The following is a 136,769-nucleotide window of genomic DNA, read 5'->3' on the forward strand; positions in this document are numbered from 1 at the left end:
CTGGAAATGGACTAGCCCACCCCCCAGTCCCATCTACGATCCATTCGGACTGCAGACGAGGAGGCTCTGGACTTTTCTGTTCAGCCTCTGGCTGGGAGTTTCCTTGGGGCTGTCCCAGAGCCTGGGGTGGGACTGACCTTTCGTAGTTGATGGAGAAGAGCAGGTAGGAACGCACGAGTGTGAACCTGGCTTTAGCCACGGCGCTGGACAGGGGCAGCCAGGGCTCCGCACCACTGGTCAGCAAGGCCACAAAGTCTGGGGGAGGAAAGTGGAAGGAGATCTTAGTTATTCCTTCAGCTCAGGGCCCTGGGATGCTGGGTTCTGCATGCAGGGGGGAGAATGCAAACTGCCCCCCAAGAGTCCCTTTCTCCACTGACAACGGGGTGGGGAGGGGACTGTGGCTCGCAGTCTCTGGGGTTTACTCTTCTAAACTTAGCAAATACTGAATCAAGCCTGCAATACATCCCCAGCCCTCCTGCCCCATCCCAGGCCCATCGCCCCCCAGCCACCGAGGTCAGGCAGAAAACTACCTGTGCGGCTGTCGTCCCGGGTGAGGTCCTCCGAGCTCAGGTAGGAGCGGTCATTGTAGCTCTTATGCAAGTCGTCCTCCTTATCCTGGAAATACTCGAAGCTGTCGAAGATGGGCTCAGGCCTCTTCTCCGGGACGCTGGGAGAGGCTGAAAGGAGAAGCATTACGACCATTCTTTGCATCTTCAGTGCAAGCGGGGCATGTGGCATAATCCCCATCTCTCCGAGGGGGAAACCGAGGTGCAGAAAAAGAAGGGACTTTGTCCAAAGTGACTCAGCGAGCCTATAGCAGAACCAGGAATGGCGCTCTGCTCCCCTGACCGCCTGTCCCTTCTGCTCAAAGCACTAGCTCACGTGGAACATGGCTTTATACGGGTACCCAGGATCCTGCCCTGGTGAGTGCTTTATGGCAGTTGCGGTGCAGGGGTTTCATAAGGGCTGAAATAAAACCTCAGCACAACACAGTAAATCCCCTCCATGGACAGAGCAGCCTGGGCCCCACAGGAAGCACCAGGGATGCACCTTAATGGCCACCGTGAGGCTTTAGGGTCACCTGCCTCTCCCACCGGCGCGACAGAGGAGGACTCCTCCCCAGACAGTGGTGTTCCCGCTTACAGCTCCCGCGGAGGCCCCCGAGGGGCACTGATGTCTCAGGGGCCAGCTGGGATTCCATTCGGCACACGGCACGCCCACAGCCAGAACACCAGGAGTGGGGGAGAGAGCACGGTCCCAGAGCCGGGGTCTGTGCCTGCCACCCGGTCCGCAAGAGTGCCTGGTGCCTCTGAGAAAGGGGCCGCAAGCCCCCTAGTGGACAATTATGCAATAACCTTCCCACGGGGGAATTGTCCTCCTAACCCTGCTAACTAGTGGAAGTCTCTTGCCTGGAGGCAGGAGAGTCTGTGTGTCTCTTGTACAGGGTGTAGTTCCAGCCAGGTTTCAGCCCTAGACCCCTCCCCGCAAAGATCAGACCCTCAGATACTACCGTGATGGGCAGTCATATAAAACGCTAGGGTGGAAAAGCGAACAGAAGAGAGGGCAACAGAATCATAGCAGTAAATAATAACAAAAGGTGCTAACACGAGCACCCCCCCCCCGCCTCCCCTTCTTAGTCTGGGCATTGTCTGTTTTGATTGTAAGCGCCTTGGAGCAGGGACATTGCCTTTGATTGGACTCTAAAGCCCCTTATGACGACCCATTCATGAATGGGTGGAACATCGCCAACTTCACATGCCATCGGTTTCAAAGAGGCGTCAAAGTTTCGAGCACTGTCCTTCCCCGAGCCGTTCCCGTCCCCCCAGCCTTTACCACCACTTGTTTCTCTCTTCCCCACTGCTGCCAAACAAACAGGACACTGCCCGCACGAGGGGCCGAGGGGCACCCACTCCACACAACGTCTGTCAGACACACAACGCAAACGCTCTGAGCAAACCCCGCTTTCCTCCCATCGCTTTCGGGCCCAGCCACGCGCAGCGAGCGAGACCCGTCACACGGGAGCCACGCAATGTGCTGTGACGTGCAGACAGTCCCAGGAGAAAGGCAGGGCCTCTTACCCTTTGGGCAGGTCTTGCAGCAGTGTCCCGGCAGCAGGACAGACTCACTGCAGGGCAGGGCAGGACAGTCGTGTTTAATATTCTTACAGCTGACTTTGCCTGTTGGTTTCCCTCGGCGATTCCTCTGCTGGGATGGAAGAGAGAAATATTCTTCACCATGCCCTCGTGTGGCCTGCTTGGTGAGAGACCCAGCTCCCAGCCCCACAGGGGTGACCCCGTTCCCCCCAAGCCCCAGCTTAGCACACCTGCCTGCAAAACTCCTCAGCTCAGCCCCCCCACAAACAGGCCAGTGCCCCCTTCACAGGCACCCCTCTTTTCGCACAGGCCTCCTGCTGACCCCCTCCAGGCTCGCCCTGCGTGCAGTCCCCCCGCACTTCGCCTCTTGGCTGCCTTAGAGCCATTAGCGGTGCTGCTGAGCAGCAGACCCCGTGTACGCCAGCCTCGGGTTCCCCCTCCACGGCTGTGCACGGCTGCTTCCCGGCCACAAGTGCCCCCCACTTCCTGGCTGTGTGTCCGGGCCGGGGGGGCCGGGCTCTGGGACCGAGGGCCAAGGCCCCCTTTGCAGCCCCCTCTCCCCACTGCAGCCAGAGGAGCAGGGACCAGCCAGGTGTGCGTGCAGGACGCTGCCATGCTGGCGGTTTGCTCTGTGCCTCCTGTTACACGGGGGTAGGGATTCCCAGGAGGGGAGGGGCAGGGGGGTTGGCAGGGAAAGGCCGGTTCCACGCACAGCCCCCTCCCCTCCCAAATGCCCAGTTCCAGGAGAAACGGGGGGGCTGCTGAAGGGCTGCAGCAGATGTGTCCTGCTCCTCAGAAAGTGATGGAGGGGGTAGGAGAAAGGAGGGAAAGGGCCACGGCCCCCCTCTAAACAATTTCCTTTCCTACAGCTCTGTACTGCCCCCCGCCCCCAGGGCTCTGTACTGCCTGTCCCCGCCCACCCCCCGCAGAGCTCTGAACTGCCCCCCACCCCCAGGGCTCTGTACTCCCTCTCCCCGCCCACCCCCCGCAGAGCTCTGTACTGCCCCCCACCCCCAGGGCTCTGTACTCCCTCTCCCCGCCCACCCCCCGCAGAGCTCTGTACTCCCCCCTGCCCCCAGGGCTCTGTACTCCCTGTCCCCACCCACCCCCAGCAGAGCTCTGTACTGCCCCCCACCTCCAGGGCTCTGTACTGTCCCCGCCCACCCCCCGCAGAGCTCTGTACTGCCCCCCACCCCCAGGGCTCTGTACTGTCCCCATCCACCACCACCAGAGCTCTGTACTTCCCCTTGCCCCCAGGGCTCTGTACTCCCTGTCCCCGCCTACCCCCCACAGAGCTCTGTACTCCCCCCTGCCCCCAGGGCTCTCTACTGCCCCCCGCCCGCAGGGCTCTCTACTGCCCCCCGTACTGCACTCCCCTAGGCTGGGAGGGGAGGGGAGGGGAGGTAGGTGCCCGCTGCCTGGGGCTGTGGGGCGCAGCAGCCAAGTGGGTGGAGGCTGGGCTCAGAGGGGAGTGCGGGGCCCAGGGTTCTGGGGGGGCCCCCCTGGGTGCTCTGGGAACAGGGGCTCCCCGCTTACCGGCTCGCAGTAGCAGACCACACAGTGCATCACCCCAAAGGGCTCGCCCAGGTCTGGGTGCCAAGTGTCCTCCAGGGCATAGAACCTTCCTCCGAACGAGCAGCCTGCGGACGGGGGCAACATCCTGAGAGCGGAGCCGGCAACCCAGGGCCCAGCCCTGCCACTCTGCCATCCTGCTGCACCCGGCCTGGGCCACCCCTGCCACCCCCCTGCAGCCAGCCCTGCCAGCCGTGCCCCCCATGCCATCCCCCTATGGCCAGGGCCCCTCCACCCAGCCTGTGCCAACCCTGCTCCCAGGGCACATCCTCTACACCCTGCCATGCCACTCTACCATCTTACTACACCCAGCCTGTGCCACCCCTGCCATCCCCCTACCACCAGGGCCCCCCCACCCAGCCTGTGCCAACCCTGCAGCCAGGGCACACCCCAAACACCTAGCCCATGCCACCCCTGCCATCCTGCTGCTCCAAGGGCACATCCCCTACACCCAGCCATGCCACTCTACCATCTTACTACACCCAGCCTGTGCCACCCCTGCCATCCCCCTACCACCAGGGCCCCCCCACCCAGCCTGTGCCAACCCTGCGGCCAGGGCACACCCCAAACATCCAGCCCGTGCCACTCCTGCCATCTGGCTTTTCCCAAGGCACCTCATACACCCCCTGCCCATCCCATGCTTGTCTGCCTGCTGCAGCTGGCCCAGGGCAGGTCTCCATCCCCCCCTTCACCCAACCCCTGGTGCCCTCGCCCTGCTGCGGCTGGCACGGGGCAGGGCTGGCTGGGCCAGGGGGCAGGGCTGAGAGGCGATGAGATCCTGCGCTGGTGAGACGTTGCCCGGCCCGGCCCGGCCCCTCCCCGCCGCTGTCTCCCGTCCAAGCCGAGCGCACGGGGGGGTGTAAATCCATCAATGCGAACCAGATGGAGGCTGGAGGGGTAGCTGTGCCAGGGAGGGCAGGAGTCGCTCCGCAGGCCCCGCTCACCCCAGCCTGGCCCCCCCAGCCCGGGGCTGGGGAACGTCCCAGCGCAGAGCCCCCGGCGGCCCCTAGCAGCGAAACCGCTGCGCCCCCAAGCCCCCCCGTGCCACCCTGGCAGCCGGGCTCCCCCACCCCGCGCGGGGCTCTCCTGCGCCGCCCGGGGGGCTCCCACCTGCCGCCCCTCAACCCGAGGCTCCCCACCCCGGGCGGGGTCCCGCCTGCGGGCCCCCCCTCCCCCACACCCCGGGCTCCTACCTGCCGCCCCCTTGGAGGGGAGCGGGTCCTTCTCCGGCTGGATGGGCAGAAGGGGCTTGGGACGGGAGGCTTCGCCCGGCGCGGGGCAGAGGGCGAGGGGCAGCAGCCCGGCCAGCAGCAGCGGCAGGGCGGCCATGGCCAGAGGGGCGCGCAAGGCTGGGGGACCCCGGCGTCCGGCTGCGCAGCGCGGGGCGAGTCAGGGCTCCCAGTGCCCAGGCACCGGCCCCCGGCAGGTTTTATAGGCTCCGGCACGGGCCGCGCGGAGCGGAGGCATCCTGAGCAAACAAAGGCTCCGCTAATGAGGCGCCGGCAGCGGCCGGCCCGGGGGATTAGAGCCCCCAGCGGGGGTCCGGTTCGCGGCGAGCGCCCGGGGGCCGGAGCGGAATGGGAAGCAGACGCGGGGCCGCGGGGGGCTTGTGGATTGGGCCCGCGGTGCGCGCAGCCCGCCCGGCCGAGCCGCCCAATGGCAGCCGGCCCCCGACGGGGGGGGAGCGGGACGGGGGCAGCCCGGCCCCGCACAGGGCCCCCGCCCCGCGGACCCGTCTCTGCCCCAAAGTAACCCACTGGAGAAGGGATGTGGGGGCGCCCCCCGTCCCACGCCACCTCAAAGCCCGTCTCCAGTCCGGACCCCCACCGCCCCCCCCCTCCTAGCCCGGACCCCCTGAACCGCTACCCCGCCCGGACCCCACCCCCCGTCCCACCTCCTAGCCCGTATCCCCCTGCACCCCCCGCCCCACCTCATAGTCCGGATCCCCTGTACCCCTTGCACAGCCCCCAACCCAACCACACCGCCTGGACCCCCTGCGCCCCCACTGCCCCACTTCCTAGCCCTGACCCCCTTCACCCCCCCCATCCCATAGCCTGGACCCCCTGCACCCCTCCTGTACCCACTGCACAGCCTCCAACCCCATCACACTGCCCGGACCCCCTGCATCTCCTGCACCCTGCCCGGACCCCAAGCCCCCCAGACTGCCTGCACCCCCTCACCCCACCTCATAGCCCGTGCCCCCTGCCCGGACCCCCTGCATCCCCCGCCCTGCCCAGACCCCCACGGCCCCACCTCATAGCCTGGATCCCAATACACCCTGCCTGTATCCCTCTGCACCCCCCCATCCCACCCCACCTCATAGCCCGTACCCCCTGCACCTCCCCACCCCCCATACCCGCTACACCCTCCGCCCCGCCCAGACCCCCACCACCCCACCTCATAGCCCATATCTCCTTGCCTGCACCCCCCCACCCCACCGCACTGCCCCTAACCTCCACACCCCTCCCACTGCACAGCCTGGACACCCTACATCTCCCCACCTCACTGCACAGTCCATTCCCCCCACAGCCCCCACCCACTGCGCAGCCTTCACCCCCACCCCACCTGTACCCCCTGTACCCCCACTCCATGGCACAGCCCATACGCCCTGCACCCCCACACCACTGTACCCCCTGAATCCCCGTACCCTACTACCCGTACCCCCTACCCCACCCATACCCCATGCACTGCCCCAGCCCACTTCATAGCCCATATCCCCCTACACCCTGCCTGTATCCCTCTGTACCCCCCACCTCACCTCATAGCCCATGCCCTCTCCACCCTGTCATATCCCCCTGCACCCCGAGTCCTGCCTGGATCCCCACCACCCCACCTAATAGCCTGTAACCCTCCACCACCCCATCTCATAGCCAATATCCCCCCACCTGCACCCCTTCCCCCCACCCGGACCCCCTGCATCCCCACACCCCACCACACTGCCCCTAACCTCCACACCCCTCCCACTGCACAGCCTGGATACCTTCTATCCCCCCACCTCGCTGCACAGTCCATTCCCCCCACAACCCCCACCCACTGCGCAGCCTTCACCCCCCACCCCACCTGTACCCCCTGTACCCCCACTCCATGGCACAGCCCATACGCCCTGCACCCCCACACCACTGTACCCCCTGAATCCCCGTACCCTACTACCCATACCCCCTACCCCACCCATACCCCATGCACTGCCCCAGCCCACTTCATAGCCCATATCCCCCTACACCCTGCCTGTATCCCTCTGTACCCCCCACCTCACCTCATAGCCCATGCCCTCTCCACCCTGTCATATCCCCCTGCACCCCGAGTCCTGCCTGGATCCCCACCACCCCACCTAATAGCCTGTAACCCTCCACCACCCCATCTCATAGCCCATATCCCCCCACCTGCACCCCTTCCCCCCACCCGGACCCCCTGCATCCCCACACCCCACCACACTGCCCCTAACCTCCACACCCCTCCCACTGCACAGCCTGGATACCTTCTATCCCCCCACCTCGCTGCACAGTCCCTTTCCCCCCACAGGCCCCACCCCACTGCACAGCCTGCACCCCCCACCCCACCTGTACCCCCTGCACCCCCATACCCTACTGCCCATATCCCCTGCACCCCCTACCCCACCCGCACCCCGCACCACTCATACCCCGCGCACTGCCCATAACCCCTGCACCTCCCACCCCACCACCTGCACCCCCCTAACCGATTCCCTCTGCCCCTCGCACTCCCTAACCTACTGCCTGTACTCCCTGCATCCCCCCACCTCACTGCACTGTCCATTTCCCCCTGCAGCCCCCACCCCACCTGTACCCCTATCACACCTGTACCCCCTGCACCCCAACCCCACCTGTAACCCCTGCACCCCTATTCCCTACTGCCTGTACTCCCTGCATCCCTACCCACGTGTACCCCCTGTATCCCCATACCCTACTGCCTGTACCCTTTACACCCCTACCCACCTGTACCCCCTGCACCCCTACCCCACCTGTGCCCCCACCCATACCCTCTGCACCCCCTACCCCACACACCACTGCCCCAGCCACTGCACAGCCTGTCACCCCTGCACCTCCTGTGCACCCCCCTAACCCACTCCCTCTGCCCCTCGCACTCCCTAACCTACTGCCTGTACTCCCTGCATCCCCCTTCCCACTGCACCACCTGTACCCCCTGCACGGCCCCCAACCCCAGCACACCGCCTGGACCCCCTGCCCACACCCCAGCTCCCTGCACCCTTTTCCCTATAACCCTCCACCTTCAGCGCCCATAACCCTGCACCCCTGTAGCCTTGAACCTGCCCCCACTGTGCCCCCCAACCCTGCACCTTCCCCCTCCCGTATCCGCCACCTGGAACGCCTTCCTCCCTCCTCCATAGCCCTTCCCCTCCCTGCCATCTCCCTGCCTGCTGTTCCCCCCCGCCCCCAGCTCACTCCAAGCTCCCCTGGGGTTTGCCCTGAGCCATGGGGAAGGTTTAAGGCCCGCGGGGAGTGCGCCGCAGTCCCTGGGCAGCCCTAGGGCCTGGGGCCCTGGTGTGAGACCCCCTGGCCCAGAGACAGGTGCTGCTACTCATCCCTTGGCTTGGCAGCAGGGTCAGCTGCCACTGGGAGCCTCCCTGAGCCAGGGGCAGGCGGCTGGGTTGGGAGCCTGGGGGCTGGTGGGACCCCTGCACTGCCCGACAGGGCTGGTGGCAGAAGCAAGGGTAGCAAAGAGCCCAGCAAGGAGAGCTCCAGGGGTGGGGGTGCGCTTGGGCAGAGGCCCAGGTCCTCAAGGGTATTTAGGTGCCTAACTGGCATGGAAATCCATGGGCGTTAGGTGCCTAAATCCCTCAGAGGATTGGGGCCAGAGAAGTAGGGCGAGGAGGGCAGATCCATGGGGTGGGAGAGACGGTCTTTGCTCTGCAGCATCCTTCACCCTGGCCTGGGTTCTTCTCGGCTGCAAAACTGGCCAGGGGGCAGGAGCCCTGGGTTCTAGGCCCGGCTCTGCCTCCGACTCTGGGTGACCTTGCTAACCAGGCAAGCCACAGGAGGGGCAAGGGCTGCACAGGGGACAAGGAACTATCCCGGCTGGAATTAACCCCGCCCCTTTCCACCGATGAGGAGGGCTCAGATCCTAACCCCAAGCAGTAGCCCCTCCCAAGAGGGCTCCTTCCTCAGATAGGATGGGGCCCTGTCTGCAATTAGGGAAATTTGCACCCACGTAGCTGCCTTGCTGTTGAAACACTGGTGCACACCCCTCAGGCAGACCCAGGGGTCCATAAAACCAGGCTGGTATACTGCAGTGCAGCCCGGTGGGCAGCCCAGACCTGCAGCAAGGCACAAGCGGTGGGGCGGTACAAGGCTCCCCAGCTGTGGAACGCAAAGGTGCTGGGACTAGGGGTGCTGCTGCACCCCCTGGCTTGAAGGGGCTTCCATCGCATACAGGGTTTACAGTTTGGTTCAATGGCTCTCGGCACCCCCACTGTACACATTGTTCCAGCCCCCCTGGGGGACGCATCACGGGCCGACCAGCTGCGTCCCGGGGCTGGGAATTACGCTGAGCAGGGGCTCTATGCGGGCACCTGAGGCTAACACCTGTCCCTGCTGGCTCTCTTGCTGCGGGGGTAGGGATGAATTTCGTTTCATAGCCATGGTTTAATAAATGCCGAGTTAAAGTGAGGAAGTTTCTGGGGACGAACAGAAAGGGCTGATGCAGTGTTAAATGTTATATATACTAATACCTAGCTCCTTTCTAGCACAGTTCATCAGTCAATCTCAAAGTGCTCTACAGAGGAGGTCAGTACCATTATCTCTGTTTTATAGATGGGGAAACTGAGGCACAAGGAAGGGCTGTTACTTGCTCAAAGTCACCTAGCAGAGCAGGGAATAGAAACCAGCCCAGTGCTCTATCCACTAGGAAACACTGCCCCTCCGAGCAGCCGTTGCTCCTAAATACCAGTGCTGTCTCTGTTGGCAGTGGCTTTATCCTTAGGTAGCAGGCGTACCCAGCTTCTCATCAAGACGTCAGCCAGAGTTAAGGTGAGGGGCTTTTGGAGGGGTGATTTATTGCTGGTAGAATACAGTACGCTTTACACAGCAATAACGTGCCAAAAGAAATGCTCAGACACACAAACATGCCGGCCAGCTGCACCGAGTAGCTAGGGAAACGGACCGCAGCTGAAGGAAAATGGGCTCTCGATAGCACAGGGCTATGAAATGCATGTCCTGTGGATGCCAGATTTCTCTCCCCAGGCCCACCGAGCGGTGGAATGCAGTGGGAATGCACGGGAGGTTGGTGGAGTGCACGGAGCAGTCTCGGAGCAGCGCCGGCCCCGTGCCATGGTGTTACTGGAGAGCACGGAGCAGTCCCAGAGCAGTGCCGGCCCCGTGCCATGGTGTTACTGGAGAGCAGGGAGCAGTCCCAGAGCCGTGCAAGCCCCGTGCCATGGTGTTACTGGAGTGCACGGAGCAGTCCCGGAGCAGCGCCGGCCCTGTGCCATGGTGTTACTGGAGAGCACGGAGCAGTCCCAGAGCAGTGCCGGCCCCATGCCATGGTGTTACTGGAGAGCACGGAGCAGTCCCGGAGCCGTGCAAGCCCCGTGCCATGGTGTTACTGGAGTGCACGGAGCAGTCCCGGAGCAGCGCCGGCCCCGTGCCATGGTGTTACTGGAGTGCACGGAGCAGTCCCGGAGCAGCGCCGGCCCCGTGCCATGGTGTTACTGGAGAGCACGGAGCAGTCCCGGAGCAGCGCCGGCCCCGTGCCATGGTGTTACTGGAGTGCACGGAGCAGTCCCGGAGCAGCGCCGGCCCCGTGCCATGGTATTACTGGAGAGCACGGAGCAGTCCCGGAGCAGCGCCGGCCCCGTGCCATGGTGTTACTGGAGAGCACGGAGCATGCTCCCTGTAGTGCTGGTCAATGGAGGACTACAAGCCATGCTGCAGGCTCCCTGCTCCCCTGGCCAGCCTGGGCCAGCTGCAAATGCCAGTGTTGTCTCGGGAGCCATGGTAAGGGCATGGAGCAGCCCTCGCCTCACCAAGAGCCTGATCCAAAGGCCATGGAAGTAAGGTGGAGTCTTTCCACTGCCTTGGCTGGGCTTTGGACCCGGCCACCCCAGAATTAGGCTACAGGGGTGGCGGGGAGGCAGGTGGGGATTGCTGCTATTATTAGATTGATACAAACAACGAAAAGGGCCTGAGTCCAGGCCCCAGAGGCCCTGCTGAAAATGATGGAAACAAAATGAGGTCGGCGACAGAATGCCCCTCCCTCGCCCCACACTGTTCGTCTAGCCCAGGCTACTTCGGCGGGTTGCCTGCTTTCATCCCCGTAGCATCCGAGCGCCTTCCAGGCCTACGTGAAGCAACCTGGCTCACGCCTGTCACATGTTGTCCTCTCCCCGGGGGGGAGAATTGTGTGTGCAGTGGAGTGTCAGGGCTGGGATTTGGTTTTTAATAGCCACACCTAGGCACGTTGCTCTGGGTGTATGTTAGAGGAGGCAGGTCACAGAAATGCACCTTGCTTTTGGAGGTGCGGGATGGTCCTTAGCTCTGGGGGTGTTCATAGCGCCGTGTCAGCAGCCCCGAGAAGGCTCTGGCTCCTGCACAGATGAGCTTCACCCCATGGCCGAGAGTTGCACTGGGCCAGAGCAGGGGAGCGGTCGGCCTCGGTCTTCATCCGGAGCTTTCGGCTCTTGTCGGTATCCCATGGAGCGCCCTGAAGATAAGGACCACAGCCTTGAAATTGACTCTGTTCTGCGGGAAGCTGGCGCAGAGGACAGGTGGGATGGACTCGCGGTGGCCTGTGGCTGGGGTGGTGCGCTGCAGGGTTCTGGATAACTGGTGTTTCCTGCATGCAGACAGTTTCCTGCTCGGGTATACAACAGTGCTGGGAGCTAGCCAAGAAGTGACGACGGTGTGGACAACTGAGGTCAGGTCATCAGCTGGCAGGATGGGACGGAGTCTCCTCGCCAGCTGGAACGCAGAAAGCGTTACGTATGGAGCCATCTGTCTCTCACACCCAGCGACACCTGTAAGTCGATGTGTCTTGCAGCATGCTCTGAAGGTCAATAGACCGGGGTTATTTACACCTCACCCAGAACGCTCTACTGGTACCCCCTCTTTTTCGGGTGACGGGGACGCCAGCTCACGTGCCCCCAAAGATCATAACTGCAGAAGTGCGGCGGGGGGGAAAGCGACGGGCTCTCAAGCAGCAAGAACCCGACTCACAGAGCACTTCAGAGCTCAAACCAACACCTCCCATTCAAGCTGGGAACAGCCAGGCAGCCGGCGCAGGTCTGGAGCCCTGGTGCCAGGCTGCCGGTGAGAAGCATCGCTCAGTAGGCAGGTGGCTGCTTTCTGCCCCGGCTGGTGTTTCCAGGCTGACCTACGGCCCGAGAGCCCTGGAGGACACATTGCAACAGTCCAGGCTGAGGGGACCGGGGCCTGGGTCACCATAGCCGGGTGAGCAGCACTGCCGGTACACTCCTGGGCCCTCAGAAAAGCCAACCCTGGCCAGGAGAAGGCAGCACGTAGCCCAGACAAGCTCACCAAGCAGCGAGCGGTGCACTGGGGGCGGGGGCAGTTTGCACCGCCGGCGGGATTGTGCCTGTGAGTAGAGATGGCGGCAAGGGGCTGTCTACCCGCTGCACCTGTGTCCTGACCCTGCAGCTCAGCCCACGCTTTTAAGCTGCTCGTGGCTGGGTCCATCCTTCTTGCCCGTTGCAGGAGGGGAAGCACACCACGCTCGATGGGATCCGGTGGCCCCACCCATTTCCCAGATGGCCACGCCCCCTGCTGCACAGCGCAGGAGAGGTGGGTATTCTACTGTGCCCATTATGGCCAGCCATTTGGGGGGGTTGGCGTATGGGTTCCGGGCGGCACCACGCCCGGGCAGTGTGACTGGGCCCAGGGCTGCTCATGCACACACTGCTCGGCACTGCACATTGCTCCCCCCGGACACAGAAGTCCCTGCCTCGGAGAGCTCCCCTTAGCCAATACAAGCCTGCTGTTAACACTGCACCCACAAAGCCATGGGGGCTGCTGGACTCGATGACAAAAGCTCCCCAGCTCAAAGCTGCATTGCTGGAGACTTCCATGGCCCTGGGGTCTGGGCATCCCAGAGCCAACCCCAGGGGCTCCCTAGGCTGTGATTCCTGGGACCAAGGCTCTGTGTTTCTGGACATGTGCGTTTCTCTGCTCTCCCTCCGTGGAGCTCTCCACTCAGCTCTGCGCCGATCCCCAACATCTGGGCTCCCTAGCTTCTGTCTGTGCCATGCTCTGAACATGCAAAGGGCTCGGGGTGGCAGGAAGGAGCCACTCCGCAAGGATCTGTGCAAAGGGAACCGCAGGCGTCCCCTAAGAAAACCGCGCCCGGCCCGGCTGCTGCTCCCATCTCCTCGCTGTGCCCAAGGCAGCTTCCCCTCGACCCCGTGGCCAGCGGGGGGTGATTTCCTGGCTGGCGAAGAGGTGCCCAAAGCTGCGAGGACTTTGGAACTTCCAGCACGGACTCCAGTGACTCATGGGGGGGAAAGAAAGAGCCAAGCCCTCCCCAAAGTCTTGTGACGATCCAAGCACTTTCCCATGACTAATCCCCCCGCTCGGCACCCCCTCCAGCGGAGCCGCGCTGGGCAGGCTGCCGGCGCTTTGCTCTGGCTAAGGCCTGTCGGCCCCGGGGAATTACTTTTCATAATCTGTGGAAACATCTCATAATTCACGTTAGACACGGGGATTACGAATATTCCGGCAATATTTGCACAACTGGCTCTCGGCACTCGCCCAGCCAAGCCTGAGGGGAGTGGGGGGACTCTCAGGTACGGGCTGGGGGATGCGAGGGGGGAGCAGCTGTCTTTCGTCTGTAACACATGGACTTTATTATTTTCTCATGTTCGCTCTGGAGCAGCCCCGGCTGGCGAGCTGCGCTCGCTGCTCGGCTGTTCCACGTGGAACCGTTCTCCGGGAGAGCGAAGGCCGGGGAAGTCAGGCCGCGATGCCAGCATGGCTCCCTGGGCTGGGAAACATGAGGAGGAGCTGGGACAGAGGCGTGCTTGGGCACGGAGAGCCGCGCTGCGGGCTTGCGTCAGGTCTGAGCAACAGGGTGCAAAAGAGGCCAAGCATTACTGAGCCAGAAATCCGCCGTCTGTCAGTCTGTCTGTCCTGTGCCAGCGCTAGCCACGGCACACAGGGCACACGCTGGCTGTCAGTCTGTCTGTCCTGTGCCAGAGCTAGCCACGGCACACAGGGCACACGCTGGCTGTCAGTCTGTCTGTCCTGTGCCAGCGCTAGCCACGGCACACAGGGCACACGCTGGCTGTCAGTCTGTCTGTCCTGTGCCAGCGCTAGCCACGGCACACAGGGCACACGCTGGCTGTCAGTCTGTCTGTCCTGTGCCAGCGTTAGCCACGGCACACAGGGCACACGCTGGCTGTCAGTCTGTCTGTCCTGTGCCAGCGCTAGCCACGGCACACAGGGCACACGCTGGCTGTCAGTCTGTCTGTCCTGTGCCAGCGCTAGCCACGGCACACAGGGCACACGCTGGCTGTCAGTCTGTCTGTCCTGTGCCAGCGTTAACCGTGGCACACAGGGCACATGCTGGCTGTCAGTCTGCCTGCCTTGTGCCAGCGCTAACCATGGCATGCAGGGCACAAGCTGGCTGTCAGTCTGTCTGTCCTGTGCCAGTGCTAGCCATGGCACACAGGGCACACGCTGGCTGTCAGTCTGTCTGTCCTGTGCCAGCGCTAGCCACGGCACGCAGGGCACACGCTGGCTGTCAGTCTGTCTGTCCTGTGCCAGTGCTAGCCATGGCACACAGGGCACACGCTGGCTGTCAGTCTGTCTGTCCTGTGCCAGCGCTAGCCAGGGCACACAGGGCACACGCTGGCTGTCAGTCTGTCTGTCCTGTGCCAGCGCTAGCCACGGCACGCAGGGCACACGCTGGCTGTCAGTCTGTCTGTCCTGTGCCAGCGCTAGCCACGGCACGCAGGGCACACGCTGGCTGTCAGTCTGTCTGTCCTGTGCCAGCGCTAGCCACGGCACGCAGGGCACACGCTGGCTGTCAGTCTGTCTGTCCTGTGCCAGCGCTAGCCACGGCACACAGGGTACACGCTGGCTGTCAGTCTGTCTGTCCTGTACCAGCCTTAGCCACGGCACAGAGGGCACACGCTAGCTGTCAGTCTGTCCTGTGCCAGCCTTAGCCACGGCACAAAGGACACACTTTCTGTCTGTCTGTCCTGTGCCAGTGCTAACCATGGCATGCAGGGCACACACTGGCTGTCTGGCTGTCAGTCAGATGCGCATTACGGAAGTAGATTCTGGCCAAAGAGCGAGTGGGTTCTGCACCCCAGAGGTGGGACTGGGGGCGGGGCCCAGATGCTGAGCAGAGCCTGTGGGCCAGAGGAGAGTCTGGGCCGCAGAAGCACGTCTCCTCCTCCACCCCAGACAGGAGGAAGGGATTTCCCCAGGCTGCCAGGAACCAGAGCCGATGGCTCATCCACATGCAGAAAGGAAAAACCGGGCCGGGCCTGGGGGATGGGGAGAGACAGCAGCGAGGAGCCCACCCCATGCAGCGACCTGGATCAAGAAAGGAACCACAAACGGACCCTGGGGCTTGGGCCCCAAGCACAGTCTGTGACCCCGTTCTGGGTGGGTCGTGCCTACCCACCCCTGATAGACGCCAGCGGGGCCTGTCTTTTCCCTGCACCTTGGCAATGTTCTGTCTGGCGTGGGCCTGCAGTCTGAGTCATCTGGCCCGCTCCTAGCCAGACTCTTGGGCAGCTGAGCTGGGGGGAATGGTTCCTTGGTGCTTTCGATAGTGGGCATCAAGCTACATAATCTGGGGGACTCTAAATCCCAACCAATGAGGCTCCCTGCCTGGGCATGGGGGGCAGTGGGGCTGGAGCAGAGCCTGTGTGTGCTCCCAAGGGAGCCTGGCAGGGAGAGGGCACTGCACTGGGGCAGGGGGGAGGACCACACGGGAGAGGCAAGTTCTGGGGACTCCCGTTCTGGGAGGACACCAAGGCTCATCTTCCCGCTAACCCTGCTCGGAGGTTTCCCAGCGGGAAGTGCCGATGCAGCAGCAGCCACACTCCGTGTGGGAGCACGGCCACTTTGTCCCTGTTTGGGTCGAAAAAGACTCAGAACTTGAAGAGCACAGGAAGGTGAGAGCTGCCAGGCCGGGCCAGCCCAGCCGTCCTGCTAGCCCACTCCCCGGGCTCCGACAGTGGCTGGGGCCAGCATACTTCCATCTAGAACAGCATTCATTAGTGTCAAAACCACGGAGCGCTCCAGGCCCCTGAAAGTGGCCCGGCCTGTGACGCCCAGGCCAACGGGCCTGAAACACCTTTTGTCAGAAACTTCATTTCATGGGGCGTTTTGAAATGTCAACTCTTCGTTCTGAGTTGGCGCGAAGGGACGTCTCAGCGATTGGCATTTGCTCTGCATCTCTCCCCGCTTTCGTCCAAAGCCCTGGAGCTGGGATTTGCTGTGTGTCATGTAAACCCCCAGCTGCCCGGAGCCAACCTTTACTCACTCTTCCTGGGACTCCACAGGCCTCCGGGGAGCCCTGGAACAACAGGGATCTATAAAAGGTCCACTACATCAGCACAGGCCTTCCTCTTCCCCTGCACAGGGGGTGAACTGGTCCAGAACAGAGCCCCTGGGGGTGGATTCAATAAAACATCTTTCATCCAAAGAGGCCCCAGGCGGTTAGCTACATCCAGGAACTGCTGCATCTGGCACTGATGTGCAGCCACCTCTGGGGTAGGACACAGCAGCTGTTTAACAGCTCACAGCAATGCTGGGATGTAGTCCCCCCACCGCGCTGTCTTCACTCAAATCCCTCCTTGGAAAGTCTGGCCCTGTGAATCCCCTGAAGGAAGGAGATTGCTACAGAACGTACACAGCAGCATAGCTTCGAGCCTAGCCCACCACCCCGGGCCCTGCCGTCGGAGCGGCTCTGGCTCCCTTGGGCCAGGGCTGGACCCTCCCGGGCTCGGTGTGGGGTGGAGCAGGTTGACGGCACTCAGAGAAAGAGAAGTGTTTGGCAAGGCAGCAGGCCGTGGCAGAGCTGGGTCCGGCGGGGACACCAGGGTTACGGCCTGTGTTTTTGTGACGAGTGCTGTGGGATCTTTCCCAGCACACCACCTCCTAACACCCACCTGGGGTCAGTCCTGGCTGGGTGGAGAGCACCCCCGGATAATCCCTCCCACCGCTCTCTGCAGCGCAGCACCCCGTAGGGTCAGACTTGGCTGAATGCAGAGCACCCCCCAACGGAGCGGCTCACACCGCTCCCTGAATTTTCAGCAGCGGTCTCCCATCCGCCTGCTGGCCTGGTGGCTCCCGCTGAGCTAGCGAGGCCGGTGGGGATCAAAGCCTGCGGAGTCCCTGTGCCCAGCAAGGGGCATTCTCGCTGGAGGGGAGGGGCTCTTGTTTGGAGTCAGGATTAGCAGCATTAGAAAGGGAAGACTTAATGACACCAGTTGTGCTGTGGAATTGTGTTTGCCAGGGGATGGGCAGCGGCGGGTTCCCAGCACCCCCCCACCCCAGGAGCCCTGCCACACAAGCAGAGCCAGGACACACAAATATTTGTGCCCAGACTTCACAGGACAGTGAGAAGGAATTTCATTCCTGCACCCACCTGCTCCTCCCACAGGACGGCATTAACCCTTCATGGCCAGCTCAACCAGGGGCAGGCTCAGCTTAAGGCCCACGAGCTCAAGAAGGAGCTCCGGCCTTGCTCGGGCTCACCGGAAGGGGGGACCCTGGAATTCCCCCCCTGCAAAGCTCCAGCCCTTAGTCTGGGGGGCAGGCAAGGGTGCTGGGTGCCCTCTGGCACAGGAATGGTGGCTGGGATGGTGGGGCTCATGGACGCCTCTTGAAGGGAGGGGGCAGGCTCCCGTTGGCGTTGGCTTGCCCTCCCCATACGAATGTAGCTCCGGTTCTTGCTGTTTAGAAAGTGCCCAGTGGCCATGGAAAGATAAATTAGGCAATTAACCCTGAGACGCCCTTCCCTTGGCTCAGCCACTGTGAGCCCACGTCCAGACAGGTCCCGGTCCCCCCAACCCAGGGCCACCCCTGTCCAGCTACCACCCTCTTGAGCATAGCTTGCCCTGCCCGTGATTGGCGCCAAGCTCTGGTTCAAAGCCCGACTGAAATCATGGCCCAAGTTCCTAGGCCAGAGCCAGCCCCTGGGGAGCCGGGGTCCAGGGCTTGGATTTTAATGTGTTGCCCTCCTGCAGAGGTTACTGGGGGTGGGGTGGGGGGGTTAATTAGGAGAGACGGGCTGGCTGGGCTGGTCCCTGGGAGGGACAGCACTCTCCTGCCATCCATATCAGCCCCCTCCCGGGTCTCCCCCCACCCCCCCGCAGCGGTGTAACAGTCCCATTCATTAGAGGCTTGGAGTGCCCAGTCCATCAGGAGAGTGACAGGACCTCTTAGTAGGGCCCAAGGATGTGTGTGTGTGTGTGTGGGGGGAGTAAGCATGGGCCCCACGGGGGGACTCCTAGTGATGCCTGAAATAGCGGCCCTTGCAGCTGGGGGACGGAGAGTGTCACAGCTGCGCTCAGGGCATCCTGTCCTGTGGTCCCTGGGCCAGGCCGGCTCTGGGAGGCCCTGGAGAGCACTCCCCGGCGTGCCGCAGCCCTCTCCCTCAGACATTATTCAGAATTTCTGCGCTGGGCCCAGTGAAGAGGCAGGTTTCCTGTTTACCAAGATCATAAACAGCTAAGCCCTGGGGCGGCTCGTGGTCCGACAGAACCATGGCGGGACAGAGAGCCCCGGGGTGGCTCGCGGTCTGACAGAACTGTGGCGGGACAGAGAGCCCCGGGGTGGCTCGCGGTCTGACAGAACCATGGCGGGACAGAGAGCCCCGGGGTGGCTCGCGGTCTGACAGAACCGTGGTGGGACAGAGAGCCCCGGGGCGGCTCACGTCTGACAGAACCGTGGCGGGACAGAGAGCTCTGGGGTGGCTCGTGTCTGACAGAACCGTGGAGGGACAGAGAGCCCCAGGGCGGCTCGCGGTCTGACAGACTGTGGTGGGACAGAGAGCTCTGGGGCGGCTCACGGTCTGACAGAACCACGGCGGGACAGAGAGCTCTGGGGCGGCTCACGGTCTGACAGAACCACGGCGGGACAGAGAGCTCTGGGGCGGCTCACGGTCTGACAGAACCACGGCGGGACAGAGAGCTCTGGGGTGGCTCATGGTCTGACAGAACCATGGCGGGACAGAGAGCCCCAGGGAGGCTCGTGGTCTGACAGAACCATGGCGGGACAGAGAGCCCTAGGGAGGCTCGTGGTCTGACAGAACAGCGGTGGGACAGAGAGCCCCGGGGCGGCTCATGTCTGACAGAACCGTGGCTGGACAGAGAGCCCCAGGGTGGCTCGTGGTCTGACAGACTGTGGCGGGACAGAGAGCCCTGGGGTGGCTCGTGGTCCGACAGACTGTGGCGGGACAGAGAGCCCCGAGGCGGCTCGCGGTCTGACAGAACCGTGGTGGGACAGAGAGCTCTGTGGTGGCTTGTGGTCCGACAGAACCGTGGCTGGACAGAGAGCCCCAGGGTGGCTCGTGGTCTGACAGACTGTGGCGGGACAGAGAGCCCTGGGGTGGCTCGTGGTCCGACAGACTGTGGCGGGACAGAGAGCCCCGAGGCGGCTCGCGGTCCCACAGAACCGTGGTGGGACAGAGAGCTCTGGGGTGGCTCGTGGTCCGTCAGAACCGTGGCTGGACAGAGAGCCCCAGGGTGGCTCGTGGTCTGACAGACTGTGGTGGGACAGAGAACATCCCGATGCCCCCCAAACGCCCCCTAGTCCAGACCTCAGGGGCTGGGAACCTACTGAGACGGGTGCATCAGATGAAGGATGCCCTTCCCCGCAGAGCAGTGAGCAGGCGCTCGCTGTGTCGCTCTCCAGCTTTCTCGAATGGGCCGGGGTGTCCAGCTGCTCCAGTTCGGTTTCATCTGGAGCTGAACTGAGCTCTCCCTCCAGGGCCCAGCTGGGTCAATGTGGGGCTGGGGGAGTGTGCTACTGCCTAGCCCCACTCCCTGGGGCAGGGGCTAGGGTGCAAGTCCCCCATTGGGGCCAGGATTGCCCCATGTGCTTTATTCCTCCCTATTCTTTACTCCTGTGCCGTGCTGTTCCCCAGCCCTGGCTAACGGAGGCATGTGGAACCCAGCAGTGGCCAGTTCCCTGGGCTCCCAACGATCCGTGTCTGCTCTGGGGACAGACCTGGGTGCTGTGGGGGCAGTCCAATGTACTATGGGCCCTGTGGAGCCCACCCAGTGTTTCCCCCACTCGCTAGCAGCCTGGGCACCTCAGCCGCCATGTTGCATGGGCCTAGCCTGCCCCGCACAGTGATCAAACCCCCAAGCACCAGGTCTGGCTCCAGGGAAGTTGCATCCCCCTCGGGCGGCAGGTCCTCTCCCTGTAGGGAGGTTGCTTCCAACCCGCCCCCCACATCCCGGCCTGCCGGCGTTTCTGTGGGATGCTGGGAGAGGAGGTTGGGTGCAGGTGGCGGGAGAGGGGGTTGGAGCTGGGTCCCCAGGGAAGCGTGGAAGAAGGGGGCAGGGGGCTGGGGGGTGTGCTGGGGGAGGGGATTGGAGCTCTGGGCCCCTGGTCCTGAGAGAAGGGGGACCAGGGGCAGCTGGCGGGGGTGTGTGCTGGGGAAGGTCGGGAGGGGATTGGAGCTGGGTCCTTAGGGAGCCTGAGAGGCGTAGGGCCGTGAATGAGGTGCTGGTGGCTGTGTTTATCCTCCAAACGAATGTTTATTATCAATTTGCAAATGTAAAATTGGCGTGAGGAGGAGGTGGCAGCTCGTCAGGGCGAGAGCTCGCAGGCGCAACGAGGTGCTGATGGGCTCCATGGCTGTGACCTGAGACAGGGGCCCAGCTGAGCTCCCCACCCGGCCGGGTTCCCTCGGGACGATGGACCCTCCAGCGGCCCCGGCTGTACGCTGCAAAGACTCCAGGGCAGAACAGTGTGATGTGGAAGCCAGTCAGCATGCGAGTGGGGGTGTGCATAGATTGGTTCTGTCTGTGCCCCCCATACATGTTGAAACCCCCCCCACATGCCTGCACAGGCCCTGTTCGCCCCACGGGCAGAATCCTGAGAGCTGCACCCCCATTTGAACGGCCCCGTTGGCAGGTCCCAGGGGGCCAGGGAGGAGAAAGCCAGAGGGGTGCACCCTGTCACACGCCTGTCGCCTGCGCTGGGCTCCAGATTCATGCAGTGGCATACTGCACTCCCTGCCCGCTCCTGGTGCTGGTCTCCCCTACGGCAGGGAGCCCCGACCCCTGTGTGAGCCCCCTTTGCCCAGCTCTCCGTGCCACCCCCTGCGGCCCAGCTCCCCGCACTGCCCTCCACCCAGCCTGAGCACAGCTGGCCCATGAGCAAACAGAGCTGTTTGCTTTGCTGCCAGATTAGCAGCCCACAGTCAATCCCCTTTGTCCGCTTGACTTTCTCTTTTATGATGGGATCTTTATGGCAGCAGGGGCTTCAAAGGGCCTGGGGGCTTCCCCTCAGCTCCCCCCACCCCAGGCACCTGGAAGTGGCCTGTAGCTTCCCATCTCCCCCTGCAGCTAGTGCTAACATTCTGGCCCAAATGCCAGTGTGGGAACCACCAGGGCTGCAGCTGTGGGTGGCCTTCCAGCTGCCTCTGGGAGGGGGAAGGCAGGCGCCGCTGGGGGGCATAGGACAGGGAAGGGCTCAATGGAGATGGCACCTGACTGCACGGGAAAGGGCTTGAGTGAAGTTGCAGAAAGAATCCCCCAGAGCCAGCTCCCCCTTCCTGGCTCGGTCATTCACACCCATGCAAACTGAATGCAAATGGCTCCCACCAGGGGGAAAGAGGAGAATCCTGGCCTGGGAGCAATTGTCACCCACTCTGCCCAGGTGTAAATGATGATGCCAGGTGCCAGAGGGTGGCACCCATCCCTCTGTCACCAATGCAGCAGCCATGCAATGGGCCCCTTCCACCCACCTGCGCCAAGACTCCTTCTGTCCCTCGCCCAGGCTTTGCTTTGAGTGCTCCTCTCACCTGGAACAATTGGTCCCCATATTCCAGCAGCTGTGACCGGGCAAGTGCTGGCAGGGAAGGGCCTCGGAGCAAGGTGACACATCTGAGCCCCGTTTCCATATCAGCTGGAAGATGGGCACTCATGTTCCAAGCACAGAGGCACTCGCCCAGCTGGGGGTGTTCGGTCCCTGGGGCCCATTTGCAGCTTGGGCTTTGCTAAAGCTTTTGGTACCAAGCAGGGAGATATGCCACTGGTCAGCCCAGCAACTGGGCAGAGCCCCACCTAGCCTATTCACACAGGGACACCAAAGGGAAGAGCCCTGTTGGGATTCATGCTGGAGATCTATAGGCGACAGGCCCTATATCCCATTCCCTGACCCCCACCCACCACCCAGCCGTTCCTCCAAACCAGAGCAGATTGCAGCATTGGCATCACATGGGTTACAGCTAGCAAGGAACAAAAGCCAACACGAAGAGTTCTTTAAATACACTAGGAGCAAGAGAAAGATGAAGGAAAGTGCAGGTCCGCTACTTAGCATGGAAGGAAACTAATAACTGGTGACATTAAGAAGACTGAGGTGTTTAATGCCTATTTTGCTTCAGTCTTCACTAAAAAGGTTAATGGTGACCAGATACTCAACAATGAATAATACTGACAAGGGGGAAGGAATGCCAGGGATAGAACAGGTTCAAGAAAATTTAGCTAGGTTAGATGCATTCAAGTCGGCAGGGTCTGATGAAATTCATCCCAGGGCAAGTAAGGAACTAGCTGGAGCAATCTCTGCTCAGTTAGCAATTATCTTGGAGAACTCCTGGAGGATGGCTGAGGAGCCAGAGGCCTGGAGAAGGGCAAACATAAGACCTGACATTAAAAAGGACAAAGAGGACCCAGGGAATTCCAGACCTCCCAGCCGAACTTCAAGACCTGGACAGATACTGGACCCAGTGATTACACACTCAATTTGTAAGCCCCTCGAGGGTGTCAGGGTTGTAAGCTATAGCAAACAGGGACGTGTCAAGAACAAGCCGTGCCAAACCAACCTCATTTCCTTCGTGCCCAGGCCTGCTGGCCTAGCGGCTGGTGGGGAAGCAGCCGTGAGAGATCTTGATTTGAGTAAGGCTTTTCACACCGTCCCACACGTGACATTCTCATAAGCAAACTAGGCAGCCTCGGCGGATAGCAGGGCAGAGAGGGAGGTCTGGGAGCCCCAGGTGTAGAGAAGGCAGCAGATGAGGTCACCCACGTAAGAGTCTAGAGCAGGGGACCAAGCCCAGCACCCTGAGGTGCAGCAGCTGAGCAGGGGAGAGATGATGCTGAAGGGGAGCTAGCAAGAGCATGGGGCTTGAGAACTCCAGAGGGAGGGGAGGGTGAGTACAGAGCAAAGGGCCTGAGACGTAGCCACGAGGAGGAAGTCACTCAAAGCAGGGTGACAAGCACTGATCCCCAGTACATACCTCTCTGTTGGCTCCTATGTGATCTGCCCACCCATGGTGGCTCAGATCTCAATAGCCGATGCCCCCAAAAGTCCCAGAGCAGCCAAGACACTTTGCAAAATATCCATCTAGATAGCACTTCGCTTACCACTGACCTGCAGCCAGCAGCTGTTTAATAGCAACCCTGGGCATTGCTTTGGGATAGGAAGGGAGGAACAGTCCCTTTGAAAGGGAGGGGTGATTCCTGGGATCAGAAGGATCTCCCAGAGCTAGAGTTTTGCCAGGATGTAGGGTTTAAGCCCTCTGATTCTCAGAAAATGTTCCCAGAATCACAGGAGGGGCTGCATGAAGCATGATCTGGGAGTATGGGACAGCTCAGTTAATAAGCAGCAGTAACTCAGCCTGTCCTGCAACCAGCCCTTGCCCCAGCGCCAAGATTAAGGCAGCTCTGGGTGTGGCCTTTTATGTAAATTATTCCACACACTAATTTGCATGTCTCAATTGACTTCCGCGTATGGTCAATACACCCTGCCCCAAGCAGTGGCATGGGCAGGACATGGAGCTGCAAATGTGGAGCTGACAGCGGTAGCTGGGGAGGAGTGAATCTAGGATGAGTGGGGGCTGGGAAGCCGGGATCCATGGGGGGCGTGTAGGGTGGGGGGGTACTTTCGGGGAGAGGTAGGTGCTAGTTGGGATCGATCTCCACCACTACAGGATCCACCCTGGGGCTGGGGGGAGCAGCAAGAGGGGAGAGGCAGAACAGCTGATCCCAGGAGCCAGATGGAGCACTTATAGCTCTGTTGGAGGTGCTCCCGTCCAGCTAATACACAGGCAGAGCTGGTCATCCAGCTCCTACCAGGCCTGCAGCCTACACCACAGCTGGGGCTGGGGTAGAAATAGCAGGCTTTATAGGGGCATCTTATTTCCCATCAGGCGTAGCTTCCTTAAAGAAACAGGCACACTAGTGTAGCCTACTCCAAGTTGCAACCCCTGCTCTGAGTCCTCGGCTCATGATCTCCCAAAGCCCCTCCTTTTAGGAGTCCGTCCACGCAAGCGCAAACCCTTCTGGTCGCCCCTGCGTATGACAGAGTAATGGCACCCAGCACCCCCGTCCACCTGGGAGACTAGGAAGAAAGAGAAGGCAGGAGACAAGGCCTGCAAGGAGCGGGAGAGACAGCATGAGCCTTCATTCATACCAGGTAGGTCTCCTTCGCCTATTACCAAGCCCACGCAAAGCCCTGTGGTATCATAGCTTCCCAGCTCCCTCCCTTGCGGCAGCTCTGTTCACCCCATGCAGGAAGAATCAGTTTCCAGCTAAATGTGGCCTAGATGAAATTACTGTAAGGTGGGCGCATAACTGGTTGAAACACCGTCCTTAGCGAGTAGTTATCAATGGTTTGCTGTCAAACTGGGAGGATGTATCTAGTGGGCTCCCGAAAGGTTCTGTCGTGGGTCTGGTACCATTCAGCTTTGTCATTAATAACTTGGATAATGGAGTGGAGGACATCCTTATAACATTTGCTGATGACACCAAGCTGGGAGGGGTTGCAAGCACTTTGGAGGACAGGATTAGAATTCAAAAAGACCTTGACAAACTGGAGAATTGGTCTGAAGTCAACAAGATGAAATTCAATAAAGACAAGTGCAAAGTACTTCACTTAGGAAGGAAAAATCAAATGCACAGCCACGAAATGGGGAATAACTGGCTAGGTGGTCGTACTGCTGGAAAGGATCAGGGGTTAGAGTGGATCATGAATTGAATATAAGTCATCAGTGTGATGCATTTGCAGACAAGGCTAAGATCCTTCTGGGACATATGAACAGGAGTGTCATATGTAAGACACTGAGAACTGCTCTACTCGGCACTTGGGAGATCTCGGCTGGAGTACTCCATTCTGGACACCATTTTAGGAAAGAGGTGGATAAACTGGAGAGAGCCCAGAAGACAGTAAGAAAAGGTTTAGAAAACCTGACCTATGAAGGAAGGTTACAAAAGTGGGCCTGTTTAGTCTAGAGAAAAGAAGGCGGAGGGGGGACATGACAACAGTCTTCAAATATGTTAGGGGCTGTTATAACAAGGGCTATGTGATCAACTGTTCTCCTTGTCTACTGGAGGTAGGACAAGTAAGAATGGGCTTAATCTGCAGCAAGGGAGATTTAAGTTAGACATTAGGAAAAACTTTCTAACTCCAGGTAGTTAAGCTCTGGAACAGGCTTCCAAGGGAGGTTGTAGAATCCTTGTCATTGCAGGGTATAAAAACAGATCGGACAAATACCTGTCCAGGGTGGTCATAGAATATTAGAGTTGGAAGAGACCTCAGGAGGTCATCTAGTCCGACCCCCTGCTCAAAGCAGGACCAACCCCAGCTAAATCATCCCAGCCAAGGCTTTGTCGAGCTGGTCCTTAAAAACCTCTAAGGATGGAGATTCCACCACCTCCCTAGGTAACCCATTCCAGTGTTTCACCACCCTCCTAGTGAAATAGTGTTTCCTAATATCCAACCTAGACCTCCCCAACTGCAACTTGAGACCATTATTCCTTGTTCTGTCATCTGCCACCACTGAGACAAGCCAAGCTCCATCCTCTTTGGAACCTCCCTTCAGGTAGTTGAAGGCTGCTATCAAATCCCCCTTCATCCTTCTCTTCTGCAGACTAAATAACCCCAGTTCCCTCAGGCTCTCCTCGTAAGTCATGTGCCCCAGACCCCTAATCATTTTCATTGCCCTCCGCTGGACTGTCTCCAATTTGTCCACATCCCTTCTGTAGTTGGGGGACCAAAACTGGACACAGTACTCCAGGTGTGGCCTCACCAGTGCCGAATAAAGGGGAATAATCTCTTCCCTCGATCTGCTGGCAACGCTCCTACTAATACAGCTCAATATGCCATTGGCCTTCTTGGCAACAAGGGCACTTCTAGGTTTACTTGGTCCTGCCTCAGTGCAGGGGGGCTGGACTTGATGACCTCTCGAGGGCCGTTCCAGACCTACATTGCTGTGATTCTATGACGGCTCAGGACATTGGTTTCCCGTCTCATTCAAAAGGCGGCGACTGCAGCCACACAGCGCCCCCAATCGCTGCCCTGGGGCATTGGGGTCAGCCCCAACTGCGAGGAGAGAACCACCCCCGCTGGCTCCCCCACCTGGCTCCCTGCAGCACCCTGCGGTCCCGGGACACTGGAGCCGAGAGGAGCACGTCCCCTAGCCCACTGCCTACAGCAGTGCCTGGACTGTGCCTTCCCCGCTCTCGCCAGGCCACGCCGGGGGGAGCCCAGCACCCAGGCGCTCTCCCGCTGGCTCAGAGACGGGGCAGGCTGGGGCTGGGTAGATCCGCTGCAGAGATTTTGCCCTGTAAGAGCCCAGCCTGAGCTGCCCCCGTCCAGCTGAGGCTGCAGCAGGACACTGTGACTTCTAGCTGCCAGTCACTGTGCTGGGGAGCCAGAGGGACACATGTCACTGGACTCTGACGGGGCTGGCAGACAGGCCAAGGGGCTGCCTAGGGCCAGGGCTGCAAGGTAACAGTGGCCCCCCCCAGCTCCCATGGTTTCAGATGAAGCTACCTGCCGCCACCTAGTGGCAAGCGAGTGACACCGTTGGCACCGTTTCCCTCTTCTCAGCGTGGGACGGGTTGGGATTTCATCCACCTGCCCCCCTGACGCTGTCCCCATGGCAAGGGGCAGGATCATCCCCTTTGGGATCGGGGCTGCTTATATTCTGAATGCCCCTGTGTCACTCAGGGACCCCCGCCAGCCACTGCCTCATGCACAGCCCTGCGTGAGCAATTACTGAATGCTGGGGTAGATTTGGGAGGGGCCCCTGTTCGGCAAACGCTGATTCAGGCCCACAATGCTGCATGCAGGGGTTGGCCCGGACACCCTCCACTACACACTACTGGGGTCTGATGTCCCGAGAGCGGGTGATGCTCAGTCTAGGCCCTGGGGAAAGGTCTGCGATGGGAGCCGGAGTGTGGTGTCAGCCTGAGAGCTGAGACACTCCACGGAGTGCAGTTCACCCCCAATTAAGCGGCTTGCAGTGGGTGGGCAACAGCAAGTGCTCCTGACAATGCAGCTCTTTGCACTATGCAGACGTTGCATTCTGCAGGGACGGCCCTGGCAGCCAGAGAGCTTAGGGACCGTTACTCCTGAAGAGCTGCGAAACACCGGGCTTCCCAAAGCAGATCAACGTGCCAATTGCCCAAGCAGGATCCAACAACAGACCCCTCTCAGCCGACGCACTCCCTGGCGCTAACCCTACTGGCACTCCTCAGTGTCTTCCGCTGCCGCAGCCTGGAGTCCTCGCTTCTGGGGCCGGATGCGAGAAGGGTCGCAGGCTGGAGACTCTGCATGGTGCGTCCCCATTAGCCTTGCTGCTGAGCCCAAGGCTTGGGCTGTTAAATCAGTCTGGGTCCTGTTGCTCAGATCTGGCCCTTGCTGTTGGGATCATGGCCTTTGTCAGCCAGAACTGTACAGCAACCCCTTGCTCCTGGCATGTCAATTTGTCCTTTTGAAGCTCAATTTCTTCTGAGATGCCTCAGCTCCGACCGCCACTGGGAACCTGAGACGGGTGTCCCCAAAGACAGCGACAGTTCAGAAATAACTTCCCTGCTCCACCAGGCTGTCTGTAAACCTTCAATGAGTTACTGCACCAGCCCTGTCCCTGCGGCCCTGTCTCCACTCTGGCAGTCACCTGTGCGCTCTTTAACTGACCATATGGGCAGTTAGATCTTGGAGAAATGCTTTCTACCAGCCGGGGTGCAGTTCCTTTTCGACTCACCACTAATGCCTGGTTGTTGCAAGGGCCCAGCCACACAGATCCAGTTGCAGGACTGGGGCCTTGAATCACGTGTTCAGGTGTCGAGCTCCTGCTTAGAACTTATACCCACAAAAGCCACAAAACCCCCCCGCCCCCATTCCATGGTATTGAAATGTCCCGGCCACGCACTTATTGTGTCGCTGTCTGGAAGGAGGTTGTGAGCTCTTTGGGCAGGGCCTGCGTCTTATTGGTTTCGGGAGGCACTCGGCACACTTTGGGGTGCTTGGTTAGTTATTACTGTTGTTGCTGCTCTTCTGGGGCTGGTTCTAACCAGGTCCAAATTAATTTAGTTTCCTTAATTACCAAGGGAAAGGTTGTCCCGCTTAAAGCATCAGCTCTCTGCCCCCTGGGCCACTCCTTAGATTTGGTCCCAGCAGCAGGCTGGCAGCCTCTTCGGTCCATGCTCTTTGCTGTGGGTTTATTTCCTGCTGGCAGCCCACGGGCTGGGCAGAGGAAGCCCCCCCATGGGCATGGGCACCGGCAGCAGCTCCGTATAGGTCCCAGACGGGCTGTGGGAGGGCAGAGGGCAGATTTGTGAGCCGCTGCTAAATTCCAGTTTTAAAGAGAATCCACTTTCAGGTTCAAGCAAGAGGACGAGGAAGGCAGTTCAGTGTGGAGGCCATGCCCTCCCCATGGCATCCGGGTGCCCTTGGAGATGGGGTCCGAGGCTCTGTGACCACTTGCAGTTGGCGCTAAGGAGACACAGAATACAGCCAGTTGAGGACTGGGGCGGTTTTGCTGTGCCCTGCATAGCCCTGGCGCTTCAGCTCCTGGCTCAGACTCCCTGATGCCAGGGCGCCTGCAGCCCGTCACGTCCGCAGCAGGCAAGGAGGCCAGGCAAAGACGCCCACCGCAGCTCGGCTAATGTTTGCATTGGGCAAGGCCAGGTGTGTGGGAAGCCGGGGGTGTTTGACCCCGGTGCGCTTCACTCGCCTGCCGGCCCACTCGTGCGTCTGCTCAGAACCAGGCCGGAGCTCCTGCTGGCACACTCCCTGCCCTCCGGCTTCCCCTCCAGATCCCAGACTGCCGGCCCAGCTCCTCTGCGGCTCTCCAGGTTGGCATGGCAGGGCCTGGGGTCAGGGAGGGAGGGAGGTCATGGGAGAGGAGCGGTGTTTGTTTTTGTCTGGTCTGTCTCACATCCAACTTCCCAAGGAGGCCACACCTCTGCCAGGAACAATGGCCCACGTGGCTGGCGTGTGAGCATGTGCAGGTGTGTAAGGCCGGAGGTGCGTGAGCGAGTGTGTTTTGTGTGCATGCGTACGCCTGACCGTGAGCGGGACTAGTCTGAGAGGAAAGGCAGGAGACAACAGTGAACCCAGCTGAGGGCTTCCCAGATGCGGGGCAGCTGGGGGGCAACAGACGTGAGTCAGTGGTTGGTTGCCAGGCTCTTTGCAGATGCTGGTAGCGCTGGGTCCCTGCCTCTAGGCGCTTGCCCTGCAAACAGCTTCCTCCTGCAGCCCTGGGCGGAGGAGCCCGGGGGAGGAGCCGGCGTGGCTGGGGTGGGGTCTGACCCTTCTCCGATGGTCATACCCCGAGAAGATGCATGCTAGGAACCACAGGGGCAGAGACTGGCAGGTCTGTTCCGACTGAGCCCCTCAGGCCCTGGAGCGCGTTGTGCTTTCTGTGGGACTGGCACCCAGCGCAATGGGACCTGACCCCGCTTGGGCACCCCCGGTGGCAGCACGAGAGGTGGCCCTGGGGATCTCTGGCAGCATACCCCCTGTACATGCAGCTCCCGAGCAGAGGAAGGCTGGGTGCCCGCTCCGAGGGGCGGGGGCAGCGTACAGCCGAGGGGTGTCAGGGCTGTTGGCACAGCTGCGGGGGGTCATTTTCCAACTGGCTCTATGCACTCCTCCCCGGATGGGTCGTTACCCGGCAGACAGCTCCCCTGGGGAAGGGGCTGGGGTGTATGGGCAGCAGGGCAGCACCTGGCTAGACAGCCCAGTGTTGAAGGAGGCCCTACAGTGCTGTGAAGGAAGAGCCTCACCCCATCCCAAGAGGCACCTGCAACCTTGAGGATGCTGGGGTGCACACATGGAGCCCTCCTGGGGAACACTGGGGTGTATCCAGCTTCTGCCCATGCAGGAGCAGCTCCTCACTGGGGGTGAATGTGCTGGGGGTGGGGGGGTCTGCCCTTCCCCATTCCGCGCTGGCATCCTGGCACTCACCAGACAGAACTTCATGGGGTGGGGGCGAGGGGGGGGGTTTACAGGCCCCCCCGGGCAGGGGAGCTGAGGGTTTGACGCTCCAGGCTGGCTGTGTTTCACCCCTTCTCTTACTGAGCAGGGGGCAGCCTGGGCTTTCCACAGTTAAACCAATCCTGGGGGACTTTCATTAACAATTAACTTTGAGCAAATAGCTCGAGAGTCACTTCCCTGCAGAGCCCCTGCCTAGCTCCTGCACTGTCCCTTCCCCGGGCTGGGCCCCTGCCTGGTTCCAGTGGGCCACCACTTCCCTGGGCTGGGCCTCTGCCTGCTGGGCTCCTGCGGTCGCCCTTTCCCCGGCCCATGCCCATCTTCCACGGCTGCCCCTTCCCTGGGCCTGGGCCCCTGTCCCACAGTTGCCCCTTCCCCAGGCCCTAAGGATTCCACCAGCTGCCCCCTGGGCCTGGGGGCTCTGTGCCTGCTCCAGCTTCCTCCCCTGTCCCTTCCTGACTTGCAATCTGCTCTGGGCTCCCAAAGCTCACACCTCCCTGCCCCGCCCCAGAGCTGTGTGCCCTTCCCACTGCCCCACTGTATGGACTGCTCGGCTGTTTGCGCCTGGTCTGGACAGGGTTTTCCAGCGGCCGCTCGCGGTGAGGAGTCCAGAGGGACTGGCTAGTTTGGATGGGACATGCCGGTCACATGGTATCGGCTTGGTTCCCTGGCTGGTTCCCTGGTTCAAAGAGCTCTAGCGCCTAGAATCCGATTCCTTCCCGGGAATCTTCTCAGCTCTGCCCTGCACCCCCACTGGGACAGATGACTGAGTCCAAGGGTGACCCCAGAGATGCCCCAGGGGCCCAGTGCAGAGGACAGTGCCTGGAGGCACTTCTGTGGGGTAGCAGGAGCTGAGCAGGTGATAAAGCCCAGGGACGAGGCTGAGAGTAGCTCTGAGGATGCTGGAAATGGGGCTGCCCATTCTTTGCATTAGTGTGAACCCGACATGGCTTGATTGCCTGACACGGACATGAGGGTAACGGGCCCCTTACAGCTCCCAGGGCAGATGTGTGTGTGTTCCTCTGGATGGTGGATGCTGGGGGTCTGGGGCAGGATTATCACCAGCATCTCTGTGTGTCACTTAGGGGACCTTGCGGGGTGGGGTGGGGTTTGCATCCCTGAGCCCAGAGGCCAGGACTCCAGTGCCAGGGAGAGTGAAGGGGGTGCTGGGAGCAGGTCCACCATGGAACTGGAATTTCCCTTCTCTGCTCACTAATTGTACCGTCTCCATTTCAGGTGGTGCCGAGAGCAGCCCGTGAGCCCTGACCTCCTGGCTGGATCGTTGGGGCTTTCTGGGGGAACCAGCCAGCTGTGTAGCCCAAAGCAGACACCCTTGCAGGCCTCCAGCAGTGGGGAGCCAGCGCCAGGCCCCCAGCTTGCATGCCGTTCACTCTTTGGGGCACTCAAGTTCCCACAGTCCGTGCTGTGAGAGCAGGTGGGCAGGAGACGCGGACCCAGCGGGAAGCGGGGCTCAACCGGCTCGTGCAGAGAGGGAGCTGGTGGGGCTGGTTCATGGCACGAGCTGTATCGCGCACCAGTGGGTGAGCACAGCGAGGTGGCTGCCTCCGAGATCCCAGCCTGTGTGCACAGCTCCAGCGCTGCGAGCCAAGGAGGAAGCCGGGGGAAGCAGGAAGCCTTCCCAAGGGCTTGCGCTCTGTGCCCCAGTGCCTTCCCTCGGAGGTCAAACAACACAACAGGAAGCCTTGCTGTGGTCACTCGGCAGCGGGAGCTGGGCAGCGTCACTCGGGGGCTCTCCTGTCCCCTGTCCCACGGCCCAGTCCTCCTGCCCCGCCAAGAGCCTGGGCTAAAGCTGCCCTAAATGGAAGCCGGACGGGAGCAGGAGCCCAGCCGCTGGCCCCGGGGAGAAAGATGCAGTGCAGAGACGGCCAGCTTAGCATGGAGTTGAACAGTGAGTGCTGGGCTGGGGGTGGACAGGGACAGGGCACCCCCCAAGTCTGGGCATGGGCAGGGGGGTGGAGTCTCACACCTGGGCAGGGATAGACAGAGCTCCAGAGCGGGCCCTGCTTGGTCCGGGGCAGGACTGGTCCCTGCAGCCCAGTGTCCAGGGCTGTGCCCATGACTGCGGGGATGAGGCCTCTCCCGCTTGGGAATGTGGGGCTCAGAGCTATTGGCCGGGCACCTCCCAGACCTGTAACATCAGTGACTGTGCCGGCCCGAGACAGCCCAAGTGCCCCCGGGTGCCACAGACTGCCCTCCAGCCCCTGGGTCACACAGAGCACCCCGTCCCCCCGGGCTGATGGGGCGTCTCTCACTGCTTTGCCTGCGCTCAGTCCTTCAGGAAAGGGAATCCCCAACCTGCCTGCCCCTGCCCCAAACAGCCTCAGCACCGAGCGCCAGCAGAGGGAGAGGGGGCAGGCCAGGCTCTGCTTGGCTCACAACCTTGTTCCCATCACACGGACCAGATCAACCTGTCCGTGCATTGGAGGCTTTCACGCTGTAGGGGACTGAGGATGGGGGCGGGGGGGCTGCCAGGGACGGGAGGGCAGGGCTGGGCTGATGGGGAGCGAGAGGCAGGGGCCAAGTGGGTCTGGTGACAATGAAGGGGCAGTGACCAGGGGATGACAGGGACGGAGGGGCAGGGCAGGGCCAGGTGGGAGTGATGGAGACGGAGGGGCAGGGCCGGGTGGGAGTGATGGAGACGGAGGGGCAGGGCTGGGCTGGGTGGGGGTGATGGGGGTGGAGGGGCAGGGCCGGGTGGGGGTGATGGGGATGGAGAGGCAGGGCCGGGCCGGGCGGGAATGATGGAGACGGAGGGGCAGGGCTGGACCGGGCGGGAGTGATGGAGATGGAGGGGCAGGGCTGGGCTGGTGGGGGTGATGGGGATGGAGGGGCAGGGCCAGGTGGGGGTGATGGGGGTGGAGGAGCAGGGCCGGGTGGGGGTGATGGGGACGGAGGGGCAGGGCAGGGCCAGGTGGGGGTGATGGGGACGGAGGGGCAGGGCAGGGCCGGGTGGGGGTGATGGGGACGGAGGGGCAGGGCAGGGCCGGGTGGGGGTGATGGGGACGGAGGGGCAGGGCTGGGCCGGGCGGGAGTGATGGAGACGGAGGGGCAGGACTGGGTGGGAGTGATGGGGACGGAGGGGCAGGGCTGGGCCAGAGCGATGGAGACGGAGGGGCAGGGCCGGGTGGGGGTGATGGGGACGGAGGGGCAGGGCTGGGCCGGGCGGGAGTGATGGAGACGGAGGGGCAGGACTGGGTGGGAGTGATGGGGACGGAGGGGCAGGGCTGGGCCAGAGCGATGGAGACGGAGGGGCAGGGCCGGGTGGGGGTGATGGGGACGGAGGGGCAGGGCAGGGCCGGGTGGGGGTGATGGGGACGGAGGGGCAGGGCCGGGCTGGGTGGGAGTGATGGAGACGGAGGGTCTGGGCCAGGTGGGGGTGATGGGGACGGAGGGGCAGGGCAGGGCCGGGTGGGAGTGATGGAGACGGAGGGACAGGGCCGGGCCGGGTGGGGGTGATGGGGCTGGAGGGGCGGGGCAGGGCAGGGCCGGGTGGGAGTGATGGAGACGGAGGGGCAGGGCCGGGCGGGCGTGATGGAGACGGAGGGGCAGGGCAGGGCAGGGCTGGGTGGGGTTGATGGGGACTGACAGGCAGGGCAGGGCAGGGCCGCTACAGCAAAGGCCTGGGATGCTCAAAGCAGCTGAGTAGCAAGGAGCCTCTCCCAGGGGACTCAAGGGGAGACGCCAGGCTCCTGAGCTCACAGACTCACCGGCCGAGCGGAGCGAGCTTACCCACAGGCCAGAGAATCCCCGTCCCGAGCTCAGGACTCCCCTGGAACTAGCGCGTCTCTGTTAGAGACCCAGGGCTCCGAGTGCGGGGAATCGGCCCCCCAGCAGAGCGGTGCCGGCCCCGTCACTGCAGGAAGGGTCGCTGCCTCTGGAGAGTGCAGGGCCCGGGAGCTGCCTGGGGCAGGGCGGGGGTTTCTGGGACGCAGTGTACAGAGAACACTGGCATTCCCCGAAATGCTCTCAGCCGTGTGTGACGCTGCCCGTGACGTAGAGCCCGTCCGCGTCTGTGCCGAGGCCACCGAAGAGGAACCTGCGTCTAGAGTCGCTCGCGGTGCAAATGCGCCTTATCAGCGGGATGAGAGTGCGACGCACACGGCCAGCTAAGGAAGCCATTTATCCTCCCCTATCGCTGCCCCGCTTCCTGGGGATGGAGCCCAGCAGGAAACATGGCCCCATTTCACTTTTGCAGTGGATACTTGTGGTTCTCCTGCCAAGGGGCACTGTCAAGTAGGTGGGTCCAATGTTTCAGAGTGTAGAACCCCTCATTCTAGAGGGAGCTGGTGGCCTAGAGCTCATGGCCTCCCTTTGGGAGACCTTGTTTGCCACGCTTTAACCATTCACGCTGAAATTTTCCATGCCTGGGATCTGCCTCCGGCTGAATCTTTTGGGAAAGTTTCAGCTAAAACGATTCTGTTAGATGAGAGGAAAATATGTCGTTTTGCCCATGTTAAGAAAACACTTGCAAGTGTTTGGGTGGGAAACTCTCGCACCCCCCAGCTTTGGAGTAGGGCTTTGAGATTTGGCAAAAGGGTTGCCCTGGTGGGAGTGATTTGCCTTTTGCCGACCCTGTAAAAACCAACCCAAATTCGGCCACGTTATAAGCCGCTGAAAAAATCTGAGTTTGCAAAAGAGATTTGTTCTAGTTTGGCAGCTAAATTCCCCAAAGGTTTCATCTGCACTGAGCATGCTCCAACCCTCGCAGTGCCCAGGCTGCAGCCAGACCCCATCCACAGAGGGCAAATGAGCGTGTCCCACCCTCAGCTGGCCTTTCCCTGCAATTGTTGCTCTGGACATCAGCAGCCTGAGACTCTCCTGTGCTCTCGGTGCGCCGCCTGCTGGGGCCCAGGCAGCAGGGGAACTGGCGAGGAAACTGGACAGACGCAGAGGAGAGAGGATTGGGGGTGCCTGGAGTCTGGCTGCAGAAGGGGGCAGAGAACTTGTTAGAGTGGGGGTGGGCAAGGAGCTGGGGGACAGAGATCGGCTGTGTGTGGGGGGATCTAGGTAAACAGTGGCAGAGACAGGCTGCAGCAGGTATATGCTGGGTGGACTGTTAAAGAAGGGGTTGTAACCACTAGATCACACTCCCCTCCGCAATCTGGAATCGATCCCAGAAGTCTTCCGTCTCACCATTCCTCTGCTGTCGGCAAGCAGCTGTGACGGCCGCAGTGCATCCGCACAAGTGGACCAAAGGAAGGTTGCGGGGCTTGACTTTGCAACTGTAATGTCCTTTTACCATTGTTTTCCGGCTGTAATAGTCACATTTGTTCCACTGTCGTCTCAGTTCATTGGAAAGCATTGGAGTTGGCCTCAGCCTTTCCCTGCCACATTCCCGCACCTGCAGTTGCAGCTGCTCCCTGAGAAGCCGAAAGTGAAACGGCACGGGGCTAGCAGGGGGACATTGCCTGGCCCAAGCTGATGCGGTTGCGAGTGGGAGGGAAATGAGCTGCTTACCTGGGACGGTTACTCTCCAGGAGTTAGCAGTTCAGGGAAGGGCTTCTGTTTGGAAACCCGCTGACGTTCAGCCTGGCACGGCCTTCCAAAGCCCCTTAGCTAGTAACAGCCATATGGCCCAGTGGGTAGGGCCCTGAGCTAGGAGACCCGGGTTCTGGTCCTGCCATGGACATGCTGAAGGGGCTTGGGCGAGTCACCTCTCCTCTCTGTTCTGCTTCCAACCCTTTGTCTGTTTGGACTGTGAGCTAATCAGGGCAGGGACTGTCTCAGTGTGTTTGTACAGCACCAAGCACAGCAAGGCCTGATTTGGTAGAGGGCTGTCGGTGCCACTCTGGTGTTATGAACTGGTCTAGTCACCCCCACAAAGGGGCTTTCTGTCTGAAGATGCCCTAGCCACCTGTGGGGCAACACACACGTTAATCCATCCCAGCAGCCTTCCGGCTCCCTTACTGGGGCCAGAGGGCATCTCTGGGAAGATTCCCTAACCTTAAAACTGTTTCCCTCTTGCTCCGTTTCTCCTTCTCACATTTCTGCCACCCCTTTGCCTGGCAGATCCCCTCATCCCTCCCCAGACCCGAGCTGCTTTGGAAAGAAACAGCTCTTTTTTTAAAAAAAGCACCCACCGTACCCAATTCTCCCTGCCTGGCACCGTGGGTCATTTACACCTGTGCAGGTGGGTGTATCAGACGCCCCCTGCTGGCAAGCGGAGAATTCGTGCACAGCGGTGAATGGCGACGCGGGGGCCCACAGAGGGGCAGTCAGGCCCAGCCCCTCCTTTGCCCCGCTCTTGGCTAGACAGGGATCAAAGCTGTGTCGACAAGACAGTGTGGGCTTTAACGTGAGCTAGGCTGGCGGAGTGAAAGTTTAGGCCTGAGCTGGAATGTGAGCAGTTTCACACGTGTTAAAGGACGAGTGCATGGGCTGCCTTAGACTTTTCTCACACGTTCGACCGTGCTCCAGTGCAGGGTAGGAGAGGAGGGGGATGTCCCACTCCCAGTGGGGCAGGGAGCTAGGCAGGTGCCCAGCACTGAGCCAGGGGTGACTGGCTCGGTTTTGGAGCTCAGCTCGTTTTGACTTAAAGCGCTAGCCTCAGGGCGGACAAGTAAATCACTGTCCTGCCTGGCAGGTAGTGGGTGGGGTGCGTGACTACCCAGAAGGAGAAGGCAGGAGAAACAGCTGGAGAAGCACGTGTGGCCCAGCATGAGTCTCCATCAATGCGGCGCCCACAGGCTGCAGGGAGGGGCGGGTGAGCCACGCCTGGCTGCGCACCAACTAAATAACCGCAGGTGCTGAAACCAGGAGAGGGCAACTCAGACAGGGCCAGCATGTAGCCAGGTAAAAGCCCCAGGGGCCTAGAGACGGGACAATAGGCCTGTGCTAACCCTGGAGAACGGCCCAAGAACTGACCTGTGGGTGTGAGATGGGGGCACAGCTCTCCCTGGGCGGGGTGTGGGGAGGCAAGCTAGGGGAGATTCTTGGGCTTTTCCCCATGGAGCGGGCGCACAGGTCTCCTGGCTGGGCTCTGCCCTCGGGGAAGTCTGGCCCATGCTGTCTTTCCCTTTGGTTGCCCTCAGGGCTGCTGCTCCTCACAGCATTCCTCCTCCACATCAAGCTGTCCAGGACGAGCCCGGCCCGGCTGGTCTGCGACAACCGGCTGATCCAGAAGTACATCAGCGAAGCCAAGGACATGGAGAAGAGAGTGGTAAGGAGACACGCTCCAGCCCGGCTAACCAGGAGCTCCCCACAGCCAGGGCTCCTGCCCGGGCCCCTACAGCACCCGCTGCTGGGAGCGCCCCCTCAGCCAGCCCTCCTGCCCGGGCCCCTACAGCGCCCCCTGCTGGGAGCGCCCCCTCAGCCAGCCCTCCTGCCCGGGCCCCTACAGCGCCCCCTGCTGGGAGCTCCCCCTCAGCCAGCCCTCCTGCCCGGGCCCCTACAGCCCCCTGCTGGGAGCTCCCCCTCAGCCAGCCCTCCTGCCCGGGCCCCTACAGCGCCCCCTGCTGGGAGCGCCCCCTCAGCCAGCCCTCCTGCCCGGGCCCCTACAGCGCCCCCTGCTGGGAGCGCCCCCTCAGCCAGCCCTCCTGCCCGGGCCCCTACAGCGCCCCCTGCTGGGAGCTCCCCCTCAGCCAGCCCTCCTGCCCGGGCCCCTACAGCCCCCTGCTGGGAGCTCCCCCTCAGCCAGCCCTCCTGCCCTGCTCCCTACAGAGCCCCCTGCTGGGAGAGGCTGGGGCTGGCACAGCTGGGAGCTCCCCCACAGCCAGAGCTCCCACCTGAGCCCCTACAGCACCCCCTGCTGGGAGAGGCTGGGAGCTCCCCCACAGCCAGTGCTCCTGCCTGGCCCCCTAAAGCACCCCCTGGTGGGAGAGGCTGGGACTGGCACAGCCGGGAGCTCCCCCCACAGCCAGCGTTCCTCCTGCCCGGCCCCCTACAGCGACCCCTGGTGGGAGAGGCTGGGATCACACAAACTTCAGAGGAAGGAAGGCAGAGAAATATCCTGCCTGGCCAGCTGTGCGGCACAGCCCCAGCAAGGCCTCCACTCCTCCTGAGCCTGTGCTCATTCCGTCTCTTGCCCCTAGAGCTGGCCCCACGGGCTGGGCTCTCCTAGGCCTGTTGGCGTCTCACTCGGTGCTTTCCACCTCCTCTCCCCATAGAGCCAGTGCCAGGAGCTCCCCTCACTCTCCCAGCCCCTTCCTCTGCCCATGGTGGACTTCAGCCTCCGGGAATGGAAAACAAAGACAGTGAGTAAGGCCAGGGGCCCTGGGGGACAGGCTTGGGGTGGGGTGGGTCCAGGAGTTCCAGCTCTTCCCTGGCCAGGAAGGGGAAGATGATCACTCAGCCCATCACAGAGGGGGCAGCAGACACAGGGAGGAGTCCCTGAGGGGAGGGGGATATTTGTTCCTCTGCTGGCTGCTGCCCATGGGCTCAACAGGGGGCAGTCTTGCTCTCTAGGGATCCCCCTTGCAGGCTCCCTCGCCCCCTGCTGGTGGGGTGATGCCAGTGTCCACGTTCCCATCAGGCTGCTGGGTTAGGAGACGTGGGAAGGACTGGGGCTCTCTCCCCTGAGTCCCTGCCTGCGGCTAGGGGGCCCCAACCCCTGCAGCACTGGGGCCAGGCACTCACGCCCCCCTCTCCCTTCTCTGTCCCTGTCAGAATGAGACAAAAAGGCAGGAAATCCTCGGTGACCTGGCGCTGCTGGTGGACGCGGTGACCGCTGTGCAGGGCCATGTGAGGCAGGAGTGTGCGGCTGCCCTCCTGGGGCAGCTCTACAAGAAAGCCAACTCCTTCCTCCTGCTCCTGCAGACCTTCAGCTGGCAGGTGAGACCCCTTCTGCCCAGCCCCAGCCTTGCCCCTCTTCCCCCATCAGCCCTGCCCAGCCCACCCCCATCACAGCAGGGTGAAGAGCTCACCTTGCTCTTCTCTAAGCCCGGAGTCCCAGCTGCAGATTTGGCCCCGGACGGTGACGCTGAAGGGGATTGCTCAGGGCGGGGGAAGCTGTGTGTCTGAGTGCCCGTTCTCTGTCTTGGGACAGGTCAGTGCCTGGCAGCCGGACCGCGCCTCCCGGACAACCCTGCAGAGCCACCCCAGCGTAATCTTCCTGGTCTACCGGCAGCTTGTGCAAGGCAAGCTGCGCTTCCTGTTCCATGACCTGGCAAAGGATTTCTGCCGGGAAGGAAGCCAAAGGGTGCCAGAGCCCCCAAGTACCCCATGTCCCCAGCTGCCTCAAGGGGACAGTGAAAGCCCTGCCTCATGATGGAGGCACCCACGAGACCACAGGTGGAGACAAGTTGGGAAGGAAGCAGATCCTGCCCCCTCCCACTCTCTAGCGATTGGGGGAAGAGCAGGGCAGAGAGGACCCTGCTGGAGCAGAGGAGGTCACACCCAAGGACAAGAAAGGGGGCTTCTTCAGTCCTAGAGAGGCCCCCCATTTCTGCATTGGTTAATATCGACTCACAGCGAAGACTTGAGAGCTGAGCAAAAAGGGGCCTGGCCCCCATGAGACTGGTTGGGGCCAGAGGATGCGGTGTCAGCTCTGCACATCCCAGGAAAGGGAGAGGACGCTGCCCTCCAGGGAGGAGCTCCTGTGGGCGCACAGTGAGGCAGGACTCATTGGCATGGGGCCTCTGAATCCAACCAACACACGTGCAACACGTGCGGACTCGTCCCCGCCCCAGGGCACGTGTGAGAGAACTCACTCCCCATCCACCAGCCCTGTCTCCAGCCGACCACTGCGTAATCCAGCCCAGCACCGCGGGGTGGGGGACTCGCTGTGCCAGGGGATCAGCCGGCAGAACGCAGCTGTGGGCTAAGGCACTTGCGGGTGCACGACCCTGCAGCCCCAAGGCTCGTGCCCCCAGCTCTCCATGTGTCACCGCAGCCCAGCCTCCCCGCAGGGAGGATGTTGCTGTACTTGCTGCTTATCACGACGGTGGAAGCGGAAAGGAGACGGATTCGGGCTGCTCGCTAGAGTTAAGGATCAGGAAGGGGGCGGGTGTCTTTTACTGGGAAAACGTCTTACGATTAAAGAGCTTATTTTTCTAAAGAGCCCTGTGATCTCGCTTAGCGGGGGAGCAAAGCTCACCGGCAACTGTGGGATCCGGGGCTAGCGCTGGGACCCGGGCCTGCTCGCTGGGGGCCCATGCACAGGGGGGCGCCAGCCTTTTTACTGGGGGGCCAGACTCTCTCCTCCACCCAGCTCCCTATCCTGCTCTGGAGGGTGTGTGTGGGGGCTGAGAACCAGCCCCACCCTCCCCTAAGAATGAGGTATCCAGCGCCCTCCTATGGCCACTGCAGGAACGGCAGGCAGACAGGTGCCTTTTCCAGAAACAGAGCAAGCTCCGGTTTTCACACTTTCTCCTAGCCTGGCCCGCTTCCCAGGCTAAAGCATCTCGCAGGCATCTCCCCTCTGACCCCTACCCTGCAGCAATTTCTAGGCTGAATTACATGGAAGGAAACAGCATTATAGAGACCATGTCTACACTACAGGCACTACGTCACGCAGACACTTCCTACAGCCTGCTGCATTCTTCCTCCACGCCCCCTCTAAAACCCAATCCCCACTGCCTGCCACCCCACTCCCGTTCTCGGCTCTCCTGGGAGTTTCGGGGCCATTCGCACCTCTGATCAGAGTGGATTTTTCACTAAGGAAACTCCAGGCAGCAGAGAGGAATCTAAGGGCCAGGATCCAGCCCGCGAATGAAATCAGCGAGACTGAGCATGCTCAATAGAGCTGCGTCTGGTTACACTGGCTGGCTCTGCATCTGGCTTTCAGGCCTTCCCTCCACCAGAAAGGGCACGAGCCCCTGGGCCGGCAGAACTTGTCCCAGCCCCCCAAACAAAAAACTCTATTGGCAAAAGCCCCTTTTCGCAGGTGGAGTGGACTTTTGCTGCCATAGCTACTTTGGAAAAACTCTACCTGTGACCGGTCACTAAGGGCCACCCCATGTGTTGGAAGACTTGGCTCACAAGCTCTCCGGCAGGGGGAGCCCTCTCCCCTTTTTATTGAGGCTGCACAAATAGCAGGTCCCAAAACTTTTTACAGTCATAACCCAGGGTTACAGTCTGGATATAGCCAGAAAAGACTGGCGTGGGGAAGGGAGGACAACAGCAGAGTCAACTCGGAGACAAAATGAAGCGTCTAGCCCTTAGAGTCGCAAAGGAAACCTTCCAGTGTAACTAGTGCAGCTGTGCCTGAAACAAGGGACCGACACAGTCAGGTCTGCGCACCTAGAAGCCAGAGTGCAGAAAGAGGTGAACTCCCCATCTTAAAACCAGTGGTTTTAGCTGTGTCACTGCTGATGGTTTTAGCAGGACGTCGGGACTGGAGCTCTCGCACCAGAGCGTAGCAATCTACGGGGCTGAAGCGTTTGATTCGATCCCTGTGGTCCTAGTCCTGGCCAGTCTCACAATGTCGCATCTCCTTGGCACCTCTCATTTCCCCGCCCCCACATCTCACACGTGCTAGAGTGACCTAAGCAGAGACACATCCGAAGAACCCACTTTAGTAAAGAACCAGGTGGGGCTGGCTCATAACGATTCCCTGTCCTGCTCCCAGCCAACACAGAGGCCACGAAACACAAGGACTGCTGGAAATGGTGCAGACATTTGCCATGCAGCCAGCAGAGTGGAGCCGACAGGGAAGCACCCCACAGCCAGTATGGGAAAGGAGGGGTCTGGAAAGGAGCCTGCGGCACACACGGCAGCCACTCACCATCGCCTCCAGCCAGGGACCTGCCTAGAGCTATCCCCCTGCTCACGAGGGGCAGAGCGCTGGCCTGGAACAGGAGTGGGCTGCAGGCCCCAGCAGAGGGGCATTATTGGCAGAACTGCAGGTGGTGCAGGGATCTGGACCAGCAGGGAGTACAACAGCCTAGTGGCTCCCTTTTTGCGTCACTCCAGAGGGTCCTGATGGGCCAAAAGAGCTGAAATCCAGCGGCCGTTGAACACAAGGGTCCCAGTCTCGGCCAGCAAGGCTGTGTTGATTTGCAAAGCCTGCGTGTGAGGCAGGGTCCCAGCTGCAGCCGCAGTCCCCAGCTGCTCGGCCCCCTGCGGTTAGAAGGCCAGTTTCTTCATCAGGAGGTAAACCCTGGAATCCACTTCGAAGCCATGCAGGTTGTTGGCATCTCCCTGGAGTCTCATGAGCAGACCCCCGTAGGACACGTAGGCAGAACTAGGGCAGGAGAGGGGCAGAGGTGAGAACAGGATCCCATGGATCAGGGAGGGGGCATCACACCCAGGTTCCAGAAGCCTGAGTAGCCAAGAGGCAGCCACAGTTGCTCACCTCCCCAGTGTCAGCGGCCCTACTCGTGGCTAAAGGGAGCCCCTGGCTATGGCCTCCAGCCATCACCTCTGGGAATTAGGAGCCTGCTACGTGAGAGGAGTGCAGTGGACAGAGCTCAGTGCCCCGGTGTTCCCCTTAGGGATCCACTAGGGACTCTGGGCAGGACCATGTTGCTCCCTCCCTTGACTACCCCAAGCTCCAGGCACCGCGCTTTGGAGGGGCACAGAACCGCACCACCTCTTGTGGACAACGGGGGAGTGGCACGGGGGTAGGGGCAAGCAGGGCACTTACAGGCGTGTGGCTGCCTCAGTGGATGGGTGCCCTTTGGAGGGGCACAGAACCGTACCACCTCTCGTGGACAACAGGGGAGTGGCACGGGGGTAGGGGCAAGCAGGGCACTTACAGGCGTGTGGCTGCCTCTGTGGATGTTTCATCGCCCTCAATCCTGTACACCTTCCCGTACATCACATATTCAAACTGGTCGGCCCTGCGTGCAACAAGACACCAGGGGTGGAGAGAGACAGACCTGACCCTCCTGCCCAAAGCAAACATCCACTGGGGTAAAGCACCAGATGGTTCCTGGAAAACCACCTGGGGCCCTCTGCACTCCTGCAATGGCCCCGAATGTAGCCAGCCACATGAGCACAGTCCGGCCTCTGCCCCCACAGCACACAGGGATGCTCAAGAGACGTGCGATCCAGCCCTACGGAGTCACCAATGGCCACCGCCAGCCCAAGCAGCAAGTAACCCCCTGGTGAATAGGAAGCGGGAGCTACAGACCCAGGGCTGCCAAGAACAGGTAGGGGCTGCTCAGATATGACAGCGATGATGTATAAATAGTCACAGACACAAGAGAATTTAGAAACCAAAAAAGAAACAGAGATTGGATAAAAGTGAAAGATGAGAAGGAAAACCGAGAGAGAGGAAAAGTGAATAGGGGCAGGACAAGAGAGCGGGCACCAAGCAAACGCGCCAGGAGACAGAGCAGTACCCCGCTGCCAACAGACCACAAGGGGACTCCACCAGACAAAGGCTGGGAACTCGTTAGCCCCTTCTCCCAGATGCTTAAAGGCCAAAGTCATCAGGCAGCGACGCTGACCCATGACAGCTCCCCAACTCCACGCTTTCCCCACTGTCAGTACCCCTTGGTTCACTGCCCTCAGCCAGCTCGGATCCCCACAAGAGTTGACCATACCCGACCCAAGGGGAATTCCTACTGAGGACTGCCCCATTACCTGGACGGCCTGTCGTCAGTGGGATTATACTCCCCATCATCCAGGGTCCCATCTTCATACAAAGTGCTGGCGATAACCAGGCGGAATTTGTCACCTGAACCACACAATAGAGAGCAGGAGGTAAAAGGCAAGCCTCCAAGGAGGCCAGCTGCTCACAGCCACACCTGTCACAGGCCACACGTTCTCATGCACACAAGGGCAGGGGAAAAGGGAGCAACACAGAAACCAGAGCACACCAGGAGTATTAGCTGTATGTTAATTCAAAGGTGCTCGATGGCAAAGACGAGCGAGCTACGTGCGAACTGGCTCCTAGCGCGATCTGCCCAGTCACCAGGGAACACAATATTCAGGGCTCCCAGCTCCAGAGAAGGTGATCAGGGACACTCAGCAGCGCATTCAGATGCCAGGTGATGCACTCGGAGTAGCACGGACCCCAGAGGTCATGGAGCTGTCAGGCAGGTGAAGAGCATCTCTCCTCACATCACAGCTGTTTGTGGCCACTGGACCTAAGTAATTAAATGCACTGAACGCATCCAAGGCCTCTTTCCTTCAGAATGGCAGCATGCACGTGAGGGCTTACTGCACTTTAAATCATACACTTCAGATGCACACCTTTCCTTAATTTGCATTCGTATCCTGGGTAGACAAGCCCTCAGTGTTATGGGCACCTCTGCCAGCAGCTGGCTCTTGCTCAGCAGGTGCTGCCTGTTACAGGGATGATCAGTTGCCAGCCTGCGGGCACCCTACATACGTACCCAGGTCCACGGGGTAGATCTGTATATTCACATCCAGGATTAGGTCCATTTTGAAAGACTCACTTTCACAGTGCAGGCGGGAAACTGGAAGAGAAGGAGCGGAAGCAGCAACACATGAAATACGGGGCCCTCGGTCCCGATCCAGCCCCAGATCCCAGGGGGAAGGAGGTGTTATTGGACCTGTCCCCTCTACGGCCTCAATTCCAATTTAGCCTCAGATCTGGGGTCGGGGGGTATTATGGAACCTGTCCCCCTGGGGCCTCAGTCCCAATCCAGCCCTCAAAGCGAGGGGGGAGGGAGGGTTAAGGGGCCTGCTCCCCTTAGGGCCTGGGTCCCAATCCAGCCCCAGATCCAGTGCGGTGGGGGGTTATGGGGCTGTTCCCCCGCCGGGGCCTGGGTCCCAATCCAGCCCCAGATCCAGTGGGGTGGGGGGTTATGGGGCTGTTCCCCTGCCGGGGCCTGGGTCCCGATCCAGCCCCAGATCCGGGGGGAGTGGGGGGGTTTATGGGGCTGTTCCCCCCCAGGGGTTGGGTCCCGATCCAGCCCCAGATCCGCGGTGGGGGGTTATGGGGCTGTTCCCCCCCGGGGCCTGGGTCCCGATCCAGCCCCAGATCCGGGGTGGGGGGGTTTATGGGGCTGTTCCCCCCTGGGGCCTTAGTCCCGATCCAGCCCCAGATCCGGGGTGGGGGGGTTTATGGGGCTGTTTCCCCCTGGGGCCCGATCCAGCCCCAGATCCGGGGGGTGGAGGGGGTTATGGGGCTGTTCCCTCTCGCGCCCTGGCGGGAGGAGCCCCGGGGGAGGGAGGCCCCGGCCTGACTCACCCCGGTCGAATTTCTTGCCCTCGGGGTCGATGTCCTTCACGTCGAAGATGTCCTCGAAGAGGATCCCAGCCATGGCGAGCGCGGGGCGGCGAGCGCGCGGCAGGGGCTCCGAGCCTCACTTCCGGCCGCCCTACGCCCGCTCGAGCCCACGCGGAGCCGCCATGTCAGTGCGGGGCGGAAACTCTTCTCCCCCCCGCCCCTAGCAGGGGCTGCGCATGCGTACAGGCTTCCTCGCTGCTCGCCTGACGGGCGGAAACGGGGCAAGTTCGTTTCCGTTTCCGCCCCCTGACTGGGGAGTCCCGGACGCCTGGGTTCTGTCCCTGTCTGCTCCACCTGCGGGCAGCGCCAGTAGGGGCGGGCGTTAGGTGCCCCGCCCCAGAGAGACCAGCCCCCCCCCCGCCTTCCCCTGGGGCCCGCGACCCCCGCCCCGCATAACCCCCGGGGGAAGGGGGGGACCGCCTGGCCGCAGGGGTGGGAGCCTCACCCGACCCCTGGGGGGGGGAGCGGGACTGTTGTGATAACTGCGGCGGGGGAGGGGGGGGGGGTATCCTGATCTCTCAGGCCCAGGGGTGTGTCTAGACTGGGGGTGGGGGGCACCCTTTAAACTCCCGGCTGCACGCGGCTACTGTTTCAAAACGCCCCGCGGTTCCCGCCCGGGGGGGGGGGGGGGTGTTCGCTGAGCTCTCCCCCCCTGCCCGCCGGCTCCAGGTCCCGGAGGGCCCGCCAAGGCCCGTGGCCGTGTCCGGCCAGAAGGCCTCCCCCCGCCCCTTCTTTGAGCCCCTGCCGTGGGGGGGCCCGGCTTGCAGCGGAGCAGACGCTGCCCGAGCGCCTGGGCTTGGCATCAACCAATTGCAATTAAATCTTGAAACCGCTCCTCCGCCCCGCTGTCCCTGAGACCCCCCGTCCCCGCCCTGCACGGGGGCCAATAACAGCCACCTGCGCGGGGGGGGGCACTGAGCTGCTTCTCCTTCAGAGGCGCCTGCGGCCAGGAGCGGGGCCCTGCCCACGCACACCTGGGAGCGGAGGAGGAGCCGGAGCCGGAGCCGGAGCCGGCGCTTTGCCCTGGTCGCTGTCAGCTGCGGGCTCGCTCGGCTCCGCCCCGGGCTCGCTGGATCCTGGTGGGGGGCTGGGGCCCGCAGCGACGCGCACCTGGGAAGGGCTGGCGAGAGGCCAGGGCTGCCCGGCTAGGCACCCGGGCTGCGCGCCGCAGCCGCCGCGATGGCCCCTGGCAGCGGAGACGCCGCAGCCGGGCGCTGAGTCCTGCAGGGAACCGTCACCTCCGCCCCGCGGGGAGGAAAGCAGCAGCCGGGTCGATGGAGTATCAGAGGAAGAAGAAACTGACCAACTTCACCATTGGCCTCCTCTTCCTCTCGGGAGGGATCGAGTACGGTGAGCGCTGCGGGCAGGGGGGCGATGCCCTGCGAGCCTGGGCCGGCTACGGAGTGTCAGAGCCATAACCGGGAGGGTGACTCCGGACACCTCCACTCCCCCCTGGGCCTGCTCCCATGGGCCCTGCAGGGCTGCTGGGGGGCATCCACGTCCCGCTGCGTCCATGAATGACAAAACCCGCTGGTTTAGGTCCCATAGGCGGAAGCTCTGTCCCTGAGCGTGGGTTTGTGAGTCTGCTCCTCTTTGGTCCCATTGCTTTGTGGATGTTAATGGACCTGGGTCAGTCTCTCTCACCGTGTCACAGATGGGGAAACTGAGGCACCGAGGGGGTGGTTAAATGACTTGCCTGAAGTCAGGCGGCAAGTTGGCGGCAGAGCTGGGCTCTGCTTCTGGCCTGCATTCTGGACCCTTTATGCTGCAGCGGGGGGCCCCCCAGTCAGGTGTTCCCCTGGCCCAGCGGGGTTCTGTGGATAGGGCTGGCACAATGGGCCCAGCTCTTGTTGCAGGGGTACGACTTCCCCACTCTGCACTCCAGCTATTCTAGACGGTCACAAGTTGGGTTAATAGATGTTAAAGCCGGAAGGGGCCATAGTGCATAATGCAGGTCATTGGATTTCACTCAGTTAGAGCAGGCCCCAAGCTGAGCCTGGAATTGGGGAGGTGGAAAGGTGGCTCAGAATCAGGGCCCAGCAATTGTCAGGCCAGGATAGCATGAGAGGAAGGAAGAGGCCTGCTTGCGTCTCTGAATGGGGGAGTGGAGTGGAGGGGTGGGGTGGGGTAGGGGGAGAGGTGAAGGCTATGGGGATTGTCATCGTTCTATTAGAGAACAGAGCAGATTGCCTTTGGAATCAGGCTGGTGCCCCCCGCCACCTCGAGACCCCCTTGCGCATCTGCCTCTGCTGTGTGACCCTGCAGTGGGTCTGGTCCTGTCTCTTGCCAGGACACCAGAACAGCCTGTGCCCTGCCTCTGGCATGCGACCCTGTGCTGCCTTGTTTTTCTGGCTGGGTCGAGCAATGCCTCGTGAAACCCCAGGACTAGAGACTGTTTTAATGGCAACGCCTTAGGCCAGGTGCTTGTGCCCCTCCACCCCTCATAAGCTGGTGGGGTAGCAAAGGGATTGGTAATTTGCAGTAGCTGTTTACAAGGAGACATCAGCATCTTAGATCAATTGTGGGGAGTCTCCTATGACTCTACTGGCCTTTATTGGGGCTGGAGCAATGGTGGACGAGAGCCATGGAGGGGTTTTGGGAGCCCGGCAGGCCCTGCAGTGGGGCTGGCTCGGTATGTGGGTCTGTTCCTATATGGATTTTTAGATGCATTGTTCTTTTCTTACTGGGACTTTTTCCCCTTGGCAAGACGTGCCCCAGTGCTCCCCAAAGTGCTGGGAATTGCTAGGCCTGGAGTGGGTCTCGCAGGCCCCACAGCTCTTCCACACAGCTTGGTGGTGTGGGGGGACGGGAGGGCCCCTGCTGAAGCAGAGCTGGTCTCTCAGTTTCCTTTGTTAATATTTTACAAGCTGCAGTCTGAGTCTGTAACTCATCCTCCAGGGTCAGCTGAAGGGTGGGACTGGAGGAGGCACTGCTGCTGGGTGCCAGCCTTCGGCACCCCTAGCTGACTTACATCTGCCAACAGTCTGTCAAGTGTGATGAGAATTCCGTGCCCACCAGGGGGCACTGAAGGAATGGGGCAGGGGCACTGGTTATAGGTGGGCTCGCAGCTACTCCCTTCTCCCCTTCTTTCAGTAGAGGGTGCTGTGTTGGCTGCAGACGGTCTCCAGGACTGATTGGTGTTTTCTGAATCCTTGGGTCCGTCAGCTCCAATTTCCCTCACCTCTCTTGGTCCCGTTGTTTGTATTTCCCTTACCCGAGAGCCCCTAAGGAGTCAGTGACTTTTAATGCAGGAAGGGACCAAGGATGGATCCAGACCCTGTGGAGCTGGGTTTCGTAATTCTACCATTTCCTAGCTGCTATTTCACTACCCAGGATAAGATTGCAAGTGCTAAAAGAAAAGGCGTACTTGTGGCACCTTAGAGACTAATCAATTTATTTGAGCATAAGCTTTCGTGAGCTACAGCTCACTTCATCGGATGCATTCTGTGGAAAGTGTAGAAGATCTTTTTATGTACACACACAGCATGAAAAAATACCTCCTCATGCTTTGTAGGTATTTTTTCATGCTTTGTGTGTATATAAAAAGATCTTCTACACTTTCCACAGTATGAATCCGATGAAGTGAGCTGTAGCTCACGAAAGCTTATGCTCAAATAAATTGGTTAGTCTCTACGGTGCCACAAGTACTCCTTTTCTTTTTGCGAATACAGACTAACACGGCTGTTACTCTGAAACCTGTCAGATTGCAAGTGCTATCACTCCTCCTGCTTCAGGGGATAAACCAATCCCCATGCCAAATCAGAAGCATCTCCCACTCCTTCCATGAGCTGATACTATATAATTAGAGCCCTGGGGTGGCCACTGTTGCAGGGAGGCTGCCAGACTAGATGAGCCATTGGTCTGTTGTGATGATGAAAGCTGCTGGACTAGAGGAGCCCGTGCTCTTCTCTGGTGGCCGGTGAATTATATTAATTACTTGGCCAGCAGGTTTCCTGGATATCCTCATGCTTGAAGCTGGGCTGCACAATTCAAGGGCCTGAGTCACTGGCATCCCGAGCAGTGTCTGTAATTAAGTGTTTGTGTTGAAACACTGAAGGTTTGATTGAGGAACATTAGCCACTGTGCATATCCCCGGCTTTTCCCAAGGGTCAGTCCTAGGACTAATCCTATTCAACGTACTCATAAATGATCTGGAGAAAGGGGTAAACAGGGAGGTGGCAAAGTTTGCAGATGATATTAAACTGCTCAAGATAGTTAAGACCAAAGCAGAACTTCAAAAAGATCTCATAAAATTAAGTGATTGGGCAACAAAATGGCAAATGAAATGTAATGTGGATAAATGTAAAGTAATGCACATTGGAAAAAATAACCCAACTATACATTATGGTGGGGGCTAATTTAGCTACAACTAATCAGGAGAAAGATCTTGGAGTCATCGTGGATAGTTCTCTGAAGATGTCCATGCAGTGTGCGGCGGCAGTCAAAAAAGCAAACAGGATGTTAGGAATCATTAAAAAAGGGATAGAGAATAAGACGGAGAATATCTTATTGCCCTTATATAAATCCATGGTACGCCCACATCTCAAATACTGCGTACAGATGTGGTCCCCTTATCTCAAAAAAGATATACTGGCATTGGAAAGGTTCAGAAAAGGGCAACTAAAATGATTAGGGGTTTGGAACGGGTCCCATATGAGGAGAGATTAAAGAAGCTAGGACTTTTCAGCTTGGAAAAGAGGAGACTAAGGGGAGATATGATAGAGGTCTATAAAATCATGAAGGGTGTGGAGAAAGTGAATAAGGAAAAGTTATTTACTTGCTCCCATAATAAAATAACCAGGGGCCACCAAATGAAATTAATGGGTAGCAGGTTTAAAACAAATAAAAGGAAGTTCTTCTTCACACAGCGCACAGTCAACCTGTGGAACTCCTTGCCTGAGGAGGTTGGGAAGGCTAGGACTATAACACAGTTTAAAAGAGAACTGGATAAATTCATGGAGGTTAAGTCCATTAATGGCTACTAGCCAGGATGGGTAAGGAATGGTGTCCCTAGCCTTTGTTTGTCAGAGGGTGGAGATGGATGGCAGGAGAGAGATCACTTGATCATTACCTGTTAGGTTCACTCCCTCTGGGGCACCTGGTATTGGCCACTGTCGGCAGACAGGATACTGGGCTGGATGGTCCTTTGGTCTGACCCAGTATGGCCGTTCTTATGTTCTTGGGCACACAGCATCTGACCTGTCCCATGGAGGAGTCTCGACTGACACTGGCAGCCAGCACTCTGCATTCCCTGACGCAGCACAGGGAGCTTCCCCCTTTCCTTGTGCCCCTCAGCTTAGCAGGATGAGCAATCACCAGGCCTTCCTGTGGTTGGGTGCTGAGATCTACAGCCAGGATCAAGGAGACAGCCCCTGCTCTGAAGAGCTCGCAGTCTATGTAGCCAAGACAGGGAGAGGGGGGCTGGGGAAAGGAGCATTTGTCCAAGGTCAGTGGCAGAGCCAAGGCTAGAACCTAGGTCTCAGGCTCCCTGTGTGCCCTGGGCCACGCTGCTTCTCTTCAGGGTATGGCTGCAGGTGCCCCAGCTCATCCTGGCCTCAGCTGAGCTCTGGATCCACAAATGTCACTCGGACACACAGAGTTCTGCAGTCCGTGTGGGACGTCATGAAAGGGACGAGCTGAAACTGTCCTGCCTGAAGGGTCTTTCCTGTCCATCCCCCGCTCCTGTTTGAATCCACAGGTCTCCTCGCCCTCTTCCCCCCCCCCCACACTTGTTCTTCGTAAGTATTTAGTCTCCTCTTTTGTCAGCTTCCAGCAGAAACTGGGGCTCTTGTCCTCCCGTCCACCTGCTTCCTGATTTGTGGCTTGCTAGAGGCAAGATATTTGCAAGTCATGCCCTCAGTCTCTCCTTGCCATCCCATTGCTCCTGGCAGCTCAGACAGCAATCCAGAGCCACCTTAACACCCTTATCCGCCTGGCTCTCTGTCGCCCGTCCACAGAGGGGCACGAGACCTCGCCCTGGTGATACAAGCCTCATCCCTGTGCACAGAACTGGCACTCCAGGCGAACACTGCCGACCAGGGAGGGAAGAGGGGCCTGTCCCCACGGCAGCCGCTTTGTTTCCAGCCCCCTTATTAGTGACATTCCATCCATGCCCCAGCACGGGGAATCTGACACTTATTGCTGAGTACATCTCTTCTGCCTTTGAGAGACCCCAGTCCTCTAGCACCTGCAGATTCATCCAGATCCCTGGTCTCTTCCCTTATTCCACAAATAACCAAGTATGGGTTTCCCAGCTGGAGGCCACCTCCATGGGCAAGGTGCTGCCCTACTGTTGGGATGGCCATTGTGCTTCTGGCTTGCCACAGGGCACAGCGTATGGGAAGAGGAAGGGAGAACTGAGCCTGCAAGAAGCTGATTTGCTGCTCCCCTTGGCCGAGCCAACAGGCCTCCAGTTCTGGCGATAACCGAGTGATGGTGCTGGCTGGGGTTCACCGTCCACGTGGGAACGTGACCTGAGATGATGGCACTGAACACACCATGTGCTCAAGAGCTGGTTAGTGCCAGGAACTTTAGCAAGAAGGAAAAGGCCCCAGGTACATAGAGATGATGTGCAACCCAGTTACAGATGGGGAAAATACAAGAGTTAAACAATTCCCCATTCTCAAAGCTCTCCCTGAACCTAGCTTTCCCCTCCAGCTGCTCACTGCTCCCCTTCATCTGTGCCAGTTACAGCCATCTCCTCGACTGCTCTGAGCTCTGCGCTGGATTCAACCCACCTGCTGCCCTCCTGAAAGCATCTCACCCATGGCTGCCAATGACCTCACCAGACCTCGAGGCCTCTACTCGGACCTCCTTGACCTCTGCTGCTGCTAACACTGGGGTCACGCAGACCTTGTCCTGGGCCTGCTCCACTTCTCCCTTCACAGCCTCTCTGGGGCTCTGCGCAGGCTCGCCCTGACCACCTAGGCCAGGGGCGGGCAAACTTTTTGGCCTGAGGGCCACATCGGGTTTCCAAAATTGTATGGAGGGCCGGTTAGGGAAGGCTGTGTCTCCCCAAACAGCTAGGCGTGGCCTGGCCCCATCTCCTATCTGACCCCCCTGCTTCTCGTCCCCTGAAGGCTCCCGTGGGACTCCTACCCCATCCACCATCCCCTGCTCCCTGTCCCCTGACTGCCCCCTGCCGCCCCATCCAACCCCCCCCCCCCATTCCTGACTGTCTCCCACTCCGGGACCCCTGACCCATCCAACCCCTCTGTTCCCTGCCTTCTGACCACTCCGACCCCTATCCACATCCCGACCACACCCCCGAACTCCCCTGCCCTCTATCCAACCCTCCCTTCCCCTTGCCCCCTTACCCGCGCCGCCCAGAGCACCGGGTCAGGCCGTGGCTCTGCAACTGCACTGCCCAGCTGCCCCGAGCATTGCGCCGGCGGCACGGTGCGCTGAGGCAGCAGGGGAGGGGCCGGGGACTAGGCTCCCGGGCCAGGAGCTCAGGGGCCGGGCGAGAGGGTCCGGTGGGCCACGGTTTGCCCACCTCTGATCTAGGCAGATGACTCGTGGCGCTCCCTGTCCCCTCCATAAACCTCACCTCTCAGCCCCTCGCTCCAGCGTAATCTGCTGGTTCATTGCCACTCTAACCCCAAGCGGAGCTCCTTGCTGTCCCGTCCCTCATTCTGGCGCAGTTCGCCGCACCGCCCTTGTCCCTGTCGCTCAGGGTTTGTCTGCGCTGGCGCTGCCCCATCAGAGGTAGTGTGGATGCGTCTCCTCCTGCTGAATGTGCAGCTCTAGTGTAGACTGTCATGGAGTCCCTGGGTGATGCTCTGGAACTGCTCCCCATGAAGCCAGTCAGGACTCTGGGGAAGTCTCCTTTCTGTGAGCGGCCTGTCTTCAGGACACACAGCTCACACAGCTTCCACCTTCCTGGGTCTGACCTCGGAGCATTTAGCATCCTCTGCCCCTCCATGCGCTTCCCACAGCGAGTCCACTCAGGCGGGGTCCTGGGGAAGCCAGAGGGTCCTGCACCCCAACTGCGCAGTCAGACGTGACTCTCAGCCAGCCAGTAAAACAGAGGTTTATTAGACGACAGGAACATGGTCTAATACAGAGCTTGTAGGTGCAGAGAACCGGACCCCTCAGCTGGGTCCATTTTGGGGGGCAGTGAGCCAGACAACCATGTCTGCCCTTCACTCCATGTCTCCAGCCAGCCCCAAACTGCAATTCCCTCCAGCCCCTCCTGCTCTGGGCTTTGTCCCTTTCCCGGGCCAGGAGGTCACCTGATTCCTTTGTTCTCCAACCCTTTAGCTCTGTGGGAAGCGCACGGAGGGGCAGAGGATGCTGAATGCTCCTAGGTCAGACCCAGGAAGGTGGAAGCTGTGTGAGCTGTGTGTCATGCAGACAGGTTGTTCACAGAAAGGCGACTGCCCCAGAGTCCTGACTGGCTTCATGGGGAGCAGTTCCAGAGCATCACCCAGGGACTCCATGACAGCCAGCTCTAGGTTTTTTGCCACCCCAAGCTCCAAGAGTGCAACTACCCTAGCTTGCTTTGCTGGTGCCTAGAGCCGGTCCTGGTCCTGGGGTATGGAGGGTATTGGGCAGCCTGGCTCTGGTGGCCTGGTGTTTCTCATTCTGGCAGCACTCAGACGCTGTGGTGTGTTATAGCCACCTACAGAGGCCAACGGGCAGAGACGACCGACGTGGTAGAAGCTGTGGCAGGCAGGTAGCTATGGGAAAGGGTCCCAGGCTTCTTGCCACAGATAGAGCAACTAAGCTCTGCTTAAAGAAGGTGATGGCTGGAGGCGGGAGGCATGTGAGGACTTCGGTTCTGGCCCCTGTTGAGCTTCATGGAGTTTCTCTGTCTCCCTCCTGCAACAGCCGTTAAGTGCGATGTAAGATGGCAGTGACTGGGTGAGGTGCACGGCCCACTCGCCCTGCTGAGGGGCTCGGCTGCTGCATAAACACCTCGCAGTAAGGCCTCACGGGAGCTCTAGGGTAGCGGGTGAGGGCCCTGACCGAGGGAAGGAGGCTCTGGCAGGCTGAGACAGGAACAGGCTGAGTTGTGCCCTCTTAGCAAGGAGGGCAGGGGGCCAAGGCCATGGGGTGCTGCTGGGGTCCACCTGAGTCTGAGGAGCTGCTGCAGCCTCCAGCACCTTCCATCCCAAGGGAGGGTGAAATGCCTGGCACCTACTGGGGAGCTCCCAGGGCCCAAAGGGGACGGTTTGAGTCCTCGGGTGGTTGGCATCTCCCCCTTCCTGAGCAATGCGTCGGTACTGGTGATCCCGGCTGGATAGCCGGCAGTTGCCATGGGCGGAGGTCAGAGGCCCAGCTGGCAGGCCTAGGGGACCCAGAGACCTCTGCCCTCTTTGTCCAAGGCCAGCCGGGGGGGGTCTCATGCTGCTCCAAGGCTGTCTCACGAGGTGGGCTGTACGTTTGCCCCAGGGAGGCAGGAACATGGATTCAGGGGAAGGCCGAGCACCCATTTGAGGTGGCCTGGCCGGATCTATTCTAGCGCTGTGGCGTGGGGCCCCTGACTGTCTGTCTCTGCTCCCCATTAGCGGTGATTCTGCCCACGATCTGGGCCTACTTGCAGACACTCCATGCTGAGCCGTACTTCCTGGGCCTGGGCATCTCTGCCTTCAGCCTCACCGGCCTGCTTGCGGGGCCCCTCTTCGGGCACTGGTCTGATCGGAGCCAGCGCACCAAAGCCATCATCCTCTTTGCCAACGTGTTTGAGATAGTGGGTGAGTGAGCAAGCGAAGGCCGGCTGGGCTGCTTCGCTGGCGGGAGCAGTCCAGAGTGAGCCTGGGTCCTGGGCATTGGCCCCCAGGGAGGGCGGGGTGAGAGGGCAGGATTAGCCCCACTTATCACAAGGGTGTAAACATGCAACACCAGACTCTAAATGCAGGTACCTGAGGCCCTGATTTACAGAGGTCCCAAGCACCTGCTTTTACTCCTAGGAGCCCTGCAGAGCCAGCCCAGCTGCAGCAGGGAGCTGGGTTCTAGTCTGGCTCGGGCATCAGATGAATTCATTGTTAACCAAGGTCCGGTTGCAGGGCCCAATCTTGCCCTCAGTTACGAGGGGCAGCTGGGGGATCCCCGTGGGGCAGAATTCAGCCTGCAGAACCTCTGGTGCTGGTGCTGACCCATCAGCCGGACAGAGCCCAGCTCTGAGCGTGCCGCGCTGGCCGCCAGCTAAGTACCCGTTTACGTCAGCCCACGTGCTCTACTGCATGGGGGGTTGGTGTTGCAGGACAAGGAGCATGGGGCCTGTGATGCCATTGTAACACAGGGACACTCTTCAGAGCAGGATCGCAGATAACCCTCCTGCCTGCAACACTAGGGTGCAGAAGCCAGGAGTTCTGAAGGACTCGATCCCTGCTCCAGCCCCATGGGATGAGACCCTCACAGGTGTGTGTGGGGTTGATTATAGCCAACAGGGGACAGCAGTGCCTGCCCGTCTCCTTCCCCCATGAGGCTTGCCTCTTGGCTAGTCCAGCTGGCTCCAGGGATGCACCCGCACCCCTTTCCTGGCTGGCTCAGCCGCGGCTGGCTGTTACTTTGCATGTTCCTCCCTGCGTTACCTGTTGCTTTTTGTCCCCCCAATTGCAGGGAATTTCATGTACTTTATGGGCATCTCCAAGTGGCTCCTCCTGGGCAGCCGGCTGGTGGCAGGTAAGAGCTGCTGGTGGGGACGCTGTGGGCCACGTGGATCTAGGCTGAGGGTCTCCAGATCCAGGGGCTTGTGCCGGTGGCTTTCAGAGCATGCCCCGTCTCTTGCCCCTGACTGTCCTTGTTTCTGGCAGGTGTTGGGACGGGAGCAGGTGCCTCCATCTTTGGCTATCTCACCCGCTCCACCACCTCACAGGAGCGCGCCAAGGTGTTTGCTGCAGTGATGGCATGCCGGCAGGTTGGGCTGCTGATTGGTAAGGTACCCCAGGACCCCCCCCACACGCCCTCTCCGCAGCAGGCCTGCAGCATGGGGGGAGTGGTGGGCCTGAGCCGTGAACTGGGGCTCTGCGGTCCACACACGGTCCGTGTTCAGGAGGCGCCTGCCCCACGCACCAGGCTCTTGCCCCAGTGTCGCCCCCTTGGCTGTGGAGAGGGGCCACTGAAGGGAGCTGGCTCAGCTCTGACTGTCCTGTGCCCCTGAAAGCAAGCTGTGGTAACTGTCGGGGGACGCCGTGTAGTGGCTGGTGTTTCTCAGGTTGGGAAGGGTATGGGGCCAGGGCATGGCAGTGCGGTGCCAGACCACGGTGGCATTGCCTGTCAGGGGCGGGGGGTATGTGACAAAGGATCTCCAGAGAGGCTGTTGCCAGAGGCAGTGGAGGTGGCTATCAGAGCCTGGCGAGGGTGGGAGAGACCCACCATCTCCTTCACGGTGCCCATTCTTTGCCCCTCCTGCTGCAGAGGGAGATGGCTGGTGGCAGTGAGGGGCATGCCAGTCCCACCCTCCTCACTCTCTGGGTTTTCCTCCCAGTGCCCGAGTGTGACCCCGCCATCTCTTTGTGCTCAGGACCCGCCTGTAACCTCTTCCTGCGGCTCTGTAACTTCCGGCTGGGGCCCTTTGAGGTCAACAAGTTCACCTCCCCGGGGGTGAGTATTCCCAGGGCGTCGCTCGCAGCCGGGGAGAGCTTGCCGCGTGAGTCGGCCCCGAGTTCCCTGGGTGGGGGAGCTGCGGCTCCGGGCTCTCAGGTGTCTGTCTCCCTGTGCAGCTCTTCATGTGCCTACTCTGGATCCTGCTCCAGTTTGTCGTTGCGGTGATGTACTACGACCTGCAGCCCGTGCCCCACCCGCCGCTGGCAACGCAGCAGGAGGAGGAGCGGGAGCCCTTGGTGCAGCACGGCGCTGGCCAGGAGGAGCCCGCTGAGCACCGGGGCTATGGCGGCACTGGCCAGAGGGCGCCCCCCGAGGGAGACGAGTCCCGCTACGTGCCCAACGGGCACCTGGCCGAGGAGGAGGGCAGAGTAAAGGAGAAGAGCCCGTTTCAGAACTTCAGCGCCATGCGAGGTGAGTGCCCCCAGCCTGGCACGCCTCCATTTTGATCAGTACTGTGCTGGGCAGTACGTGGCGGGGATTTGTCATGGGCTTCAGTCGAACCAGGATCCTACCCCTGCCGCGAGTCTGGCAGAGCTGGAATTGAACCCACCCCGCTGACATCCCAGTCCAGCGCCTTTGCCACAAGGCCAGCGGTGCGCTCCGCAATCAGGGTGTCGGAGCTTGTAGGGGAAAGGTGAGCCACGCGCTCCACAGACCCCGCACAGCGGCTGCTCTGAGTGGTGCTGACTAACTCTCTGTGCCCCGTCGCACCAGCCTGGCAGCTGCATAAGCCCCCAAGGATCGTGACGCTGGGGGCTGTCGCTGGTGGGTCTTCTGCTGCTCTGGACAGCTATGTGGGAACTGAAAGCGAGCTGTTTGGGTCCTGATTGGCGAGAGGACCTGTGGGCACCATGGGGCCTTCCTGCTTGCCCCTAGAACCCCATGCCCTGCCCCAGAGCAAGCAGATGGGTCAGCACCCAAGTGTCCCAGACTGGACAGCCTGGACCCAGTGTCCTGCGGGCACACTGATGGGCAGGGAGCAGACCTGGGCACAGAGCGGGGAGTGCAGGCCCAGCTGTAGGAGACCCTGATGGTCCCTTCCCTTCTCTAGGCACTGCGCCTTTGCCCCCTCCCCCGGGGCTGTTATCCCTGGATTGCAATAGGGGAAACTGAGTCCCAGAGAGGGGAAGGAACTAGCCCAAAGTCAGCCAGCAAGCCGTGGTGTGAGCCGGCAGGACGAGGCTATGGAAGGGTTTGCATGAGAGGGAGTTGGTGGGACTCTCCAGCTGGGGGTCCAGGAAGGCTGGGCTCTGGGGGCCGGTGGACTGTGGAGGAGGGCAGCGCCCCCTCTTGCTCACACCCATGTAAATTGGGAACCAATGAGTGGAGAAACTGGCATGCAGATGAGTGTGGGTCTGCTACAGATGGAGTTCAGGGCCAGAAGAGGATCAGACTCTCCCTTGCCCAGCGTGTCTGGTTACAGCAGCATCGTGCTTCCTGCCCCGAGCCATGTTGAGGGGGCCTGGGCTCTGGCTGGCATAGGAGTGTGCAGGGGCCTAGTTTGAACATCCAAACCCTGGTGCTACTGAGGTTCCCCAGCATCCCCCCCATCCCTGAACTTTGCTTGTGCCACCCCCCACCCTTCCCTGTCGCCTGATTAGCCCACTGACCTGTTCCACTGGGCAATGTCTCTCCCGCCTCCGCCCCCAGTGGGAGACAGGGAGGGCTGGCCCCTCTCCTCGCCAGCGCCACAGCCCCGTGACGTCCGCATGGTGTCATTGCAGAGTACCTGCGGGAGGAAGTGGTGGTTCTGCTCACTGCCCAGTTCATCACCCTCTTCAACCAAACGGCCCTGGAGGTGAGTAGCTGGAGGCTTGATGGGCAGGTCGCTCTGTTCCACTCCCACTGAGAGTGGGGAGTGGGGGGGGGGGGGGAGGGGGCGGGTTTCTTCTCCATGTTGGTGGTGGGGGATCCAGCTCCTCTCACAACCAGACTGGGTCCAGGGAGCGTCTCCTGTCCAGCCCTTCCCAGGTTCTGGATATGTGTTTGGGGGTGGGGGAGACAGGGGATCTCCTCTCCCCTCCATGTGGTGCTCTGGCCTCTCCCAGGCCCCTGGTGGGGTTCACCTTTCACCTGCACCTGGTGCCCAGAGGGTGGGCATCTCTCCCTGGGCCAAGGTCTCCTTGTGGAGAAGGGCAAGGGGAAGCCCAGAATTGGGTGAACGTTGGGCATGACCCAGGGTTACCTCCATCTCAGGGAAGACAAGCGGGAGCAGAGACCCAACGTGCTGGTCAGGAGAGCCCTCCCACCACGGATACCCTCTGGGCAGAGCAGGGGAGGGGGCACCTCGTGGGCGAGGGTCTGTATGTCCCCATCCCACGCAAAGGGGGCTCCTCACAGCCGTGAGTGTAGGGTGGGCAGACATGTGCCTGCTTTCTCTGCCTGTCTGTATGTCTCTAGACCATGGTGACTCCCATCACCCAGCGCTACCTGAGCTTCGGGGAGCTTGAGAACAGCATCATGTACTTCCTGTGCGGCATCGAGGTAGGTGAGACCCCAGCCCTGGGGTCTGTAATGGCAGGGGTCCTGGCAGACATGGCCTGGGGCAGGTGACTGGCTCCCATCCCACGGTGCATGTCTACACGCATGATCCGGACCCTGCCGAGAGCGCTCGCAACCTATGAACGTCTGACCCTCTTTCTCACCTCTCGCCCCAGCCTTCCTGGTGACCTGCCCACCCCCCTCTCGTCCCCTCCCCCTCTTTGGGATCCTTCAGCTAATTGCTTTTTGTTCTCTACCCCATGCTTCAGATGTATGTACAGCCAGACTGAGGATGGGATGGAGGGAGGTCTAGGCCTAGAGCCACATTTGGTGCCCCCACTGCCCTCATCACTAAGCCAAGCCCTCCTCTGAGTCATCCCTCCAGCCCCGATCTCCTCTGTCCAGCCCAGGCAGCGAGGGAGGCTAGTCATGCTGGGGTCCCATCCAGCCAGGCCTCTCCTGCGGCCCTGTTGCAGCCCCTCTGGGAGCATTGGTGCAGATAGTCTCATGCTCCTCCACTCGCATGGATGGGGCTGAAATGCCTTTGCCCTGTCTACGCTGGCACACTCACTGTTCCCATGGTGCTGGCCTGCAGGGGCGGGGTGCCCAAAGAATGCCAGTGTAGACGCGCCCAGACAGAACTTGTGTGGCACGTCTCCTCTGCCCTTGCTCCAGCAGTGTGTGGAGTGGGGCATTCTTGCCAGCGGTCTCTGCAGCTAGGGCAGGATGGGCTGCAGGCTGGAGAGACCTTGTGCCCTGCTGGCAGAGAGCCTGTGGCCTGGCCTTGCCAACCTGCCCCGGTCTGCATGGTGCAGGCCATTTCCTGGAGCCTGGCTGTGCTGGCTGGCACCTGTGCCCGAGCATGGCCTGCCTGCTAGCCAGGGGATGGGCGAGCGGTGGTGCTGAGGCCGTGAGGGGGAGGGCAGTCTGCAGAGCCCTGGCAAGCCGTGACTCCTCTGATAAGTGACCACAGGGCATGTGCTCGTGTGCCCAGCGCTGGAGGCCTGGTGCTGGATGGCTCTCGGGTGCTGCTATCCCGCAAGAGGCCCTATGCGGGGCTTGCTCTGCCCTCCTTCCCTTCAGACCCCCACTCTGAGTCACCCCCTGACTCTGGCTCCCCCAACCGCAGAAGGGCCCCATTTCTGACGGTCTTTGCACCCAGCCTGAGGTCCAGGGGTTGTGTAATAACTCCGGTTCCCCCCTCCCTCCAAGGTGATCTGTGGCTTCTTCCTGGTTCGTTGCCTCAGCAGCCGCCTTCCCGACCGCGTGGTCCTGGTGCTCGGGCTGGTCATCTGCAACGTGGCTTGTGTCTGGTGCCTGCTCTTCCTGGCACGGCCCCAAGGTAACCATCCTGCCAGGATCTCTGGTTCCTCTCTTCCTGGGCCCTTCTCCTCACTCCCACCTGAGGGGAATCGCTTGGCAGGGGGTTGGGTTCGCTGGCTAGGGATGGATGGGGGACAGGAGCCTGGCATGGCTCTGGAGTGCTCCTCTGGGCTGCGGGGCACCTTGCCTGGCTCAGGCTGGCCCAGCAGTGCCCTGAGGTGGCCCAGCAGGGGCTGTGTGGTGGAGAGGAGAGCCCTTGCCCAATGAGCGGTGGCGATGCTCAGCTGCTGTAGGTGGCATGGGCGCCGTGACGGGCCCAGCGCCTTGCTGGTGCTACGGTTCCCCAGCCCCTCTGTCTGCTCGGTGCCCAGGGAAAGGAGCAGGGGGTGCTCTCCTGGGCACCCAGCGTCATGAAAGTCTGGTCCTCTGCTGATTAGGAAAGCTAGCAACCAAGCATGGAGCATACTGGGGGCGGGCGGAGCATGCCAGGGGCTTGCCCATCGAACGAGCATAGGCCCTGATTCGAGTCTGCCAGCCTCTGGGGCTCTTTGCACGCCGGGCCCATCCACCCCCCTGCCATGTCTGCGTTGCTGCCACAGGAAGCTTTCCCGTCCTGCTGTCTGAGCTGGTGGTCGGCGTGTTCCTGCAGGTGCTGGGGCTGCCCTTCGTGGCTGTCTCCCAGGTCTCGCTCTTCTCCAAGGTCACAGCAGAGAGAACACAAGGTGAGCCTCGGGGCAGGGTCGGTGCCCGGGCTGGGGCATGGTGCCCACTTCCTCCCCTCCCCTTCAGAGCACAGTCTGCTCTGGGACTAGCTGAGCCATGCCCAAAATGCAGGTGCCTGCCTGCCCCTTCTCACTCCAAGCCCAGATACCACAATGAAGGGCACCCTGGAGATGGGTGTCATAAAACACCCACGGGACCTCTGTGCGGTCGGCCTCTCCCACCCCTCCCACCTTGTGCCTTGTAGGGACGCCAGGGCAGCAGCTTGGGACAGCTGGGATCTTGGATGGTGCTGTTAAGAGCATGGAACCGTTCGCTTCACCCGCACAAGCTGGGCCTGACTCCTCCCTGGCCCTGGCTGAGATGAGTTCCCCCGGGGCTGAGTCTGGCCCGTCTGTCAGGATCTTGGTGTCAGAGCAGGTAGCTCTGTCCCAGGAGGAGGCTGTTAACCCGTGGCACAGGGCGCCCTTTCCAAGGCGGGTTTCCATTTCACATGGCTGTGTTGGGTTTCAGATCAAACGCTGATTCCCAGGGTCCAATTTCTATCCCACTTCAGCCTGGCCCCTTCCAGCCGCGGAGTCCTGCATCCGCCCCGTGTTGGCAGAGCTGGCTGGGTTCCTCTCAGCTCAGTGACTGGCTTGCCAGGGTGATCTGAGCCACTCTTGCCCCCGATGAATGGGGACACCCTTCTCCTCGGCAGGCCTCCCTGAATGACTCCTTGAGATCAAAGCTTGGTGGGATCCTTTGTGAGGCCCCGCTGCTGTCTGCCACCTAAATGCTGAATGAATTTCTAGGGGTGTGTGGAAGGTGAATTTCTAGGTGGTGTCTGGCATGGCATAGGTGGGTAGGCGAAGCCTAGCATGGAGAAAGAGCAGCCAGGGAACCCAGCATGGGTCTGCCAATTGCTGTGACCAGGCGCCACCGACCTTCCTGGCCTTGCAGAAATGTCCAGCTGGAAAGGACCTCGAGAGGTCATCGAGTTCAAGCCTCCAGTGCTGAGGCAGGGCCAAATATACCTAGACCATCGGTTAAAACATGATGGGGACCCCACAGCCTCTTTTGTTAGCCTGGGCCACAGCTTAACTACCCTTTGAGTCAGAAACAGCGACATGATCCCTTTCCTGATATCTAACCTAAATCTCCCTTGCCGTCGATGACCCGCATTACTTCTTGTCCGACCTCCAGTGGACATGGGGAACAGTTGGTCTTCGTCCTCTTTGTACCAGCCCTGAACGTATTTGAAGTCTGTTATCAAGTTCCTGCTTTTCTCTAAACATGCCCAGTTCTATAGCCTTCCCTCATCGGTCATGTTCTCTCAACCGTTTCTCTTCGGCCTCTCCCCACCCTGGATTGGACCCCGAACCGAGGCCTCCGACTCCCAGGGCCGTCTGAGAACGCTGATCTTTGATGGAGTATTTTAGGCCACCTGGTGGTGTGAGCAGTGGGGAGGGACTGTGCGGGGCTTGGGGACAGTGCTCTTCGAAGCAGCTGGTACCGTTGACAGACCGGCGCTCTGATCCAGCAGGACGGGGAGGCAAGGACACTGCACTGCAGAGACCACCGCTCTGTTTCTCAAGCCAGCGCAGAAAAGTGTGTGGGCCCCACGTCCCGTGGGACTTTCTTTTAGGGGGCCGGGGGCTGCTTCTCTCTCTCTCTCGCCTACCTCCCATCCTGTCTTTCTCTGCAGTCATGCACCAGTCCCGTGGCCTCGCTCCTTTGGTTGGGGGGGGTACGGCCCAGCACCCAGGCAGTCTCACTGGCTCCCAGATGGCCATTGTCTGTTTCTGTAGCACCATGTTAGCGCTCAGGCTTCCCCGCCAAGAGAAAGGCAAGGTCCCCACCTGCGGGGAGGCTGCCTGCCTCCGGTCACACCCCAGGCAGGCCAGTGCCCGCGGTGGCTTGGCGCCCCCTGGTGCCAGGAGCTGGGGACGGCAGGCAGCGTTAACCCTTTCTGTTCTTCCTGTGCTGTAGGGTTCAGCCAGGGCCTGCGACGGTCAGTGGGGGGAGTCGCCACCATTCTGGGGCCCCTGTGGGCTGGAGGCCTGACCGAAAACCTCTACATCATGCTGGGAGTGATGATGGGCCTGCTGAGCCTGCTGATGGTGAGCACCCCGGGGACGGCCGCCTGCCCCTCCTCACCCTGCCCCTGGGGGAGCTGGGGCTCTAGCCCCACGGGCCGCATGCTGATGGCTCTTCTGCTCCTGTAGGTCATGGTCGGGCTCTCATACTCTTACCTGGTGGAGCCGCCCCGGGGCTACGTGCCAGGACCGTCCCAGGAGGAGCAGCGCTCGTGACCTCCCGCCCCTCTGCCACACTCCCAGAGGCATTGCACGGTTCAAAGCCACCAAGGTGAGAGCGTCAGAGCCCCTGGGCTCGGGGTGCCTCCTCTGCCCCGGTGGCCAAACCGTCCTGGGTCAAGTGCACCAACCTGCCTGGAAGAGCCAGGGTGAGGCCAGCAGCTCCTGCTGGAGGGACGGTGCAGTCCTGCTGCTTGACGCTGGGGGGTGCTCTGAGCTGTTTTACTGCCGGGGAATCTGCACAGGATGTTTTGAGGGAGACATTTTACAGAGAGCGGTTTGACCCTCAGAGGTCTGCAGAGCCACGGCAAGGTACCAGGGAACCCACAGAAGAGCATTCGACCCTCCCAGCCTGGGCTCTCGTCAGTTTGTCCAGTAGGAAACAAACACCTTACCAGGGTTTCACACGTAATGTAAAAAATCTCTTGGTGGCAAAAATATGGGGGGAAACAAAGGAAATTCCCCAATAAAAAGTCAGTGTGATGGTTTGAGGAGCTGGTTCTTTTTAATAGACACCTTCATGCACTGTAGACGCACTTGCCCCAAACTCTGCCCTCCACCATCCATCTTGTGCCTCTGTCCCTGAGATACCTATCCTCTACACCTTCTCCGCACTTCCACTGGGACCTCTGTAGTTAACTTGCAAACCACCCAGCCATGAGCCCCAGCCGCTACTCCAGCTCACCTTCCCTTTCCAAGCCCCTTCGCATCCTGTAAACACACTGGTGTCTATATCCACCATTGCTGAAGGAGCTCAGATAAGGAGCGGCTAGCTAAAACCTGCCCGCTCCTTAAAAACCAGCTGCGGTTACAGAGGGCTTGAGGGCAGCGTATAGTGTTTCTCTATTTAGAAAAGGCTCTAGGGGTGGTCTGCAGAATTACGGCCCTTGGGAACATGGTTGCAACAATAATTTAAAGGTAGAATAATAAACCACCTGGAAGATCATGATGTGAGAGGGTCTAGCTAGCACTGATCCTGTGGAAGAAAAGGGTGGCTCACTAATCCATTAGAATTCATTGTGTCTGTCGGTAAAACAGTGCCTAAAGGCGAACTGGCTAACGTGATATATTTAGATTTCCAAAAGGCCTTTGATGAGGCCTCTCCCACGAGGCTATGATAAAAGCGGAGCCTCATAAGGTGCGTGACCAGGTGCTGTCGTGGATCAAAAACAGGCGAAGCGACAGAGTTCAAAGAACAGGAATAAACGGAATTTTCATCATGGCAGGAGGGCCCAGATCCTCAAAGGCACTTAGGCTTCCCTTGAAACCAGTGGAAGTTAGGAGCCTAAATATGTGTGAGAATCTAGGTCGAGGTGCACGGTGGGGTGCTGTACCAGGGCAGTGTTGGTTGATCTATTCATTAACCGTCAGGAGAGGGGTGGGTTGGGAGGTGGCAAAACTTGCAGCGGCCAGATGTTGAGTTAGGTTAGTCCCGTCCAGAGGGGGCTGTGCAGAACTTCAGAGAGCCCTCACCCAGCCTGATGAAAGGGCCACCTGAGGGACTGAATGATCAATACGAAGTACCGTGCTGGAGGGGGGAAACTGAACTACCCAGCCACTCCACCGGGTTCTCACTTAACTGCATCGACTCAGGTAAAGGTCCCGAGCATCGCTGTGGACCCCTCAAGGGAGAGCGCTGCTCGATGTGTAGCCATAGTGAAAAAAGCAAACCAGGTGCAAGGCTGCGTAAGGAACGGGCTAGTGAATAACCTGGAGAATATTGTGTTCTATAGATTATAGGGGTCTGGCTTCATCTGGCTCCTGGCTGCAGTGCTGGTCACCCCATCCCGGAAAGGAGAGAGAGAGGCGTGGGGGAGGAGAATGAGAAAATGGGGATTGTTACATTTGAAAAGAGAGAAAAGGGGCACTGATGAAAGTCTATAAAGTGATTAGATTAGACTGGAATGCCCTGCCCCAGGAAGTTGGTGAGACCCAGCATTTAGCAAGATTCAAAGAGGGATTGGATGCTCCCAGGGACCCCAAGAATCTAGTTATCCTAAATGATGCTAACAGAGAGTATTAGAGGGCTGGATGGGTGGTAATAGCTGGGCATCGGGGATTAATTCAGTCGCTGTGTGTGGGGCAGGTTATCCCATATCTGCTACTGCAGTGGTCTTCCACCTACCTCTGAAGCAGATGATGTAGACAGGACGCTGGACCTTGGGTCTGCTCCAGCCTGGCAATTCCTGTGTTTGCCTTTACCGTCCATATACCGACCACGCTCTCCCTCCCCGTGAGCTGGGAGAGACCATCTTACCTTCTGCACGCTGCTCCCCTGCGAGACTGGACAACGTCCCTAGTAAATGCTCCCCTGGGCCCTGTCCTGTGCTGGGAGATGGGCCTGGTCCAGCCTTATGTGTCTGCCTCAGGCTGGGAGGCATTCCGCAGGGCCCCCACAGCTCGCTCAGGATCTCCTGGGTGTGTGGGAGGGCAGCGCCCCCCCTGACACTCTCCCTACTTCTCTCCCATTCAGGTATGGCACTGGCTGGCACCGAGGGCTCATGCATCACAGCCTGTCACCATCTGGCTGCCCCCCTTCTGGGCAGGCCCATGGGGAGTGGGACCTGATCTCAGGGCCTTGCAAAGGACAGCGGGACTGTCAGTGGATGAGCCCACATCCCTGCCCTTCTGGACTGGCACTCCTTCCACATCCTTCCTTCCCCTCCTGGACTGGCACTCCCCACCACCCTGGGCTGGCCCTTGCCCTGTCCCTCCCTCCAAGGACTGGCCTTCCTGTGCTGCTAGCCCCCTGCCCCCAGACTGACCAGCCTTCCTTTCCGACCCCCATGCCAGGTTATGCCCCAGCTGGCTGCTGTCTCTCTGGACAGAGCGGCAAGGGGATAGGTGAAGTCCCGGGAGGTGGAGGGGGTGGGAGATGCTCTTGGCTTGCTGGGGGTGCAGGATGCTGGCTCTCTCCTAGACAGAGTAATGTTGCTACCACCTTGCTGTTGGCAGGCCACAGGGGGCTGAGCTGTGGGCCTGAGCTGTGGGCCTGGCATGGGGGTGGGTCTTTGTGGCTGGGTGTTCCTCACTGGAGGCTTGGCTGAGACTGCACCCTGGAGAAGGCGGGGGGCCTCCAGCCCAGGTGGAAGAGCCTGGCCCATGGCATCAAAGGGAAAACAAGGGCAATAAAGCTGCATGCCTCTGCCCCCACCCCTGCTCTTCCCTCAGGCTCAGGGCAAGGGCAACCCGGCCCCCCTCACTCCGTGGCCGCTGGGATGAAGGCCCTGCTGCGGGCGGGGGCTGGTCAGGGCTCTCCCTGTCTCCGTAATGTGTGTGTTATGGAAGAAAGACTAAACCCAGGCGAGGGGCGGAGGCTGATGTGCGGATTCATCCTGCCAGGCAGGGGGCTCAGGGCACTGCTGCACTGGGGGAGAGTCTGGGAGACCTGTGCCATCCCAGGGGCCCCACATGGGCACAGGCACTGCCAGGCTGGACCAGAGTGGGCCATCAGCAGCATTAACAATACCCCCCCACACACACACACACCGACTCCTCTCGCGTTCTCTGCCAGCGGCTTGGCTGCAAGGGGCCAAGCCCCACCAGCTGGCAGGGAGCTCGGCAGTGGGACTGATGCCGCGCCTGCTGCAGTACCGCCTGCCACCACAGGGGGCTCCCCTCTCTGGAAGCTGCAGTACCTGGCTGCCACTTGGGTTGCCAACCCTCCAGGATCGGCCTGGACCCTCCAGGAAGTAAAGATTGTCATGTGGTTACATCTCCAGGACTAGGTCCAACCAAAATTGGCAACCCTAGCTGCCGCTAGGGGACTTCTGGCCCAGCAGGCAGTGGCGGGAGGGGGGTTGCGGTGGGGCCAGCCCCATGGAGGCAGAGCGTAGGGTTGTGTGTGCGCTCCTGGCTGCACTGCTCCTGCCTTCCCAGACCCAGCAGCGGGAGGGGGAAGGAGCAGGGAGGTGCTGAGCTGGCGTTTCTGAGCGTGGTGCTGGGGGGGCAGGGAAGCGGGCTGGGTTGGCTGAGGCTAGTGGGCGTGGGGTGCATGCCAGGGCCAGGGCGGTGTGTTCTGAGCTGGGGGGTGGGGGTATTTTGGGGGGCAGGGGGAGGTCTGAGCTGGGAGGAGGCTGGGTCAGGCTGAGGGCAGGGGGGACGGAGTCCGTTGGCGAAGGAGCTGGGGTGCTGGGAGGGCTGGGGGCCGGGTAAGTGCTGCTCTGGGTGGCTGGGCCTGGCCTGTTGGCAGACTCAGGCAGCAGGGACCAGGAGTGGTGTGAGAGGAGCACCTGCCCTCGTGCTGGGAAGGGCCCGGGGCAGCGTGGCACCGGAGGGAGGACCAGCTTCAGGACCCAGCTGACTCCGCACTGGCTGGTGGGCGCTGGACACCGCGAAGAGTCGCCAACAGTCCCATGTTATAAGGGACATCCCTGATTTAAAGAAAGAAGGGCCTGGCCTGTGTTAAATCGGCACAAGACGCCTTTAATCCTGTATTGCCACCAGGCCAGGGAGTGGTGCTCTGGCACTTTGCTTTGCATAGAGCCACTGCCCGATTGGCAAGCTGAGCTGGCCACGGGATCTGAATGCTATTTGCACTTGGCCTAGCTGCCCCTCCGTCCTGCCAGGCAGGGGGGCGGCTGGGCCATATCTGAGTGGCTTTGGAACCAGGCAGCTGGAGCTGTCCGTGCACGACGCCGACACCACCTGGGGCACCCAAGTGCCGTCCATGAGCGCCAGCAGTGGTTCCCGGTGCAGTGCTGGGGGCAGTAAGGACAAGAGTGCGCACTGGTCCATTTTAATGCACTGGGGCAAATCCCCCCCGCTGGATCTGTCTGCCCCTCGGGCGCTGTTGCCAGTCCCCCCCGCTGAATCTGTCTGCCCCTGGGTTGGGGTCTCTCCTCCCCAGTGCGCGCCATGGCTGTCGTCCCCACACTTGGTGACTGGGGCTGGTGGGGGCCCAGTTTTACTCCTGTTTGTTGATGCAGCTCAGGGGGAGGTGTTTCCTGCTCAGCGCAGAGGCAGGGGAAGGGTTAAGCTGCCCAGGCCGGTCCTGTCCCTCTGGGGCAATCCTGCTGTGAGTCCCTCTGCTGTGAGCTCACAGGTTCAGGCCCCCTTACTGTGCCCCCCTCCCCCCCCCATAAAGGCCCATGCTCAGCTCTTGAGCACGGTGGGCATTTACTGCCACAACCAAGCTGAAGCTCGGGTTTTAGACACAAGTGACGTGAGTTTACGGGTCTCAGCTGGGGTCTGGGCCCTATAAGTGTCTTGCATTTCTGTAGCCCTGGATCCTGGCGCCTGCCACACCCAGCCATTGAGTTACCTCACCTTGGGCATGGGGCAGAGGCAGCTGCTAACAGGTGGGTGGAATAGTAGGGGGCCTGCAGGAGAGCTGGGATCCCACGGCTGGGATAGCAGGGGGCTGTGGAGCAGGATTGAGGGGTATCAGCAGAGCTGGGGGGAGCCCAAGCCTGAGCTAGCAGGGCAGGGTTGGGGGTAATGAGGAAACTTGATGGGGCTCTTTGAAGATTCCCTTCCCCTCGCCCCGCCCCCAGCCCCACAGCTGTGGGTGCAGAGCACATGAACAAGTGACTCTCTCTCTCCTTCTCCAGAGCACAGTGTGTTGTGGGGTGGGCCGAGCAGAGGGCCTGCGTTGCTCCAATCTCTCCCCACAGCGCTGCCCACGGAGGGAGGAGAGGCTGCCTGACAGTGGGGGGGGAGAGGGGAATTTGGCTGCAACTCCAGCCCCAAACGCAGCCCCTGCTCCCCTCCCGCCTTCCCCCTGAGCCGCAGCCCCAACCGCTTGCTCCATGCATCCCCCACAACAGTCAGGCCCCAGGGCTGGTCAGCTCCCCCAGCGTCTGCTGCCTCCCGCGCCAGGCCTGGGGCAGCCCCAGCTGGAGGTCCCAGGGCTCCTGGCGCAGGCGGTGTCCCCTGGAGCCCCCCACTCCCAGGAGCAAGCTGGCCCGGAGCTGACCTTCCTCCTTGCCCCTGGATGCTGGGGTCCAGACCAGGCCAGCTAGGCGCTCATGGGCCCTTCCTTGACTCACCAAAGGAGCGTGGCTGTCTCTGGGGCCAGATACCATGGTGATGGGCCCCTAGCTAGGGAGCAGGGTGGCCGTCAGGCTGCTCTGCCCAACCCAAGGCAGCACAGAGCAGGTGCTTTGCTGATGTACATACCACTGCCCGAGAGGCCCATGCCTGCAGCCCCCCTCCTGGACAGTGGGGGTGGGGGGGAGCTGGGCAGGTGGGCCCAGGTGCACCGTGTGTGGGGGGGCGAGGGCGCGGGAGGAGGCAGGGAGACTGAGGGGGAGGGGCAGGCGAAGCAGCCAGCTGCACAGAGGCACAAAGGTTAACCCCGGCCAGGGGGCCGCGCTCCCATCTGGCATGCCCCTCCCCGTGCCCGGCCGCTCACACTCGACCGAGACTCTGACCTGGCATCCAACCCGTGCAGTTGCTAAATATAGCCCTGCTTGCGGGTGGGGGGCATGAAGCAAGTGTCATGTCGACTCACCCAGTGGCCAGGCACTGAACCAGAAGGGTGGCTAAGCGGGCGGGGGGCGGAGGCTGACTGGGGGTTACGTGCACAGATCGGGGCCTGGTGGCAGCGCTGCAGGGCGCCCAAGCACTTGGCATCTGGTGGGGGGGTCAAAAGTTCAGCCGTGGCACTTGCTCCTCCCCCCCCCTTAATTTCCAAAGGGAGCGCGAGCCGGCTTAACCCATTCTTCCCCAGCTGGCACAGCGGAGCCCCCTCACCCCTCAGCCAGCAGCCCTGGACCCTGCCAGCCTGGCCTGCAGGGCTGAGAGCGAGACCCCCACAGCTGCCCCGGGAGGGATCAGAGAAGGGGCTGGAGGAGCCCTCGACCCAGCCAGGGAACCGGCCCCCTTGTGAGGGCGGGGGACGACGGGTGGGGACGTGCAGGCGGAACGTGCTTCTCTGCAGTACTCCCTGCTGGGAGAGGGGGCGCTGCGTGGCTAGCGCCTCGGCTCACGGCCCCAGGGGCAAGGAAGGGGCTGGGCTCCCTCACGCTTGGTGCCTCCATGCCAGGGAGCCTTGGTGACTGCTGGGGGCCAGTGGGTCAGGGATCTGGGGTGTGCCTGGGCACAGTGGCCCCGGTGCGGTGATGGGGGCACAGAGGGCAGAGGTGCAGGGGCGGGAGCAGCCTGGATTCCAGGGCAAACCGGGCCTCGCTCCCCAGCGCCGGAGCATCTGAGCTGGAGATGCCAACGCAGGAGCTCAGAGACTCCCCGATGGCCGTGGCTAATGTGCCTCCCCAGGGGCGGAGATGAGAGGAACGAATGGCCGGTCCTTAGCATGGAGGGTGGGGGTGGCCAAGGCCCCCAGGGCTGTGTGCTGGGCACTGTGTCCCCATGACTGGAAGGAGGCGGGAACGTTTGCTGAGAACGTGGTGAGGTAGGTGACTTAGGGCCACGCCTGGTGCAGGACGGCTCTTTGCAAATGGATGGTGCATCCAAGGCACCTCTGCACCCTGTCTACCTCTGAGAGCCGGGGCGTCCCACGCGGGCGGATGGGTGTCCGGCGCCGAGAGCCGGGGCGTCCCACGCGGGCGGATGGGTGTCCGGCGCCGAGAGCCGGGGCGTCCCACGCGGGGGGATGGGTGTCCGGCGCCGAGAGCCGGGGCGTCCCACGCGGGCGGATGGGTGTCCGGCGCCGAGAGCCGGGGTGTCCCACGCGGGCGGATCTGTGTCCGGCGCCAACAGCCGGGGCGTCCCACGCGGGCGGATGGGTGTCCGGCGCCGAGAGCCGGGGCGTCCCACGCGGGCGGATGGGTGTCCGGCGCCGAGAGCCGGGGCGTCCCACGCGGGGGGATGGGTGTCCGGCGCCGAGAGCCGGGGCGTCCCACGCGGGCGGATGGGTGTCCGGCGCCGAGAGCCGGGGCGTCCCACGCGGGGGGATGGGTGTCCGGCGCCGAGAGCCGGGGCGTCCCACGCGGGGGGATGGGTGTCCGGCGCCGAGAGCCGGGGCGTCCCACGCGGGCGGATGGGTGTCCGGCGCCGAGAGCCGGGGCGTCCCACGCGGGCGGATGGGTGTCCGGCGCCGAGAGCCGGGGCGTCCCACGCGGGCGGATGGGTGTCCGGCGCCGAGAGCCGGGGCGTCCCACGCGGGCGGATGGGTGTCCGGCGCCGAGAGCCGGGGCGTCCCACGCGGGCGGATGGGTGTCCGGCTGTGACGAAGTGGGACTGTTCTTAATGTTTCCTCTGAATAGTGTGGGGGTGACTCAGTTCCCCTATGAAGTTCTTAAGTATCTAGGGGGTGGGGTAAGGGTGTATGATCATTGCAGAGCCCTAGAGGGCAGGTGTGTGCAGGAGTCTGGACACAGAGAATGGCCGACACCCTGTTTCCTGGCAACTGATGGCCTGGGCCCTTCCCCCCCTACAAGGTGAGAGCTGAAGGGCTGGAGAACAAAGGAATCAGGTGACCTCCTGGCCCGGCAAAGGAACAAAGCCCAGAGGAGGAGGGGCTGGAGGGTCTTTCAGTTTGGGGCTGGCTGGGACATGGAGTGAAGGGCAAACGTGGTTGTCTGGCTCACTGCCCCCCAAAATGGACCCAGCTGAGGGGTCCTGTTCTCTGCACCTGCAAGCTCTGTTTTAGACCATGTTCCTGTCATCTAATAAACCTCTGTTTTACTGGCCGACTGAGAGTCAAGTCTGACTGCGAAGTTGGGGTGCAGGAACCTCTGGCTTCCCCAGGAGCCCTGCCTGAGCGGACTCGCTGTGGGAAGCGCACGGAGGGGCAGAGGATGCTGAATGCTCCGAGGTCAGACCCAGGAAGGTGGAAGCCGTGTGAGCTGTGTGTCCTGCAGACAGGCTGCTGACCGGAAGGCGACCGCCCCAGAGTCCTGACTGGCTTCATGGGGAGCAGTTCCAGAGCATCGCCCAGGGACTCCGTGACAACTGGTGGCAGCGGTGGGATGTACTGCACCCCGTGGATGGTGCTTCCTGCAGTAAGTGACTGGGGAGCAGTAAAACGAAGGGGGATTGATGGGGACCAGGCGTGCTGAAGATTCAGAGAGAGACGGTTTCAGGGGGCGGTTAACTCCTGGAAGTGTGTGACCAGAGAGAAGGACTTTTGCAGTAACAGGGTCCTCCGGGGGATTGCAGCGAGCGGTCCCAGGGGCGGAGGAGTCTGCAGCTCGACCCTGGCAAAGAGGTGGTGACCTCGAGAAGGGCTGGCACACTAGGGGTTCTCCCTGGAAACCGTGGGGAGCTGAGAGCACACAGGCCTGTGAGTCCACAACAACTTGGGAAGAGCGGAGTGATGGCCTGTCACCGTCTCCTTAAGAAGGACATTGTAACCCTGTGCAGAAAGAGAGGATTGAGCATTGGAAAGTTCACCAAAGCGCAGTTCATCGTGCAGCTGGAGGAGGATGACCGCTCTAAGGGACAGATTCCTGACCCCAAATGGGGCTATAGCAGGATCTGGGAGCAGCTGGAGTGGGAGCCAGGCATCGCCAAGACTCCTGTCCCCGACCAGACGAGGGTCTTCACGATCGGGTTCCCCATCCGGGGATCGGAGATGCATGGGTTGGAGCTGAGTCCGAGAGAGCAAGAGGACTGTGAGAGACAGCGAGAGCCCGAGAAAGAGCTGCAGAAGCAGCAGCAGCATGAACTGGCGGTGGGGGAGCGGAGAGGCCTAGGGGACCTCCCAGGGGTGAGTGGGGATAGACCCCGGGGGGCCAGTTCCGCAGGGAACCTCGAGACTAAATTGCTGCCCCTGGTTAAGGAGTGGGGGGATGTGGATGCCACCTCACTGCCTTTGAGCAGGCTGGAGATCTGAACCAGGGGGACCCTGCGGAAAAGCCCCGGTGTCTAGCTCCCTCGCTGGGTCCCAAGGCCGTAGACTCCGTCAGCCAGATGGGTTGGGAGGTGGACGGGCTCCCACTCCTGGTTCCAACCTATATGTCTGTGTGGAGTTTCCTGGGGTCGGGCCCCTCGGACCCCCAGGGGGAGCGGAAGGTGATGGTCAATGGGGAGACATTCCTGGGGTGGCGAGATCCTGGGACAGAGAGAACTGTTGTCAGGCCCTGGGTGGTGCAGCCTCAGATGCTGAGGGGCTGTGTGAGCTGGGTAAGGGTCCCAGGGATGAAGCCCCTCGCCCTGCCTACTGCCCAGATCCCTGTGCAGACCCAGGAGGGGTCAGGCTGGCTGGTTGTTGGGGTTCTCCGGGATATCGGCTGCGAGACCCTGTTGTGGGGTGACTGTGTCTCTTTGGGACAGGATCCAGACCCTGCTCCTGTAACTGCCAAGGGTTTGAATTTGAATCCAGGGAACCAATCGGTGGAGAGGGAAATGGTCAGTGAAAATGCAGATGACCTGGCTGGCAGCAGGGAGGAGCGGCTAGGCTCAGGCTACCTGCCTGCCTGTAACCAGACCCCTGGGGCTGGGTGGGACAGAGAGATGCTCCCCGCCCCCCTTGCACACCGGAGAGGGGGCTCACGCTGGCTCTGATGCTGTGAGGAAAGCAGCGAGCTCGCTGCCTACCCTCACTGGGACAGCAAGGGCAGTGCTGAGCAAGGGGGAAGATAAGACCCCAGCTGAGTGGGGGAGACACAGGCAGGGCAGGGGATCTGTGGGGAGTGGCAAGGTGTTGGTAAGGAAAGTCTGGATGAGCCTAGGCAGCCTTGTGAGCTGATGGCTTTGTCTAGTCAGCAGGGTGGGAAGGCGAGGAGAGTGGAAGATGAGTGTCCCTGGACCTTACCTGTTAGCTGGGTGGAGAATTGGGACAGGGAAGGAAATGTGCCTGTGTCTGTCAGGGGTATTGACTTGCCTATGGAGGGAGCTACCCTGATCTCCAAGCAGTTGTCTGTGACCAGCCTTGTGTGCTGGGACAAGGGGAATGAGATCCCAAGCTGTGTGTCTAGGAAAGGAGAAAGTGTGTCCGGCTCTTCTGTGTCTGTGGAGCAGACAGAAGGGGCCTTTCAGCCTGTGATGGTTGAGGATAGTGCAGTTGTCTCAGAGTTGGTTCTGGATTCAGCTAAAGCCCAGGAAGGGAATGGTCCTAAGTTTGGGTCTGCTCAGGAGAATGGCCCTGTAACTAGGTCGCATCCAGTTAGTGTCTATGTAAAATCCCAGAGCCCAGACAATTCTGGTGCTTGTATTTTGCCTGTTGCTAGTGTTTTGTTGGGAAAGGGTGTCGCAACTCTGTCTAGTCAGGGTGAGATCCGAGCCAGGGCACAAGGAGAGCATGAAGGTGTGTGATTGTGTTACCTACTGAGGGTGTGGAAACCTGTAGCAAGAAGGAAAAGATTCCTGAACTTGTGTGTGGCAAAGGGAAGGAGAATGCTTCTGACCTTTTATCTCGGAAGTCTGCCAGTTTGCCTGAAAGGGGATTGTGTAGGAATCCGCCAGATGGGCCAGAGGTAATTCTGGATGTAAGGGAGACCCAGAAAGGGTCTGTTGTTGCTCAGGAAAGTGTTCCTCTAGAGCAAGCCCTAGGTAAAGAGGGTAAGGGCAGAATTTCTGTGAGGGGTGAATTGTTGCATAGAAAAGCCCTAGGGAAAGGAATCCTCATGGAGTCTTTGCAAGCAGTTTACTGCCACTGAAGGGTGTGAAAGTGATTTAATCAAGACAGTTTCAGTTCCTAACAGCCAGAAATTTTCTGTTGTGAATGGATCCACTGACTGTCCTGTTGAAAGATCCAGTGTGGAGAGCCTTGAGAAGGTCTCAGATGAAGTGAAAGCTGTTAAGAAAGTTAAACCGTCCTATAACCAAGTGGCTGTGTTTGGCCTGCTTGATGGGGAGAAGACCCAATCCCAGTTTGACCCCCTGGGGTTTTGGGGTGGCCAAAGGGCAGGGGCCGCATAAACCTTCCCACATGCGGCCTGTGAGTGCTATCGACCACCCCCGACCTAAGGGAGGGCGTGAAACTGGAAGGGCCTGGTGTAACTCCTACCAAGGAATGGGAGAGATGCTGGGGCATCCATGGGAAAGTTGGCGGCTTCGAACTTCCCCAGGTCACTGCCTAAGTGACCCCGCTCAGTTCGATCTCGAAGGGGGGAGAGATGTGACGAAGTGGGACTGTTCTTAATGTTTCCTCTGAATAGTGTGGGGGTGACTCAGTTCCCCTATGAAGTTCTTAAGTATCTAGGGGGTGGGGTAAGGGTGTATGATCATTGCAGAGCCCTAGAGGGCAGGTGTGTGCAGGAGTCTGGACACAGAGAATGGCCGACACCCTGTTTCCTGGCAACTGATGGCCTGGGCCCTTCCCCCCCTACAAGGTGAGAGCTGAAGGGCTGGAGAACAAAGGAATCAGGTGACCTCCTGGCCCGGCAAAGGAACAAAGCCCAGAGGAGGAGGGGCTGGAGGGTCTTTCAGTTTGGGGCTGGCTGGGACATGGAGTGAAGGGCAAACGTGGTTGTCTGGCTCACTGCCCCCCAAAATGGACCCAGCTGAGGGGTCCTGTTCTCTGCACCTGCAAGCTCTGTTTTAGACCATGTTCCTGTCATCTAATAAACCTCTGTTTTACTGGCCGACTGAGAGTCAAGTCTGACTGCGAAGTTGGGGTGCAGGAACCTCTGGCTTCCCCAGGAGCCCTGCCTGAGCGGACTCGCTGTGGGAAGCGCACGGAGGGGCAGAGGATGCTGAATGCTCCGAGGTCAGACCCAGGAAGGTGGAAGCCGTGTGAGCTGTGTGTCCTGCAGACAGGCTGCTGACCGGAAGGCGACCGCCCCAGAGTCCTGACTGGCTTCATGGGGAGCAGTTCCAGAGCATCGCCCAGGGACTCCGTGACACCGGCGCCGAGAGCCGGGGCGTCCCACGCGGGGGGATGGGTGTCCGGTGCCGAGAGCCGGGGCGTCCCACGCGGGGGGATGGGTGTCCGGCGCCGAGAGCCGGGGCGTCCCACGCGGGGGGATGGGTGTCCGGCGCCGAGAGCCGGGGCGTCCCACGCGGGCGGATGGGTGTCCGGCGCCGAGAGCCGGGGCGTCCCACGCGGGGGGATGGGTGTCCGGCGCCGAGAGCCGGGGCGTCCCACGCGGGCGGATGGGTGTCCGGCGCCGAGAGCCGGGGCGTCCCACGCGGGCGGATCGGTGTCCGGCGCCGAGAGCCGGGGCGTCCCACGCGGGGGGATCGGTGTCCGGCGCCGAGAGCCGGGGCGTCCCACGCGGGGGGATCGGTGTCCGGCGCCGAGAGCCGGGGCGTCCCACGCGGGGGGATGGGTGTCCGGCGCCGAGAGCCGGGGCGTCCCACGCGGGGGGATGGGTGTCCGGCGCCGAGAGCCGGGGCGTCCCACGCGGGGGGATGGGTGTCCGGCGCCGAGAGCCGGGGCGTCCCACGCGGGGGGATGGGTGTCCGGCGCCGAGAGCCGGGGCGTCCCACGCGGGCGGATGGGTGTCCGGCGCCGAGAGCCGGGGCGTCCCACGCGGGCGGATGGGTGTCCGGCGCCGAGAGCCGGGGCGTCCCACGCGGGCGGATGGGTGTCCGGCGCCGAGAGCCGGGGCGTCCCACGCGGGGGGATGGGTGTCCGGCGCCGAGAGCCGGGGCGTCCCACGCGGGCGGATGGGTGTCCGGCGCCGAGAGCCGGGGCGTCCCACGCGGGCGGATGGGTGTCCGGCGCCGAGAGCCGGGGCGTCCCACGCGGGGGGATGGGTGTCCGGCGCCGAGAGCCGGGGCGTCCCACGCGGGCGGATGGGTGTCCGGCGCCGAGAGCCGGGGCGTCCCACGCGGGCGGATGGGTGTCCGGCGCCGAGAGCCGGGGCGTCCCACACAGGCGGATCGGTGTCCGGCGCCGAGAGCCGGGGCGTCCCACGCGGGGGGATGGGTGTCCGGCGCCGAGAGCCGGGGCGTCCCACGCGGGGGGATGGGTGTCCGGCGCCGAGAGCCGGGGCGTCCCACGCGGGGGGATGGGTGTCCGGCGCCGAGAGCCGGGGCGTCCCACGCGGGCGGATGGGTGTCCGGCGCCGAGAGCCGGGGCGTCCCACGCGGGCGGATGGGTGTCCGGCGCCGAGAGCCGGGGCGTCCCACGCGGGGGGATGGGTGTCCGGCGCCGAGAGCCGGGGCGTCCCACGCGGGGGGATGGGTGTCCGGCGCCGAGAGCCGGGGCGTCCCACGCAGGCGGATGGGTGTCCAGCACTGACAGCCGGGGCGTCCCACGCGGGCGGATGGGTGTCCGGCACTGACAGCCGGGGTGTCCCACGCGGGCGGATGGGTGTCCGGCACTGACAGCCGGGGTGTCCCACGCGGGCGGATGGGTGTCTGGCGCCGAGAGCCGGGGCGTCCCATGTGGGGGGAAGGCCATTGGCGCTGGAAGCAGGCCAGGTGGCGTGGGAGGATCCAGAGCGCGCAGGGTGCAGGAGTTAGGGAGTCAGGTTCACGGCGGGGTCACCCGGCTGCCGAACGCAGGGACGGCTCAGCCCAGCTCCCATCCACTCGCGCTTAATTCATTTGGACGTAAACTGCACTTTCCGTTCGTTTCAATCAACATCTCGGTGCTTAGACCAGCCCCTTCCTGTCCCCCACCCCAGCCGAGCACTCTCCGTCCTCCTCCGCCCCCACAGGCCCCCTCTGGTGGGGCCAGGGACCTGGCTACCGCCAGCGCCTGCCCAGAGCAGACGGGGGGCAGCGAGCCCCTAGGGGAGGGCGAGTGGTCAGGAGGGCAAGACACCCCACACCCAGGCACATGCCCTGCCTGGCTCTCTCAGGGCTGAGCTCCCACCCGCTCCGCGTGGGTGTTATGGGCCATGCTGAGCCCAGGGCTGTGGGCGTCTGTGTGACCCCCGGTGTCCCGTCAGGCAGGTGGCTGACAGGACCCCGAAACCAAAACCGCGTCCCCAGCAAATGCGCTTGGCTCTCCCTCCCGCCTTACAGAGGCTGCTTCCGTCCCCACAGTGCAAGCGGCATCCCAACCCGGGCCCAGCGCCTGGCCCCATCCCCAGCTTTCTCCTGGGCTGGTGCCCAGCTCCCTGCCAGCCCCCTTCCCAGCTCCCTCCCAGCCCAGTGCCCGGCTCCCTGCCCGGCTCCCTCCCGTCCCAGTGCCTGGCTCCCTCCCAGCCCAGTGCCCGGCTCCCTGCCCAGCCCCCTCCTGTCCCAGTGCCCGGCTGCCTCCCAGCTCCCCGCCCAGCTCCCTCCCAGCCCCATCCCCAGCTCCCTCCCGACCCAGTGCCCGGCTCCCTCCTGGCTCCCTCCCAGCCCCCTGCCAGGCTCCCTCCCAGCCCCCTGCCTGGCTCCCTCCCGGCCCCCTGCCCGGCTCCCTCCCAGCCCAGTGCCCAGCTCCCTCCCGGCTCCCTGCCTGGCTCCCTCCCAGCCTGGTGCCCGGCTCCCTCCCAGCACCCTGCCCGTCTCCCTCCCACCCCGATGCCTGGCTCCCTCCGAGCCCAGTGCCCGGCTCCCTCCCAGCCTCCTGCCAGGCTCCCTCCCAGCCCCCTGCCCGGCTCCCTCCCAGTGCCTGGCCCCATCCGCCTGCCCGGCTCCCTCCCAGCCCCGATGCCCGGCTCCCTCCCAGCCTGGGCCTGCTGCTTTCCAGCCTGGAGGCTCTATCTGGCCATGGCCGTGGCCCGCTCCATGGTTGGGAGCGACTCCAGCCTCACTTGGCTTGCAGGGCCGGGTGCTTCGACAGGACGGGGCCTTTGGCCCACATGGCTGCAACTCTGCTTCCCTTTGCCCGGTTCGTGGACCCCAGATGCCTTTCCTTCGCCCCGAACTGGCAGTAAACCCAACTACCCTGACCCCAGCTGCCTCTGGTCGCTGGAGTGCCTGGCCATGGGGGTAGGGGGCGGGCAGCCCCTTGTGGGATAGAGACACCCCTTTCCTTACAGGGCCCCGGAGGCATGCTGTGGGCCTGGCTCCCGGCCTCCTCCCCAGAGGTGGGCGCCCTGCAGTGAGGCCCGTGCTTTGCCAGGCCAGGCGCAGGCTACCCAGGAGATGCGGGGCTGGATCGGGTGTGAATTGGGGAGGGGGTGTAGACGCCAGGTCCTGCATTGCCATGCGGTCTCCTCCCCTTCTCTCCTGGCACAAATGCCCACCCCCACCCCCTCGGGCTCGGGGGGCGCCCTGTGTGAGTCGTACAAGGGGGAGCTGGTGGAGGCTATTCCCCCCCCCAGCCCTGCTACAGCCCCCTGCCCATGCTGGGGGCTGGTGCCCGCCATGCCCTCTCCTGTGCCCGGGACACGAGGTGCTGCAGCAGCGGGTGCTCTGTGCAGGCTGGAGATGGCGAGAGATGAGCCCAGTGGGGGCGTGCCCACTTGTTCACCCCGGCAGTGTCTCTGGGCAGGAGCTAAGAGGTCACGGGCTGCCCTGGGGCCCCTTCAGAGATGAGCCGCGGCCGCTCCCTGTCGCCCCCAGGAAGCTCCCTTCCGTCCTCATCAGCGTCCCCGTCCCCCTCGGTAGGCGCAGGCTCATTCAGCTGGGTACCCCGGGGAACAGCCCACAGCTCCCCCCTGCCCCCGCCCTCCCCACCCCTGCAGCACGGGCTGCATCTAAGGGGGGGAGTTGCCACTGATGTCAGTGGGGTGGCTCCCAGGGGGTGGGGGGAGCAGCAGGCGCTTCGTTCCCTGAACGAGCTCAGAGCTCGTGACCCTGCAAGGGGTAAAGAGGGGGGCACAGGTGGGGAGGAGCCAAGCCCAGGGGAAGCGAGGGGGGCACGGCCAAGGGCCAGGGCTGATGGCTTCTAGGCTAGTAACCAAGGCAAGAGGAAATGAGTGCAGGGGGGAGGCAGTGGGGGCAACAGGGGTGCATGGGGGCAGTGCAGGGGATGGGAGGCATGGGGGCAGTGCAGGGGACAATGTATGGAGACAGTGCAGGGGATGGGGGTGCATGGGGACAGTGCAGGGGACAGGTTGCATGGGGGCAGTGCAGGGGACGGGGATGCATGGGGGCAGTGCAGGGGATGGGGGTGCGTGGGGGCAGTGAAGGGGACGACGAGGCATGGGTGCAGTGCAGGGGACGGGGTGCATGGGGGCAGTGCAGGGTGAAGGGGTGCATGGGGGCAGTGCAGGGGACGGGAATGCATGGAGACAGTGCAGGGGATGGGGTGCATGGGGGCAGTGCAGGGTGAAGGGGTGCATGGGGGTAGTGCAGGGGACGGGGGTGCCTGCGGGCAGCGCGGGGGAGGGAGGTGCATGGGCTGGAGCTGCAGTGCAGGGGACGGGGTGCATGGGGGCAGTGCAGGGATGGAGGTGCCTGGGGGCAGTGCGGGGGACGGGGTGCATGGGCTGGAGCTGCAGTGCAGGGGATAAATTGGGTGAACGGTTTCGGGGTCAGTGCAGAGAGACGAGGAACATGGGGGTGGGGGTGCTGCGTCTCCCATACCTTTCTGTTGCTGAGGGCCTGCTCCAGGTCTCACAGGCGAGGGGGTCTGAGCCCCTGCCTCCCCAGGCAGTGTGGGGGCGGGTCTCCCTCTCTCCTCCCAGGTCCTCCAGACATGGGTCTGAGTCTGGAGCCCCTGCAGCTTGTGGGATCCGATCGCGCTGAACCTCCCCAGCAGGTGGCAATGCTCCACCAAGAATGGTCCTTCTGGTGGGAAATCGGGGCTGCAGGCCTGGGAGCTGGGGCTGCCCTTGGGGAGGGGGCAGGGATCCTGCTGGGGGCGCTGCACCACCCACGAAGCAGGGACCTCCCCAGGGCTGCATCCTGCATTGGAGTGACAGGGTCAGAACCTCACCGGGGGTACATGCCCCCCGCAGCTGCTGGGTCCCCAATGGGGTCCGCTCACCCGCATACCCCGTGCTGCCCTTCCCCACGGGCACACCTGCCTGAGCACATGCTGTCGTCACCTGCACCCCGACGCCAGGCTCCCCCCAGGGCAGCCCCCAGACCTGCCTGCCCATCTCTAGCTCCCTCTCCTGGCCAGCCGGGCGGGGAGGGGCGAGGCCCTAGAGCAGCAGGCGTTGGGGCCTCCCCACCCGTAGGAGCTGATGGGGTAGAGACGGCACAGCCTTGGCTCCACTCGGCTAGACAGTGTGGGCAGGAGGCCCCGAGCTGCCAGGGCCAGCCCAGAGGGAGCTGCCGCCCGCCACTCACTGGGCCTCGTTGCCCTGCACCGTCGCCCTGGGGTAAAGCTGGGGAGCGCGGTGCAGGGGCACTGCACGAAGGGGGCAGGATGGCCTAGCGGTGCCAGCGGGCGCTCGGCCGTGCCGCTGCCCTCCGCGCCCATGTCAGGCCCCCCGCTCCCTGTGCTGAGCAGCGGGCTCGCCCCATAGCCAGCGGGCTAGCTCCGGTGCCTGCTGCTCCCCGGATCTGCCCCGCCCTGGGTGCCGAGAGGCAGGAGCTGCCAGCGCTGGGAAGCCGGTACCGACCCCGGTGTTGCTGCTGGCTGGGGAGCACATCAAAGCGATGGGGGGAGTGTGAGCCCAGCCCCTCGTTTCGACACTAACAAGGTCAATCCACTCACGGAGCTCAGGGCCATGGCATCCCAGGCACATCCGAGGTTGCCAGAGCACAGCTCCTGCCACCCCAGGACCCAACAACTGGCCCCACAGGACCCCTAGCCCAGCCCTTCCCATGCCCCCATCATTCAGTCCTGAGCCTTGTTAATGGCAGAGACATCGTCTGATGTCTATATTTCAGGGGTGGAGGGTCAGTTCCAGTCAGGCCAATGCCCCCCCATTCCTCCAAACTACGCCCATGGCTAATGGGGCTCCCACAGTGACCCTCCTCACAGCTGCAGAGGGGCAAAGCTGCCTGAGGCCACCAGCAGGGTCGGGGGCCAGCATGTGGGCTGGCCCCAGGCCCCCCTCAGCTGCACAGGCCTGGCACAAAGCCCCACAGTGGAGTGTGACACAGCCCTGCCTGGCTGGAGTGCGGGTCCCTGCCCGGGGGTGTACGCTGGCTCCCCGGTGGCTCTGGGCACTGCCCTCAGAGCTGTAGGTCCAGGGTGCGCACAGGGAAATGGGCATGGTGGGCAGCTCAGGGAGTCGGCCAGGACTGTGCCAGGCATGTAGCGGAGTCTCAGCACCCCGCCACCTGCCACCATCCCCCATCCCCATCTCTCCCCACATTTGGTGTTTCCCAGGAAGCCCCAGCACCTGGAGTCACGGGATCAGGAGAGACTTGCAGCTTTCACCTTATCCGTCAGTCAGATTCTGGCCCTTGGGGCCGCAAGGAAAAGCAGAAAAATGTGACCTCCATACCCCGGAGGTTTGTGGTTAAAAGCTCAGGATTTCTAAGCCGATCTCCTGGTCTTTGACTGCCTCAGTGGCCCCCGCCCCCCTCGCCCTCGATCATCACCCTGCTCCAAATTCTGGCTGGTGCCCCGGTGGGGAGGGGCTCCAGTTTCAGTCCCAGGCCGTGCTGGGCTCAGACCTGCTGCCTTGAGGGCAAAGGCAGAACAGAACAGACATTCCAGGGAAGTCCCCAGCCTTGTCTCTCTGCCAATCTGTCCCCGGGGGCCCCCATCCTAGTCGCTGCCACTCCAGCCCCTGGTACCCCCTGCCAGTTCAGCCCCAGGTATCCCTATCCCCATCTCTCTGCCATGCTGTCCCCGCATACCCCTGTCCCGGTCTCTCTGCCAGTCCATCCCTGCGTCCCCGTCCCTGTCTTCCTGCGAGCGCAGCCCAGCCCATGGCAGGGCGCCAGGCGAACGGCTGGGTCTCGGCTTCACCCTGGTGCTGATTGACTAACGAGCTCAAATCACCATGCGAGCTGCAGCCTGGGAACATGCCCTCGCTGCGAGTGCCGCGGCCCCCCTCCATCAGCTGCAGCCAACCAGGGCTGGCGTGGGAGCCCAGACGGGCCTGGCACTCACCACTCGCCAGCTCATCATGTCCCTAGTAAATGTGACAGGCCAGAGAGTTATGGGGGGATTAACTGGTGGGAAGCAGCCCTGGAGCCAGAGAGCGAGTCCCGGGAGACAAGGAGAGGGATGGGGGTGGGGCAGAGGGCAGCCCCAGGATGGGGGGAACGGGCAGGGTATGGGACAGTGCGCCAGGGCAAGGGAGGCAGGCTGGCCTCTCGGGACGGTCCCGGTGGTGGGCCGAGCGCCACTGGGAGGGCCTGGAATCCCCACCAGATCTGAACTCCAGGGCCCCCATGTCGATCCAAGACCCTGCAGGCTGAGAGGGGCCAGGGTCAGCACGTCCTCCTTGCCCCGCGACTGGCTCCCTTTCTCTCTCTGTGCTTCGGATCCTGCGTTGAGCAAGCCCTCGCGGGAGCAGGGGCCCAGCGGCACAGGATCAGAGGCCAGCAGCCTACGGGGTTGGGGGAAGGTGTGATGGATGGGTGCTAGGGGGGACACCGGGCAGAGAGCCCCGGTTGGTGCCCCCTTCTCCAAAGTGGTGTCCGGGGAGCCCAGCCTGGCACCCAGGAGAGCTCTGCCTGGATGCGGGAGTGAATCTCAGAGTTGTGCTCCTGGACTGAGACCTGACTGCTGCTCACGTCTCCGGGCTCCAGGGGGCCAGGAATGGGATGTCCAGGTTATTAGATGACAGGGACATGGTCTAAAACAGAGCTTGTAGGTGCAGAGAACAGGACCCCTCAGCTGGGTCCATTTTGGGGGGGTAGTGAGCCAGACAATCACGTCTGCACTTCACTCCATGTCCCAGCCAGCCCCAAACTGACTCTCTGCAGCCCCTCCTCCTCTGGGCTTTGTTCCTGTCACGGGCCAGGAGGCCACCTGTTTCCTTTGTTTTCCAACCCTTTAGCTCTCACCTTGCAGAGGGGAAGGGCCCAGGCCATCAGTTGCCAGGAAACAGGGTGTCGGCCATTCTCTGTGTCCAGACTCTTGCACACACCTGCCCTCTAGGGCTCTGCAACGATCCTACACCCTTACCCCACCACCTAGATACTTAAGATCTGCATAGGGGAAACTGAGGCACCCCCACAATATTCAGAGGAAACATTAAGAACAGTCCCGCTTCGTCACAGCCAGCAAATCACCAAGCCAGGGTGGCGTGTAGGTACCCCCTGCGATCCATGGGCTTGGCTGGGGACAGTGGGTCCTGCTGGTCAGCGTCTGTGCAGGACACGGGCGAGGAGGCGGGTGGCATGGAGCTGGACGGTGCAGGTGTCCCACAAAGGGCTTCCCTCCTGCCTCCCGCACCCCGGGAGAGAGGGGCTGGAGGCTCAGGGATGTGGAGAGCAGTGGGAGCAGGGTGGGGGAAGAGAGGTGTGAGGCACACAGGGGAGATCCTGACGGGGGGACACACCTAGTGGGGCGGGGGCAGTGGGTTACTGGTCCAGCTGCTGGTTCAGGGAGCTTTGAGCTGAGTGGGGCACTGGGGCTGTCACTAATCCAGGCTGAGGTTCCCGGGCAGCCCGGCCTGCGGCTCCCCCAGGCCTGCAGGTGGATCAGCCTGGCTCCTGGCAGCGTGGGGAGAACTGGGGGTGGGGGCGTGGAAATCCCTCGATGCCAAGTGCTGGAGGTTCCCCGAATAGCAGCACAACCAGGGCACCTGCTGCCAGCCCCACGCAGCCGAGGCCCTACCCCATGGCTGGGGGAACCGAGCTCCCCTGTCCCGAGCAGCCCGGTGACCAGCTGGCCCCGCGCTCTGTGCAGCACTGTGCTTGTGAACCCGACTGAGACCCGGCTCCCGGCAAACTGCTGCAGGCCACGGTCTGGCTGGCAGGGCTAACCCAGGTCTGACGGAGTTGGGCTTCGTCCTGCTTTGAGCCCGGGGGTGGACTAGACCTCCGGAGGTCTCTCCCAGCCCTGATATTCCAGGGTTCTCTGTCACAGCCCACGCTCAGGACTTGGTGCCCGGATGGGAGAAAAGCCAGCCTGCGGCTCGGAGGGCAGGGGTTGCTGCAGGTGGCCCGGCCCAGCCACACGCACTGGCCTAGCAGCAGTGAGCAGTCCAGTGGGAAGGAGCCGGTGCATGAATCCCAGCCCTCCAGCCCTGGGGGGCACAGGTCGGCTCCCAGCAACCTCAGGCCTATGGTACCTCTGTGACCAGCCCTGGCTGATCTACCCGAGCCATGGCATTACGAGTGCACCTTCACAGACATCACAGAGTGGCCGAGCTCACAAGCCGGGTCAGGCCAGGGATGGGAGCCCGCCCCAGGAAACCCAGGTCCTGCAGGGAAAGGGATGGGTGGCTCAGCAGGGGCTCTCTCCTCCGAGCCATGCTCCAGTGTTAAACAGCAGCCATGACCTGGCTAAGGGGCAGCCGCATTTCAGTGCCAAATGGGGGATCCCTGCATAAACAGCTGCCGTGTCCCACCCCAGAGGTGGCTGAGTTTCAGTGTCCTGTGGGGGATCCCCGCATAAACAGCTGCTGTGTCCCACCCCAGAGGTGGCTGTGTTTCAGGGCCAAATGGGGGATCCCTTCAAAAACAGCTGCCGTGTCCCACCCCAGAGGTGGCTGCGTTTTAATGGTGGGTATAATCCTGGCTATTGACTTAAATCTGTCAGTCCCAACTGGTTCTGAAAGGGACTGTGGGCAGGCAGAATTTGTATTATCCCCATCGCTCCCCCCGCCCCCGAATGCCTGTCATGCACATAGCACACGGGGTGTGCTCTCTGCTCCCCGCAGCCCGTCCCTGCCCCCCACTCTCCCAGCTGCCCTGCTACCTCCTCCAACGACACACATGGCTGCATTTTCCAGTGTCCCTCACGGCCGCTGTCTGCTTCCTGTGGAGGAGAAGGCCTCAGCTCCGGGGGGGCAGAGGTTAAGGGCCTATTAGAGCCGATTTGTAATCTTCTTGTCAAAGCCCCTGATTCCCAGGCCCCCGGGGGCCCCTCATGAGGACAGGTGTGGGGCTGGCTTTCCCCCACCTCCTGCCCACCGTAACTCAGGTACCGGGTTGGAAACCCCTCCCCAGTGGCCCCCGCCGTGCAGGGAACGGGGCCCAAAGCCCGGCCCCGTAGAATCGCCTCGGGGGAGACGCCAGGGCGCCCCAACCCAGCCGCTGCCAAGGTACATTGCTGCTGCATGAGGTGCCCGCTCTCAGCTCAGGAGCCGAGGGCTGCCCTGCCTCATGCCTCTCTCGTATCCCTTCACAGAGGGCACTCCCTGCCCCCCAGGACCATACACCCATGAGCCCACTGGGCCCCCCCAAGGGTCCACAGGCCAGCCACCTCTGAAGTGTGCCCAGAGAGCTGCACCGTCCCTGCCTGGTCCCGCACTGTCCTGAACCTGCAGGCCTGGTAGTGTTGTCTTGTCGGGGACGGCCGGGGTGTTCTCGTTCACCACACGCAGCACTGGAAATCCCGTCCCGCTGCCCCCCATCCCCGCCCCATCTCCATGCAGGGCACTGCAGTCTCCTGCCCCGCCCCACTGCCCCCCATCCCTGCCTGTCACGGAGTGTGGGGGAGTCCGGGCCCCGCACCCCTCTCCCTGGGATTCACTGAGACTCTCAGCCAGCCAGTAAAACACAAAGTTTATTGGACAATAGGAACACAGCCTAAAACAGAGCTTGTGGGTACAACCAGGACCCCTCACTCAAGGTCTTCTGGGGGGCAGGGAGCTTAGACCCCAGCCTTGGGGTTCCCTGTGTTCCACCACCCAGCACCAAACTGAAACCAAACCCCCCCCCAGCAGGCTCCCTCCTGCAGCCTTTGTCCAGTTTCCCGGGCAGAGGTGTTACCTCCCCCTCCCCGTCCTGGCTCAGGTGACAGGCTCTCAGGTCTCCCAACCCCAGTGAAACCCCCCTGCCACATTCCCAGGTCAACACTCCCCCCTCCCTGCTGCGTCACATCTCTCCCCCCTTCGAGACTGAACTGAGCGGGGTCACTCTGACCAGTGACCTGGGGAAGTTCGGGGCCCCCTCTCCGGGACAACGCGTCCACTATCATGTTGGCACTTCCCTTCACGTGGACCACGTCCATGTCGTAATCCTGCAGGAGCAGGCTCCACCTCAGGAGTTTGGCGTTGGCTCCTTTCATCTGGTGCAGCCAGGTCAGGGGAGAGTGGTCGGTGTAGACGGTGAAGTGTCGCCTGAAGAGATAGGGCTCTAGTTTCTTGAGGGCCCACACCATGGCCAGGCACTCCTTCTCAATGGCCGCGTAGTGTTGCTCCCGGGGTAGCAACTTCTTGCTCAGGTACACGATGGGGTGTCTCTCCCCTTTTTCATCCTCCTGCATTAACACTGCCCCCAGTCCCGTGTCTGAGGCATCGGTGAACACCATAAAGGGCTTGTCAAAGTCTGGGTTTGCCAGAACTGGGCCACTGACCAGAGCCTCCTTCAGCGCCCGGAAAGCCTCCTGGCACTGCTCGGTCCAGACCACCTTGTCTGGCTTCCCCTTCTTGCATAGCTCAGTGATGGGGGTGGCTATGGCACTAAAGCGGGGCACAAACCTTCGGTAGTATCCTGCCAACCCAATAAAGGCTTGGACCTGCTTTTTGGTGTGGGGAGCGGGCCAGTCTCTGATCACCTCCACCTTAGCTGGTTCCGGCTTTAGGCAGCCGCTCCCCACCCGATGGCCCAGGTAAGATACTTCCGCCATCCCCACCTTGCACTTCTCCGCTTTGACAGTCAGCCCAGCCCCCTGGAGTCGGTCCAGCACTTGTCTAACCTGGGACACGTGGTCCCCCCAGGTCTGGCTAAAGACACAGATGTCATCAATACACGCCACAGCAAAACTCTCCATCCCCCTCAGTAGCTGGTCCACCAGGCGCTGGAAGGTGGCCGGTGCTCCCTTGAGGCCGAAAAGCAGGGTCAGGAACTCATAGAGCCCCAGAAGGGTGATAAAGGCCGATTTCAGCCGGGCATCTGCATCCAGCGGCACTTGCCAGTAGCCCTTTGTAAGGTCCATGGTGGTAAGGTATCGAGCTCCTCCCAGCTTGTCTAGGAGCTCGTCAGGCCTGGGCATGGGGTAGGCATCAGATACAGTGATGGCATTGAGCTTCTGATAGTCCACACAGAACCAGATTGACCCGTCCTTTTTGGGGACCAGCACCACCGGCAAAGCCCAAGGGCTGGCAAATGGCTGGATCACCCCCAAAGCCAGCATGTCCCGGACCTCTCTTTCCAGGCCCTGAGCAGTTTTCCCTGTGACTCGGAAGGGGGAGCATCTTATCCGCAGGTGCGACCCTGTCTGCACCCGGTGGACAGTCAGATTAGTGTATCCAGGCTGGTTGGAAAACAGCTGTCGGTACGGATGCAGCACCCCCCTGACCTCAGCTTGCTGGGCTGGGGTTAGCTGATCCGAGAGGGGAATTGTTTCCAGGGGGGAACCAGCTCTGGTCCCAGGGAATAGATCTACTAAAGGGTCATCTCCCTGCTCCTCCCAATGTCCACACACGGCCAACACCACATTCCCCCTGGCATAATATGGCTTCATCATATTCACATGGTACACCCGGCGGTGGTGCGCCCGGTTCGACAGCTCCACCACATAATTTACCTCATTTAGCTGCTGGACAACCTTGAAAGGGCCCTCCCAGGCGGCCTGTAGTTTGTCCTTTCTCACGGGGATGAGAACCATCACCGGATCCCCGGTGGCGTAGACACGGGCCCGCGCCGTGCGGTCATACCAGACCTTCTGCTTCTTCTGGGCTCTGTCCAGATTCTCCCTGGCCAGGCCCATGAGTTCAGTCAGTCTCTCTCGGAAGATCAGGACAAACTCCACCACTGACTCTCCACTGGGAGTGGCCTTCCCCTCCCACTCGTCTCTCATCAGGTCCAGGGGGCCCCTCACCCTCCTTCCATATAACAGTTCGAAAGGTGAAAATCCGGTAGACTCCTGGGGTACCTCCCTGTACGCGAACAGCAGATGAGGTAAGTACTTGTCCCAATCGTGTGGGTGCTGGTTCATAAAGGTTTTCAGCATCATCTTTAGCTTCCCATTGAACCTCTCCACCAGCCCATTGGACTGGGGGTGATAAGCCGAGGCCCAGTTGTGCCGGACCCCACATTTCTCCCACAAGCACCGGAGCAGGGCCGACATGAAGTTGGACCCTTGGTCTGTCAAGACTTCCTTGGGGAACCCCATTTGACTGAAAATGGTCAGGAGCGCATCCGCCACGGTGTCTGCTTCAATGGAAGCTAAGGGCACTGCCTCAGGGTAGCGGGTGGCAAAATCTACCACCCCCAGAATGTATTTCTTCCCTGACCGGGTTGTCTTGCTGAGAGGCCCAACTATGTCCATGGCCACCTTCTGGAAAGGTTCCTCTATGATGGGCAAAGGTTTCAAAGCCGCTTTCCCCTTGTCCTGGGCCTTCCCCACCCTCTGAAAGGGGTCAGAGGATCGGCAATACTGCCGGACAGTGGTAAAGACCCCGGGCCAGTAAAAGTTCTGTAGCAACCTTTGCCGAGTGCGCCGGATTCCCTGGTGCCCTGCAAGGGGGATGTCATGGGCCAGGGACAGTAGCTTGTGGCGATACTTCTGGGGGACCACCAGCTGCCTCCTGATCCCACAGGACTCCCCTTCCCCTGGGGGAGCCCATTCTCGGTACAGGAACCCCTTCTCCCACAGGAACCTCTCCTGGCAGCCTCTCCTCATGGTCCTTCCCACACTGAGGTCAGCCAGGTCCCTGAGCTTCCGCAAGGAGGGATCTTTCCTCAACTCGGCCTGGAACTCAGCGGCTGGGGAAGGGTTGGGGCCCGGTTCCCTCTCACTGGCTGGGTCTGATACCACAGCCTCTCTGAGCCATGCCCCTTGGCGCTCCCTCCCCACCAGGGTAGGGTCCTGCGCATCCGGTATGGTACCCTCCCCAAGGTCAGGGGGCAGTGCCCCTCGCTGGCTCTGGCTACAGGTCACAACCAGGGTGTTCTGGGGGTTGCTTGGCCAGTCCTCTAGGTCTCCCCCCATCAAAACCTCAGTGGGCAAATGGTGGTGCACCCCCACATCCTTGGGCCCCTCCTTGGCCCCCCATTTCAGGTGTACCCTTGCCACGGGTACCTTGAATGGGGTCCCGCCCACCCCCGTCAGGGTCAGGTAGGTATTGGGCACCACCCGATCTGGGGCCACCACCTCGGGCCGGGCCAGCGTCACCTCCGCGCCCGTATCCCAGTATCCACTGACCTTCCTCCCATCCACCTCCAGGGGAACTAGGCACTCCCTCCGGAGGGAAAGCCCCGCACCCACCCTGTAAACCAAGAACCCTGAGTCCAGAGCATCCAGCCCTCTGGAGGAGCTGGCCTGGGGTACTCTTCCCTCCTGAGCAGGGGGTAAGCTGGCAGCCCCCCTTGCCTGGGCCATCTGCCCCTCGTCCAGCTGGGTCCCTACCCAGTTAACCCTGGGTAGGATGGGTCTGCTCAGTCTGTCCCTGAGCCTGGGGCACTGGGTCCGTATGTGGCCTCTCTGGCCACAGTGATAGCAGCTCAGGTCACGTTGGTCCCCGCGAGCGGGTCGGATGGTCCTGACGCCAGGCATTCCCCTTGGGAGGGGATTCTCCATATTTCCCTGCTGGGAGGTCCCATGGTGACTCTCTCTCTGCATCGTGGGGGGCCTGTTCTTTTGGGACTCCTCCCTGCTACCCCCTGACCGACTGTTCACAAACTCGTCGGCCAGCTGCCCTGCGTGCTGGGGGTTCTCTGGCTTTTTGTCCACCAGCCACAGCCTCAGGTCGGAAGGGCACTGTTCATACAGTTGCTCCAGTACAATTAGGTCAAGCAGGTCCTCTTTAGCTTGGGCCCCAGCTGTCCACTTGCGGGCATATCCCTGCATCCGGTTGACCAGTTGTAGGTAGGTGACCTCAGGCATTTTACGCTGACTCCGGAACCTTTTCTGGTACATCTCGGGGGTCAGCCCGAACTCACGGAGCAGGGCCTGTTTGAACAGTTCATAGTCCCCTGCCTCTGGCCCTTTCATTCGGCTGTACACCTCCACGGCTTTGGGGTCCAGTAAGGGGGTGAGGAACTGGAGCCTGTCTGCAGGGTCAACCCTGTGCATCTCGCAGGCATTCTCAAAGGCCGTCAGGAAGCTATCTATGTCCTCCCCCTCCTTACGTTGGGCCAGGAAGCACTTATCAAAGCTCCTTGCAGTCTTGGGTCCCCCCGCACTCACCGCAGCCGGGGCCCCACTGCTCCTCAGCCTGGCCAGCTCCAGCTCATGCTGACGTTGCCTCTCCTTCTCCTCCTGCTCATGCTGTCTCTGTTTCTCCTTCTCCTCCCGCTCATGCTGACGTTGCCTCTCCTTCTCCTCCCGCTCATGCTGACGTTGCTTTTCATGATCCTCCAGCTCCCTCATTTTCATCTCCCTCTCCCATTCCAGCCGCCTCTGCTCCAGGGATGGGGAGCTCCGCCGGGAGGATCCCCTGCTGGCTGCCGGGGTCAGGGTGCCCTCGGTCTTCACTGGGCTGCCCCCAACCCCTCCCCCAGGCCTAGGTAGGAAGGGTCTCGGGGTGTCCTCGGCAGCAGTCTGACCCCTCCCAGCCCGGTCAGGCCCCAGGGCCCACGCTGCGTCCACCGGGCGGCTTCCCTCAGGGACAGGGATCGGGTCATCCAAACGATCCCTCTCCTCCAACTGGGCAATCAGCTGTTCCTTGGTGGACCTCCCAATGCGCAGCCCCCTCTGCCTGCACAGCTCCACCAGGTCGCTCTTAAGGCGTTTAGCGTACATCTCCCTGCTGGCCACTCGCAGGCCTGGGCAGCTTTCCACGGTTTCCAGGAAGAACCCCTAGGGTGTCAGCCCTTCTTGAGGTCACCACCTCTTTGCCAGGGTCGAGCTGCAGACTCCTCCGCCCCTGGGACCGCTAGCTGCAATCCCCCGGGGGACCCTGTTACTGCAAAAGTCCTTCTCTCTGGTCACACACTCCCAGGGGTTAACCGCCCCCTGAAACCGTCTCTCTCTGAATCTTCAGCACGCCTGGTCCCCGTCAATCCCCCTTCGTTTTACTGCTCCCCAGTCACTTACAGCAGGAAGCGCCGTCCACGGGGTGCAGTAGATCACACCGCTGCCACCAGTTGTCACGTAGTGTGGGGGAGTCCAGGCCCTGCACCCCTCTTCCTGGGATTCACTGAGACTCTCAGCCAGCCAGTAAAACAGAAGGTTTATTGGACAATAGGAACACAGTCTCAAACAGAGCTTGTGGGTACACCCAGGACCCCTCAGTCAAGTCCTTCTGGGGGAGCAGGGAGCTTAGACCCCAGCCCTGGGGTTCCCTGCTTTCCACCACCCAGCACCAAACTGAAACTAAACCCCCCCCAGCAGGCTCTCTCCTGCAGCCTTTGTCCACATTCCTGGGCAGAGGTGTTACCTCCCCCTCCCCCTCCTGGCTCAGGTTACAGGCTCTCAGGTCTCCCATTGAAACTCCCCTGCCACATTCCCAGGTCAACACTCCCCCCTCCCTGCTGGGTCACACTGCCCCATCTCCATGCAGGGCACTGCAGCCTCCCGCCCTGCCCCATTCCCCCCGATCCCTGCCCCATCTCCATGCAGGGCACTGCAGCCTCCCGCCCTGCCCCATTCCCCCCCATCCCTGCCCCATCTCCATGCAAGGCACTGCAGCCTCCCGCCCTGCCCCACTGCCCCCCATCCCTGCCCCATCCCCATGCAAGGCACTGCAGCCTCCCACCCTGCCCCACTGCCCCCCATCCCTGCCCCATTTTCATGAAGGGCACTGCAGCCTCCTGCCCTGCCCCGCTGCCCCCCATCCCTGCCCCATCTCCAAGCAGGGCACTGCAGCCTCCTGCCCTGCCCTGCTTTGTCCCCCATTCCTGCCCCATCCCCATGCGGGACACTGCAGCCTCCTGCCCTGCCCCGCTGCCCCCCATCCCTGCTCCTTCTCCATGCAGGCTTCTGCAGCCTCCCCACCTGTGCTACTGCCCCCCATCCCTGCCCCGTGGAACGGTGGGGCAGTGGGTGGGCGCGTGGCAGCTGAGGGCGGAGACCGTGAGCCAGGCTGGTGGGGGAGGTGGCTGGGTGCCAGGGGTGAGGTGAGACCATGTCGGGCACTTGCTCTGTTTGTCTTGGCCCAGTGGGCAGGATGCTCCTCTGGCAGCCGTTAGGCAGATGGCCGGTTAATGTGTGCCGGGATTACGGCTGCCAGCGGGGATTGCTAACCAGCCCAGGAGCCTCTGTCACTTTCTCCAGCTGGCACAGGCTCTGTGGCCAGTCACCAACGTCTGCCTGCCGGAACGGCTCGGGGCACTGGGATCTGGGGGGTGGAGGAGGGACTTTGGAGGGGCCTGGGGGCCTGGGACAGGGAGAGAGTCAGTCCCCACCACAAAGCAATGGCATTTGGATTGGGGGGGAGTCTTGGGGAAATAGTGACCCCTCGTGTGCCAGGTGCCGTGTGCTCTCCCCTCTCCCATGAGGCCCCATCTCCATGCGGTCCAGCGCAGGCCAGGTGCAGAGGGGGAGTTACCATAGTGTGTGGAGATGACACAGGCTGGATCACTGGGGGGAGGGTGTCCTGTGTCTTTGGGGGTGGGGGGGCTTTGCACAGGTGGAAAGTGTCTCTGCCCATCGCCGCTGCTTGGGGGCGGAGCCAGTTGCCCCTCCCAGGCCCTGGATTGTGATCAATGCCGGCGGTGCGGAGAAAGGTCCCCGGAAGCAAAATGCCCCCCACCCCTCTGAGAAGGATGAGGGTGGCACGGGGAGTAGGACGGGCGAGGTGGCAGTGGAGACCCTGTGCAGCATCCAGATGGGGCAGGGAGGGGGGCAGCGGGGCAGGGCAGGAGGCTGCCGTGCCCTGCACGGAGATGGGGCAGGGGTGGGGGTGTAGTAGTAAGATTTATTGTTTGTATTTTGTATAATTTAGAATTAAAAATAATGGCTAATAATGTCGCATATATTTAGTAATAGACCTTTGAGGTCACACCTTTGTTGTAGGTTTAGCTTGCAGGCACGTGCTTAGGCCCTGATCCTGCCAAGGGGCTCAGCGGACATGCAGGAGACTGTGCCGGCGGGTCCCATGGAAGGACTGGGGCTAGCCCAGTGAGTCCCAGGGCAGAACTGGGGTCTTTCCTCTTACTCTCCAGAGCTGTGACTGTTGCAGCAAACTCCAGCTAATTCCTGGCAAGTTCTAAAGGGGACTGGGAGGAAAAGAGAGGAAACAGCAATTTGGTCTCAGCACTGTTAAAATCAGCTTGCACTCCCCACGGATACTCCAAGGACCATCAGCTGAGAAGGAGATGGGGGCACCAGCTCTTTGCACCGGGCGCGGAGCGGGAGCAGCTGCTAACCAGCAAGCAGGGGCTGCTTAGGGGCTGGTAATCGCTCGCCCAGCCTCCACCCCCCTGAAGCTCTGGGGGGTGCAACAAGTTTTATTTTTCAGTGTTATTTGTATTCCAGCAGCACCAGCTGAACCCAGGGCCTCGCTGTGCCCAGTGCCACACACGGCAAGAGACCGCCCTGTCCTCGAAGAGCTCGCAGTCTGCAGAGACATGGCATGCCCAGGGTGGGAGGAAGGGATTGCGGTACCCTGCCCCCCCTCTCCCCCCCGCGTTTGCAGATGGGGAGCTGGGGTACAGAGAGATAGAGTCATAGACTTTAAGGTCAGAAGGGACCATTATGATCGTCTAGTCTGACCCCCTGCACAACGCAGGCCATGGAATCTCACCCACCCACTCCTGTAACAAACCCCTAACTTATGTCTGAGCTACTGAGGGCCTCAAATCGTGGTTTAAAGACTTCAAGGTGCAGAGAATCCTCCAGCAAGCGACCCGTGCCCCGTGCTACAGAGGAAGGCAAAAAACCCCCAGGGCCTCTTCCAATCTGCCCTGGGGGAAAATTCCTTCCCGACCCCAAATATGGCGATCAGCTAAACCCTGAGCATGTGGGTAAGACTCACCAGCCAGACACCCAGGAAAGAATTTTCTGTAGTAGCTCAGATCCCACCCCATCGAACATCCCATCACAGGCCAATGGGCATATCTACCGCTAGTAGTTGAAGATCAATTAATTGCCAAAATTAGGCTATCCCATAATACTATCTCCTCCATAAACTTATCAAGCTTTGTCTTGAAGCCAGATATGTCTTTTGCCCCCACTGCTCCCCTTGGAAGGCTGTTCCAGAACTTCACTCCTCTGATGGTTAGAAACCTTCATCTAATTTCAAGTCTAAACTTCCTGATGGCCAGTTTATATCCATTCATTCTTGTGTCCACATTGGTACTGAGCTTAAATAATTCTTCTCCCTCCCTGGTGTTTATCCCTCTGATATATTTATAGAAAGCAATCATATCTCCCCTCAGCCTTCTTTTGGTTAGGCTAAACAAGCTAAGTTCTTTGAGTCTCCTTTCATAAGACAGGTTTTCCATTCCTCCGATCATCCTAGTAGCCCTTCTCTGTACCTGTTCCAGTTTGAATTCATCCTTCTTAAACCTGGGAGACCAGAACTGCACACAGTATTCCAGGTGAGGTCTCACCAGTGCCTTGTATAACGGTACTAACATCTCCTTATCTCTACTGGAAATACCTCGCCTGATGCATCCCAAGACTGCATTAGCTTTTTTCACGGCCATATCACATTGAGGGCTCACAGTCATCCTGTGAGCAACCAATACACCGAGGTCCTTCGCCTCCTCTGTTACTTCCAAGTGATGCGTCCCCAGTTTATAACAGAAATTCTTGTTATTAATCCCTAAACGCATGACCTTGCACTTTTCACAGATGTGGGGCTAGGCTCCCTAGTGCTCAGCACCAACTTGCACACCTAAAGAAGGGCCAGGGTTTCAGAAATGCCTGGACCCAGCAGCTCCTAGTGGGACTGTGGTGGGGCATCTGCCCCACACTGGCCCATAAGGGATCAATAGAACCCTAGGGAGGCCGTGCAGCAGACAGCCAATTGGAGAGGGGCTGCGAGGAGCAGCCAATCGGGGCCAGGCAGGCCCATATAAGAAACGCTGCAAGGCCGAGCAGCTTCAGTAGCTGCCTGGAGCTTGAGGAGGGAAAATCAGGCTCCTAGCAGGAAGAAGGGAGCTCGCGCCTTGGACGGAGCAATGCTGCTATTGGCAACCATGGGGAACTAAAGACTGCCCCTGGTTGGCTGCAGGGATTCACAGGCTGAGGACCTGAGGCCAGGGAGAGGAGAGTGCTGGGGGCTGCAGGGAAGAGGCCCAGGGAAATGAACTGAGGAGTGGGAGGGGATGAAGCAAGTGGCAGCCATCTACAGCATCCTTGGGCCGGGCCCTGGAGCAGTGGGTGGGCCCGGGTTCCCCCCTCCCCGGCTACTGAGGGGAGTGGCTGGGCTGTGGACTGCAGTCCCCCTGGAAAGGGGGAGAAGAGAGCGTGACACGGCTGGAGGGCTGTGTCATGAAGAGGATGCTGCGGTCTTGGGGTGTGCCGTGCTGCAGCTGAGAAGCAGAGAGCAGATGGAGCGGCTTTGCCAGGAAAGGGGCATCGCACGCAGGGCGCGATGGTGCCCACGGAGGGATCGGAGCTTGCCGGCAGGACAGAACCCACTGGCACGAGGCTCAGACAAGAAGGTCAAACCACGTCTATGTGTTATTTGTGCAGCTGGGCCGGCGGCAGGGAAGAGGCATCGCCTGCTTTTCCGGAGACAGTAATGCATTGAGGGTCCCCCGCCGTTCCCTGAGCTGCGCCTATCTAGGAATGGCCTCGAACGTCGCAGAGACGGGGCGTAGCCACCTGCAAACACTTGGCCCAGGTCAAGAGGGGGCCTTGGCAGTGCCCGGAATTGAACCAGGTCTCCTGAGGCCCAGTCCAGTGGCTAAGCCGCCAGCGCGCCATTCTCCTCTGGGCTGCTGACGAGCACAATGGCTTTAAATATCTAATGATCAGCAGCTCCCAGGCCCGGCTGCTGGGCACCGCTAGATCCCTGGGAGGTGACTGGCCGGGGCGGGCAGTAGACACTCAGTAGAGGAGATGGAGCCGGCCGGCATCTCTGCTTCTGGCCGAGGGTGAGCAAGACACCTGTGGTCACGAGCTACTGGGCTGATGTGACAAAGTGGGACTGTTCTTAATGTTTCCTCTGAATACTGTAGGGGTGCCTCAGTTTCCCCTATGCATTTCTTAAGTCTCTAGGTGGTGGGGTAAGGGGGTGTAATTGTTGCAGTGCAAAGGGCCAGTGTACGTAAATGGCTGACACTCTGTCTCCTGGCAATGGATGGCCTGCGCCCTTCCCCCCTGCAAGGTGAGAGCTAAAGGGTTGGAGAACAAAGGAATCCGGTGACCACCTGGCCCGGGAAAGGGACAAAGCCCAGAGGAGGAGGGGCTGGAGAGAATTTCAGTTTGGGGCTGGCTGGGGACATGGAGTGAAGGGCAGACGTGGTTGTCTGGCTCACTGCCCCCCAAAATGGACCTGGCTGAGGGGTCCTGTTCTCTGCACCTACAAGCTCTGTGTTAGACCATGTTCCTGTCGTCTAATAAACCTCTGTTTTACTGGCTGGCTGAGAGTCCCGTCTGACTGTGGAGTTGGGGTGCAGGACCCTCTGGCTTCCCCAGGAGCCCCACCTGAGCGGACTCGCTGTGGGAAGTGCACGGAGGCGCAGAGGATGCTGAATGCTCCGAGGTCAGACCCAGGAAGGTAGAAGCTGTGTGAGCTGTGTGTCATGCAGACAGGCTGCTCACAGACAGGCGACTGCCCCAGAGTCCTGCCTGGCTGCGTAGGGAGCAGTTCCAGAGCAGCGCCCAGGGACACTGTGACAGTGGGTTCTGGGTTAGCCTGCCCACGTGCACACAATAGCAGCTCCTAGATGCTGTCACGGAGCGCTGCTCTGGAACTGCTCCCCATGAAGCCAGTCAGGACTCTGGGGCAGCCGCCTTTCTGTGAGCAGCCTGTCTGCAGGACACACAGCTCACCCGGCTTCCACCTTCCTGGGTCTGACCTCGGACCATTCAGCCTCCTCTGCCCCTCCGTGCGCTTCCCCCAGCGAGTCCGCTCAGGCGGGGTCCTGGGGAAGCCAGAGGGTCCTGCCCCCCAACTTCGCAGCCAGACGTGACTCTCAGCCAGCCAGTAAAACAGAGGTTTATTAGATGACAGGAACACGGTCTAACACAGAGCTTGTAGGTGCAGAGAACCGGACCCCTCAGCTGGGTCCCTTTTGGGGGGCAGTGAGCCAGACAACCACGTCTGCCCTTCACTCCATGTCCCAGCCAGCCCCAAACTGAAACTCCCTCCAGCCCCTCCTCCCCTGGGCTTTGTTCCTTTCCCGGGCCAGGAGGTCACCTGATTCCTTTGTTCTCCAACCCTTTAGCTCTCACCTTGCAGGGGGGAAGGGCCCAGGCCATCAGTTGCCAGGAAACAGGGTGTCGGCCATTCTCTGTGTCCAGACCCCTGCACACACCTGCCCTCTAGGGCTCTGCAATGATCATACACCCTTACCCCACCACCTAGATACTTAAGAACTGCATAGGGGAAACTGAGGCACCCCCACACTATTCAGAGGAAACGGAAACATTAAGAACAGTCCCACTTTGTCACAGATGCACACTAAGTGCCCGCGGGAGCCCCAGCCCGGCCAGGGGCTGTGGGGCAGGGGACACCTGTCCCATCCCAACTTGACCAAAGGACGTGGTTGCTTTCTTTGGGGAAGGGGGCTCTGCAGGGGGCTGGCCCCACGTGCAGGGGCTGCTGGGCCCAGGCGGCACTAGGACCCGGCGGGGCTGGGGGGGCTGCTCTGGGCCCTCTCCAGGGAGCTGTGCTCCCGGGGTCACAGGCATGTGTTAGTTCTTCACTTCTGCTTCCTAATTACAGCCCTTTCCGTGTCGCCAGTAAACAGATGCGTCTTCTGACGCCTCCTGAAATGCGGCCCTGAAAGAGCCGCTCTCTGCATTAAACTGTCTGTTGGCATCGCTCACGCCCGGCTGGGCAGCGCTGGCACCCGCTCCCACGGCAGGGCACCGCGCTCACCCCACCTTGGAAGGCAACGGGGGCCGGGGGGCCCAGGCCACACCTGTGCTGGGGGAGTCAGGACCTCTGTGTTTATGGTTCCCTGTAATGAGCTCCTGCCGCCGGCACTGAGCGTGGGAACCCCCATGCGGGGCTGGAGCAGCCCCCAGCCGACCCCAGTGTGCAGTGCGCTCGGCCCCCAGCCAACGTGGCCTCCCCCCAGCTCTTTGTGCTCTGCTTTTTCCACTGAGGCCTAATTTGCCAGATCGGCACGCCCTGTCCTTGGGCTCACCCCGGTGGCAGAGGGAGCTGTCGGAAAGGTGGCACCCGACACCCTGCAGGCCTGTCTCTTGCGGCCTTCCATAATTGACGGCCCATCACTGGGACGCCCTGCTCTGTGCCACGGGCAGGGGGCACAATTACCGAAATGCGGCCTGGCCCGTACCAGCTGTGCTCTTTCACTAGCTGAGCCTTGGGAGCTCCCAGCGGCCTGCGAATCCCCTCCCCAGTACTGGGGTCCCTGGGCAGGCGCTTCGGCCCACCGTGCTGTGCCAAGTCCGGTTGGCCCTGGCAGGGAGAGGAGGAGGATCCCGGCTCTGCCCCCAGGCTCTGATCCTGGGGTCCACAGCACAGAGAACGTGCCTGGCTGGATCTCTGACATGAATCCCATGGTGACTTGGCTGGGAGATGGGGGGATTGAGCGTGGGCTGGAAGTGCCTGGTGGGAACACGGGTATATTCAGTGCCCCCTCATCCTGGAGCAGGGCGGGACAGTCCCTCTCTCTACAGCTCTGGAGAGGCCCCTCCTGGCCTCCTGACACCAATCAGCGCGACAAGCTGGCCGGAGCTCCGAGAAGACCCGCGGTGGAGGGATGGAACAGCCGACTCCGTCCAGCTCGGCTACATGATAAGGGGGAAAGGACGGGCTGAGGTGCTGGGTGCAAACACCAGACAGGCAGAGTGATCGCTGGGGTGAAACCAGGGGGCGGGATGGGACCTCGGGGAAACGTCTCGAGGGGGGAGTGGATCCGGCTGGGAATCTTCCCCCAGGGAAGGGCCGGCAGCTCTGCCACGTGGGCAAAGCGCTGTTGGATGGGCCCAGGAGGGCGTCTCCATCTCTAGCCCTGTGACCCACCCCGGGGGCCCTGCAGTGTAATGTGTGGGCTTTGGCTGGTTGGTTGGGGAAGGCTGTGCTGACTGGCTGGCAGTGGGAGGGGTGGATGGGGCTGATGCCCCCCAACCTCCGGGCCAGGGAGCAGGGGCTGTGTTGGGACTGGCTGCCGGGTGCGGGGGGGTTAATGCGGAGCAGTCTTGGTAAACAGGCTCATCTTGCTAACGAGTGGTGCGAGGAGGCAGCCCCATCTGGCGGGGCCCAGACAGCTGCAGCCTGCCCTGGATTTATGGGCTCGCTCAGGCCATTACGGCCCTCGGCGGAGCCGGGAACAGCTTCCGAGCGCAGGGGCTAGTTTGTTTCCTGTTTGGCTAATGCCCTCCTGCTGTCGCTGTGTCTGCGCGTGGCTGAGCAGGGCCGTTTGCCGGGGCACTGACATTCACGCAGGACAGGCCCCGCCATGGCCATATGTCAGCCACTGCAGAGCACACAGCGCAGGGAGAGGAACTGACAGGACGCGGATGCATGGGGATGGGCGGGTGCGGCGGGTGGGGAGTGAGGGGCGCTGGCAGGGGCGGGGGTCAGGGCTGGAATAGCAGGGGACTGTAGGTCCAGAGTGAGGGGCATGAGCAGGGCTGTATAGAGGTGGTGCAGGGCTGGGCTTGTGGCGGGCTGTGATGGGGGACATCGGCCGAGCTGTATGCGTGGGGCACCCAGGGCTGGGATGGCAGGGGCTGCAGGTCGGGATCGAGGGCCATTGGGAGAGATGTGTGTGGGGAGCCCATGGGTGGATCAGTGGCGGTAGCGGGGGCTGCGGGTCAGGAGGGGGTGGCGGTAGCTAGCACTGTGCCAGCCCCATCAGCACCACAGGGCGGGCGAGCTCCCAAATCCATCTCGTAGGCAGGTTAGCAGCCTCGGGGGTGGGCAGCTCCTCTCCTGGCACCCCTGCCCAGGTCTGTGTGACCAGGCACTGCCCCAGCTGCAGCCGCAGGGTCCTAACGGAGGCAGCCATGGAGGATGCTGAAGTTCAGCCCAGGAGTTACGCTGCCAGTCGGGGCTGCGTTAACAGAGCCATTAGGAGAGAGGGGGCGGGCGAGGCGGCAGCCCTGGGGGTCCTGGTTCTCAGCCGGTAATGGGTGAGCTGGAATCACATTAGGGAGAGTCATGCCCACTCCCAGCCTCCCCTGTGCAGCTCAGGGCCCTTGCCAGAGCGGGCACCGGGTCCTTCCCACCCCACTGCTAGCCAGTGGAGACACAGAGGGATGGCTGGTCTCGGGGAGGTCACCCGGTAGCATGGCTGGACAGCGGTGATGGTGCAGGACTGTGGGGTGAGCCCGGCACAGGGCCTGTCGCTGCGGCAGGGGGAGACTGTCTCAGGGGGCAGGGCTGAGGGCTGCCCATGGCTGGCAGTTCAGGGGCCCTGCGTGTGGGGTACACGGGAACCTACCTCACCCCAGGCCTCCGCTCTCGCTCCACCCTGCCGGGGCTTTCGGGGTCATGCCTGGGGCTGCTGCAGCCTGGATGGGGACGTGGAGCAGAAGAGGCTAGAGAGATCTGGGTGGGTCCTATGAAAATGAGCACTGAAGCCCTGAGTCCCTGGTGGCCCCCCCTTTTCCCCTGGCATCGGTCACACCCCCTGACCACTGGGGAGAGGGTTTGAGTTGGCGTCGGTCCAGCCACTCCAGTTGTACTGGCCCCCGGTCTCTGGCGAGGCATGGAGGAGCTGTTAGCCCCACCACTCCTGGCATCACTCCAGTTTGGTTCCCTTTTAAAAGCCATGGCCTGGCCTTAGAAAATGCGAACACCACGATCATGGCTTTGTGTCCCCAGGGTCTGCCCTCTGGCTGCAGGGGCCAGTGCTTGTGCCGGGGGAGAGGGGGGCAGCCGGAGCGAGCGACTGGGGAATCAGAGACAAAGCTGGAATGGCTCGTGTCCTCACCCCAGCAGGCTCTCCAGCACCCACTGCCATGGGGCCCTGCTCCTTTTGCCCAGCGTAGCCTGTTTGGTGAAGGGCCATTTGTGACGAAGTTGGACTGTTCTTAATGTTTCCTCTGACTACTGTAGGGGTGCCTCAGTTTCCCCTATGCATTTCTTAAGTCTCTAGGTGGTGGGATAAGGGGGTGTAATTGTCGCAGAGCAAAGGGCCAGGGTACATAAATGCCCGACACTCTGTCTCCTGGCAACGGATGGCCTTGGCCCTTCCCCCCTGCAAGGTGAGAGATGAAGGGTTGGAGAATAAAGGAATCTGGTGACCTCCTGGCCCGGGAAAGGGACAAAGCCCGGGGGGTGGGGGGAATGGGGGGTGGTGGAGAGAGAGTCACTTTGGGGCTGGCTGGGGACATGGAATGAAGTGCAGACGTGGTTGTCTGGCTCACTGCCCCCCAAAATGGATCCAGGTGAGGGGTCCTGTTCTCTGCACCTACAAGCTCTGTTTTAGACCATGTTCTTGTCATCTAATAAACCTTCTGATTTACTGGCTGGCTGAGAGTCATGTCTGACTGCAGAGTTGGGGGGCAGGACCCTCTGGCTTCCTCAGGGCCCCACCAGGGAGGACTCGCTGTGGGAAGCGCACGGAGGGGCAGAGGAGGCTGAATGGTCCGAGGTCAGACCCAGGAAGGTGGAAGCCGGGTGAGCTGTGTGTCCTGCAGACATGCTGCTCCCAGAGAGGAGACTTCCCCAGAGTCCTGCCTGGCTTCATAGGGAGCAGTTCCAGAGCAGCGCCTGGGGACTCCGTGACACCATTGTGACGTTCTTGACATAATCTGGGACCGTATAGATCATCGTTGCAACCAAGGTCTGGTAGTGGCACCAAATCTTATGTAAAGGGGGTCAAATGAGGTGTCTAAGACAAGGTTATGGTTTGCAGGTTATGATTTTGCTGTCTATATGTGTGTATCATTTGGTAGTTGAAGTTATGAATATTGTCTCTATACTGTCTGTATTTCAAACTTATGCTGTGCTTCTGGGTGACACTCCAGACAAGTTGGTGTCAGCTCTGCCTAGCCTGCTTGATGGCCCATTAAGGACCATCAGCGACACAATTGACCCACTGAGAGAAGGCAGATACACCTTGGGACTCAGCAAGGTGTGCAGGGACCTGCCTAGGGACAGAACTCTGAGGTTTTTCCAGGCCAGGTGCTGGGCAGCTTGTCTTTGGGACAAAGAAAGCAGAGACCACATGGCAAGAGACTATAAAAACCTGCTGCAGCTCCTCCATCTTGTCTTCAATCCTGCTTCATACCTCGGGAGGAACTTTGCTACACTGAAGCTTTGAACCAAGGACTGATGACCCACCCCAGCTGTGGATGTTCTCCAGAGACTTGATTTGAACCTGGAGCTTATTCCATCACTGCTACAAGCCTGAACCAAGAACTTGGCCATCACTGTATGTCATTGATTCCATTTAACCCATTCTTGCTCTCATCTCTATCTTTTTCCTTTTATGAATAAACCTTTAGATTTTAGATTCTAAAGGACTGGCAACAGCGTGATTTGTGGGTAAGATCTGATTTGTATATTGAGCCGCGTCTGGGGCTTGGTCCTTTGGGATTGAGGGAACCTTTTTTCTTTTACTGGGGTATTGGTTTTCATGACCATTCATCCCCATAACGAGTGGCACTGGTGGAGATACTGGGAAACTGGAGTGTCTAAGGGAATTGCTTGTGTGACTTGTGGTTAGCCAGTAGGGTGAGACCAAAGTCTGCTCTGTCTGTCTGGTTTGGTTTGCCTTAGAGGTGGAAAAACCCCAGTCTTGGGCTCTAACTGCCCTGCTTGAAGCAATTTGTCCTGCATTGGCACTCTCCGTTGGGTCCCACCAGAACCAGCATCGTTACAACCATTTCTCTATAGGGCCCCGTGCCCACAGCAAGGCCAGGGGCTGAGAGTCTCAGGGTGGGGGCAGTCACTACCAGCCTCAGGGCAGGGTCTCCCTTTCCCCAGGAAGGGGACCACTCGCCCAATCTGGGTCTGGGTGCCCCTAGCCGGAGGATATAAGGGGGGGCTGGTCGGCTGCTCCGGGCCGTGCCCCAAGCTACGCAGCCCAAAGCCTTGGACAAAACATTAGTCTCTGCCCTCCTGGGGAGGCCTGGCTGGGGCCCAAGGGTGTCTCTGGTCCTGATGTCCCCGGCTCTGCCCTCCCTCGTCCCGCTCCCTCTCCGGAGTGGAGCTGGCAGCCCAGCTCCTGTCAGTCTGGGGGGGGCGTGTCCCTGGCACTTCCCCTCTCACTGCTCATCAGACCCAACTGCCCTAATGAGCTGCAGCCCCTCTGGAGTCGGTAGCCTTGGGTCTCTCCCATTCCCCACCTGCAAAGCGCAGGCTCCTCCCCCACGGGGCACCTTTATGATTATTGTGCCGGTTACTCCTGGGCCAAGGAACCAGCCTGGAGCAGGGCCCCAATGCGCTAGGCGCTGTACAAACCCTGAGCAGCGACAGTCCCTGCCCCACATAGCTTATACGCTCAATGGAGGAGCCAGAACCAGGTCAGGGCCAGGGCGTCCTGCACGAGCAAAGCGACTGCGGCGTGTGGGCCAGGATGTTTGATTTTTCCCTCTGTTGGCAAGGGGGGAGCTGAGCGGGGAGGGGACCGAAACCTTGGCCCCTGTCTGAGGAATTGCCAGCTGGTTCTTTCATTTTCCTCCTTGTGCCACTGGCTCCTGGGGCACCTGGCACCCCCTGCCCTCCCCAGCAGGGTCAGGCGTTTCCAGCTGGCATGTGCCAGCCACTGCCTGCCAGGGCTCAGGCAGGAACGGCCCCAGTGGATCTGGTTCCCAGGCCCAGCGCCTCGGGCGAGCGCTGCTGGGGGCCGGGGCAGAACAGCGTGGAGCTGGGAAGCCGCCATCTGACAGGCATTAACGTTTCCGGAGCATTTCCAGCCCCAAGCGCGGCCCGGGGCCCTGGCCGCCACCGCTCTCCGCGGCTGGAGCCTTTCTCCAAGGGAGAAGGGGAATGTTTGGACTCCAGCCCCAGGAACCTCGGGCCAGCGCCGGGGAGGGGTGGAGGGACGAGGCTGTGTGAACGCTGCAGCCCCAGCCAAGAAATTTTCTCTGCTAGTGCTGCCAGGAGCCAAGTAGAAACATCTGCCAGGGAGGAGCAAGGCTTGGGGAGCCGCACAGGGACGGCCGGGGCGCGCTGTCCTTGCTTTTCAGGGGCCTTCCTCCTGTCCTGGGTGCACACAGCTCTTCTGGCTCCTGCTGGCTCGGGCCCTTTACAGTGGAAAGAATAACCATGCCCTGGAACAGTGGGTCACCAGGTTCCGGGGGTCACTTTGCCAGCCCAGCCCTCTTGGCCACTGCCCCACCCCTCAGCGTCTTTCCTCAGCCGGGGCACCTTGTTTCCTCTCCTCCATTCTCAGATAATGGTCAGATGCAGCGTATCCAGCTGCCAAGGCGTGGAAGGTCCTATCTAGGCCCAGGCTGTGGCTCTCCCAGTGACGAATGCAGCTGAGTCTGGGGTGTGTATGTGCAGGGAAGAGGATTCTGCATGTGACAGAGGAAAAGCCAAGCGGTGTCAGAGCTGGCCTCTGCAGTGGCCACCACTGGCCCTTCCAGGCTGTGTGTGAGCCCTAAAAACCCCTCTCTCCCCCCGCAGGCAGTGCTGGGTCTTCTATGTTCCTACATCCCAGAGACCCTCCCAAAGACCAGCCTTAGCAGGCCGGGCTGCAGTTCTGAGCTGCATGCTCTCACCACCATCTGTCCCCCATCGAGCCGGGGAGCCAGTTCTCCCTGCACCCTGCTTGCACGCCAGGCTAACCCTGCTGACTGGCCCCTGGCCTCTTCCGCCTGGCCCCTGCCCGCGGCTCTCAGCAGTCATGGCAGCCCCGGTTCCCTTGCGCGCGCCGTGACTCGAGGGCACTGGCTGCCTTTTCATTAGCACCATCTCTGCAAAGCCCTGCGGTCAGCAGGTGCGTGCAGCGCCCCCAGCCACGCGTGCCCCCGCCGGCTCTGACCCCACGCAGCATCCCCGGGAAGCCAGCAACAGTTCCTCCTGGTTCCTCTTTACTTGGGTGAAAGCTGACACTTACGGTAAATTATTTATGCTGCAGCTAAGAGCTTTGTGTGGGCTTTGCCTGGTCCCCCCCCGGTATGGCACAGCTCTGCCAGGGCACAGAGCCCTGTGCAATGCCAGCCCTGGGCTGCCTGGCACACAGCTCTGCCGGTGCCCCTCAACCCCGACCTGTAGCCCCCTGCTACCCCAGCTCTGGGCTCTCCCCAGCTCTGCCGATGCCCCCAATCCTGACTCACAGCCCCCTGCTATCCCAGCCCTGGATTCCCCCCAGCTCTGCCGATGCCTCCAAACCCGACCTGCAGCCCCCGCTTCCCCAGCCCTGGGCTCCCCCCAGCTCTGCCGATGCACCTCAATCCTGACCCGCAGCCCCCCTGTTACCCAAGCCCTGGGCTCCCCACCCACAGCTCTGCCGGTGCCCCTCAACCCCGGCCCACAGCCCCCTGCTACCCCAGCTCTGGGCTCTCCCCAGCTCTGCCGATGCACCTCAATCCTGACCCACAGCCCCTTGCTACCCCAGCCCGGGGCCTGTCCTCAGCACTCTGATTGTTTGGTTAAACATTCCTACATTCCAGCGCCTTTGCCGTGCCGGGGGCTCTTGTCAGAAATGTGATGCGCAATTGCCCGGGTACCCGGGAGACAGGCCGCACACGGGCATTAGCCTGTCTTAGTAGAGCCAAGGGCACCACCTGGGCACAGGGGAGAACACGAGGGCCTGGGCTGCTGCCATGGAGGTTTCCATGCCCAGTGTCTACTCCGGACCCAGGCTGTCACGCGCTGGGTCTTCATCCTGTTTGGGGGGGCTGACTGGTGCCTTATGGGCTGTTCCCCTGCTTCCAGCTGGGCACTCCCCCGGCTACTCCCACAGCGATGCCCAGTGGAGGGACTCCCCCAGTCCCCCCAGTGGGACAGGAGCACAGGGAGCTGCGTGGGACCTCCCAGCAGGGATGGCGGAGTTGGCCCCCATTGCCATCCTGCAAGGCATGCACCAGCCCTGCCCCCTGAGAGGGGGACCCAGGCATGATCCACATCCTGGCCTCTGCCCTCCCGCCCCAAGCCACGGGACGGCCAAACCATCCCCACCGCTGTCCCGATGGCCACACCCGGTCGCCCACCCCTTCAAACCAGCCCCTGGGTGCTTTCTGCCACACTGCCCCTCACCCCTGGGGGCAGCTCCCCATAAATACCCGCAAAGCCACCTCCTCCAGCTCCCGCCTTAAAACTCTCCTCTGCAGTGAGTGTGATGAAGTGGGACTGTTCTTAACGGTTCCTCTGAATAGTGTGGGGGTGCCTCAGTTTCCCCTAGGCAGTTCTTAAGTATCTAGGTGGTGGGGTAAGGGTGTATGATCATTGCAGAGCCCTAGAGGGCAGGTGTGTGCAGGGGTCTGGACACAGAGAATGGCCAACACCCTGTTTCCTGGCAACTGATGGCCTGGGCCCTCCCCCCCTGCAAGGTGAGAGCTAAAGGGTTGGAGAACAAAGGAATCCGGTGACCTCCTGGCCGGGGAAAGGGACAAAGCCCAGGGGAGGAGGGGCTGGAGGGAGTTTCATTTTGGGGCTGGCTGGGACATGGAGTGAAGTGCAGACGTGGTTGTCTGGCTCCCTGCCCCCTGTTCTCTGCACCTGCAAACTCTGTTTTAGACCATGTTCCTGTCGTCTAATAAACCTCTGTTTTACTGGCTGTCTGAGAGTCACGTCTGACTGTGGAGTTGGGGGGCAGGACCCTCTGGCTTCCCCAGGAGCCCCACCTGGGTGGACTCGCTGGGGGAAGCGCCCAGAGGGGCAGAGGAGGCTGAATGCTCCGAGGTCAGACCCAGGAAGGTGGAAGCCGTGTGAGCTGTGTGTCCTGCAGACAGGCTGCTCCCAGAGAGGAGACTTCCCCGGAGTCCTGCCTGGCTTCATGGGGAGCAGTTCCAGAGCAGCGCCCAGGGACTCTGTGACAGTGAGGCCTACACAACACCTGCTGTGGCCACACCACAGCTAGCCACGCTGACCAGCCCTGGCTCGTTGGTTCCCTGGGCTGCCCTGGCCAGCTGGCCGGATCCATCTGCCATCGCTAGCCTCAGCCTGAGATTTCCAGCACGTTTGGCCCTGTGTTTGTACAGCTCCAAGCACAGCAGGGTCGCGGTCCGTGACTGGGGCTCTGGGACTCTATGGCAATACAAAGGCTACATTAGAATCACTCGTAATAACACTGTGGGGACCGAACACACCCTGCTCGCCGGGGCTGGTGTCTTAGGGAGAGTCAGGAGCAGGCCCCGTTTCGCAGTCTGTAGCCGAGGAACGTGGCTGGCGGAGAGACGGGTCAGTTGGGGGAAATGGCTGATGGGCTGGGCGCGGTGAGGGCCCTCCCTGCAGCGGGGCGAGGGAGGGAGCTGGCACATGTTCTCTGCACCCGGAGAGCCCTCGCTGGCTGGCTTGGCTCTGGAATGTAAGCTGGGCCCCGGGGCCGGTGCTGCTCAGGGCAAGCGTCCATCCTTCAGACGATCCAGCCAAACACCCATGGGTGGGGAGGAGAACGAAGCAGGCTAGCTGCAGAGATGAGCTGCCCAATTGCTCTGGAGAAGCAGGTGGCACGGAAGGCTTGGCATGGACCTGGGCGGCCGGCCCAGACACTGAGAGGGGGAGGGGAGCACCAGCTGGCACCAGACAGAAGGTCGGAAGGGACCTGGTGGTTTTGCCATCCATCAGCTAGTCAATGTGCGGCCCCCACCGGGCCTGGGCCCAGCGTCATCAGCCTGTGGGGAGATTTCAGCGAGGCTGTGAATCCAGAGCTGTATGCAGAGGAATCTCCCGGCGCCGCCTCGGCCTCGGGGGGGGGGCAGGAGGGGGGAGCTTGGATTCCTTAGCAAGGGTCAGAAGTTTAGCATGACTGAGCCGATGCCAAACGGGCCGTGAGAGTGGCGGAGGCATCCCAGGAATGGCTCAGGAGAGGTTATCCCAGTGCCATCATCCAGCGTCCATGTCGGCCACGCTCCAGGCAGCTGCTTGGCCCAGTGCTGCAGGAAGTGCCCAGTGCCTGGCGCTGCCTAGGGGACGCTCCGCTGAACGCAAACATCGCAGGAATCCAGCTGCAACCTCGCCGGGGCAGGAGGGTGGTGCTCTGGGAGTCTGCACAGAGTGACGCAGGTTTGCTCCGTGCTCCGGGGAGGATCGGGGCCAGGGGAGGCCAGCTGACGTGGTAGGGCATCCCCAAAGATCGTGGTCACGGCAAGCCCCCCAGCTCCCTAAGGTGTCACTTACCTTCCTGACTGGGGTCCCCGAGCTGCTTTGGCCCTTCAGCTCCGGTGCTGAGCCCTCGCCATGACCTAGGACAGGGACGCCTGGACTGGCAGAGCCGCGTGTGACAGCTGAAAAGAAGGCACAGGGCTGGCTAGTAGCCTCTGAGGTGCTAGTACCCCGGGGCGCTGGTTAGTTGATCTGGTTGGTGTGTGACGCACACTCCCCAGATGGGTTGGAAGCAGCCCTACCCCACACTGTGCCCCCCCAGTCCTGCTACCTTGGCACGGAGGCCACCGGGAAGATGCTGTGCAAGAATCAAAGGGGAAAAGCTCCAAGATCGGGGTGGTGAGGCTTGCCAGGCCCTTTCTTGCTGGAAATGCTCGTTTCTGGCCGATCTCTGGCCTGTCCTTCCTGTCCCTGCACCTGAAGCATGCTCTGTCCCCAGGGCAGGAGGGGGGCCCGACTGGGTGCATGGCAGTGCATTCAGAGTGGCTGCATTAGCCTCCCTCCAGCACTCCCCTGCTTTGCCTCTGACATGTTCTGTGTTGGAGGCGTGGGTTGGACTCTGTAGGAAAAGGTTGCCATTGTGTCCATTTCCCGCAGTTCCCCTGCTGGGGGCAGAGTGTGGGTAAAATCCCGGCCAGGCCGAAGACAAGGAAATGCGGCCAGTGACTTCCCTAAGGGCCAGGATCCCCCCCGGGTCTGTGACCTGCCCCCCGCACGGGTGGGCTGCACAGTCACAGTCGGAGATGAGTGAGCGCCTAGACCTCCGGCTGCGGCTGTGAGTCCAGAGCCTTTACGGAGACCCGGGGCAGGTCCCGTCAAATCAGGCCCATGCCAGCGGCTCGGCAGAACGATCCGTTCCAGCACGCACGGCGCCCTCCCTCTGGCGCTGGATCCAGCAGTGCCTGGCTCGGGGCGTCTCCAGCCCTTCCAATGCCGGGGCGGGGTGCGAGTCACTGACCCGCGAGGGCGCTGCCGGCGGCCCAGGGCGATCGGCAGGGGGACGCACAGCGGTGTGAAAGCTGGACGAGCGGCGCGAGCTCTCCATTGTGCCACAGAGGCCAGGTGGGCTCCTGCTGCGGCCGGGTTCCCCGTGGGCATCCGGAGACGGGTCGATTCGTGTCCAGCAGGAGCTGTGAGCCCCCCTTTCGGGGAACAGGCTGCGAGTTCCTGCCCAGGACGTGCGGGTGATGCACTTTTGCTGTGATGCCTTTCCCCAGGGTGTGTGGAGTGTGGACCCAGGGGAGGCTCTCCAGGCCCCGAGGATTCCCCACGTTGAGTCTCCCAGCACCGCCCCCGGCGCCAGGCCTGTGTCCAGCGCAGGAATTTGCTCCTGTCAATAAAGGTTCGTGGAGCTCAGCTGTGGCTGGAGCGTTTTTTTTTTTTTTTTAAATGTAATTGTCAATTACTCTCCCGGCTGCCCTTTGAGGGGACCCCCGGGGCTGGGGGTGCTGACAAACGCCCCCACCACTCTCGGAGCGTGGAACGTTAGAGCCTCGTGAGTGGCAGCGCCCCAGGGCTGCGGGCGGGGCGGGGGGGGAATGGGAGTGTCACGGGGTCCCCAGGCGCTGCTCTGGAACTGCTCCCTACGCAGCCAGGCAGGACTCTGGGGAAGTCTCCTCTCTGGGAGCAGCCTGTCTGCAGGGCACACAGCTCACACGGCTTCCACCTTCCTGGGTCTGACCTCGGAGCATTCAGCCTCCTCTGCCCCTCCGTGCGCTTCCCACAGCGAGTCCGCCCTGGCGGGGTCTTGGGGAAGCCAGAGGGTCCTGCCCCCCAACTGCGCAGTCAGACGTGACTCTCAGCCAGCCAGTAAAACAGAGGTTTATTAGATGACAGGAACATGGTCTAAAACAGAGCTTGTAGGTGCAGAGAACAGGACCCCTCAGCCGGGTCCATTTGGGGGGGGCAGTGAGCCAGACAACCCCGTCTGCACTTCACTCCATGTCCCCAGCCAGCCCCAAACTGAAACTCCCTCCAGCCCCTCCTCCCCTGGGCTTTGTTCCTTTCCCCGGGCCAGGAGGTCACCTGATTCCTTTGTTCTCCAACCCTTCAGCTCTCACCTTGCAGGGGGGAAGGGCCCAGGCCATCAGTTGGAAGGGAACAGGGTGTCGGCCATTGTCTGTGTCCAGACCCCTGCACACACCTGCCCTCTAGGGCTCTGCAACGATCATACACCCTTACCCCACCACCTAGATACTTAAGAACTGCCTAGGGGAAACTGAGGCACCCCCACACTATTCAGAGGAAACATTAAGAACAGTCCTGCTTTGTCACAGGGAGCCCCCCTCCCCAGGTGACACCGAGCTGCTGGAGGCAGCCCCCCCTTGGGAGATGGCACCACATGGGGTGCACACCAGCGTCCTGGCGTGGCTGGGGCGAGCGGGGCTTAGCACCAAACCTGGCCACTGCTTCGCAGCTCGGTGGGCACTAGGGGAGCCAGCTGGTCCCAGGGAGCTCGGATTAGAGCTGAGCAGAAAAGGGAATGATTAAGAAGGAAACGTTAATTAATCCTCTTTGCCGGTGGCTGAGTCCTTTGGTGGGAGTGCCTGACTCGCAGCCAAGTCACGGATCACAAGCCCTGCGCAGGGCTCTGCACGCCGACCGGGGCGGCTTAATCCCCACTGGCTTCCCAACACGCTCGCAAGGCGGCAGCCAGAAGCCAAGGTCGTCCTTGGCACGGCCCCTCCCAGCCCACCCTGGGGCTGAGCGGGGGCCAGGCTGCATCTCCACGCACGGACCCGCTCCCCCGTCAACATTAAGCGGGTCACTGCCAACTGCGCCAGGAATTGCGCCAGGGCTGTACGGTGGATCGGAAGGCTGGGCTTGACCCTGCCCTGCGGGCTCCCTCTGCTTCTGCCCCATGCTGAGTCCGGTGAGCCCGTCTCTAAACTCAGCGTGGTGTTTGCCGGCCTGCTGGCCCTTGCTGAGTGCTGTGGCTGGCCAAGGCTCTGGGCCCGGTGATCAGTTCCTGTTCTCTGCCTGGAGTTGCATTTAGTGATGTCAACAGGTCCCTGGCGATGGTGGCACTAGGGTCGTCATGCCCCATAAGGAGGGGTTAGGAGAGCTGGGCTGGCCCCCTAGATCACAGGGCCTCCTTCAGAGAGACCGGCCCCCCTGAAGTGTGGGAGACCCAGCGATCTCACCCACCACCGTCTGCCTCCAGCCTCCTTCCCTGCCCACACCCAGCAGAGAGGGGGCACCCGGGCTCCCACCCTTCACACTACACAGCCAGGCAAGTCTTGGGGGACCTGGAGCAACGTCCTCAGGGGAGTGCACAGAATGGACCCCCCCCGTCCTGCTGCAGGGCCCCGCAGTCACCTCTGAGGCTGCTGACCCACCTGCCCCTGCAGCGCAGGGCCGAGGACCATGCTGGGAAGGTGGCTAGCGAGGTTGGCAGCTTGGCTTTGCTCCTGCCCCTGCTCCAGCCAAGGTGTGGGAGTCAGTCTCTCCCAATCTCCTACGGGGATCCCAGTGCCGGGCTCCTTGTCAATGCAGATGGGAGAAGGCCCGGGGACTCCAGCACTGGGGGCCCTTTGTCTGCGTCTCAGCTGGTGCTCCCTCATCACCCGGTGCAGGGAAGGCAGAGGTAATGCTGCTAGGCAGAGGCACCTCACCCCTGCACTCGTGTGCCCGGGCGTGAGGGCATCTGGCGAGGCCGGGCACAGGATCCTTGCTGCTCCCCGACACACTGCAGCAGGGACGCCCAGTGACCCCCTGCACCAGGCAGGAGCCTGCGCCCTCTCCTCTCCAGCAAGGCCTTGCCACTGAGCCCCGGTCCTTGGCCCCTCCAGCTGGGGCTACTGCAGCTGGCTCTGCCTAGGGGCGGAGGCGGGCGAGGAGCGGAGACTGCAGCTCATGCAGCACGGAGCAGAGGCGCTCGCCTCGCAAAGCAGCAAAGGCTGCTGGGGGCAGACGACTCAGGGCTCAGCTGTCTCCATCCCCATCCTCCAAGACAGAGGCGCCCGGCTCAGCCGCGTGGGCGCTGGGTTAGGAGGCTCCGTGACTCCTTGACAAAGGTCAGCCTGGGCCTAGTAATCACGCCAGGTGCCCGGCCCCCGTCCTCCCCAATGTGGCGGGGGAGCTGTAACGATGCTGGTTCTGGCGGGACCCAACGGAGAGTGCTAATTCAGGACAAATTGCTTCAAGCAGGGCGGTTATAGCCCACGACTGGGGTTTTTCCACCTCTAAGGCAAACCAAACCAGACAGAGAGAGAGGACTTTGGTCTCACCCCACTGGCTAACCACAAGTCACACAAGCAATTCCCTTAGACACTCCAGTTTCCCAGTATCCCCACCAGTGCCACTCGTTATGGGGATGAATGGTTATGAAAACCAATACCCCAGTAAAAGACAAAAGGTTCCCTCGATCCCAAAGGACCAAGCCCCAGACACGGGTCAATATACAAATCAGATCTTACCCACAAATCATGTTGTTGCCAATCCTTTAGAATCTAAAATCTAAAGGTTTATTCATAAAAGGAAAAAGATAGAGATGAGAGCGAGAATGGGTTAAATGGAATCAATGACATACAGTGATGGCCAAGTTCTTGGTTCAGGCTTGTAGCAGTGATGGAATAAGCTCCAGGTTCAAATCAAGCCTCTGGAGAACATCCACAGCTGGGATAGGTCATCAGTCCTTGGTTCAAAGCTTCAGTGTAGCAAAGTCCCTCCCAGGTATGAAGCAGGATTGAAGACCAGATGGAGGAGCTGCAGCAGATTTTTATAGTCTCTTGCCATGTGGTCTCTGCTTTCTTTGTCCCAAAGACAAGCTACCCAGCACATGGCCTGGAAAAACCTCAGAGCTCTGTCCCAAGGCAGGTCCCTGCACACCTTGCTGAGTCCCAAGGCGTATCTGCCTTCTCGCAATGGGTCAGTTGTGTCGCTGATGGTCCTTAATGGGCCATCAAGCAGGCTAGGCAGAGCTGACACCCTCTTGTCTGGGGTGTCCCCCAGAAGCATAGCACAAGTTTGAACTACAGACAGTATAGAGCCAGTAATCATAACTTTAACTCCAAAAATGATGCACATACACAGACAGCATAATCATAACCAGCAAACCATAAACTTGTCTGAGACACCTTATTTGACCCCCTTTATACAAGATTTGGTCCCACTACAGGACCTTGGTTGCAACAATGATCTATACGGTCCCAGTTCAAGTCAATAACATCACAGGAGCGCACTGCAGGCTCCCTGGGGCTCACAGCTAGATCAGAGATGCTGGCTGGGGAACGAGCGCTCGTGTCTCTCTGGACAGAGGTTGTGTCTCGGATCCAGCCTGCTCCCTGCCCCAGGGCTGCTCTGGGCCTCTGGGCTGGGGCCGGCTCACCTCCTTCCCGGGGGCAGCTCCTCTCAGCACGGAGAGTGAGCTCCAGCCCCAGCGCCCCTTGGCTGCTGCTCTGGCCCCTTCTCTGGCCCTGGCTTCCTCTCCAGCCTTGGCCACTGTCCTGTCCCCTGGTTGAGTCCTGTGCCCTCTCATGACCCCTCGAGCCCTGCCTCTGCCCCCGTCTCCTCCCCTGGCTGCTGCTCCGGCCCCTGTCCTGTCCCGCTCTGGCCCCGGCCCTTGCCCTGGCCCATCTGGCTTTGATTCTGCAGGAGGATGTGACCAGGGCTCCCGTGCTGCACGCTCCCTCTCTTCCGGACATCGCTTCTGTCCTCGCGCCCCGTCTCCAGCGCATCTGCTTCCCATTAGGGCCAGTGTGTAATTGTACCGGAGCCGTGGCCAGCGAGTCCAGCTCCTCTGGGTGTGCTCCATCTAGGGCGTTCCGCATCAGGCGGGGGGGGAGAGGGTGCTAACGGCACGGGGGTGGGGCCATGGAGGTGAGGATGTGACACCCCAGTGTCAAAAGGAGCCCAGCTCCCTCTGCCAGCACCAGTTGATATGCCAGCCAAAAGCCAGTAGATCTGGCAGCACAGCGCCCCCTAGAACACTGGGGCCAGCACTGCCTGTGTGGGGAGAGCGCCCCCTACTGAGCCCCCACCCTGCTCCCGGCAGCACAGCACCCCCCAGAGCACTGGGGCCAGCACTGACTGTGTGGGGAGAGCGCCCCCTACTGAGCCCCCACCCTGCTCCCGGCAGCACAGCGCCCCCTGGAATTGGGGCCAGCACTGCCTGTGTGGGGAGAGCGCCCCCTACTGAGCCCCCACCCTGCTCCCGGCAGCACAGCGCCCCCTGGAATTGGGGCCAGCACTGCCTGTGTGGGGAGAGCGCCCCCTACTGAGCCCCCACCCTGCTCCCGGCAGCACAGCGCCCCCCGGAGCACTGGGGCCAGCACTGACTGTGCGGGGAGAGCGCCTGCAGCATAGCACCCCCTAGTGCCTTTCTTGGGCATTGGGGCCAGCACTAGCTCCGAGGGCAGGACGGCCCCCCAGCGCTGTCGGCAGCCTGGGTTGTCCATCAGGGAAGCTCTCCCATGCCACTACTGCACCGACGCTGCTTGGCCTGTGAGGTCTGCTGCCACGCTAGGCCGGGGGGGTACAACTGCAGATACATGGGCCTGGTGGGCAAGGAACCGACCTGGGCACCAAGAGCAAGCACGTGGGCAGCCGGGAGCGGGAAAGTCCTCCCTGCTGATCTGGTCTCCCCCAGGCTGGGTGCCGTTTAACGCTCAGTGCATGGGGCTGCCCCCCCCTTTGCCCCCAGAGCACGTCCTGGACAGGTGCAGGGGGCGGGATCCCAGCAGGTGAGGCTGGGGGAGCAGGAGCAGGATGGGAGCCCTGGCATGGGTGCAGGGGGGTGAACAGTGGCGCAGAGCAGCAGGAGGTCACTGACTCCAGGGCTGCAGCTACAATACAGAAACTCTGTTAAATCGCTGGGTTTGGAGCGCCAGGAGCCGGGGGTGGGGGCCATCCTGAGGCCACCCTGGGCCCCATCGCCAGCTGAGCTCTGAGCCCTGTGGTGTCGGTGAAGCCAGGGCCGGGGTGGAGCTGGGCCCTGGAGGAGCAGAGGAGGGGATGCCGTGCTGCAGGGACGTACATGGGGCCTGGGCTTCCTTTCCCCCCAGGACAGACAGCCCCTAAGGGGCCGGGCGGTGGGGAGCCCCGGCAGAGGGGGAGCACCCTGCCCTTGCTCTCCCTGGCTGTCCTGCCGGCCCTGGTGAGAACAATGGGGGATTCTTAGGCGCTGGCGGAGGGGAAAGAAAAGACCTTTGCGAGTCCATAAATCTTTGCATTTTTTCCCACTGACTCTGACCGTCTCTTGTGGCATCAATAAATTCTGCTGACAGCTCTTTGCATGCTACAGTGGTTATATCATGCAGCACGTTCATTTATTAAAGGACTCAAAGCGGTTCGAGTGACGGCTCCGTGTCACCCAGTCGCGCTGGGCTAATTACACACCCTCCCTGCGCGGGAGCTGGGGGCCCGGGGAAATCTCCCCCGCGAGGGCCAGGACATGCAGTGGGAATTGCTGCCCCACCGGGCTGCTCTGGGGGATTTTGCTGAGCAAAGCAGGCAGCCCCCCGCTGCCCCTACCTCAGCCAGGCCAAGGTGGCATTCCCATCTTCTACCCGCTGCCCTCTCCTCTCTGCTGACCTGTACTCAGATCTCACTCCTTCTGAGTGCGGGGGCGGGCGCTGGCCGCGTGTGGGGAGGGTCCTTCGCTTGACCTCTGCTCCGAGCAACCCCCACCATGCTCCAGTCTATCACCCTGCGGCTCCCACCCCTCCTGACGCCCCGCCATGGTCTCCCTTGTCAGCCCCTGCATGCTAGCCTGCCCTTCTTTCTCACTGGTCCACCTGTCCCCTGCCTTGGCTCCCCTCTTCCTGCGGGGAGTCGCTGGAGAAAGGCCGGGCGTGTGGGGAGCTCCCCGGGAGAAACGTGAGGGTGCTCTCTAGCGCCTCCCATCTGCTTGGCCAAGCAGTGCTGCTTCTTCCCGCTGGCTGAGTCCCAGACCACAAACCCATTGCCTCCCGCTCTGGCAGTCACAGGGCAACTGGCCCTTTAAGGGGAGATGTCTCCAGCCCCACCTGTGGCACACTCCACACCCCTCCCCAGGTGGGAAAATGAGCAAAGTCCCATGACAGGGTGGTCATGCAGCTACGGTGGGGGGGGGATAGGGCATCAGAGAGAAGGGAGGCTCCAGGTAGGAAATCCTGGGAATTGCTGCTCAGTAGGGAGCAGGGCAGAAGACTCAAAGGCGCCTGCGAGGGGCTGAGGACAGCCAGCCCCACTGGCAGGGAAGAGGGGCTGGGCTCAGTTTGAGATGGGGGTGAAGACTTTGTTTTGGACTCAGATCCCTGAAAGGGACCAGAGGACCAAGTTGCTGCAGCAGCCAAACCAGGCTGGAAGGTCAGGAAATCCAACCTGCGTGAGGGGAAACTGAGGCAGCGGCTACCCCAAAGCTGAACCAGGTAGGAAGCGCTGCTCCAGGCCACTCTCCCGCTCCCGGCCTTTCTGCCCCCTTTGCTCTCTGACTCAGAGGGGCCCTGCCTGCTCCTTGGGCATCCCCTGGCCTCCTTCACCTGGCTCTCTCCTTCCAGGCCATCAGTTGCCAGGAAACAGGGTGTCGGCCATTCTCTGTGTCCAGACTCATGCACACACCTGCCCTCTAGGGCTCTGCAAGGATCATACACCCTTATCCCACCACCTAGATACTTAAGAACTGCATAGGGGAAACTGAGGCACCCCCACAATATTCAGAGGAAACATTAAGAACATTCCCGCTTCATCACACACACCCGTGCAGCTCCCCAGGGGGTCACTATGGGAGACCCTAATGCAGTTAAGGGTTCTGGTCACCGCTGGGGTCTTCACCGCTGGATCGTCCAGCTCTGCCCATGTGCCTGTCTGCAGCACATGTGGGACTCCTGATCCTGCCAGCAGCCTGGGTGTGATGAAGTGGGACTGTTCTTAATATTTTCTCTGAATACTGTGTGGGTGCCTCAGTTTCCCCTATGCAGTTCTTAAGTATCTAGGTGGTGGGATAAGGGGGTGTGATTGTTGCAGAGCCCTAGAGGGCCAGTGTGATGGTGTCTGCACAGAGAATGGCCGACACCCTGTCTCCTGGCATCTGATGGCCTGGGCCCTCCTCAGCAAAGGTGCCAACTGAAGGTGTTGGAGAACAAAGAGATCAGGTGGCCTCGTGGCCCTGGAAAGAGACAAAGGCCAGAGGAGGGGCAAGAGAGTTTCAGTTTGGAGCTGGCTGGGGAAATGGAGGGAGGCCCAGATGGGGCTCTGGCTTCCCTGCCCCCCAAGACAGACCTGACTGAGGGGTCCTGTTCTCTGTACCTACAAGCTCTGTTCTAGACCATGTTCCTGTCATCTAATAAACCTTCTGTTTTACTGGCTGGCTGAGAGTCATGTCTGACTGTGGAGTTGGGGGGCAGGACCCTCTGGCTTCCCCAGGACGCCGCCTGAGCGGACTCGCTGTGGGAAGCGCACGGAGGGGCAGAGGAGGCTGAATGCTCCGAGGTCAGACCCAGGAAGGTGGAAGCCGTGTGAGCTTCTTGCCCTGCAGACAGGCTGCTCCCAGAGAGGAGGGTCCCCCAGCATCCTGCCTGGCTTTGTAGGGAGCAGCTCCAGAGCAGCGCCCGGGGACTCCATGACACTGGGCGACTGCTTTGGCGCTTGCAGGGAGAGGGGTTTCAGGCAATGGGCCGGTTTCTCCCATTCTCAGCATGCCCTGCAGCCTCTCTGGTGGGCAGTGGCTGGGCACAGGCCCGTAGTGCCCAGCCCAGGCTGACAGCCCAGAGATGCATGGCTTGGCCAGGCTGTGAGTTCAGGCCAGGCTGGAGGAGTTGGATCCCTGAGGATCTAAAGGGAGCTGGCAGGGCTGCTGCTGGCAGGGATAGCGCTTTCCTCTGCTGCACAAGGGGACTTTGAAGGTCTGGCCTGGAGTCAGCAGCTGGTACAGGAGGGATGCTGCAGCCAGAACAGCCAGCGTGCAGGGGAATGCAGGCCAGGAGTAAAACAGGGCTGGGGAGACCCGGGGAGTCTGGACTCCTGGGTTCTAGTCCCAGCGTTGGCAGGGGAGGGTGTGGCTTAGCAGTTACAGCGGAGGGGGGGGGACTGGGCTCGACTTGCAATTAATTAGATCTAGGATTAAGCCACGTGCCCTGAAAAAGTTTCAAACGGTAGAAAACACACAGCCCTGGTGGCCTGCCCTCTGCATTGCTTTCCACCGAAGTTTGGAGTCTCTCTTGATGCGCCGAGCCCTCCATGAGCTCGGCCCTTTCCCTGTGTGACCACAACAGCTGTGCTTTACCAGCTCAGTGACGCTGGCGAATAGCGGGAGGTGCAGGAGGCAGGACCCTCTCCGGAGCTGGGCCCAGCCTGTGGAACTCACTGCCACAGGAGGAGAGAGCAGGAGCCGCAGCGTGCCTGACCTCAGCCCAAAACTCAGCTCCGCCCCTTAGCTTTCCTCACAGCAAGCCCCATATGTGGCTGGACAGACACACCGGGCTAGATGGACAGACGCACAGCACCCTCACCCATTCGAAACAGAAACCGAAGCAAACTGGCTAGGCCAGGTAATAGACAGAAGAGGCAGGCTTAGTGGGTGTGAGGGCAGAGATCTGGACAGGGGCAGCCAACCCTGGGCAAGACAGGCCAGGGCTGGAGCATGGTGTGGATGCACGAGGCGAGCCCAGTGGCCTAGCTTTCCCTGCCCTGCTTGCAGGGTGCCCTGAGATCACAGGACCCGCTTGGCAGGGCTGGCACCCAGCCGCCTGGAGCCCTGCATGGCCCAACTGCAGAAGGGGATTCTGTGGCCGGGGCTGTCTGTGCCTCCCAGATGCCGCGGGGTCTGAGTGACAGCGGGAGGCTGCCCGCTGCCCTGCCGTATGTTGGCACTGTTCAGCAGCCTCCTCCCTGCCAAGTTCTCGCCAGCTTGACTTGGGCCTGAGCCCATAAATCAAAACAATCCTCGGCTTTCTGCCCCCTGCCCCCCGGCCGTGACGGGCTAATCCGAGCAGAGTGCGCCTGCCCTCCCCCTCTGGCTGGCTGTCCCCCTCCAGCTGTCTGTGGTGCTGGTATACGGGGAGGCCAAAATGTGGAGTGTGCAAACTTCCCCCCCCAGTAAATCAGAGTGGGCGGCTGGGGCCCTGACGGGAGGGGCCTAGCAAGGGCAGCTGGAGAGCAGGGCCCTGCAGAGATGCTGGGGCACCCCCAGCATTTCCAGCCTATGCCTCGGCCTCTCTCCTGCCACACTCCCTGCTCTCCTCCTCCCTCTACCTGCCCTGCTCACCCCTTTCACTCCCTCTGCCCTTTCACCTGCCTCCCAAAACTCACATCCCTCACTCCCCACCCCCGCTGCCCCCTCTGGCTTTCCATGTTCCATGCCGTGTGCCCCACAGAAGCGGATGGAGCTCTGGTGCCACCTGTATCCCTGTTCTCCCTGCTCCCGTCCCTTTGGGATCTGAGTCCCACACAGGGCAGGAGCGTTCAGTTGGGACGCACCCTTGGCTTTGGTCTCTCCTGTCTCCCTGCCCACAGAGGGTGTAGGGCCGGGCTGGCAGTTGTAGGGCCCATGAGCTGTTAGGCACTCGGGCCAGGTGCGCTGCCTGGGGCCCGTAGGACAGACTCAGATTGTGCAGGAGCTGGCCTTTCATTGAAACAAAGGCAGTCTGCAGCCCTCGTGGGTTACCTGAGGGTAACGGACGCAGACACCTCTGCCTGAGTCTGCTGAGAGCCTGAACCAACAGCTGAGAGGGGCAACTCCCCTGGCCCCAGATCAGTGAAGTGACAATGGTGCAGTGCTGACATTAATTCTTGCACTGCTGGTCACTATAACAGACGGGGTGGGGAAGGGGTAGGAGGAGACTGGATGCTGCTGCAGAGAGGGAAATGCAGCGGGAGACCGGAGGCAATTCGCCAAAGGAGGGAAGGGAGAGATGGGGCCCGAGCCGTGGGCTGAAGGGAACGGATTTCCCCTCTGAGTGACAATAAGAGGCCAATCAAATAATGGGACAGTTCGTCACTGCACAAACCCCTTGATCTTGGGGCAAACTTTCCCCTGCTGTGGGGTGTGGGGTCTGCTGTGCATTGGGGAGCTCAGAGTCCTGAGTGTGTATCACCCCCCCAACCACCGGCACCACGCAGCCCCGTCTCCAGCTCACACACCCTTCACGGTGCTGCCGGGCTGACGAGGCACCCTGCTGGCCTGGGTCCAGCGGCCAGTTAGGAGCCCGCGGGGTGGGCATGCTCAGTGGTGACCTGGCAGGGAGTGGCCCATTTTGCTCCTGAGGCAGCGAAGCCCTCTGGGGAGAGACCCACGCTCGGCTCTGGGTGCTTGTGGCTTGCAGCCTTCGTCAGCATGATCGCCACTGTCTGCCCTTGGGCCGGGCTCCTGCCTTTCTCTGGCGCTTTGGCTCACCTGGAGCTGGGGGGCCAGAAGGGAGAAGCTCCTGAGAGAAGGGTGGGGAGGGTCCTCCGGCTCGTCCCCCTTTGGGGTGGGGCGCAGGCAGCCCCTCTCTGCACCGCCGCACCGGGATGGGCACAGCCTTACCCAACCTGCGCAGAGCCGCCCGGGAGCTGCAGAGAGCCCTGTGCATCAGGGCGTCCGCAGGTGCTGGGCAGGGCCAGCCCACAGAGGGAGAGGCATAGTCAGCTGGTGAGCTATGGAACCAGAAAGCCAGGGGATCAGGCGGAGAGCAAGGGGCTGCTCCCGCTGCGGAGGAGAAGGCTCCGCGCCTCGTGGCTGTTGGGTGGAGACCTGCGGGGGCAGCGCAGGACAGTGGAGGGGAGGCCGGTCAGTCCAATCCGTCGGCGCTCATTCTGTGCCAACCCCCATCGTATCCGGGGCCAGGATGTCGGCTGGGCCAAGGCCTGCGGGGGGAGCCGGAGGTTTAGAAATGAGGAGGGCGAATCTGAAATGAGAGCCTGAAGCGAAAGAGAAGCCTGGGAGCTGTGGACGCGGCAGGGCAGGGCAGGGCTGCTTGGCATGGCTGAGGGCAGCAGCATCCCAGAACAGGGATTTGGGGCAGGCCTGGAGGAGGGGCTGGGTGTGGGGAGCACGCATGCCTTCTGCTCACTGTCAGAGTGGACCGCGGGCACTGCCTTCCCCTGCAGACCGACCTGGTGTCCTGGGGCCGTGCCGCAGGGGGCAACGAGGGAGAAGGAAAGCCCGGGGGAAAGGATGCTCCGTTCCCAGGGGCTGGAGAACGGAGGGAAGCGGGAGACCAAGGGGCTGGCCCCAGGAAGAGGCCGTTTAGCAGAACGAAGCCTCAAGTTAACTTGACCAAAGGAGGCTGAGAGTGCTGTTTGCAGGGAGGGGGCCCCCGCCCCGGCCCTGCGGCTCTGGAGGGAGCCAGAGGTGAGTCAGAGCAAAAGCACGGGAACAAGGAGTTCTAACCCCCTGCCCCTGGGTGAGCCCCAAGGGCCCAGGCCAAGCGCCCCCCAGAACTACAGGGAGCGGCTACTCTGGTCACACAGCGGCTCCCAGAGCCAGCAGATGGCAGTGTAAGCTCAGGAACGGGCCCAGTTCCTACCTGGGCCTGTGCCATGCTGAAAGGAGCAAGTGTGGGGGTGAGGGAGTTGTATGGGCCTTGCGGGGCTGAGCTGGCGGGTCCCCCCTCCAAGGGAACCTCTGCACACACGCCTGGCGGCTAGCCACACGTGCGCGCACACGCACCTGCTCGCACCATCCAGCTACGGAGCCTTGCACGCTCCGACACAAGCTCTTGCACACACACGCGCTCTTGCCCGTTCACACACATCCATGCAGCTCCCGAGCTCACGTGTACCCAGATATCTGAGCGCAGGAAAATGCACTCGCAGCCAAGCGCGCGGCCCTACTGCCCCCGGGCCTGCCCGGTACATGTGTGTACACCACTGTGGGCCTGCATGCTGCACATGCACTTAGATGCACGCCCGCCCCGCCCCCCGCAGACAAAGGTATGCAATTGCTGGGGCTCATCCACAGCCTATGCACAGACACGTGCGGGGAGAGGGGGGCTTCTCTGCCCCATGCTGGGCGTGGAGAGCTGTGAGCGTCCCCTCCATTTTGCACTGAGCTCCCATCTCGCTGCCGGGCGCAGGGAGGCTGCTCTCATCCCCATTCCAGGCATGTGTGGACTCGCATGAGCACATTCCAGTGCGAGCGCGGGCTGAACCTTGTCATCTATTATCTCCTCCTCCCGGCTCCCCACTGGCCGCCCTGGCCCTGCCCTCTTCTTCGGGGGCTTCACTGTCTCCTCCGGGCCCCCTGGCCATTTCCGGGGGGCTCTTTGTCCTGAGATCTCCATCCTCTCCTTGGAAGGTCACCCTCTCCTGAGCCAGGGGCAGTGCTGGGGACCCTGCAGAGCGGAGCCTGACTGTTTTGGGGAGGCAGAAGCACTGGCTGGAGGGAGCTCCCAGCTACTCCAGTCCCAGCCTCTCCCAGCAGGGGGCGCTGTAGGGCAAGGATAGGAGCGCTGGCTGCGGGGGGAGTGCCCAGCCTCTCCCAGCAGGGGGCGCTGTAGGGGGCAGGGTAGGAGCGCTGGCTGCGGGGGAGCTCCCAGCTACTCCAGTCCCAGCCTCTCCCAGCAGGGGGCGCTGTAGGGGGCTGGGCAGGAGCACTGGCTGTGGGGGAGCTCCCAGCAGGGGGCGCTGTACCCCACACTGTTGGCAGAGAAGAGCTCAGCGGAGCTGTGTGCAGTCTCTGAGCTCCTCCTGGCTAATCCGCGTGCGCTGCACGCGGGTCTCCCAGCCCGCGGAGGCTGCTTTTAGAGGTTAATTAAAGTGAAGCACTTTGAGAAGCGTCTGGTCTTTCACTCAAGCCCAATTCCCCTTATCGGTCCAGGCAGCCGGCGCGGGGCCTGAGCGCCAGGCCCGCCGCAATGCGGGGCCAAGCCACCCTCCCGCTGGGTCAGCTCTGTGCTCGCGCAGCCCGGGGGAGAGCGGCTCGATCCCAGGCCTGGGAGCAGCGGCTGCTGGAACCGGGCCCAGACAGACCATGGAGAGAGCACCAGAGCGTCCTGTGCAGCCGACCTCCGAGGGGCGAACGGCAGGAGGGGGGCCACAGAGCCACGGGCTCTAGCTGCCCACCTCTCCTGTGGCCTGGGCTGGCCCAGGGGCGGCTGCAGCTGGTCCTTCCTGCCCATCCCACCCCCACTGGCTTGGGGGATTGACAACAGGGGTACTGGGCACCTTTGTGTTAGCCTGGGCCCAGCGGCTGCCCCGGGGGGGTTTGCAGGGTAGGGACCAGCTCCTTGGGAACCCTCCAGCCTCCTCTCATGCCTGGCTGCCCTGGGTTCTCTGATAACCCTGAGCCTTCGTTCCCTTAGCCCCGCTGGGTCGAATGGCTTGGCATGAGCCTGTGTGAGGGGGGTGCCTGCTCTGGGGGGGAAGCCCAGTTCTCAGACGTTCCCCGACCCTGCCAGTAAGGGCAGGGCAGCCCTCAAGCCCCTTCTTGCCTCTCCACCCCGTTCTCTCCCCCTCTCCCTGACCCCTCCGCCCCTTTCCCCCAGGATGTGCCCCGGGACCTCACTGGGGAATACCCTCCGCACCCTCAGGACACACCCACGGGAACCCCAAGGGATTATCATGCTCAGTTGTCCCGCTGGGCCCATGCCAATGTCATCCACGCAGGCTACCCACCTGCAGGAAAGTGGCCTGGTCTTTAAAAGCCTGCTGTGTCCCTACCCCCAGGGCAGCCAAGCCCCAGTGCATCCCACCCCCCTGCCCTGCCCCTGCTGCATATGAATCTTTGCTTCCCAGCACTGTGGGCTCCCCAGCCTGTGCCCTGCCCCAAAGATGAGTCTTTTCACTGCTCCAGCTGGCACGCTGCTCCTAGCCAGGGCGGGTGAGGTTCATCCTCCTGGGCACACACGGTGGGGCCCAGCTGCCGCTTTGTTTCTCCGTCGTTGCCAGAACCTGGGCGAACCGGTTTGATGGCAAGGCCGTGAGCCCTGGAGCCCTCCACATGGCGGACGAACGGGAGCTTCCGCCCCGCACCACGGTGGCACCTGTCCTGAGCTCTGTCCCTGAGGCCTCAGCACCTGGCTCGCGGCTCCGCGGGGCAGCTGCCTCCTGGGCCCAGACTGGGAAGGAGAGTGTGGGGAGCCCAGGGCCCTGCTCAGGGCCGGGAGCCCAGCCTGCAACTCCTGGTAGTTACAAGTGGTTGGTGGAAGCTTTTGTTCCAAGACTTGCTTCTCCCATCTCCATTCCTTCCTGCTGGGGAGGCCTCAGCCCAGCCCTGCGTGCCGGAGCCACAGGGCTGGATTAATGCGTGCTGCAGTGCTCCGGAGCCTTGTCTCCACTAGAGACCTAGACCCCACTGAGCCATGCTTGTTCCTCCTCGGGCCACTGAGATGCACCTGGCGTCCTCCCACGCAAAGCGTCTGGCGACCTTCCATGCAGGCTGGGGCCGTGGGGGGGAAGGAGCGAGCAAGCCTTGGTCGGGGGAGCGCCCGTGTCGCTGTGCAGAGGTCTCGGTCCTTGCTAGCTGCTGCAGGAGAGGCCTGACTGGGCTCCATTCTGTGCTCTGCTGCCCAGCAGGCAGTGTGGCTGGACGGTGAGCGCCCCCTCTTTGGGCCTTTGCGTGTGTACAGCCCTGGCACAATGGGGCCCCAAGCCGACGGGAGCCTAGTCTCTAGGAGCCACTGGGGTGCCGGTAATGGTAATGCAGAAGCCAGCAGCTGGTCCCAGCAGCGCAGCGGCCACCCGGCGCTCAGCTGCAAGCTGTGTTCGGAGCAGGCAACTGGGCTCCGCCATCTTCACCCTCGCCTCCTGAGGCCGGCTCCCACGCCTGCAGCACGGCTCCCACGCTGCCCGGTCGCCGGCAGGCATCTCCGGGGGCAGCATCCTTCTCCCTGCCTGCCCCAGCGTCTCTGGCTAGCACGGCGGGCAGGGGAGAGATCCATCACTAACCCACAGGCCAGGCCAAGGCTCTCACTGCTGTCCGCTGCCTTGATGTCCTCTCATGGGACTGGGGCCTAGAAGGACGAAGGGCGATGGGAGGGGAATTTTGCTGGCAAAGGGGAAGCCAGATGGGAATAGGGCTCAAGGGAACGCGCGCTGGAAGGAGAGGCTGTATGAAGGGAGGAGAACAAAGAGGTCTCGGCACATGGAGGGCTGGGTGACTGAGCTGGAGAAGGACGTGACTCAGCAGAAGCCACCTTCTCCCCCGGGATTTGCTGGCACCCTGCATGGGCCACGGGCCCCCTCCCCCAGCACGCAGCCATCCGGCGCCGCACGGCCCTGGTTCCTGGAAACCCGCCGCACGCTCAAGTCAACGCTTTGTTGTTGATTTATCAAAAGCTTCTTAACTTTTTGCCTGTGTTTGTTTTTCAGCTTTTCCCACCGTTGTGTTCCCAGGTTGCTGCAGATAAGGTGGGTTTGCTGGCTTCTGACCACTCGGGGAGAATTAATCTATAGCCCTGGCACCAGATGCTGCGGACAGGAGGGAAGGGGGCGGGAGCAGGCCAGGGAAAGTCAACACCCGCCCCTCCTGGGCCCAGGCACCCAAGGCAACAGCTGAGAGCTTGGGTGAGAGTCACATGGGCAGCTGTGGGCAATGCCCCACCTCCCTGGCCTGGTGCACAGGGCCCAGCAAGGGCCTCGGAAAGGCTGGGTGTAAGAACACTACACTCAGGCCACCAGCTGGTACCGGGAGGCCTGGGGAGTCTCCTGCCCCCAGACTGTGATTCCCAGGAGGTTGATTTCAGAGAAGCAGCCATGTTAGTCTGTATCCGTAAAAAGAAAAGGAGGACTTTTGGCACCTTAGAGACTAACCAATTTATCTGAGCGTAAGCTTTCGTGAGCTACAGCTCACTTCATCGGAGGCTGAGTTCTTCATTGCTTTGACGGCTCTCACTTGCGATTTGGCGTGATAGGGTGACTGAGGCCCAAACCCCTCACATGCCCCATGCTTCCCTGTCCCGAGACGGAGCAGGTATTGGGTGTATCGGGGATTGACCCAAACACTCTGCATGACCCTACCCTGGGCAGGGGCTGGGCACCCTGTATGCCCATTTGAGAGCCCTGAAGGGGGTTCTTCTGTATAGTATGCCAGCCATTGCCCAGCGGGCCCTGTCGAAAGTATTATCTGGCTGGGCCCGGGGAAAGGGGCAGATCCTGTCTCCTGAGACGCTGAGGCAAACCCTGAGTAGCTCTTCCCACATCAGTGCAGCTGCTCCCCGTTTACACAGTACCTGAGGGCTCCATCTGGCCCGGGGCTTGGAGTCTCTGCTAGCTTTGGAGCAAAGCGAATGATTGCTGCTCACGCTCCCCAGCTTGGAGCAGGCCTGGCTCAGCCGTCTCTGGAATCCCTGGTATCTGGGCCCTTACGCTCTGTAGATGTGCTCTGCGAGGAGGGGTCGTCGTCAGACCTTCCCCACTGCAGGCGGTCCCTATACCAGCCCCTGCCTCCTGCCTCCAGGAGTGTGCAGATCTCTGCAGTGTCTCACGCTCCCCAGGCAGGGTGACCCTGCTCCAATGAGCTCAGGAGCCTGCAGCCAGGCTAGGGGATTTAGCTCCTGGCTCCTTAGGCCTCGTTCACGGCAAGGCCTGTGTTTGGGTTTTGTAGCTGAGCCCGCGTTCTTGCTGACGCCTCTGAGGGTGCCGGCTGCCACAAAGGCCCGTCTGGCGGGGAAAGGCAGCAAACATTAAAGTGTTTAGCAGCTCTTGATCCAAATCCCCGTTCAAAGAGCCCGCTGCATTTGTTAAGACTTTATCTTTGGTTTCAAGTACTATGAAGAACGCGCCGGGGCTCATTCCGCCCCGGGCTCAGAGGAGATTCCCCAGCTGCAGGCCTGCCCCAAACATGGCAGGCTGCCTGGCCCCGGCATGAGGTCACCTTCCCAAGGATTCTCATGCTGTCTGCGGGGAGGTGGGTGGGGAAAAGGCACCTGCTGGCACAGCGTGGATGTGATACAGCACAGCGCTTGGGGGGCCGGTGACAGCCACTAGCATCCAGGAGAGGGACAATCAGATTCAGTGCAAAAAAACCACAGGGGCAAGAGGTTTGTTAACGCTACCGAGGGTGCTCCCTAGCTGCACTGCATGAGCAGATACCCCGCCGCCCCCGCCCCCATAGCAATGGCTGGTGTGTGGGGAGACGTCAGACAGTGGCTGGGGTATGCATCTCCTGAGCGAGTGGAGAGGGGAAAAGGGGTTACACCCCGAAGTCTGGATGGGAGGTGGGTTTGGATTGGCCTCTCCAGGAAGAGCTGGGGGGCCTCCTCTCTGAGCCTCCAATGAGCAGGGTTTCCAGGGGGAGGCTGGGAGCAGTTTACTCGTTAACACGGATGGTCCCTCTCGGAGGGCCCCTCCTCCAGAGCGGAGGTGTGCTGGGTACCAGAGGGTACCTGGAAGAAGAGGTCAGCCCCAGACATCAGAGTGACCCCGGCATCTCAGGGTCCCCAGCGCTGGTGCTCACCCCATGCCTCACACTGGGCCGTTAACCAAAGGCCTGGCCCAGGGCAGGTTCCTGAGCGTGGAAGCGTTCCCCCAGCAGGCTGTCTGCTCCCGGCGCTCTGGCCCTCCTCTCGCCCACCCAGCTGGGGTTTCTCCTCCTCCCCGCACTGGGCGGAGGGCTTGGCCCACCAAAGTGGCCCGAGTTATGCGGGCCCGGATGTCTTGGGCCCCTCCAGGCTCCTGTGAGGGTCCCAGCCCCTGTGAGTAGAATGGTTTGGGCCTGTGAGCCTGTATGTCCTGGAGGCACCTGAGCGTCCCACTCTTCTCCCCAGAGAGGCCCAGGCAGGGAGTGGGGACGAGAGGCTCCCCCCGGCGACCCGGGAGCATGGTGGACCCTCGTCCTGTTGTCTGGAAGGAAGAGGAAAGCTTTCGACTGGGGAGATTGAAGCCTTTGCTCAGCTGGTTACTCTATCTGTCCACCTCACTGTGGGCCCCGGGGTGAGGGGGTCTGGTATTTCGATGCCAGGGCAGTGACTGGGGCAGGCAGTGGCCCTGGCGTGCCTCACTGGCCCAGCGATCATCACCCCCAGGAGACAGGCTGGTGACTGCTAGTCCGGCTTTCAGAGCTGCCGAGCGCCCACAAACCCCACTGGGACCAATGGGAGCTGCTGGGGCTCGGCACCTGTGGAAATGAGGCCACTGGGGGGCGGCTATTGGGAGGCGTCAGGTTCCCATGGGGCTGAGTCCAGTGTCAGGGACCTGGCATCGCCTCTTTATCTGATTAAAGGAGCCTGCCCGAGACCAGGCACCCACTGCCACCATCTCCCTGCCAGCAACCGAGGGTGGGCCCAGCACCTGACCCGTACCCAGAGGAACATGCTCTGATACTGTGACCTTCTCCTAAACCAACGAGGGAAATGCAACCTAGCCGGAGCTACTATAAGGTGGGTCATAACTGGTTGGAAAACCGTGCCCAGAGAGTAGTTATCAGTGGTTCACAGTCAAGCTGGAAGGGCCTAGCGAGGGGGGTCCCACAGGGATCGGTTCTGGGTCCAGTTTATTACCCACACAAAATTCTCTGTTACTCACATACTCTAGGGGCACTCCCACATACCCCATCCCTAGGGCTCAGGGTGTAACCTTACACACTGCAGGTTTGTGGGGTCTTTTACCAGTGAAAGAGCCTTACACAGTAATATCCTGCTTAACCTCTATTTATTAACAATCACCAAAACAGACTGCACACACTACACATACAGTCCACATCACTCCCAAAAAGGCAGACGAACTTTTCTTAATGGCCAGTCAGGATCAGGTCATCTGGAGGACTCCAGCTTCTGCACGGTGTGGTTGGCAGGGTGTTGAGGTCTGGCAGCTCTGATCTTGGGGCTGTGTCCTGGAGTTGGTTCCCAAAGAGCTTTCTTAAATTTGGACCCCGATTTATGGAGTGAAACTTGAGTCTTGCTTAGCTGTACCTTAACCAATCATTTTATTAAAATATTACTTTCTAACCAATCCTAACATATTGTAAAACAAATCTCTAACCAATCCTACCCCACACCTTAATTGATTTACACTGGGCAAAATTAATTATCTAACAAACAGAAACAATCAAAGAACCAGGCAGAGATCATACAGACAAACACTAGGGAAGTGGGGACCCTTATGACAAAATAATAAAGAAATGGGGATTTCACAACCACAACTACTGAGAAGTGGTTTCTTGCCAGACAGGATGCTGTCAAACTAAGTTTTCTTTAACCAGCTTAAGATCTGTTTCTTTATCTGGTGATAGTGGGTGCTATTAGGACGGGGTCTCCTTCTTGCCAGCCTGATATTACATTGTTTTAATGTGATTTAGATGGAATGTGAGGATGTGACTTCCTGCTTCTCAGCTCATGGCTGCTGCTCTCAGACCTTACCATATGGCTGCAGGAAAAGACCTTAGCCTTACAAGTTCTGTTCAATATCTTCATCAATGATTTAAATAATGGCATAGAGAGTCCACTTATAAAGTTTGCAGACGATACCAAGCTGGGAGGGGTTGCAAATGCTTTGGAGGACAGGATTAAAATTCAAAATGATCTGGACAAACTGGAGAAATGGTCTGAAGTAAATAGGGTGAAATTCAATAAGGACAAAAGCAAAGTGCTCCACTTAGGAAGGAACAATCAGCTGCACACATACAAAATGGGAAATGACTGCCTAGGAAAGAGAACTGCCGAAAGGGATCTGGGGTCATAGTTATGGCCCAACCAAATTCACGGTTCATTTTGGTCAATTTCATGGCCATTGGATTTTAAAAATTGTAAATTTCACAGTTTCTGATATTTAAATCTGAAATTTCATGGTATTGTAACCTTGGGGGTCCCAATCCAAAAGGAGGTCGTGGGGGGTCACAAGACTATCAGAGAGGGGGTCACGCTATTGCCACCCTGACTTCTGCGCTGCGGCTGGCGGTGACGCTGCCTTCAGAGCTGGGCGCCCGGCCAGCAGCTGCCGCGCTCCGGCTGCCCAGCTCAAAAGCCAGCGCCACTCGCTTCTTGTGGAAGATTTGGCGTCGTGTTTCGGTTAGGTTCCTGTTCTGTCTTGGAAGGGGGGGGACCTTTGCTTTGTCCAGAGGGCTGCCCCAGTCCGCACACCCCCATAGTGGAGAAGCCAAGGTCCAGATATGTGGCAATAAGCCAAACCACAGTGGAGGTGCTGGCCCTGGGTGCATCCAGACCTACCCCTTAGGCCCCATTCTAACCACTCCCAGAATGTCTGGGGGACTTGTACCCCGATGCCCTTCAGTGAAGAAGCTTTAGCTAAGCCCCAAATCAGTCTGCTTTGGTATCTGACTGTGAAAGGTGCCCTCGGGTCACGGCACAGCCATGACTGGCATGCTCCCTGCCTGCCCTGCAGCCCCTCTCCCCCAGGGAGGGTCAGGGCACTGTATTGCCCCAGGAGCTGGTCCCAGTTCCTTTCTGTGGCGGGGCGGCCAGCGGCTGCCTGTTCGGGAGGGAGCCCCACACACCTCATTAGCCACCGTGTAGCTATCTTCAGCCAATAAATTATGGAACACCAGAGCGCCTTTGAAATGCAGCCAGGCTCCTAAATCTCACAGTTTTCCCCCGTTTTGATGTAACTAATTTAGCAGGGAGCGAAATGTCAGCCGCCCGGCTCCTCGGGCTCTGAGAAAACAGGGGGAGGAAGCTAATTGAAGGCAGGAAGATGAGACTGAAGGGGCTTTGAAATGAGATAGAAGGGCAGAAGGGGAGCCCCTTGTGTGCAGACCAGAGCTCCGGCACGCGCTCCCAGCTAATTAACTGCACACGGGCAGAGGCAGCCAGTTCACCCTGGCCCCGGGAGCAGGGACTCCAGGATTTTGCTGAGCCGCCAGGAATCCCCTCCTTCCCTGCGATGACATCTGGCAGGTAGGGGTGGACGGGGCCCAGGCCCCTGGGGCGTCAGCTTCTCCTGCCCCATTAATGCAAGCCCTGCCCAGGAGCGGCTTTGTCCCCATCCCGCTCTAGCTGGTCTGTGGGAGGAGCTCTCCCTGGGCAGGGGCTCAGGACCCTGCAGCTTTCACTCGCTCCTCTTATCCTGAGCGCATGAGTCATGGCAGACCGCATCGGGTGGTGTGACCAGCCGGCCGGAGGCTGCTACCCAGTGTGGGACCGGCGCATGCACACCCCGAGCCACAGGGGCAGGCTCAACAAACCCAGAGTCCGGGACAAGGCCGGAGAGGCAAAGCCCAGCCTGGAGAGAGGGACCAAGGAGAGACTGTGCCCCATGTCACCTCTGCGCCCTATGTCCCAGATACAAGGGGAGGCGCAAGGGACCCCCCTCAAACAATCAGCACTCACAAGAGCCTCACCCTGAGCCCGGCCCTGGGGCCTGGAGAAAGATGGCCTCCCCCTGTCCCCACTCTGGGAGGGTGTGATGGGGTGTTCACAGCACACAGGGCCCAGAGGGGTTAAGATGGCGAAGCGGGCTAATCAACCACCCAGGCTGCACCTGGAGCAGGAGACAGGGAGCAGGGATTTAATGAGCAGAGGCTCAGCTGGGCAGGAACAGGTGGGTCCTATATAAGCCAGGAAGCTGGCACCAGAAGTGGGATGCAGGGAAGGAGTCTGCAGTTGCTCCCTGGGAGAAGAGAGGGTGTGTCTGGGGCTAGAGGCAAGTAGCCTGGGAGGAGGGAGTGGGGACTGGGGACTGGCCCGTCCAGAGCCACAGAGGTAGGCAAGGCTCAGAGCAGTGAGGTGTGGGGTAGGTCAAACCTTGGCTGTTGATGAGAGGGTCCCTGAGCCAGGACCTAGAGTAGACCTCCCAAGTGTGGATGAAGTGACACTGGTGGGGCAGCGAGCAGGAAGACTGCCCGAGCCCATTAGTCAAGAAGGACTTTGATACCTTGGAAGAGGGGAGCATGTGGGGTGACTTGGCTGGAGGGCTGAGTCATAACTAGGAGGCTACAGTTCCTGATGTGACGGGTCTGCAGGACTAGAGGATGATGCTAGAGATACTGGCAGGGGAGGGCGTGGTGTCTGGCCAGAGCTAATCCCCAGGATAGCCAACAGGAGGCGCTATCAGCTGTGAGTGGAGCCCTGTGACAGAGGGGCAGCAGCAACAGACGCTCAGGGGCGTGAAGCCCCGAGCTGGGGGGTGGCTGAGGCCTGAGGGGCTGTGTCTGGGCACCCTGGAGGGGTGGCTGGTCCTTCCTACCCCAGTATGGTGAGATGGGGTGGAATGGGAGAGAGCCGGAGACTGGGAGGAAGGATTCAGTCAGGACACAAGCTGGGCTGATCCCGATCCCAACCCAGAAGTGTCCCATTAGCGGGTACTGCCGCACATTGGCATGGGCAGAACCAAGGCCGACTCACCAAACACGGCGCACAGGCTGGAGGTGAAGTCTGGGAGACCAAGCCCAGCCCCTGGTGCATGAGAGAGAGAACTCCCCAGGCCCTTCCGACTGCTTCAAGAGCTCAGGGAAACCTGTACCTAGCCCCGTGAGAAAGGAGAGCAATGGCCTCGCGCCATGGAGCTCCCTAGCCCAGGACAGGCTAAAGCCCCAGTCCCACTGCAAAGCGGTGCCAGGAGCAGCGTGGCCAGGTAGAGAGGGCATGGCACCAGGAAGCCAGCTGGAGCCCTGGCTGGCTGGGTATGTGCTGCCTGCCTCCGGCTGAGTCCCTAGGGCCTGTTTGCCCCCCTCTCAGAGGGCAATGATGACATAGACCCAGGTGAGGAAAGTGCTCGAGATCTTGGCCTGAGCAGTGCCCTGTATAATGAGCTAGAGCCTTGCACTGGAGGCATTCACTCCCCCTGCCTCCAGCAGATACGCTTGGGCTCTTCCAGGTGAGCCTCCTGCAAAATGGGAATAGCTGCCCATACCAGCAAAGTACTGGAGTGTGTTGGGGGTGGGAGTGCCGGGGCTGGCTCGTGGTGTGTGTGACTGGTAGGTGTGGGTGTGTAAGGGCATGGGCACTCCTGGAGAGCAGCTCTGCAGTGTGTCCAGTCTGCCAGCCTGGCACAGGCCCCCAAGCTGAGGGGGGCAAAAGCAACTTGTTCTCTCCCTTCTCTGTCAGCTGTTAGCTGGCGCTGAACTTCGGGCATCAATGCAGCGCAGCTCATGGCTTGGACTGGCGCTGGGCTGGGGGAGCTGAGCAACCCAGGGGATTCATGGCCCTAGGGATTTGGAAAGCGCCCCTGGGCTGGGGGATTGGGCAAGAGCACCAGGCCAGGAGCCTAAGCCAGGGGTTATCCCCACAGGTACACCCCAGGGCTGGCAGGGAGCTGCCCAGTCTAGGAGATTAGGGCTTTGCTTGCAGAGAGGCACAACCCGTGGGGAGCTGCGGAGGGAGAATGGGAGGTGGGGGGGTGTTGTCACTCGGAAGTATGTGGTTCCTGATTTACAGGAGCGATGGAGCAACTGGGCCCAGCAGCCTTTTGGACAGGAAGACAGTGTGCAGGGAGTGGGGCGGAGAGAGCAGCCACAGATAATCCAGCCCTAGTGGGGGGCAGGTACAGTATTAACCCTTTCCCCACCCCCGGGGAGCTCACAGAGCCCAGTGAGTAAAAACAAGGGAACAGTGGGTTCCTTGAACGGCCATTTATAGCAGGTCATGGGCGGGGAGATGTGATGCAATGTGGGCCCCGGGTCGGCCACCCTCCCTGGCAGATGGGAGCTGGGGAGGATGCAAAAGGATGCGGGGTCCCAGAGTGTGGGTCCCTGTCCCCATGCAGACAGGCTCACTGACCTCCGAGGTGAACACAGCCAGAAGCCCCCTGTGGGGAAGCTCATGGGAGCGCTCGTGTGCAGGAAGATGTTGTCACAGGAGGCAGGTTCTCTCCCCATGCTCCTTGGGACCCGCGCCCTCTGGGGAAAACCCCCCAGCCTCCCAGGGAAGGGGTTCTGTCACTGCGGAAGGGCCCATCACCTGGTACCCAGGCACCGTGCCATTCCCCCCACCACCAGGAGGAGGGCCCCAGTCAGTGCCCCCTGGTGTGTATCCCAGTGACTCCCCCGGGGAAGGCCGCACTGAGAGGGGAAGAGTGTGCTCGTGCTCATGCCCGATGTGGGGACTTACATGGGGCCGGGAGGTGTCAGTTACTCCCCACCCCCAACCTTGCCCCAATAACCTGTGGGGACTTGGTGGCTGGAGGAGCGCTCTCCCCCGACGAGCGGGCTCTGCTAGCCTTGGGTTGTACAGATGGTGCTGGGCTGGCTCCCTATGCCCCTCCCTTTACACCCCCCAGTGCCTTGGGTCCAAGGGGCTGGCTCTGGGGGTTTCCCAGGGGTGTGTGCTCCAAGTCCCTTGGCTTCTGTGGCTGTGCGCTCGGGTCACTGGGGTTAAAATGCTTCAGGCTGCATGTACCCCAGCACTGAGTCAGGCGGGCAGCTGTGCCATAACAGCGAGTGAAAGGCAGCATTGTCATGACACAAGGGGCAGAGTTAAGGTTGTGCAGACATCCCTTGCCCTTGGCAGCTCCTGTCTTCTCCCAGCCTCGAGGCTCTCTACCTACCATTTTTAAAAGAGAATTTCTTAGGTCTGTTTTGTTTTGTAAAAGAAAGCGAAATCACGGACTGTGGCGTTATTCGCTCTGGAGGAGGCATGGGTTCCTTGGAGCCAGCATCACCACAGCGGGTACGGAGTGAGCCCTGCCTCACTCTGTTTCTTTCACGCCTACCTTCAATCCCATTCGCCTCATCCTGCTGCCCCCGTCCCTCTTTATCGCCCTTCGGACTGTAGCTCTGGTCTCCAAGCACGCCTGACTTGGTCCCTTCCCTGTCTGGTTTGACATCATCCCACTGCCTCCCCCACCCCTGTCCTGCCCCTGAGGGGCATTACGAGCAGCTCCCGGCCAGGCCCTGCCTCCTGCGCCCTGTTTCAAATGGGTGGGAGGGTGGGGATCATGTGCAAAAGGCTCAAACCTGGCAAAACAGAAACATCTGGCTAGCAGGAGCCAGCAGGTGCCCCTTCCATTGCTCAGGGCCCAGCGGCTGCCAGGGGATGATAAACCGAGCCGGGCCCGTGGAGCCCTGCGGCTTATTGAAACCGTAAATAAAGGCTCTTCTAACATCGAGGTTTACACAGACGAAGAGGTTTGTGTGTCTCTCTATTAAATTAACTATTCAGCCTTGTGGATGCACGCGTCCCGCTGCCCATAAATTGGCAGCGGAGACCCTGCTTTATTGGATGTTCTCTTGGGTTAGCGAAGTCATAAAACCTGCCCACTCCCTGCCTAGCCCCCCTCAGCCTGCGCTGCCACTTTCCTGGCCTGAGCTGCCTTCCCCGCAGGGGTTCATGGCACCAGTGAGAACAGAGAGAGGGGGAGAGCCGGTGATGGTAGTGACAGCGGAGAACTGCCGCACCTGCAGGCGCCATCAATCTTTGTGGTACAGGTTCCCGGCTTCCCTGCCACACCACGTTGGACCAACGGGCCCAGCTAGCCTCTGCTGGGTTGGATCAGACCAACGACTGATCTAGCCTGGTATTGCCCGTCTGACCTGACCCCTCCCAGATGCCAGGGAGCCTGGTACCTTGCCCACCCCAGTGCCCATGCTTACCTGACCTCTGCCAGGCACCAGGGACTCTGGTACCATGCCCGCCCCAGTGCCCATG

The 136,769-nt window shown here is 61.3% G+C and overlaps 4 protein-coding genes across 14 annotated transcripts in view; 2 read left to right on the forward strand and 2 right to left on the reverse strand.

Moving 5' to 3' along the window:
- Positions 1–5,335, reverse strand: part of CHRD (chordin) — a 21,795-nt gene extending 16,460 nt beyond the window's left edge. The window contains exons 1-5 of one of the 4 annotated variants that reach the window (XM_037909425.2): positions 4,859–5,335; positions 3,630–3,733; positions 2,079–2,205; positions 531–677; positions 138–255 (exon numbers count right to left, since the gene is read on the reverse strand). In XM_037909425.2, coding sequence (XP_037765353.1) covers positions 138–255; positions 531–677; positions 2,079–2,205; positions 3,630–3,733; positions 4,859–4,994 — 632 coding nt within the window. In that variant the 5' untranslated portion in view covers positions 4,995–5,335. The remainder of the gene's footprint in view (positions 1–137; positions 256–530; positions 678–2,078; positions 2,206–3,629; positions 3,734–4,858) is intronic. The other 3 variants (XM_043522862.1, XM_043522860.1, XM_043522861.1) reach the window with 3 other exon arrangements.
- A 26,411-nt stretch (positions 5,336–31,746) lies between these two features.
- THPO (thrombopoietin) lies at positions 31,747–40,217 on the forward strand. Of its 2 annotated transcripts, XM_007068387.3 has the most exons (5): positions 31,747–31,973; positions 37,117–37,244; positions 38,191–38,277; positions 38,690–38,854; positions 39,069–40,217. In XM_007068387.3, the coding sequence occupies exons 1-5, from the start codon at positions 31,934–31,936 to the stop codon at positions 39,288–39,290; spliced, it is 642 nt and encodes a 213-aa protein (XP_007068449.2). In that variant the 5' UTR covers positions 31,747–31,933; the 3' UTR covers positions 39,291–40,217. The 2 variants fall into 2 exon arrangements, with proteins under 2 accessions (XP_007068449.2, XP_043378354.1); XM_043522419.1 differs by lacking the exon at positions 31,747–31,973 and having other exon boundaries at positions 34,009–37,244.
- A 791-nt stretch (positions 40,218–41,008) lies between these two features.
- On the reverse strand, positions 41,009–46,105 carry POLR2H (RNA polymerase II, I and III subunit H). Of its 4 annotated transcripts, XM_043522420.1 has the most exons (6): positions 46,065–46,105; positions 45,129–45,370; positions 44,308–44,391; positions 43,553–43,646; positions 42,721–42,804; positions 41,009–42,206 (listed from the first exon to the last, which is right to left on the reverse strand). In XM_043522420.1, exons 2-6 carry the CDS (start codon positions 45,199–45,201, stop codon positions 42,089–42,091), a joined length of 453 nt encoding a protein of 150 aa, XP_043378355.1. In that variant the 5' UTR covers positions 45,202–45,370; positions 46,065–46,105; the 3' UTR covers positions 41,009–42,088. The 4 variants fall into 4 exon arrangements, with proteins under 4 accessions (XP_043378355.1, XP_037765125.1, XP_037765124.1 ...); XM_037909197.2 differs by lacking the exon at positions 46,065–46,105 and having other exon boundaries at positions 45,129–45,392; XM_037909196.2 differs by lacking the exon at positions 46,065–46,105 and having other exon boundaries at positions 42,721–42,852; positions 45,129–45,392.
- A 135-nt stretch (positions 46,106–46,240) lies between these two features.
- LOC102937072 (major facilitator superfamily domain-containing protein 8) lies at positions 46,241–66,694 on the forward strand. Of its 4 annotated transcripts, none has more exons than XR_005226807.2 (13): positions 46,241–46,517; positions 54,680–54,865; positions 55,734–55,796; positions 55,928–56,047; positions 56,638–56,717; positions 56,837–57,131; positions 58,445–58,518; positions 59,121–59,204; positions 60,414–60,543; positions 61,124–61,246; positions 63,216–63,346; positions 63,452–63,593; positions 66,015–66,151. XR_005226807.2 is itself a non-coding variant. In XM_037909151.2 (13 exons), the coding sequence occupies exons 1-13, from the start codon at positions 46,442–46,444 to the stop codon at positions 66,586–66,588; spliced, it is 2,028 nt and encodes a 675-aa protein (XP_037765079.1). In that variant the 5' UTR covers positions 46,241–46,441; the 3' UTR covers positions 66,589–66,694. The 4 variants fall into 4 exon arrangements, 3 of the variants coding, with proteins under 3 accessions (XP_037765079.1, XP_037765082.1, XP_037765081.1); XM_037909151.2 differs by having other exon boundaries at positions 61,174–61,246; positions 66,015–66,694; XM_037909154.2 differs by lacking the exon at positions 66,015–66,151 and having other exon boundaries at positions 63,452–64,029.
- Positions 66,695–136,769: the final 70,075 nt, after the last annotated feature.

Source organism: Chelonia mydas, chromosome 9 (genome assembly GCF_015237465.2).
Source record: "Chelonia mydas isolate rCheMyd1 chromosome 9, rCheMyd1.pri.v2, whole genome shotgun sequence".
NCBI classification, from domain to species: Eukaryota; Metazoa; Chordata; order Testudines; family Cheloniidae; genus Chelonia; species Chelonia mydas.

Excerpts from the sequence above, each read along its gene's own strand:
- POLR2H (XM_037909196.2), bottom strand. The coding sequence starts at position 45,201 with ATGGCTGGGATCCTCTTCGAGGACATCTTCGACGTGAAGGACATCGAC. Across the intron at positions 44,392-45,128 it reads GGGCAAGAAATTCGACCGGG|TTTCCCGCCTGCACTGTGAA; the intron begins GTGAGTCAGGCC and ends CTTCTCTTCCAG. Across the intron at positions 43,647-44,307 it reads GATCTACCCCGTGGACCTGG|GTGACAAATTCCGCCTGGTT; the intron begins GTACGTATGTAG and ends TGTGTGGTTCAG.
- THPO (XM_043522419.1), top strand. The coding sequence starts at position 36,963 with ATGGGGGCACAGCTCTCCCTGGGCGGGGTGTGGGGAGGCAAGCTAGGG. Across the intron at positions 38,278-38,689 it reads GGGAATGGAAAACAAAGACA|AATGAGACAAAAAGGCAGGA; the intron begins GTGAGTAAGGCC and ends TGTCCCTGTCAG. Across the intron at positions 38,855-39,068 it reads TGCAGACCTTCAGCTGGCAG|GTCAGTGCCTGGCAGCCGGA; the intron begins GTGAGACCCCTT and ends GTCTTGGGACAG.
- LOC102937072 (XM_037909151.2), top strand. The coding sequence starts at position 46,442 with ATGGAGTATCAGAGGAAGAAGAAACTGACCAACTTCACCATTGGCCTC. Across the intron at positions 60,544-61,173 it reads CTTCCTGGCACGGCCCCAAG|GTGCTGGGGCTGCCCTTCGT; the intron begins GTAACCATCCTG and ends GTGTTCCTGCAG. Across the intron at positions 63,347-63,451 it reads GCCTGCTGAGCCTGCTGATG|GTCATGGTCGGGCTCTCATA; the intron begins GTGAGCACCCCG and ends CTGCTCCTGTAG.